General features: G+C 33.1%; 6 protein-coding genes across 7 annotated transcripts; 1 reads left to right on the forward strand and 5 right to left on the reverse strand.

Moving 5' to 3' along the window:
* Nucleotides 1-3,560: 3,560 nt before the first annotated feature.
* On the reverse strand, nucleotides 3,561-19,483 carry LOC131845079 (sorting nexin-13-like). Of its 2 annotated transcripts, XM_059194096.1 has the most exons (24): nucleotides 19,276-19,483; nucleotides 18,826-18,937; nucleotides 18,035-18,249; nucleotides 17,463-17,683; nucleotides 16,951-17,103; nucleotides 16,149-16,321; nucleotides 15,536-15,652; nucleotides 15,322-15,436; nucleotides 14,690-14,815; nucleotides 13,945-14,165; nucleotides 13,342-13,406; nucleotides 13,224-13,264; nucleotides 12,937-13,104; nucleotides 12,027-12,119; nucleotides 11,540-11,653; nucleotides 10,603-10,736; nucleotides 10,172-10,387; nucleotides 9,148-9,241; nucleotides 8,988-9,067; nucleotides 6,995-7,113; nucleotides 6,636-6,704; nucleotides 5,978-6,084; nucleotides 5,210-5,323; nucleotides 3,561-4,172 (listed from the first exon to the last, which is right to left on the reverse strand). In XM_059194096.1, exons 1-24 carry the CDS (start codon nucleotides 19,404-19,406, stop codon nucleotides 4,066-4,068), a joined length of 3,105 nt encoding a protein of 1,034 aa, XP_059050079.1. In that variant the 5' UTR covers nucleotides 19,407-19,483; the 3' UTR covers nucleotides 3,561-4,065. The 2 variants fall into 2 exon arrangements, with proteins under 2 accessions (XP_059050079.1, XP_059050081.1); XM_059194098.1 differs by lacking the exon at nucleotides 12,937-13,104.
* Nucleotides 19,484-23,848: 4,365 nt separating this feature from the next.
* Nucleotides 23,849-29,069, reverse strand: LOC131845118 (protein rogdi). The gene is made up of 7 exons (XM_059194154.1): nucleotides 28,891-29,069; nucleotides 28,720-28,791; nucleotides 28,494-28,625; nucleotides 27,804-27,961; nucleotides 27,598-27,718; nucleotides 25,285-25,494; nucleotides 23,849-24,585 (listed from the first exon to the last, which is right to left on the reverse strand). Exons 1-7 carry the CDS (start codon nucleotides 28,924-28,926, stop codon nucleotides 24,517-24,519), a joined length of 798 nt encoding a protein of 265 aa, XP_059050137.1. The 5' UTR covers nucleotides 28,927-29,069; the 3' UTR covers nucleotides 23,849-24,516.
* Nucleotides 29,070-30,950: 1,881 nt separating this feature from the next.
* On the forward strand, nucleotides 30,951-49,219 carry LOC131845103 (TBC1 domain family member 9). The gene is made up of 19 exons (XM_059194136.1): nucleotides 30,951-31,107; nucleotides 31,211-31,377; nucleotides 32,341-32,508; nucleotides 33,283-33,379; nucleotides 33,715-33,978; nucleotides 34,294-34,558; nucleotides 36,290-36,492; nucleotides 38,504-38,639; nucleotides 38,960-39,239; nucleotides 40,300-40,493; nucleotides 40,922-41,116; nucleotides 41,666-41,815; nucleotides 42,085-42,273; nucleotides 42,894-43,073; nucleotides 43,631-43,833; nucleotides 44,366-44,487; nucleotides 44,988-45,182; nucleotides 45,522-45,625; nucleotides 46,010-49,219. The coding sequence occupies exons 1-19, from the start codon at nucleotides 31,064-31,066 to the stop codon at nucleotides 46,220-46,222; spliced, it is 3,369 nt and encodes a 1,122-aa protein (XP_059050119.1). The 5' UTR covers nucleotides 30,951-31,063; the 3' UTR covers nucleotides 46,223-49,219.
* A 1,834-nt stretch (nucleotides 49,220-51,053) lies between these two features.
* Nucleotides 51,054-56,929, reverse strand: LOC131845091 (tissue alpha-L-fucosidase). The gene is made up of 6 exons (XM_059194113.1): nucleotides 56,570-56,929; nucleotides 55,902-56,040; nucleotides 54,162-54,628; nucleotides 52,532-52,672; nucleotides 51,687-52,045; nucleotides 51,054-51,217 (listed from the first exon to the last, which is right to left on the reverse strand). The coding sequence occupies exons 1-6, from the start codon at nucleotides 56,814-56,816 to the stop codon at nucleotides 51,125-51,127; spliced, it is 1,446 nt and encodes a 481-aa protein (XP_059050096.1). The 5' UTR covers nucleotides 56,817-56,929; the 3' UTR covers nucleotides 51,054-51,124.
* Nucleotides 56,930-59,191: 2,262 nt separating this feature from the next.
* On the reverse strand, nucleotides 59,192-60,470 carry LOC131845133 (uncharacterized). The gene is made up of 2 exons (XM_059194171.1): nucleotides 60,021-60,470; nucleotides 59,192-59,790 (listed from the first exon to the last, which is right to left on the reverse strand). Exons 1-2 carry the CDS (start codon nucleotides 60,345-60,347, stop codon nucleotides 59,275-59,277), a joined length of 843 nt encoding a protein of 280 aa, XP_059050154.1. The 5' UTR covers nucleotides 60,348-60,470; the 3' UTR covers nucleotides 59,192-59,274.
* A 1,858-nt stretch (nucleotides 60,471-62,328) lies between these two features.
* Nucleotides 62,329-86,915, reverse strand: LOC131845086 (polycomb group protein Pc). The gene is made up of 3 exons (XM_059194108.1): nucleotides 86,785-86,915; nucleotides 85,720-86,126; nucleotides 62,329-64,398 (listed from the first exon to the last, which is right to left on the reverse strand). The coding sequence occupies exons 2-3, from the start codon at nucleotides 85,786-85,788 to the stop codon at nucleotides 63,619-63,621; spliced, it is 849 nt and encodes a 282-aa protein (XP_059050091.1). The 5' UTR covers nucleotides 85,789-86,126; nucleotides 86,785-86,915; the 3' UTR covers nucleotides 62,329-63,618.
* Between the last annotated feature and the right edge of the window lie 57,264 nt (nucleotides 86,916-144,179).

Here is a 144,179-nt window from a genome sequence, read left to right on the forward strand (position 1 = left end):
GTCAGCAAACGTGTGCAAATTGCTGACGCACTCGCATTCAGCCCTTGACATTCGGTGCTGCTCAATACCATACGAATGTACGGAAAATTATAGCGCCCAAGAGGATTTATGTTCCATGTCGACACATTGAATATACCTATCGTGTCACTGTTCATTCAAATTATTTTGTGTGAAACAGTTGTTCTAGAAACTGGCCTAATTTATATCTATGTCAAATATGCACCTCAATGTTTATAAGTATTGTTAATAATGAAACTTAATAAAATATTTAAACATGATATATAAGACATAAACTTACAACCCACTGCCAGGATTTTTTAATTAAAATTTTATCTAGATGTAGATTCGAGAAAGAACAGAAGTGAGCACTAAGACGATAAACTGTTGAACTATCTTCTATAACATTTTTAAGTTGACATGAAAAATGTAGGTCACCACAGAATATCCTACATAGGTACTATATACATATTACTACATAATGTAGGTAATTAGTAAACAACAGTTTAAATCTAGCCACATTAACCGGAGTGAGTTGGCAGCGCGATGGCCGCTGGCGCCAACCCAACGCTTGCAGGAGAGACGACACAAAGTGGTTGCACCGTTTACCGCCTTCATTTGGCAATCTTTCACTGCATAGTAATGTGTATTCATGTTACCCTATTACTCCTTTTGAATAATTTCTCTCTTATCGTATGGACGATAAATTTTTAGTCCTACCCACTTCCTAGTTATCTACATACCTAATAATCAATCTTCCAAGGGACCTTCACCATATATACCGTTATCGCAGTACTTGTCTAACAACAGTACATTTTTCTATTTTAAAAAATAGAACCTTTATGATCAAGATTATAATCCAGGTGCTTATCACTGGAAGAGATTTACATATGTTTGATATATTAATATCAACGTATACACATATTAGGAACATATCGTGCTGTACACTCACAACTACTAACTTGAGTGGGTACTCTTAGCTTTTAGGCCATGGATTAATTATTTTGTTATCAACGAACGTCTACGGTCAGTTCATAAAACATAGAACGATATTGAATGAACCAAAGCATTGTAGCCTACCACTGAGCACGGGGCTACTTAATCGCTATAGCATTTTTTTTAAACCAATAAGAAAATACTCATTTAGCAAATATAGCCATAGCCCAATGGTAATTATTTAATTATAATTTACACCTATAATTACTATGCTCATAAATATAATCACTAAATAAACAAAACTTCAATTTGTAGATAAAAAAATAAATAGCAATAATTTCAGTTAACAATTAAGTGCAACAACGTACATGCGGAAAAATCACGGAATTAAATATTCACAATTTTATCCAACTGGTTAATTATTCAATGTTTTACAGATCAATTTATTCCAATAAACGGATACTTAAAATTATCAACTCCATGTACAGAGATATATAATAAAATAAAACAACAATAAAATAATAAAAAATTTATTACTACAATAATAAAATAAATACTTACCTAGTACAACAAATAGGTACTTTCTCAAACAATAATATTGGAATGTATGTTCTATGAAGAATAAGGTATAGAAACTGTTAACACGTTTAAAATTATGTTTAATATATTTTGCAATTTATAACAAATTATTGCTCAAAATTTTTGTTCAATTTTTACACATATTAAAATCTCATCATTCGTTGTCTCAATTTATTTATAACTTGTAAACATTTTTAAAACCTTTGAATTAAAGCTTAGTCTAACATTTTAACAATCGATAATGACGGTATAATTGATGATGAATATACATAATTTATCATGTATATATTATTGTTGCTTGTCCGAGTTACAGAGAGACAAGACAAAAGCACAATACAATATTTGAAATGGTAATCCCAACCCATAGCCAAATATTCATGATTACACCAGTTTATGGTACAGAAAGTAGAATTTTTGTCGATACAGAGTAATGATATTTTAATCACAGAATTAAAATAAAAAATGCATTTTAGTACCATTTAGTGAATGTTGTTAAAATAAATAACAGAGTACGAAGACATCGTAATAAAGCGCATAAAATTTATTATTATATTAACTACAGAAAATTATGAATAGTGTTTTTTAAATAAATATTTTATTCAATCACATTGCAATTACTTTAAGGAATAACCTTACTGAGAATTTTTTGAATACAGAAGCCATTAATTTACCACACATCAGGTGACTTTTTACGCTTCGAAGAGAAGGGCATATACGTTTTATGCAGTTGAAGCACTATAATACTATACGTAGTCAAACTGACTCACAAACTTTTATAACGGAATGCCAAACAAACTTTTGGACCACCTGATGGAAACATTATTGTGTATAGCACCACCTACGTATGTATATATATATATATATATAACATACTTTTAGTACATAGGCGCTTTATATCTATTGCAAAGCATTTTTTTGCTATGTAATAACCGGTATATACTCAGAAATTGTTAACATTGCAAAACTGTTTACAGATATCTATGCGATACAAATTATATTTTATATTATAAATATATTATATATTTTAAAACGTTCTCTTCATTCGGGTATAAAAAAACTGTATAAAGTTAAATATATGGGAGAAATATACTTTGAAAATAAAGATATGAAATACAAATAATAATGGTCAGATCTAAATTATAGACACGGGTTGCTTAAATCACATTGGTTGGACGTTTTTTTGTAAATATGTGTAGATATTAATTATCCTATTATATATATTTAGTTTCACTATATTACAAATAATGTAATCCGATTAATGTAAAAGCGCATAGCTCTCATGTCACCTAAATGACTCTTTATAAATATTGAATAAATTAAGAAATAGGTTTTTAAAGATTGTATAATTGAACTAATATAAATTTTACTAAAATTTACGGGTACAATACTTTCTGGTATATAAAATTGTTGACTTAGGTACTTATTACAATATCACAACTTCCATAGCCACATACAGTACAAAAATCACAACAAACTTTAAGCTTTTACAATAAAAAATATTATGTAATAATTTTACTACTATATATATATATATATATATATGTGTTTTCATAAAAAAAATATTGATTTAGCATACCAAAACATAACCTACACCTAAAATTTATACAAGATGATTAATAAATTAACATTTTATACCTTATTAATATTTCTCTCTTGATTTTTTTTAATGAATTTGTTTATATAAGCCTTTGTTAGAAACATATTCTTAATACACATTCAGAATTAGAATAAAATAAAAACACTAATTTACAAAAAGTATTTTAATTTTTTTTTCATTTTCGTTTACAATTGTACACTCGATTCTTTACCAAGATGTTTGTGGAACTCTTAAATATGTCATATTATAGTGGTAAATATACCATTTATATAAAAATGTGTACTAAAAGCTGTTTTTAATAACATAATCTGCTTACTAAACAGTAAATATGTTATGATATATGTCACATATAGAAACTTAATTTTCAAAATAATAATATATAATTATTGATATGAATGCTTGCATGTTCGAAGAAGACCTAATAATAATAATAATAATAAAGAAGAATAACCTTTAAGTCTCATTAGATTTCATTAACAATTTATATTATGCCATAAAGGAGAGACTAACTTTTAGTATTCCATATATTCACTATACGAGTACCGAGTCAATGGTGTGGCAGGGAGAGAAACTCCGAGCAGTTCCCGAGACTTGTAACACGGGTGTATGCTTAAGAAGCTCCTGTGCTGACGTACGTCAGCACACATCTTCATGGCTCGTGTTTCTTTTCCTGTCCAGTCAAATCTGGTAGGAGCCTGCTAATGTAGCTTTAGATACACGTTCTAGTATAAAACCCACTGCAGTTTTAGACAGGACAAGACTTGTAGAAGATTGTAGAGAGATTTGTAAAGCTCAATATTACTAAGAACGCAATAGAATTTTCTAAATACATAATTGGCACATCGGTCGTGTATGTGGTAGTAATTTGTACCTACATTAATATAATAAATTATTATAAAATAAATATTACAAGTGTAAGCAAATGTAATTAGTTTTCTACATTAAATCATCATACATCATACAGGGACAGATTTCTTTGGAGTTGGTACTCTGAAAGAATTTGAGTATAGCTTCTTGAATAGCTCCGGTATGTTGTTATCGGGAAATAAGTTGGTTAATACCGCTGCAACAAAGTACATTTTAATAAAATTCTGTATTAGAATTAGAAATCTAAGCACTTTTGATTAGTCATATAATATTTTTTTATTAGACCACTGATTCGGAAAGCTCATCTCATCACAAGAAGAAAGAGAAAGAAACTTGCTTGTTGCAAATGTAATAGCATTTTTATTTACTTTGGTTATTCATGCTATTTGTCAGTTTGTATTCATACAAAATCCTAAATGTGTAATGCTGAACAACATTTATTTAAAAGAGCAACACGCAAGTTTCTCCTTCTTCTCGTGGTGAGTTTGCTTTCCGAATCAGCGGTCGAATAAAAAAATATTATATGATTAATCAAAACAGCTTACACTAACTTGAGTAATAAAATAAATCAGTCATAGCTATCAAACCCGACCAGTCCCTACACGCAGCTTTAGTAAATAGCATTAGAAATATATTTTATATGTTTCTAATGCTATTTACTTTAATGCTATATATGATGAGTTTCAATCGTAATTGATTCCCCATTCAAACTTCGGCTATCATCCCTTTCAGTGTCAACCGTCTCCAAGGTCAAATCTATCTCCATACCAAAATTCCTGTTAATAATTTCAACCGTAACAAGTAAGAAAACAACTGCAAACAAAATAACATCATTTGTTAGATGATGCAAAGTTCATTATTGTGTGTTCGACAGTTTTCGACATAGCAACCACGTGGAATCCCATTTTGTCCTGTTAAATCAACTTCAACTTATCAGTTACTCCATACCCATATTATAAATGCAAAAGCATGTCTAGATAGACATGCTTTGTCTGTTTTGACTGTATTTTAATTGGGAAAATGTAACAAATAGATATTTGTTACATTTTCCCAATTAAAAGACTTATCGGATCTACAATGTGATATGAATATAAGATCACTATGTCTATAGTATACGTATCACGTTGTCAATAGACTATCTTTTATCTTAAATAATATGAAAGGGGGTGAATGTTTGTGCAGACAAAGTTGTTGATGACATCTAGTATAATGTGTGTAGGGTTTAAAACTTACCTTCTAATAATACTAATATCAGCCTGCGATTTATTTCTTGTGTTTGGAATAAATCGAACACTGTTAATAAGCCTCTTCGTGCTGTATCGGAGCCGGCGATATGGCGTAGTTCATCTAGAAATGTTGAAAAATGTCTTTTCTATGTTGGTGCCATAAAGTGTTTTAAATAAAATAAAACTACGCAATTTTAACAGTTGCGGTACGGAGCATATTAAAGAGAGAGGGAATTATTACTAATAGGGACTAGTGACCCCATCTATAGTAATGTCATGTCAAGACACGTGGTCCCCCCAGAAACCATCTAGGTTAATACTTGGTACATTCACCTTGATGGACTGGCTTGTCTTCCTCCTCATTTTAGCGTTGTCCATCTTTAAAACAGTTATTCCCATCCGATTGTCATCAACTTTTTATAAACATTTGTTTAGATATTGCATGCTTACTTAAGTAACGTTATTCAAATCCAATATGGCCGCGCCCAATATTACGACATATTTTTTATGCTCTTTCATGAAAAGGGTTTGCTAAGAAAATTAAAATAATACAGTGACGACTGTCTGAATCCATTGGCAAATGTGATATGTGGGACCAACTGCCTTAAAACGTTGTTATAAAAACTATAAATCAAATTTACATTTGATAAAAAATAAATATCACACTTTTTTACTCCGGGTGTACTTCAGTCACGTGATGATCGTGCTGCTGTTCATGTACATAAGCGTCAGCTTGTTAGGCCAAAAATATTTTTACTTACAAAGTTTAGATTACCTGAGTACGCAGTAAGTAAGGCAACTTTAGCAGCAACACGCGTCCGAGCCTTTGTAGCCGAGTCTCTGGTTGCGTAGCTTACATTACTCCGTTGTGTCAACCACTGTCTGTAAACAGAAACGTAATTTAATACAAGATTCCACCAATAAACCTGCCATATAGTCCAGTCTTAATGTAAGCAGAAATAGAAATATTCTTTACTCAAATAAGTCTTATTCCATAAAGATACAAACATTGCAATTGGTTTCTTCATTAATTGATTTTGTGTGAATATAAAATATGAAGTAGCATTAGAGTTTTTACTCTTATAATAGGTTAGTTTTGTTACTCATATATTTAATATTTTTATTAAGTATATGAGTAACAAAACTCACCTATTCCTACCGCCAAGCAACTTGCTTTGCAAGCTCTGTCTTGGCTGTAGGGTGCAGATAAGGCAATTACGGGATAAGAGGCATAATATCCTAGTCCCCTAGAATGGTAACGCTTGAGATGTATCGCCGTTGTCACAGTATAACATGATGTCCGTGATGCTATTCATGTATACAGCCGATTGTTACCGTTTACCATCAGGGGAGCAGCTTGCTAGCACTACCAATTACATTAAAAATTAAATCAGAGTAGTCTAGCGATAACAACTGTAATTTATTTGACTTACTTGAATTTCTTCAAGTACTTGACAACATTCCTGGGTGATGTTAACGATGACACTAACTCCAAAACTTTCCTGAAAATAATATAAATCATTATTGGATACTTTTCAAAATATATAATGGATATTAGGATTACGCATGTACCATACAGGGGAAACAAGCGCCAGTTCACGTTTCAGAATATATATAGTGTGAGCCAATCTAAATAGATTTTCTACAAAGAAAAACAGTGGCCCTAAAGGAAACAGTAGTTTTAAAAAAAGTCTTCAAAAGGTCTTCAATATATGTCAATATATGTATTCAATATATGTCAATATATGCGTATCATTTTTACTGTAAAATGTAATTATTCAGATATTCTTACTTATTGACACGATCCGATATTAAAGTTCTCAGCGGGGCTAGTAAGCGCCGTCTCAGCCATAGACCTCTGATGCCGAGGACTTCCTCCAACAATCGTAGAGCTACACTCTCATACCCGTCCTGTTAATACAAATTATTAAGACGTTAATAATAATAAAAAATTAAATAAAAAAAGGCTTTATTTATGATAAAATTAATGAAACCAACACCATGATATGAACCCAACCAATTGAATAAAGAATTATTCAAATTAGTTATGTATTGTCAAAACTATGGCGTACCATAAATAAACATAAAATTCAGAACTTATCGTATTCGAGTTCGAAAGAACCTTTATTGAAAGAACTTATTATGATGTATCAAAATTAGTTCATTTAGTAAAGGTTCATCCTATATATATCCTGCAGTTAAAACATTTAAATAAAGCTGCAATGAAATTCACACAAACAACAGCCTGTACTTTCCCATTGTAAAAATAACCTAAAAAAGACAAAACATTTCAATAGCAAAAAAAAAGGCTTATCAAGCGATTAACGTTTCTATGAATTAGGTATACGTTCTATAACACAAAGACTTTCCTTGCTTTCTAAGAACTGTTTCATTGCCTCATTGCCGTGCAATGTAGGCAATGATATACCTGAACGAGGATTTTCATCTAGATTACGTTATAGTAAAATAATTAAGTACTACAGAAAAAAACTACGTGCACACTGACACATTACAAGACCACACTATTCCACTTGCTGTTCGCGATGTTCCCGCGTTAAAACAAGCTGGACCTTATATAACATTGAATAAAATTGTAACCTTTCTCCATCAGATCCAGGTGATACCGTAAGCTAACAGCTCCATGAATCCGACAAAATGATACCACAGACATGTACAAAAATAGAGACCTTTTTAGTCCCATTTTTGGGTTTTGAAATAGCGGACAAGACACAATACACGAATTTTTATCCCACTTTATACTAAATATTTTAATTGCCAACCCTGATACGACCGTTCAGAAAACGTGGCATCCGAATCGGCCACCGGTGGGCCAACCATTGGGAGCGGTGTCCATAAATTTCTTTCCACTTAGCATCGACTCTGAATTTTAAAGTACCTCCTGGCTGTTGCTGTGAATGGTGTAATAGTAGCGTAGAGTTGTATAATTTAGTAGCTGATGACTGCGACATTGGTTTTCATAGTATCAGTACTTCGCCTGTTTATTATTTTTATGATGTCTCTTATTCCCTTATAGAAACTTTCATTTTATATTTCACCCCCTTCAAATTTTATTACACAAGTAACCCTCTCCAAACCAATTCAATCTATACATCTTCACAATAAAGTTCACCACAATAAATTCAGCGGTTCGGTGTAAAAGATAACAAACATTTACATTATTCGGGATTGATTAATCCCAAAGATAGTATTAGACAGTATAAATTTATATTAATATATGACGATCATATTCTGTCGCATTATAAGTACATTACGATACAATGAATAACGTAAATCTCAATTAACGTTATTCACTGTATTATTACTCTCCTAATTCAAAAAATCTCCCAAGATCTCTCTTTACAACATTCGTGTACATGTAAGATGTCCTTACCATGTACTTGAATAAATTGTATACAAATCAAAATAAATAATAGAAAGAGGCAGAAAGAGAAAGAGAAACAAAGAGGCAACAATGATAGTATATTAGGTACGCTACCTGTGCACTTTGGATTATAATGTTTTTGTTTATGTGAATAAATGTAATTGTATATGACAGTATAAAGGAAAATTGTATATAGAATAAATGTAATTTATAGTACATGTATCAAGGGAGATCATTTTGTTTTGCGCAATTTTCTGCAATTTGATTACTAAGCTAACTAACTTCAATTATTATGTACTGCTCCTCTTTAATGCTGTAATTTAGTTGTTGTACAAATAAAGCATTATAAAAAAAATAATGAGATTGTTCACTACAACTACAAGTAAACAATATCAGTTCTCACCTCTTGTCCATCAGATACGTAGCCACTTTTCAAATTATCAGAACAGTGATCGCTTTTCCCTTGAAACACTTTCGAAATGCCTAAAAATTAAAATATGTACAAACATCTGTTAACCAAACTACTTTATGAAAATAATATGCTTATATAAATAAATGATTACCATCCATGACACCATCCACGGTATTAACAAATTGGTCGGGCATGTTTTTAAGCGTCCTCATTCCAGCCTTAAATGGATTTACAATCGCATTAATCTGTAAAATATTCAATATATTTATTTGCACCAAGTATTATATAACGTGCATGTTTGTTTATCTTATTTTTAGAGTCGACTTTAATATCTTTCTAAAGGATAGTACAAATGTAGAAGAATATATTAAATATATTCGTTGCATTTCGTCGGTTTTTACATAACACTTTTTACACAAACAATTTTAACAACGGCGTTGCTGATCTAGCAGATTAGGACACCGCATTAATTGCTATGGTCGTAGGTTCGAGTGCTCGATTAAAATATTTGTCATCATAAGTATGATTGTTTGTATTAGACCGGATTTTCTATGTATTATGTATGCATTAAAATGCATTACATTGTCTATATTATGGCTAATAAACAACTGAAATATTTAAGTGTTAATATCAGTTGTTTAGTATCCATAACATAAACTCTGCTTAGCTTGGCACTGGATTGCCTAGAGTGAATTTAAGTTTTTAAGTTTTTATATTACTGGAAACAAGTTGAACATGGTGGTAAACAGCATTCGTCGTATATATGCTTGAAAAACATCACGCCAATGACACAAATCTTTTATTAAGATAAATATATATCATCATCATCAGTATCAGTAGTGGAGAGCGTTGTGAGCTTGTAGGGAGTAGTTTAGGTGTGTTTAGAAACGGTTTAGACCTACAACATAACATAAGAATTGTTATTAGTTTACAATTCTGACTGACTCTCCAGTGAAAAACACCGAGAAGCCGGCAACCAATGCGAAAGACGGCGGTAGGCTGGGCTCCGTTGGATACAAACATACCCTAACTATAAATATGGGCGTGTCGTCAATTGTCAACATTATGATGAATGAAACACGTGACTCTGACTACCCCACCCTATCCGGGATAACAATGGTGACTGCATGTTTGTTTATACAATATTTTCAGTATTGGAAACTAAATACTATTACCGCATTGTTGTGTTTTTCCTCAGTCTGTATCGCAGGGCTGAGGAATCCGCCCAAATAATCCTCAGATAGCAAAGCCATATATCTGGTCTCTTGCGCCAAGCTCGAGAGTTTCTCTAGATAAATGTTGAGCATCTTTTTACGATTCTCCAGTACGCTACGGGAAGTATTTAAGAAGGTCTTCTTGGCTGGGAACGGAAGGTTTCCCAGTTCTGACCACTGTAAACAAAATAACAAAAAATAATATAAACCTTACCTACGACTACTAATCCATGAATGTCAATGAATTAATGTATGTCAGTCGCACGAATGCAATTCATATTAGGGATCTGTAATTCTTGTTAGACTTTCTAAGAAGTCGTGTATATGGTTGCAAGCAGCTGCAAAAGTATCTTTTCTTGGTATATATATAAACAAAATTATAAATAACTAACCTTTTCTTTAATTGAAGTATGTAAGTCATAGAAATCACTATATCGCCTGTAAATATGCCACACCTCATTATCGGAGAGCCTTGTGACCGCTATGGCGTATATACCAAACATGCGACCTTTTTCTTGACCGAGCGCTGAAAAAGTTGTTGAAAAAAAAATTATTTTAATTATAATACAATTGAAATATCAAACGAGCTGATAGCTCACCTGATGGTAAGATATAATCGTCGCCTATATAAATAAAAAAACACAGATATCACGTTATCGTGTAACACCCGCGATACCCAATGCGTTGCCATAACTGAGGAATAAACGTCATGCCTCTTATTCTGTAAATTCACTACCTAAACTGAACCCTACAACTGAAACACAGCTTACAAAGCAAGCTGCTTGGCGGTTAAATAGGTGAGATTGAGGTACGCAAACGCTTTTTTCTTTTTACAGTCTTTTTTAAGCGAATATGTACAGTATAAATAAAGGTAAATGTGTGTGTACGTGTACAGAGCTGTAAGATTTTTACACTGCAATAGTGTGCACACTAAATGGACTGTTGTAGTGTATAAAACAAAATTATATAAGTACTAAAGATGGTATTTAAATAACAATCATCTTACTAATATCATAAACCCGGAGGTTTGTACGTGTGGTTGGATGGATGGATGTTTGTTACTCTTTCACGCAATAACTTTTGAATGGATTTTAATAAAACTTTACTATAACACATAGGGCGAAGCCGCGGGCACATCTAGTTTTAAAAAAACAAGTATTCTACATCGGAATTTGGAGTAGTGATTTGTCTTCCCAACTGCGATCCTAAAACTGCATACCAAACGTATGAAACCAAAAGCTTGTGATATGTTACGACAAAATAGTAAGTCCCTTAAATAATTTCGTTATGCGTTAAAAATAGCATTATTTAGACATAATAATTACTTACCAGTTTCAATAATACATGCTGACAATGGTGACATCATATTTTTCGCATTTTTGCTAATTTCGGAATGTGATAGTGATAGGTTGCTAGTGTTGGCAGATATTAAGCTCGATGGACCTAAAAATGATACAGGTTATATTTATGTAAACTTATCATATTACAGATAATAAAAAAAAACTACCTACACTAATGCTTAGCCAAAGGAACAAAGCAAGAATTTTTTGTCTTCAGTTACTGGGACATTTTATATATGTTTGAGATTTTGGAGAGTAAAATTAAGGTAATATACAAGTTTTTATAAGATATTTCATCTTTTCATATGAAGTTTCAAGTAAATATTTTAAGGTTGGCAATCCTGCATGGGACCCATTTGAAAACAAACACTACTAATTGTATATTTATACACTGTTTATAGCATATTAACGTAATATTCATAGTACATCAATGTTATGTATCCATGTAACAAGTGATTAAAATTACAAATACGAACCTGCACCATCATTCATCAACTTTTGAGCGAAGTTACCCACTATATCGGATCTGGAGCGGTTGTGTCTTGTACCAGGCACCGGCAACCCATCGCCTGTTACAATATGTTTTCATTATCTTTAGTTAACTAAATTAACTTGCTTCTAATAACATATTATACATCTAATTTCATAGTAATTTATGAATAATACATATTAATGTACTATAATATATATACTTTTAATAAAGTTCTACAGACTATTGTACAATTAATCTTAAAATGGAATTATACAACAGTACTATACTACTGTCGCCTGTAATATTAATGGGTCCTTTACGATTAATTTATTTTAGTGCACATCCAAATCGACTCTATAATATGGCATAAAACTTGTTTTGGGCAGGTTTGATTCGAATTGCAGTCCATGCTACAGACAATTATTAATTAAAGCTAGATAATAAAACAAAAAAAAGATGTTTCTTGACGAGAAATATTTGAAAAATTATCAAAAGAAATAGAAAAAAAAAAACACTTTTATTCTCGTTATTTTTTGTTAATATAATTCATGGTTTATAGGATAATATAATAGAACAATAGGGATTGAACAGAGTAGAATGGATGGCGTACGGTATAATGGGTAGCGCATGAACATAAAAAAAATTTATTGTAGGCAATACAAAGTTTATCAGGTAATTTAGTAAGAAATAAATATGAATTTTGTACTTAGTATAAATATTTCAAAAAAAGCTTACAATCTTAATCTTAAATATAAATTATTTTTAACTAAATTCTGTCGACAAAATAAGGAATCATAAAATGTTTAAACTATCTACAAAAATCTAGTATAATTGAGATTATATACTTTTTAAATAAATAAAAAACATAGATACTACCAGAAAAATTAAAATTATGAAATTTCATTATATACAACCAAATATTTTGCATTTCGGTAGTGTGTGGTTCTTGTTACTTGGCGTTCTTCTAGTGCGGGAACGAGGGAAGGTGGACGACTTGAAAGGGAGCTCATACTTATATTTGGATTTCAAAAACAGTTTTGGTAACTGGTTCAAACACAATTTCATAATTTTCTTGCATTTGTCTGCCAATTATAGGAGTATTACATCAAAAATAATCATTTAAGATATTTTAGATTTTACTGTCCTATATCATTATTATACAGATATTTTGTAATAAAAAAAATATATTAAGAATACATACCGTATTTTCGTTTGTCGGATTTGTCATCTTTATTAATATCACTGAAACATAATTGTTCAAATCATTATAATTTCTACTATCCGTAGTCTAGGGATTGCAGGAGCATAGTGTTTTTTACCTGTTATTCTTATCTGCACTATCTTCAGAGTCCATCATAAAATCAGACTGCCATGACGGATCGTCCTTTAAAATAAAAAAAATATCTTATAAAATCGCACATATTGCTATTTATATATACAATACTAGAGAACATTAATAAACAAACACATACAATACAATACTGACTATAATACATTATTTGACGGCCTTGGTGGTCTAGTGATTTAGCACACCGCTTTACGTCTGCTCGCGGGGTCGATTCCTCGCACAGTGCAAACATTTGTATTCTTGAGTATGATCGTTTATATCGATCTGGGTGTTTTATATGTATAGTATGTATGTATTTACAAAAAAAAATCAGTAGTCTAGTAATCTTAACACAAACTCTGCTTAACTTGTGACTAGATGGCGCTAGATTGTTGTTGACTAGATTGTTCAAGGATATTATTATTATTACTAACACAATAGAATAAACAAACACAACCTAAGTACATATAAAAGTAATAATAATTACAGATTATATACTTATTAGTGCCCAGTAATAGGACAATATGTCACGTAATAATAAGAAATCCTATTTTCACACCTTTCAACAATTATTCTGTTATAGCATATAATTTACCTCTAAAGCGACGCAGACACACTTCTGCACGTCGTCAAAACACGCAGCTGGATTATTGGTGAACTCCTCGCCTTCCATTGTTATCTTCCTCACGAGTTCCGAATGGCAGTTCTCGGGTATACCCATTACAGCGGGCTTATTTGGCGCTAGATATAAGTCGCACAGTTCCAGTGCTGAAGATCGTACATTGTCCAGAACCGCTTTTGAGGTGTATGGCGAATCTTTAAATGCATATACTTTCATTAACACAATTACGTATTTCAAATTTAAATTTATACAGTCATATGCACAACTTGCACCCTATCTGTTATTCCATTTGAAACGCAATGAATCGAGTTGAGAGCAAGGCAGTGATGCTATCTATTTATTATTGCTGTCAATAAATTTGATAACCATAATATTGGGCTCATAAACGAATAAGTGCAACAGTTAGAAAGAAATATATTACTTTAGTGTGACACAATTCTTCAACTAAGCAGCTTTCTTTGCAACATATGATCCAGTGTGAAAATGTACTAAGGCATGACATCTTTGTCCTTAGGAATAGTAACGCAAGAGACTATTATTCTGTGCAAGATAGTGACGTAGAAAATATGTAATCTACGTCACAGATCCTCTCACTAACAAATATGGACCACCTTTTTATCTAAAAAATAATCTAGACTATTACTGAAATAGGGCGTAAGAGATAGTGGGTAGAAGGGTAAATGATAGGATTCCATAAATTGATAAATATGAAACATACCATCATCATTAATCTCAATTTCGAGTAAGTATTGCACATTGGAGCGCCACGCCGTTGTTTCTCTCAAAAATTTCAATGACCTGGACACTTCTTCAGGTACTTTATCTGTGTCGGTTGTAATTGACCCTGTAAAAATATATAATAATGTTTTTTAAATCTAACGTATTAGGGTCTATATTCGTGTTTTTAGTGGTTCATTAATAATATAGATCTTTTACTCTTTATTTCTGCTTGTTTCGTAAGCTACATGCTTTCCAATTTGAAGAGATATAGCAGTAAAATCCGTCTACGTGTGTACCTCAGTCTCACCTATTTGAATCGCCAACCAGCTTGCTTTGTAGGCTGTTTCGGTTGCAAGGTGCAATTAGGCATTGAAATTACAGGATAATATCTTAGTCCTCTGAAATGGCTACGCATAAGTGGTATCATGATAGTGTGATAAACGTAATGCGGTTCATGTATATAGGCAACGGTTACCGCTTACACCTTACACAAATCTGCTTCAAAAATATAGGTATTTGGTGACGGAATGATCCATGTGTTAGCTGCAAAGTACGAAGTATAACGTAATATTTATAGTTATAAAATTATTGTAAACAAATGTAATACAAATAACATTTAAAAATACACACCTTCCTGTGGTCCTAGAGTCGCCCTTCTAGCATTTATGATCCTCGTTAGATAATGCAATGACGAAAGTTTCTGTCGGTCTTGTATCTCCCATTCACCAGCGCTATCTTTTGAATGCTACATATAAAACAATATATTTATTATATGTTAAAACCATTTTAATTATATGTACTAAATGCGAAAATTAAAAAATAATTTAATATTAAGTAAACATACCAATTTTTGTATATCTTTCTGGACTAATTCTAGTGTTGCATCCAATTCCTCAGCATCTCCACAACTTCTAATCACTAACAGAAACAATTCAGAAGACAGTGTTGAGTCGCGAACACACTAAGACAATTGTTAAAAATATGCATTATTTTAAAGTTTCAATATTGACTTCAAATTTACTACATAGAAATGAGACGAGGCGAGTCAAACTTCTTAGCATTCCATGGATTCACCGTGAGGATGCTGGGTCCATCGTGTGGCACAGAAAGAACTCCGAGCAGTTCCCGGGACTTGTTTCCTACCGGCTTTTGAGAGAAACTAAGTCTAAAGCTGCATTGGTAAATGCAGCTTTAGATACACGTTCTAATATAGGACCCACTGCAGTTCTAGACAGGGCAAAATCTTTTGGAAGATTGTAGAGATTTCGCTAGTATATCTCTCGCGTCCACTTCGACCGTATATAAATTAATCACATAGCCATTTCGCGTTAATTATTTTACGTAATATTTATTTGTTTTTGTTGGATGGTCTTAATGTATATTTGTTTCCCATGATACAGATATATATATATAAGTAGATAAAAAAAGCATACATAAATATTCAATATTGGACTTACACTTTTTATAATAGCTCTGTTTATGTTGTCGGGATCACTAAGTAGATTCATTATTGGACGAAGAACAATTGACGATAATAGGTCAATTAGAATCAATTTCAATGCATGGCACTTCCATGTGTCTTCAGGGGTGATCAAGTACAGCACAGCTTCAGAAACTTCACTAAGTAAGGCTGCAATATAACTTATATTTTATATACTTTCAATTTAGTTACTTATATATAAAATAAACCACCCTAAGTTGTTACCCGTGACTTATCTGCTTTTTTGGAGGGAAAGAATCTAATGTCGAATTTCATTAATATCTGCAGCTCTTTAATAGTGAAAAGTTCACAAACAGACGTCACATTTTTGTATTTATGATAATTGTACATATCTTTCTGTAACCCGCGACTACATCTGTTTATTATAAAAAACACAGCCTGTGTTCGTCTTTGTGACACAATCTGTGTGATACAATTTATCTTCATATCAAAGTTCTTTAAGATCCGTTCTTCCGGAGAATAGGATCCGTCGAGTAGGACAAGACAGACACACTTTCGAATATATAATATTAATATGGACCAGAGTAATAATTACAGTCATTTCAGTTACTGTTGAATCAATCAACCACAATGGTTTTTATGTAATCCTACCTATTGTCGGCAGCTTTGCATGTAAATTTTCAGTCATCCTATTTCTTCTTCATTATAAGAAAATACGAGTAATACAGTGTTCTAATATTAATGCCTCTACTTAGATCTATTAAAATAGACATAGAAAATAGTACAGGCTTAGAAATTCTTAATTATAAATAACTCACCATGTTCTCTTTCGGTATCAATACAAAACGAATCGCGACATATTTGTTTATTTTCCATAGAACATTCCAAATCAAAAAACAAATCGGTTAACGTTTTACCACTTATATTTTCGGCACTCTCATAAAATTTCGATTTGCCAAATATTTGTACATCTGCAAATTGAACAATATATATGTATAAAATAATCATAGAGTACAGCAATAGTCTAATGAAAATAATGCATGTATCTGAATCATTTAATTGAAAATTGACAAATATGACAATCGCTATGGTAAATGAGTGATATATTTTAAAAAATGCGAACAATTTCATACATGTAATAAACAAAATACTAATAAGCAAGGATAATTCCCATAGTGCGATCTAGTACCAAACAGAGCAAAAATTGGTAATGGGAGAATTCTCAGAAAGATGTTGTCCACATAATAGAGTATGCCTGTATCCTGTTCTACATGCAAAACAACTACTTTCCTAACATAGGTATATATAAAAAAGGCAAATTCACACCTACCAGCAGCCCAAGATAAATCTGTGTCACTTTTGTTTCTCCTATGTGTTCTCCTTTCTTCCTTCTTTGGACCAGGTCTCATGTTGCCATTGGTGACATCTTTATTGTTTTGCAACTGTATGTGTTTCAACCTAACTCTTGATTGTTTAAATAACTGTAAATGTGTTGTGAATTCTTCTGGAAATCTTGTAGATAGGATGTGAGTCCAATCTACACCTTTAATTCTGTAATATAATGTCATCACCCATTATAGTCTTAAACAATTGCTACTTGTAAATCAAGTAATTATTTAATTGTTTTAAAATTGCTATTTGGGAATTTGTATTCACATTTAAGATGTATTGTTGAACACCATTTATTAAAAAGAGCAACATGCAAGTTTCATATGTGTTCTTCTTGCAAGCAGTCTTTAAAACTGTTCATATTTCACATCCTCCATTCTAGAGCTACTGCCTGGTAAATTATATGCCACATTTCACCATATAAACAAGAATATGGAGGCAATAAAAAAAAGTGGAACAAAGCACTTGTTAATCAAGAGCTTTGCTGCAGTCATTGATGCATGTTTATCTTACCTGTTAGCTAGATTGGCCCCAGTAGCCACCACCAAACGGTTGATGGTATGTGTTGTAAACTCCACATCATTAGTCAATATCTCATACCATGGTGCCACATAGTCATTAATAATTATCATTATAATCTCATTGAGAAATCTATCTACAGTCTCACTACCAGTTATCCTGTTGTCAAACTTTGGTAAGTTTTCCTCTTTATCAAATAATTCTATCACCTACAAATATAATAACACCTTTAAATAATGTAATGTAATAGAATGAAACAATTGTTACATTTCTTTATTAAATAGGTGACTAAACCGTTGACTAAAGTCTTAATCTCTAGCAATTAAAATATCCAGTATTAACTTTTATAAAAAATATAAATAATCACAAAATAACATAAAACCTGTAGACTTTATAAATAATTTATAACCATTCAGGTATGATAACATCATAAATTAATATTCTATTAGTGAGTACTTAATGTAAATATTAAAGACTTTCTGGTATTCTCATAAATAGTAAAACAGTAGACTTTCAATCATGGCATAGTGCTTTAGTTTATTGACTTACATCCAAAAGATTGAGAGTACAAATCTGGCTGATAACAAACCAAAAATTACTCAGTACGATAGTAAGCTCACCCCTTGCCAAGTTATATCAAATTCTCTGAATACACAGCACCTATCCACTTAAGTATTTAAAAACAAGTTGACTGCAATCTATTAAGTCATTGTGACCAAGAAAAATGTAGGGAGTAATGTCTCCCTCATAAGGTACTAAAGGTTTTATATGTCTCTACATCTTACCTTTGGGAGTAGAATTGTGTAGTTACTTTGTTGCAGTGGATCATCAATGTCCTCCAAACTAACTGAGAATTGTGTCTTACTATCATAAGTGTAATATAATACTGTGATGATTCTGTAAAAACAAAAAATTCAACATATTAATACAAAGTTTTTATGTATATGGAGTGATTCTTCGTAAATAAAATAATAAGATAAGATGTTTTCTTGAATCTGTTGCCCACACACATGAAAGAATAAGGGGATAGAGTAAATTAAAAACAGAAAGATAAGACATATTCTACATAACATAAAAAAAATGTTATCTTTATGTCCTGAATAATCCAATCCAAATAGGGTAAATAACTTTGAATGTGTATCAACATGAAATGACAATTAACAATAGTACAAATTATAATTAATAAGTTATTATTGTATGTTATTAAATAAGTAGTAATTAAAAAAAAATCTTACCCAGCAAGGAAGGCTATTAAAAACATAAGGAAAGTTAGATACCATCCGAAGCCAACCAAACTGATTATAATTACAGAAACTAGGCCGAACCAACCGGCAATTCGGAAAATCATGATTGTGAGGCGGTTCATGCAGTATAATATACATTCACGGAATAAACAGTTTAAAAAACTACAAAATTAAAAGAAAAGCAAAATGAAAACAACAAACTTGTAATACGAAAGTACGAATCTGTTATTTTGACGAATGACACTTTTATCATTTTGACAGTACAAATTGACAGACGTCAAAACAGTACCCTTTTTTATATCGGTCAGTCGATGGATTAATATAATCGATTTTCATTTCACGGCCCATTGAATCTTGTTTCGATTTCATGGATGATTGGATAGCTATATAACTCACAAGTATCTACTTAGAAGAATTTTTATTATAGATATAGGCAAGTATTTCTATCATTATATATCTACGACACGGATCAACATAAGTATAATAGATAGATATGAGTTCGTGTAAAGAATCAAGCGAGGCCTTAAACTACAGGTTGCTGTTTACATCGCTCTAAACGAATAGGTGATTGAAATAACGTAAGTTAGATTAAAATATATATTTAAACATACTATACACACAACAAATACTTTCTAGCGACAATATTCAGCCACCGGATGATTAGTGAGGGTTTGTATGTATAGCCCTAGCTCTAAAGTTTGTAGCTGATATATAATCGTAATATTTTAAATATACGATTGCGACCTTACATAAATAAATTCTATGGTATCAAGGAAAAGGGAAATGAGTCAATTTCTTAAAAACTGATACAGATACAAATTAACAGAAACTACAAAAAATATGCATAACAGCTTTTTGGTTTATTGAAATACATGGTTACAACACAATCACAAGATATTTTTTTTACAGTAGGTGTAATTAAGTCTTGGGACTACCTAATAATACTAATAATATAATTTTATTGTCAAACATGTCAAATAAACAATTTGATCATGATGGTACATTTTTTCGATTCTATTCATTACTTATTGTTCTAACAAGAATTCTAACAAGTCCAAAATAAATGCATTTGCGTGTAATATCGCTTTTTGCGACTTAACATTTTGTATCTGAATAAACATAAGATATGTTGTGTTTTAAATTAGATGCTTATAGATCATCTTATATATAATGTGGTTAAAAACGATTACAATATTATTATCGTGAAATGAAGTAAAATGAAAATTTGTGGATTGCTTTTCCTAGAATTGCACAAAAGTGCTAAGATGTAATCCTATAATTTTCTCACCTAAAAAATTATTATGTGCTAGACGCGTAAAATTCGCGCAATGCAAATTCGTTGTGTTAGAGTACTAACATAATGATAAATATCTAAAGATAAATAAATCTGTTAACTTATACAAGTACTCGGTATATTTAATAAACAGTCGAATATCTTTTTATAGAACAAACAGTGTTTAAAATAAAAAAATAAGTGGAATGCAAAGCTTCTTGGGTTACTAATATAGGACATTTAAGTAAATTAAACTTCAGCTATCGCACAGCGACCTCTAAGCCCAATTAAGAAGAGCAACTCTGTGTTGAAATATTTTTTATAGTAAGTAGATAAAATATAAACAATATATATCTGAATAAATATGGAATATGTCCACTATTAATATATTCTTTATGTCATGCTTATTTTTAGTCTAGTTAAAAAGATATTCTAACATTGTTTATTGTATATACCAGGTAGAGTCAAGTCTTTGTTTTATGATAGACTTTAGTTTACATAGTATCTTAATTTTGGTTATTGACATTTCTTGCTATAACTTTTGATGTACACATTTATTTTGATGAAAACACTTGTGACATATAAAAATCAGTTCATAAAATAAATACAAAATGTATTTTAGTAATACAGTATAATTAATAAAAGATGGTAAATGTTTTGATTAAATGTTATCAGTAAAGGGCAAGTTTGGATTTTTAGTGACTATTTCAATTATTCTTTTAGAAAACTCTAAAGTTCAGATACAGATATAGTAATTAGACGAAACCTACATTGTTAAAAATGTGGGTATTTACTTATTTATTATATTATATAGTGAGTGCTTCAACAATTATTTTATCTATGCAATTTTAAAAGTGCATGAAAATACAATTTTTTATTTTTATTCTCAATTCCATTGTCAGATTATTATCATATACTTAATTGTAAACATGACCCACAACAAAATGTGGACTAATGTACCATTTTACAATATAATATAGTGATTTATATTGGGATCTCCACAGTGACAAAAGGAATAATCCATAATAATTTATGGATTATTCCTTTTGTCACATCACAAATATTTTATGATTTGGCCCACTCCATCCGTAGTCTTGTCACACGACTCCCGTTTGTGGGACTCTCCCATCCTTGTGTGCTGACAAATATTTTTAAAATTCTTTAAGTAGAAATGATTAAGTTAACAGAAACACAACAGTTCCTAGATTAGACTTATTTCCATTTATAATATTTCTTTTTTTTTATTGCATATATTGAAATGTAATGTCTCAAAACCAATGACTGATCCTTGTCACACCCTCGCCTCCTCTTAAAATGTGACATGACTTATGAATAATCCCAACTGTAACAACACATAAACAGCTCGCCAATCTCCTTGATACATTTAATCACTATTTTAAAATGGTATTTAGAATATTTCTCCAATTTACCTGACTAGTGGTTAATTTCATTCCACACAATGTTCAATCAAACCGAGTTGTTACATATTACAATCCTTTTCTATGTAGAGACTATACACCAATATATCTATAGCATTAATTATTACTTTATTATCACAAGTTGTGAACAATATGATATTTTTGGAAAGTAAAATGATAAATAAGAAATTACTAACATATGCATGTAATATTAAACGAAAAAAGGGAAGATACGGCACATTCTTACATAATGATAATCAACTGAGAATATATCTACTGGCCCGACCTTAAATTACGTCTTCCCGCTTTTTGTCATAATTGGTCACATTTGTGAGTTTTGATTTGAATTAATTGGAAATATTTGATGTTTCACTAGGCAACGGAGATTGCCTAGTGAAACATCAAATATTTTGCAATTTTTTAAAATATTATTAAGGTTTTCTTCAAATTTTAACATTTTGTTCTAATAATTAGATTTCAGAAATTCAATCCCTAGTAGTAGCACAAAAACCTGCTCTTAATATTTATGCATAATTTAAGGATGGATGAATTTATTGTGCTTACGTTACCGAATGACAGATAGATATACTCTTTAATATTTTCACGAATATCTTCAGATCTTTAAAAGACATTGGTTTATCATAAATTAAAATGAATTTAAAGCAGGTACATTGAACTCAGTTTTGTAGAATTACACGAGATTACCGTACCGTATCCTTATACCAATTATAGATTTTAGTATATGTTACCTATATTTTTTAGGATGCTTTACTTTAGGATGAAAAGGAAAGATGAGTGGAGATGAAGGAGGATACATATGGCATAATAATCTGTATGGTCCTTCTATGGATCGTGGGATGTACCACTGAACCTATGCGTAATGCATTTGAAAGGACATGGGATCTCCTTTACCCATACGACAAAATATCTATATCGTTATACAATAGCTTTTATTGTTACCTAATAATAAATAAATATAAAGAAGCGTTATTGCTTCAAAGTTACATGAGTCATGAGACCCTTTTCAAATTCGCTCAGATCTATTTTTTTGCAATTAGATGTTTCCGATGCGCATAGAGAATCAAGTCATTTCACTAGCAAGCTTCATAGATTTACGTCTTTCGTAAAAAATAAATGCGCAAAGGAAACAGTATTTTTATTTCAACAAAAAATATATAAGTACCGAAGTAATAAATAAAGCTATTTAGCACTTACGTCCTTATACTCTAATCAGCTGCCAATGCAGTAAATAATTATTTATATGGGTCTTTTTCATTATGGTAGCCTCTCCTTAATACATATCAATACATCAGAGCTGATTTGTTACATAGTTACATATTCTATTTCTTATACATTTCGCTATAATTGCAAGATTGACATTTGATAAATGACAAGCATAATACTTTAGGTCAATTGATCTAACTAAAGAAATTACATTGGCTAAGCCCATAACATACTTAAACAAAAGTTCCATCATTTCGATGTATAATGATAGAAATATTAGAATGTGATTTAAATATTTTAATAATGCGTAAGTCTTATCTTCACAAATTAGTAAGTGCCAAGTGTGATCATGAATAAATTGTGACTATATAAAATTATTCTATTTAAAGTTTATTCATTGTTCTTCTAATATTGAATGAACAATGTAAATATATAAAAGTAATTGAATAATTAAAATTTCAACGGCAATTAAACAATATCAAAACCTATTAATAAAAATTAAAACAGGCACTGACAGGGTATCACAATATTTGTTATATGATGATTTAACCAGCCAATATGTATAGAATTTTTCAGTATAAATTATTCGGTATTACAAATAAGGTTCACGTGCTATATTGCCTACAAGTTTAATCAATAAAGCAAGAATTTTATCTCCGTTATTATTATTCAAGTCAATTTCATCGACAAATTATTCCTGATAACAAATAAATAGATTAGTATCACAAATATTGTATTTCTAAATAATAAAATTAATAATACATATTGATATTTTCAGTTTTCTTTAAAAAAATTGTTACGGAATGAAAGCAAGTATAATTTTTTTTCATTTGAGATATTCATTATAATTAAGATTCTCGGAATTAAAATTGTAATCCATACGTTATACGTATATTAATACAAGATCAGAGTTTTAGACATGTTCAATAAGTTCAATCAAAATTCTGCATTTATTCAAATTGACCTTACTGTCACTACTTCATATGAAACGAATTAGAAAAGAAAATTCAACTACTCTTATGCATAATAGTCTGTTTTTTCTGACCATCGGTTGCAATGATGGTGTCTGATGGTCACCTAAGTGACATATTTCTTCACAATCCCACTAATACGCTGTCCTCAATCGATTATTCCCTATACAATAAATTAATGTTAATTTATGACTAATCAACTATACATTATGTTACAACATACTCAACAAGAATATCAACAATGGACTTGGTAATTATTACTAAATAAATACATGTACAATTATTGTATAATATAGCTAGTTACATAAGCTTAGTAACATTTGAGAATCTGATAACATGGGGACATTTAGTTTAACACCATCGAAGCAGATCTCGAGCCTACCGTGAAGTCCTTATACTGGGAGAACACGCAAAGCTGTAAATATTAAAAATAACATTGCATTACACAAGATTCAAGGAAAAATAAAATATACACACAATGTCAGAGTAGTATTATCCTTTTAATTGTTATTGCCTAAGTTTTGAATGTGTATTATCTGTTTCATTGTCTCTATACATATAATAAAAATGCAAATGGCCTTGGTTTGTAAATCAAAGATATAATAAGAAAAACTATGAATATTTTAATTTTTAATGTTTACCTGTGCCTGTATATCTGTGTATTCTTTAATCTCGGAAATAGCTCAACTGGTTTGAGTATGATTATCACTTATTACTGTAAATATCACTTTAAATATTTGTTCCAGTCCAAAAAGAAATTGTTGTTCTTTTTGTTTGAAAACTGACTTAATTACTTTTTTCTACTGACTAAATTAATGATGTTAATAATTAATGTCAAACACAAGTATTTGAAACATTAGATAAAAATAAAACATTCTAAGAAATGTACTTATAAATCTTTTCATAAGACATTTATTTATTATATTTGAACTTGCACATAAAAAAGTTGGTCAAGTTCGAGCAGTGCTGTCATTCCATCAGTTTTTTTAGGATTGGTATAGATACAAAAAAAATAAAAAATAATGTAAAACTGACATGAATTTAAAAAATAATGTAGTATCTAAACTGTTTATAATAGCATTACATAAAGATATTACTTGTATAAAACTTTCACCTTATCTTTAAGCTGCTGACACATATGAAGAGAAGCTGTTAACATCTGCAACACATCACTCAACCATGGCACAGCACAGTCTGCCTGACATGAATCAATCCTCATTGTTCCATGCACAGAACTTAGTTGGTATGCAACAAATATCAACTTATGAGATTGTATGTAGAATGATATAGCCAAGTCTTCAGGAAGATTTGGAGATAGTGCTTTCTGAAAATAATTTGTATATAATATTATTATAACACGTTTATATTTTAGAATCATGTTTTTTAATATGAATGCTTGTATTGAGGCTTACATAGAATGATTATATTTAAGTACCCTACATATTTGTTTTTTTTGATAAAAAGTTATATTGAGGGTGACAATAAAAGACACACACAATTATTGTTATACAACATATATAATATGAAAATCTTACTAATATTGTAAATGAGAAAGTTTGTGAGTATGGTGGATAAATATTTCTTACTCTTTCATGCAAAACTAATTTACAGTAATACAGCTTGTACATCACAATAACACTGATGCTATAATTTAAAAAGATATTATGTAAAGTTGGTGAAATATAATGATAAACGGCAATTAAGTGTGATGCAGACGAGCTGTGTGGGTCAGTGACTACTTGATATGGACACTACTGTTTAACATTGGATATATTATTTTGCTGTATAGTCACATACAATAATTACAAACAACCCTTTAATAATGTCAAAATAATTCTCAAATAGTAACTGTAACAAAATATAAAAGTATACAGTCAACCCTCCTATAACGCGGTACTCTCAGAACGCGGTTTCCATATAACGCGGAGCTAAAATTGCGACAGCCCTCCTATAACGCGGTACTCTTACAGCGCGGTTTCCGTTCAACAACGTCCCATCAGTTCTTTCCGTGCACCCAATGAATGGTTTTAACTGGATATGTTTATATCAGCGTGGTTCACGGGTGGGGCTCCTCATGCGCTATCTTCCACTTCTATTAACTAAATAGTTTCGCATCGACAGCGTGCCATGCGTGTGTGTGTCTAACGAAACTGTAACATGAAAGATATATATGTGATCTTTTGACTACATTGTCGCGTGAACTATAGAAAAACTATGTTCTGCTTATGTCTTAGCCGCTTAAAACCAATGTGAAGATCAACCAAGTGAGGAAGACATTTTGCCCATTAAAAGAAGGCGAGTTAGGCGACTCATATCTGACAGTGAGGATGAGTGTTGAAAGATTACATCATTTTACAAAAGTCTTTCTTTTGTTTTTGTTGGAAAACAGTTTTTTAGTTTAGTTTTTGTTTCATTTTTTTCATCATTTCCTTATTTTTATTGAATTGAAGAGTTCATACTCTTCAATTCAATAAAAATAATTTATAATTTATCTTGTCTTTTGTATTTATTGGTCTCCATATAACGCGGTAAGAATGATGTGATTTGTACTTATTCTGAGTCTCTTATAGCGCGGTTTCCATACAACGCGGTAGACGGTTTCCATAGAACGCGCTACGAATTAGCCTGGTTTGTATGGTTAAATCCGAGTTTCTTATAGCGCGGTTTCCATACAACGCGGTACGCACTCACCGCGTTATAGGAGGGTTGACTGTATATGTATATATTGTAGAGAGAGGAATCAATGAGTGCCTATAATTTGCAAAACAAGTTATATTTATTATTTATTGTGTAAGATCATGATGTTGGTATTTAGAGACTTTTGAGATTTAGAGATTTTTTTTAGAAGGCTATAATATTAGGCATTTCGAATTACCTTTTTCTAGGTCATCATGCATCAGGATTGATGAAGTTTTTATTTATTTATCAATACTGACTGTCAATATTAACCAAAATTACTTGATATAGAAACAAACATAAAACTTACTAATAAACTGTAACCATCTCCATATACAATTCGAAACTTGTAATTACAAGCCATGCCTTGTAATTACTATTTCTTACTTGGCTGCCATATACCATGGTGTATGGTATTCAAGTAAGAAATAGTCTCTACATATTTCAAAAACTATACATACATATGTACCTAGTAGAAAATAACAATTATATAGTAATTGATTAGTTGACCTAGATAAGTGACAAGTGATTTAATTGATAACAAATCAATCACTACTGCATACATTACGACCTCCATAGCTTAACTGTTTACCACAGTACATTTTATGATGGTTGCAGGTTAAAGCTGTTTACAGTGGTCTGGGTGTTTATCTGTCATTCATTATTAAAATTTTGTCAAATCATTATTTAAATTTCATTAAAATGGGTGATTTACTAAATTTTTTTAAAATTCTCTCCTAATATTACATACCATATTTCTACTTTTCATAAGCTCATCGATTGCTTTTTTCTTAGGCAGTAGTAAGGCAGTACGGGCTCTTTGTAGAGATCCAAGTAGACACTGTATTATGTGCAAAACTTCTTCTGAGGATCTGAAATTAATACATAAAAATTTTATTGTCCATTAATTTTCTAAAAGTATATTTTATTTAATACATTATGAAATACAATATTTACTTGAATATATAGTGCTTGTCAACATTATCAATATAACCTAAAGCCTGTTGTAAGTGGTTAGCAGCATCTTGAATTTGTTGTAATTTCCATGGTCCATCCTGATTAATAGATGTACGACATATTGTATGCATTTGTCGCAGAACTTTAAAACTTATATCCTGGAATATAAAATATATATTACAATTATTAAGGTAAAAAATAATAATACAAGGAAAATACTTGAACAAGTAGTGTGTCAATATGTTATTGTAGATATCCATAAATATACAGCATAACATGCATGCTCAGTCTTGTCATTTATGAAATGATAACAACAATCATCCCATAAGTTAATAATTGTAATAAGAGTGATAACTATCTATGCCTGTATTGTACAAAAGGTTGAAATTAAAGAGGTGAAATTGTGTGCTTTTACCACATACACACAAGTATGGAAGAATAGGATCTGATAGGATTAGATATCTGAGCCATCTCAGATGCATAATTCAGGGGTCTTCAAAATCTGAATTATTGCATATAAGCCAACCAAGATCATGTTTGAAGATAAATACAATAAATTTAAAATTTGACAAATGGTTTAAATATTATATGTTTCAGTGACAAATTCCAACCCCTTCAAAGTAACAGAATTCTAAATACAAATATTATATTTACCTATTTATTTGTAATTAATATTAAATGAAGACTTACTGCATGAGTTATGCTATCTCCAGTGAGTGTTACAATACATTTTAATTGTTCAGGTTGCGATGTTAAAATAAATTTGTCTTGCTTTTGACCTTCGTTGCCATACAAAGGCACAGGAAACCTATGGGCACATTCCTAAAAAAAGATATAAGTAGTTCATTGAAAGTATGTAAATACATTATTATTATATAAAAGTTAATGTTATACATAATTCAACAATAGCACTTACAACGAGAACCGAATGTAGCTGATGTAATACAGCGTGAACCTCTTCACGAAGAACCCATTCAAATTCTTCTTTCTGTAAACAATTGAATGATAATAAAAGTAAAATAGCTGAAATAACAACCGTAAAATCGTCTATCGATTTAAACAGATATAGATGACATTTTTAATTTACCAAATTAGCGGCCTCTTCTTTTTCGTTATCACTCATTTCAATAGAATTTTAGGACTGTGTTTTACTAACAAATGTATCCCATTAGGAGATACTATTCCACTTCCTTTCTAACTATTTAAAATGCCATAAAAGCAATGAGAATATGATAAATTTATTTAATAGGTAATAGGTACGAGGACTTGTCGAGCACAGAGTATATTATTATAACTGACATGTTTCTATAATGACTGACGTATGAATCATTCCTTGTTCAACTATAACTGAAGCTATAGAAACTTGAATACAATAATAATAAAGAGTTTTATTCATTTTATTTGTTTTTCACATAATCATTTTCATTGCATTCGTGTTTTGTCAAAATGACAAACTTAATATTTTTTTTATTGTTAATTCAAGTGGTTATTAAAAAGTAAATTTTATAATTATGATAGAACAAATTCGGCGTTTCTATGGACAAGTGGAAAAAATGTGCAGAGACGCCGATATTATTGCGGGGTAGATATGTCATGTTGTTAGTTGTCTGTTGCGCATATATTCAAACAAAATGCTGAAGAATAGTTTGGTATATGATGTGATCAAGTTACAAAAACACATAGCTGATCCTCTTTTTCACGTATTCGATGATATAAAACGAGTTCTGATTAAAAAACATATACGTATCAAAGTTGACTTTGTAAGAAATTCGCCTGCAGGGGTACATCTATCTAAATAGATATATCCTATATTACAGGCACCAAGAAGGTGGCTTTGCAAGCTGTATTTCGTTTACATCAAAAAATCAAGTAGATTTTTTAGGATAAGAGGCAGGACATAGTATCTACTTTAAAAAGGCAACGCATGGGTGGTTGCGTAAATTAGGTACATTATATAATATTAGTAGTGCTTTGATTAATTACATATGGGCACCAGTTACAATTATTACCAATCAGTACAATTGTTTGCTAATCCGATTACTTAAAAAGACAACATGTCCTTAAGAGCCAATAATAATATTATGCATTGCATTCGAGGCACAAAATATTATGTATTCGGCATAATTTAATTTTTATTTTTAGAAAATCTGGCCGTCACATGAAGTTTCCATACACTATGTCAGCTAAGATAGCACAATTTCCAATTTTTCATTATTTGAAATACAGTAATATATGGATGTTTTACCCTGGTGGTATTATAATTGGTTTTTATTTTGTAAGTAAAATTCATGCCTTGGTAAATTCTGAAGAAAATAAGAGATCATGGGCTGAGACGCAAAGAAAAATAGCAGAAAAAGAACATCGTCATTAAATAAATAACTTAAATTTTATTTCAATGCGCGGTACCTAAATTATTACATGGTGTGTTCGTTTATTTAGCAAATTATTAAATTGTAAACGGGTAATCATAATCACTTTTTTGTGTGGCGATTCTATTAAAGATGTACATCGAATACATACTTCTATTAGTTAATACATATTATGTTTCATTCTAGAATCTAGACCGTTGTGCATTTTTATTTTGACTACGGTGTATTTGAAAAATGTATAATTTATTTATAAGTGTTTATGTAAAAGTTAATGTTATAAATAATAAAATCCTACTGCAGAAAACTACTACAAAGTTGTATATATATTACAAATTTAGATTTCTAAGAACTCGAGTCTTCTTACCTGGTGATTATATACTCAATAAGTTCTAATACCCAGTGCAACTATAATAATGATACTCGGCCGTCGCAATCAAAAGAAAAAAATATAAAATCTAATAGAAATAACATTTACTCCGCGGCGCTTGCGCAGGCTACAGTATTTCTTAGCTAAAGTTAGATTTTAAGTAACCAGCCCTAACAGACTCATAATCCAGTTCATGAGCCTGTGGTTGTCGCCCTCCTAGTTGATATCGAGGCAAAGGGGTTCGGCCCAAGACCCTAATCTACACTACTATAGGCGTGCTCATGATGAGTGTCAGTCAGCTGTCTCGTTAAACTGTTGTCATTCTTCGTTATCCATTATGTTGTCAAACGTCAAAGTACTAGACTCTATTACTAATATCTGAACTGTGCCTATAAAAAATATAAACTTCAACAAAAGATTTTGATAAAAAAAATAATATTTAAGTGTATCAAAATATCCATAGCTTTGTTTAACTGTTGAATAGTATATTTTAAATTGTTCATTTATAATTACTTTATACCAAAATGTGGGTTAAACCTCAAGAAGTTTTTTTGAAAACTGCGATGTGGTAATGTTTTTTGGTTTTATTTATTTACTATATTGTATTGTGTCTTGCAATTCTGTTCTTTTTATAGTGTTTTGCTCTTCGTAAGTGTTTTATTTATTAACAGGGATAGCGACGAAACGACGCTGTATTTTGTACTACAGAGGAGGAAGGGTCATGGGAAGTCTCGCGGACTTTCTTCGTTGCTAGTGGGGACTTTAGATAGTGTACGCGACTCGAAACCAGCTCCATACAGAATTCTTCATCAGACGCCTAATTCTGAAATATATTATGGCTAGTATTCTTTTGCTTTACTCTATACCTATAATTCTAATATCAGCTTAATGACAGGCTTATTCTCATGTGTATTTCTCATTCATTAAATCGTGTATTTATTTAAATATATATTATTGAAAAGAAATTACATGCAAAATAATTTGAAATTGCCAATACTAAACTAATGTTTTAAAATAGAAAAACAATGTAGAAATACTTTTTTATGGCTTCAACAGTTTACTTTTAATTGAATGTGATTACTAAAACAAAGGGTCAATACATTAAATTATTATGATCAATGTACACCAGTTAGTTTATACCTTGTTGTTAATTTTTAAAGAAAGACATGTATTTTATGTCTCTCTGTTATTTATGATTACTAGCATAGCTCAAAGTAGTGATTATTCACTTTAATTGATGATATGATTGCAATAATTTAGTTACAGTAGTATATGAATATGTGTAGTGAATCATGTGATATACCTTCCAGCTCAGTGGTCAATAGTGAAGATTACTTTAATTAACTTTTATTATTTTATTAGTAATTCTATAACAACAACAATTTACAATAAGATTTTTTTTAAAAAGTTTTAATACTGAATGACACAAAATATTTTATAGTAGATGTGGGAAAGTGATAAAATAAAAATGAAATAATTAATCTCTATGTGTAACTAGAACTATGTGGCTTCTATAACTAAAGTATTATTTTATTCATATATATTATTTTATATACATCTATTTATATATTTTTTTTTGTTTTATTTATAGTAGCCAATAATACTTGGTTCTCTTTGCCTACCTCATAAGGTCTGATATAGAGCTGTATCTAACCAAGATTTTGTGGTGAAAATCATATCAAAGAACTACATAAAATAATTTAAAATGGTATTAAAATCCAACTTTGTGTTATGTAGCATTATATATAGTTTAGTAACATATATTCCATATGTAATCTATTATTTCTTTATTACTTAACAGTTATAGCAACTGCACTATCAGAAAAAGAAATACGCCAGGACTGGCAGTGGCTTGCAGATCATGTGTCTGCAACATTGCATTCATTTGACAAGGAGGAGGATGTTACAGAGTTTGTTTGTTGTAAAATAAATTCAATAATTGCAACAGAACAAGAGAACTTTACAGAAGGTATAATATATTTTTTATCTAATCATATCTTATTGCAACAAGGAATTTGAACAATAACAGGACATAGTTATCAGTGTGTTAAAGAAAAAAATATTTGTTTTTAAAATTACTTTACAAAAAATTTATGGATTGGCTTATGGATGCATCCATAAGCTTATTTTTTTAACTTGTATATTAATCAAATTGGTTTTAAAATTCATATACAGACATTTAGTCTTCTTTCGGCGGTCCCAGTCCCTAACAGTAATAAAGTGCAGAAAATTGGTATGGGAAGTTCGTAAATTTACAGGACTGGAATCTCCAGATATGTGTATTATATTTTTATAAAGTTAATAGACACAAATAGTTAATTAAATAGAAAATTAAATTATTCAAAATTAAAAGCTAGAATGGCCTCCTTTTATATAAGTCGATTGAATTAATAACACCATCAAAAATTTTTGTTAAAATTTTAAGGAAAAAATAATAATGCTTGTCTTGTAAAACATGTACATTTTGAATAGTGCCATTTTTCTATTTAACCGACGAAATTATCTTTGTAATTAAACATTAATAGCAGATCTCTAATACTTATTAACATCTGTTATTTCTTTTGTGGAATTCTGCAATACAGGTTCGCCTAGTCCAATGTATAATCAAATTTGTATGTTTCAAAATAAATACATAAATTATTTATTTTATTTTATTAACATTCTTTTACCATTAAATCTATTCTTTACTATTTTTAGGTCCTAATATTTTCTAAACTTATTTACACACCTATTTTTTTTTCAGATGAAGACACTCTTATGTATAAAAATGTTGCAAATGAATTCCATCAAAAATTTGGTATGCCCAATGATGAAAAGCTAGTATGTTATTACTCTTGCAGGTATCATCATTATATCTTTCTTTCTTTCAATTAGTAAAAAAATATTAAATAGATAAAAGAATACTATGTATGTATATATATATATGTATAGTTTAAAATGCTGTGTGATAGAACTATTAGCTTTTATATTAGTGGGAATGACAAATAGATTATAGCAAAAGATAGCCTGAGGATATTTACAAAGCATCTAAACAGTTATAATAAGAATTAGGTACTTAATATAAAAGTAATTCATTCTAAAATATCAGTCAATATAATTTATATAAATCTATTAAATTGAGAACATTGTGTCATTAATATTTATTGGGATGCTATGAATGTTATTATTTTTTCAGTTACTGGAAAGGAAAAATGCCACGACAAGGTTGGATATATCTATCAGTGCATTATATGTGTTTCTATTCATATATATTTGGGCGAAAAACCACTATTAAAATTCGTTGGGCTGACGTCACTGAATTAGTGAAAACCGACAGTTTGCTGTTTCCCGACTCAATTAAAGTGGTCACAAGGGATGGGGAGCATTACTTCACTTTGTTTCTGAAAAAGAATGAGACATTTGCTTTGATGCAACAGTTGGCAAACATAGCTATGAAGCAGTAAGTATTGAAAGCGTTAACTTAAAAATATTTTCAATCTTTGCTGATAAATTGTTGGGCATGCTCTCATAATCTTCTATGATTTCTTTATGGTACGTATTGAATTGTATATCGCTTATTTAATTATTAACTATTGGTATATTTAATTCATATTTTTCATTTTTATCTACAAGTGAGTAATAATTCGTTTTTAAAAGAAGGTAACTTTTCTTTTATAAGTAGTTATTGTTACGTTTATTTGATATTTGGTAGTTATAATGTTTTGTTAGTAATAATAATTTGTGTATGTTTTGTATCAACATATTATTTTTTAAGGTTGATTGACGACAAGTCCGGAAGTTTTAATATTGACAAAGATCTATTAACTAAATTAAGCAAAAATGTACCAAAGAAAGCGTCATTTCTGAAAAGAGATTTGGATGCAAAGAAACAATCTAATTTATATACATTACGGTTTCGATTACCGCAGACGGAAAAATTGGATGGTACAGAAATGTGTACTTTGTGGACTCCATATAATAAGAGGGAAAATTGGGGAAGACTTTACCTATCACAGAACTTTATTTGTTTTGACAGCAGAGTAAGTACCCATGATAATATCAACTGTTAAGTCATAAAGTAATAAATAAGTCGTATAAATGTCATTATGTCGTATTTGCACATATTTTAATGTAGTCAAATTTACAATTTATTAGAAATCAGCGTATTATATAAAAACTACTGGCCTATTAAAATCCAGTATAATACAGCCATCTTTCGGATTAATTTACTTTGTTGACGGTGTTTTCTGTACTGGAATCTTCCATATATATTATGGATATTTTTTTTATTTTGAGAATTCGTTTTGTCGTCTTGTGACATTATTTTGAGTAGTAAATTCTAAGATACATTCCATGCCGTAGCCGTAGTGAAGTACATATAAATTGTTGTGTTATAGAAATAAGTGTAACGGCGTATTTTCGATTGAAACTTTTGTTCTGTTTATTAAAAATAATTTAAATTTTGAATTTACTTTTTCTATTTAAAACATATTTAGTAAAGATGCCCAACGCATATTGTGCATGATATGGTAAAAACCAATAAAATTTAGAACTTCAATTTTATGGTATTTTTTTATAAACTGTACTAAAAATGAGTATTGTGTAGCAGTATATGTACATGAAATGATATAGGTAGGTACTATTTTTATTTAGATACTATAGTATGTCAAAAACTTATTGATCTTTATGATAATATGTAGTTGAGGTGTTGGTGTCTATTGTTATTCATTGATTGGCTTATCGTGCTCCATCCACTAGTAACTAATAATGATATCACCTTGTTTTATGTACACTGTCGACTGTTATCTGTGCATTACACAATACTCAGTGAAACAATGTTTTCTCAATTGTTAGTCTATTTTGTTATCATGTACCTACCTATTTAGTAACTCACGTCTTGTTTATGGAAGTTCTCTGTGAGACTAATTAACATTACGACGTAGTATATTAACGTATATAACTAACTACTAAATCATATTTATTAGGATACTTATCTGTCGAAACCACGTATCTTCTATAATACAAATTGTAGTACATACATGTCTTATGTATGAGTAGGTATATCTGCGTGATTCACCAGCTCAATCTGTATTTAACATTTATTATTTACGACATATCTCTGATCGCTTCTCCACGGGATCTTGCGATGTCTAAAATAGACGGAGAAGAAGAAATTGACAGGATACTGGGGATTTATTATTCTTTCGACAATTTGAATGAATTTATGTTATATTTAAATTTATTTATTTCTGCTTGACTGGGTTTTTTTGAACAATTCTTTTCTCAATACTCGTAGGTTTCCTTTTATCCGAAAAATGGAGAAAATGAATGAAAGAATAAAATAAAATGAAATGAATGAAAAGTAACAAAAGGCCCTTATTAACCATAGGTTAATAAGGGCCTTTTGTTACTTTTCTACTGATTTAAAATATTTGTTCTGTGATTCTTATATGTGTTTTATACGATATTTTTCTTAACTCTGTATATTTGATCCCTTAATATATGTATATAATAATAATTATTAATCATAAATGATATCTATGCTGATATAAAGGTAAAATTTGAGGTTGTAAGGGGTTATACTCTTCGTAGGGAAATTCGTATTATTTGTGAGTGTCATAGGCAGATTAACCCAAAAAATGACTAATAGTCTTGGTAGTGGGAAATGTTCTTTTACCAATCAACTAGTTTAGAGCGCCAAATTAAGCAGTTTGGGACTAGATAGCGCTGCTGCTCTGTGATATTTTTACATCTCTTTGCAAACATTTCAGATAAGTAACCTGGTACGCCTAACAATACCACTGCGTAATGTTCACCAAGTTGAAAGAGCAGACTCAGGTGGAACGGGTAGTTCAGGGGATTCGGGCAGCATTCTTATAACTACAGCCCACCACACCAGCTTTCTTTTTGGCAATATATCTGATAGAGAGTTCTTGGTGAACAAAATATCGGAACTGCTAGCGAAGCTCCCAAAGTGAGTCTTAAGTTTCTTTTCCTGCTTTTATAACACAGATTCATTTTTTATTATCATCGACATTATTATATTATATATTTAATTGAATATAATTCATTACATAACTTTTTATAATATTGCGTAGCCTTACGGAATAGATACTCAAATTTTGTTTTACTGATTGCATCATCTCTTGTCATCTTTTTCAGTTCTGAGTGCCTACATCTATCTTAGTAAATATTGTATTTTTGTAAATTTTTCATAAAATACATTTACTAATCGTCATCGGTCTGCTGGAATGTTTTCAGTTTTCATATAACATCTATGCAAATGAAATTTTTAATTATTGTAATAGAACAATAACATTTCTTGTTATTGTTCTATTACAATAATTAAAAATTAATATTAATTAAGTTGCAACCCGTTTAATTGGTATCCATTTTCGCGGAACCTCTTTTACATATCGCAGATCCCTTAGCTGATGCTGGGGTTCTCTACAGACCAACCAACCAACATTAATCTATATTAATATTACAAATGCCCTGCCTGTCTATCTGTTTGTTACCTTTTCGCGATTAAATGGGTAATTAGATCTTAATTAAATTTGACATGTAAATGGATTATAATGTAGGGTTGTCTTATGTTGTCATGTTGCCTTTAACTCCAAAAAAATATTCCCTGAGATAGGCGATGAAATTTTATGCAAGGTGTGGAAAAATGCCTGTGTAATATATAATTTATAAAAACTCCCAATACGATATACTGAGTCAGCTTTGAAATGTTCTACAATAAACTGCATGTATTAATTATTAAAATATAAAAATAACAAATAAACAATGACAACATGTATTGTTCTAACGAACAGAAAACAATAAATATACCTACATTAATCTATTTTACATAATCGTATGTAAAATGAGTATTTGGCTTGACTTTTGCGTTTTAGGGAATTTTTTCAATACCTACAATTTATGTGGACGATAGCGCAATGTTACTAATATTACGCTATTGTCTTTATCGTTATACAGTTCTTTGTATATATTTTTATTAAATGGAGTATTTAAATTGTCATATCTTTTGTTAATAGGACAATAACTATTATAAGTATATATTGCTAGTCTGTGTCGTAGCCTGTTAAATATTTTTCTGAATAGTTCAATAAATAGGTCACGGGTTATCAATACATGCATGTGAAGCTTGCAAGTACCTATTATATGTGAATTATCAATTAAAAAATACATTTTAAATTAATTGAATAGTATAAGAAATTTAGTATTATATTTAGCAATACACTATACAAAAAAAATAAAGGAGAAAGCATTTTAATTTTGATTAGAGAGTGACGGTTCATCGTTGTTAATATCCCAAAAGTTGCAAGTTCCCAACTAGTCGCTAAAAAACTTTGTCTATGTATGTACCTGGCTATATGAATCGCCTCTACTGCAAACATCAATAATAAACTAAAAATTAATCCGAGAGAGTGTTGGCTCCTGCTACAATCATTTTCCAGCGAAATGTCAAGTGCTGCAATCTTCACTACGTCTACATTTAATAAGGCCCCTGGCTATACTATCTAGTAAAATAGTGGTGAAGGAATATGTATTATTATAATTTTGACACATTTATTCAGAATCACGGCGTCTAATCTTGGTTGGTCTGGATAGTACCACATAAAACGTGCCAAATAAGAGTATCTTATATCATTTTTATTATCAATTTCTTATAACAATACTAACCGCCGTTTGTATTATATTTCGGTCTTTGGATGGAGGTATCAATAAAAATACATTATCACATCATTCATTACTAATATTGTTTTATATAATCTTTCTTTGTAACATAGCAGTGATTTACTTCGCTGCAAGGATAATTGTTCGAGAATGCCGCATTCTTTCATTCTTCATGGATCCTTCTACTTGCTGCCTGAATGGAGATTTAACGATACTAACAAAGAAACAAAATTGGGGCATGAAGCATGATATATTTAAGGTTCACTTTGTATTACCAATACTCAATCGTATGATATCTACAGTGATATGTACAGGGAAAAGCCAACTCGCGCTGTGGCGAGGTTCGAAGAAGGCCGTGAGTGGACATCGCAGCCGCCCCTCATGACGCTGTTCAAGACCAACCAAACCTCGTCCATAAAACAGATACAACAGAAAAAGGTACTATATGGATATATATGGATTATTTGCATTTGCTATATGTACTGTTTAAATTAAGTAATATATCTTGCTTAGTCTATGATATCTCGGCAAACCAGAAATTTAACGATTGCTGTGATATGTTTTTAAGAGAAGCAAAGGATTTCCATTAAATTTTTTTTGTATTAGGCATGTGTTAAAATAATCTATTTTTTATTTTTTTCAAATGTGAATGATTAAATGCATTCCTTGACGTTAATTAGTCAATAACTTTAATGATTATATTATTAGTTTTAACATTAAAAATGAATATAAGTATCTCAATTACATATCAATTTCAGGAAAAAAATTGGGAAGATCACATGTCAGAAGTTGGCCGTGGAGTAAGTATGTATCAAACAACGGATGGCAGTGAATTGGTAGTCAAAGGCATACCAGAGTCGCTGCGCGGGGAACTATGGAGTGTGTTCTCTGGGTCTATTCTGCAAAGGATCCAGAATAAGGGCTTGTACGAGAAATTAGTGAATGAAGCACTAGCGTCGAAGAATCCGGTCAATGATGAGATTGAAAGGGACCTGCATAGATCACTGCCGGAACATCCAGCGTTCCAAAATGATGTTGGTTAGTGGAATTTTTATAATACATTCTGCGTAAGAATTAGCGTTACTGTAGTCAGTCACTACCCTGACTTAAAACGAATGTTCAGATGGAACCGATACCAAAATACTTTGTGTCTATTTGTATATTGTATATTTCCGATTGATTCTTCCATGAGAGAAACTTAGGCAATAACTAACGTAATCCGAGAACCGGCGATATACTTGCTTTTTGGTGCTTAGGGTTTAGGTATATGTGTATATTTACTATTGCAGCTTCGGTGGTCTAGCAGTTTAGCACAGCGCCCTACTTCAGATGGTCACGGGTTCTATTCCTCGCACTGTACAAACATTTGTCATCGTATTAATGTTTGTATTGGTCTGCATGCTTCCTATGTTTATTATCTACGTATTTAAGTGTTTGTGTCAGTTGTCTGTAACACAAGCTCAGAATCTTCCGAAATATGTTGCAAGGCTAGACATGACGGCCGATTGGGAGTAATAGATGAATACGAAATAATGGCTCAAGTCAGTGTAATAACGATTTATTTCGTCCCAGACTCACTATCGCTCTGAGTTTACCGCCACAAAGCTGAGATTCATTACGAAATCATTACATTCTAGAAAAATAGTGATTGCTTATGTTCATGCTCAGATAACTACTATGTGTATAATATATTGTATAATTATGTGTAATACATTGTATTTATGCATTGTGTAATGTGTTAGTGTATGTTGCATAATGATTGATTTAAACAAATGTAGGTACATGATTTAAAATTTCTGTTTTCCTTATGTAACTATTTCCTTTTGATAATAGCATATGTTGGTAGTCACTCTATTCTACCTAATTTAAAAATGAATATGTATTTTTGTAAACATGTACAAGCTCATTCGTAAAAAATATAAGCTGAGTTTCTTGTCAATTATTATTAGCTCGAAAGCACTCCGAACTGACGGTATATTTGATAAGAGTCTGTAATAGACCGATATGAACAAAGAAAAAAATGATTTCCTTGTCAATTGTTCAAAAAACTTGGTATTGATGAATTATTATGTGACACATTTGTTTTTATTATCATAAGGTATATCAGCGCTGCGTCGAGTATTATGCGCATACGCACTCAAAAACCCAACTATCGGGTACTGCCAGGCGATGAACATAGTGGCTTCAGTACTCCTCATTTACTGTCCCGAAGAACAAGCATTCTGGCTGCTAGCTACAATATGCGAGACATTATTGCCTGATTATTATAACACTAGAGTTATTGGTGCATTGGTGAGTATTTTTAAGTGGTACATGTATGTAAAAAATGTCCTACGGTTTTACTGATTCGTTACAACGCCGTCTGTGAAGGTATCTGTCTTTTTTACTTCGGCCGCCAAGCATATGAGAAAAATTGAAATTGCCATTCCAGTTACTAAAACGTGTAATACAGCTTTTCTATGTATAACACTATTTCCCAATTGATAAGTAGCAGTATTAACAATCACCCAGAAATAGGTATTGATTTTTATATTATTAATACGATGTAGAAATGTTTAATTTTATTACATATTCTTTATTACTATAATTATACTTTTGCATAGTAAATCTACTTACTTTATGAAATACGAATAAGTGTTGCTTTGCCCATGATTTTCTAAAAGTTGTATCCAAAATGAAATGAATTGCTTCAGAAAAAAATTTTGACTTGTAAATTGCAGGTGGACCAAGGTGTACTGGAAGAACTGGCGAAGAAACACCTGCCGGAACTCCATGCCAAGTTGGATGAACTTGGAGTGATGAAGATGATATCTCTGTCGTGGTTCCTTACGTTATTTATCAGTGTTATGTCGTACGAATGTGCCGTTAACGTCATGGACTGTTTCTTTTATGATGGTGCTAAGGTCATATTTCAGGTAAAAGACATATTTAAATCGTATTATTAGGTCCTAACATATGAAATTGGCGTTTTGTCGTAATATATACTAGTTGATTAAAACACCTTCGTCAGGTTTGTGTATCACGTTTACCCATTTTGCAACATTTCATTGCAACTCCGCTCCTATTGATCGTATCGATGTTATATAGCCTTTCTCGAAATATATATATATATATATATAAATAATATTACAATACCCCTTAACTTGCAAATTTTACTTTAGAATAATAGTATAATGTATTTTTAATTATAAATAAGGTATACAAAATGTGTGCTTAGTGGTTTTTGTGTTTATTGGAACATGCCCTTTTGATGTGTAAAACATAATATAAATTAAAAATGACCCGGGTTATTGGGATATATTTATCGAGTCATTTCTAATTTACATCTATGATTGGGTCTGCTTTAGACGGGGGTTGCTATTCTAATTTAATTTTGTGTTGAAAATTTTCATGAAATACTTGTCTATTTAGATATTTTATCAATTGTTGTTACCGAAGTAATGAAAATAATGTTTAATTTACAGGTAACACTTACAATTTTAGAAATAAACAAAGAAAATTTACTGAAATGCACAGAAGATGGTCAGGCAATGCAGATACTTAGTGATTATCTAGAAGGCATATATAACGATGAAGCTATGGCTTTGTCTACGGAACCACGCACTGCCAAGCGGGTAAGACTATTTAGGACAAGTCAAATGCTTTATATTATTTTTATTAAAAACTAAATGAGTCTATTAAGAAAGCAAATAATAGCATTATTAGTTAATAACAATATAATGTACAATCAGCTTAAAGACATAACCTACTTAGCACTAGCTAACACGTGGACTGCACGTCTGCACCAAATGCTTGCAAGTAGTGTTAGAAATGTCTAAGTTGATTTGCCTTAAGAAGGAATAGATATATATGGCGTTGTTACAAAATCTCTATTTGTTTACAGACTATAAAAATACAAGATCTCGTGTACCAATCTTATCGAACCTTTGGAGGAAAAGTTACAAGTGAGTGCATTGAGCACTTGGGCCTGACCCACAGACTGAGAGTGGTCAGACAGTTAGAAGACAGCCTCGAGAGAAATACGTTGCGTGCGCTTCAGCAGGATAAGCTTCTCGAGCTGAATGAGCTACAGGTATGTTTTAATCATCGAACCAAAGAGATAGATTGTTTAAAGTTTAGCGTATATGTGTGTTTGTCTGTGGTTTGTTGTTTGAAAGCTGATTTGATTGAGTTGATTCTTTTATACAATTTAATTGAAGTTATGTATTTTATTTGGAGGTTACTTAAGTTTTGTAATTATTTTATGTTGTCCGTTGACCGTCGCCTTAATTATGTTAATCAATATTGCGTATGTATATATGACCAGTAGTACGGATAATTACAACATGCATTTTACCACCACTACTGGTTATTGTTTCGACAACATTCGGCCATTGAGCCAGCAACAGATTGAAGTCACCAAATTTCTCTCCTAGTTCTCAAAATAGTTTAAAGCTTCTAAAACGGAATGTGGATGATTTTTTTAATGTAGATAATGGAATGGTGCACACGCTTGCGCTAACGGTTTACGCTGGCGGGGCACCAATGAAGTTTGAGCATTAGGTCAGGTCCTGACCTAACCTGACAAGGTACATTTGTGGTCGTTTATTGTGGCTTGAACAGTTGACAATACCCCTGCCTACCCATATGGAACACCGATAATGACATTAAAAATGTTTTAGCTCAATAATTATTACTAACTGTCTATTACAGGAATTATTAAGTGCTATCCGGGAAGAACTACTATGGGCTCAGCGCGTCCCGTGCGAGCGGCTCGAAGCACCGTACGAGGCGTATCGACTCGATTACGCCCAGTTTAAGACATTGTTCATGGCACTTTCGCCTTGGGCCAAGGGATATATGGGCGAGATTATCACAGCCAGGATATTTAAGGTACGATTGAATTTTTAATATAATTTGTAATTTACTAATTCACTGTCAACATTGTATATTATCATAGAACTTAAACAATTTTTCGTACTCCCGCATATTTATTTTATATTTAGAATTTTTTTTATGTTCATTTTTTATGATCCCACTCTAAAAAATACATACCTCTTCATCACTTTATTAACCACAATTATTTTATTCTGATGTACTTACTTTAATTCGGCCTCCGTGGTCCAGCGGCTTAGCACACCGCCTTACTTCCAATCGTCTGGTGTGGTCTGAGTGTTTTCTATATATATTCTAATGCTATTAGTCGCAGTTAGCCTTTACAGCTTCACCAAACACGGGGAAGGATTTATGGAACGGCTGAAGACCAACTCCCGCCTGACGGATACGGCATTAGTCTGAGGGCACCACAAAGGGTTCGAACCTCGGCTCAGGCCGTCGTAAATCAGCCGCCCGATCGATTGGCGCGGTATGTGTCTGAGGTCGTCGCGTTCGCCGGCGAGGAGGGCGTCGTGAGTGTTAAGTTAGTTAATGTGTGGTGGGGACGGTCGCAGGTGGTGCAAGGGGAGTCGTCGGGGCAGGCGAGCGCGCGCGGGCTGAGCGTGGCGGTGGGCGCGAGCGCGCGCGGCGAGCCGGCGCGGCGGCTGCGGCTGCTGTACTGCGCGCACGCGCCGCCGCTCCTCGCGCCGGCCGACCTCCCGCGGTACACCACCACCGGGGAGGAGCTCGCCGCAGACGCCATACACTTCTTCGACAGGTCTGCGATCACGCTTTTATTTCGTTTAACATTTACCTGGGGTTGTTGAATCCATGCCGGAGCAATAGGGGGGGTGCAGAAGACCAGTACCGTCAGTCAGATGATACTTTGTATTACAATGCCAACCAGAACCGCGCCGCCCTGTGTGCGTTTGCGTGGGAAGCAAATATGGGCGCCGGATGATGCCAGCGTAGAAAAAGATTTTTTTATGACGTATTTGTCGTAGTGGAGTCATCAATGAATAGGGTACCTACTTGTTGATGACTGCAAACTGAACATAACGTAAAAAGAACTTTTGCCTCAAAAAATATGCAGTATAACACTCAAGTATGACTGTTGGTACAGGTGATTGTAATTTTTTTAAACATGAACAGAAGAGCGATACAAATATTCCGTTTGACCAAATCACAAAAAAAATAACAGCACCTTTTAAAATGTTCACTAACACCATCTGGCGACAACAGTCGAAGGTGTTAATTACATGGTTACGCATTTTTATTCTCTGATTTATACAGTATTTTTTATATTTCAGTATGGACAATCTTTCCCCTACCGATTCAGCTTCGTCGCCATCATTGCAACATTCTGTGAGCGACGTTTGCTGTGACGGTGATCAAATGGACAAATCTGGTGAAAGTAGTTCAAGTCAATCCGGTGAGTTATCATCTCTACCAGAATCTTCATTACAATTTCAAATAATAGTTAATCACGGAAATAGGAATTCAACTATATCATTTATTTTTCTTTATGTTTATTTTAAGCCACACTTGTCCTAATCGTGATGATATAAACACTAAAAACATGTACATATCACCGCTCTGATGGATCCTCCGTTCAAACCAAACGGGGATCGAAATTATCACATTCTGAACCGAGTGTCTAACCGTAGCGGTGTCCTCAGACTAAAAGCGTATCAGCATTTTTATGATTTATTTATTCAGAGTAGTCCCAAAAAATTTTACATATCATTAGTATTTCGTACATGAGTGTACTTGTGTTCTTTTTTTCGAACTATTCTAACGCCGTGCGCAGATGTTCTTTACAACTACTCCAAGATATTACAATAGTTCGAAAAAAAGAAACGTTATAACTTAACCTTTCCCCATATGACGAGAGAAGCGATGACCTAATAACTGTGGTGGTGCGTTACTCAGCGGCTGCGAGTGCGGTGCGCGCGTTCGCTGTGGGCGGGGCGGCGGGGGCGGGGGCGGGGGCGGCGCCCGGCACCCCGGGCTGCGGGCCGGGCGCGGCGCCGCCGCTGCCCCGGGACCACTTCCTGCAGCTGCTGGCGGCGCTGCACGACCTCACGCAGCACGACCCGCATCTCTACGACGCCGTCGTGCGAGCAGGTACATATTCTTCGGTACAGTTTACTTGCCTAGTTTTATTCACTTTGTTTTATTAATGTTTTACTCCCTTATTGCACCTTCATAAATACGACTATACTCTGCGAGTTTTTGTATCTTAAAAAAATACATAAGAAAACAAAATATTCATAATATCTATAAAAAATAAGCAAAAGGAAATAGTAAATAGAATACCTGTAAAATGAAGACAATATCTGCAGGAGAAAAAACAGAAAGTGGTGAATAGCGCATGAGTGGAACGAAATAAACAAAAATAATAATGGTAATATATAAAATATATAGTATAGTAAAACAATAAATAGTTTTGAGTTTCATCTACAGGAACTCTACTACTACAATTAGGAGAATTAAACTACAGGCCTGAACTGGACAGAGAAGTGTCTCAAGATAGCCTCTACCTGGCCGCTGCCGAGAAACAGTCTATTGTAAGTAGACTTTTTGTTACAATGCTTAAAGTTAAGAGTCCAAATTAGGATAGCAATTTTATCAGTACTATTAGATAGATATTTTGGTAAGAAAATGTACATCTATAATAGCCTAGCGTGTTATTAGCTCGTAACATAAAATGAATCTATGTTAAAAATATTGTATTTCTTTCTAAAAACGATACCTGATTAACACGAAACATTTTATTACCATAAAATTGAATAAGGTCAAACGTATAGCTAGCTAAAAATATATTTTTAGAAGATTTTCTCGTCTTTTTTTTTATTATGATGATTCTTAGAGATGTTCTTAGAAATGTAGGTAAGGCACTAGTTTGTTTTGCTCTAGGTGTAAATTGTGTTTAAAAACTTACGTTATTGTAGGTTGATCCTAACGGTAACATGACCGAACTTGACCAAGATACAGCACAGTCATCGCCGACAAAAGAAAATGAACCCTCAACAGATGGCGAATGGTCTATAACGTTCGAGCAATTCCTAGCCACCATGCTCGCACAGGACCCCATAGAGAATTTCTTCAGCGAGCAGGTACCCATTCTACCTCAATTGGAAGCTTTAAGGCAAAGGAACAGATAGCAATCTGTATTATAGCTGAAGGCGGAAATCGCTCGATTAATGGGAACTTGCGTGTAGATCCTAAATATAAAGATAGGTTTGTAAAGTGTGTATATAGTTAAATCGGGATAAATATATTGATGATTCAACTAATTTAATGTGTTACACATGTAAAGTCTATGGTTAAAGGCTTTTTATATCAGATGCTAAAATAGTTCTAAATAGCAAACTCCCCAACAATTGATAACATTTGTTAGTGCACCGCCAACAATTTTACTCTGTACCGCTCATGGTTGACTGGCAGATAACGCCGCAAGGTGTTAAAATCTGTCATACGAATATTTTATTTTTGTGCATTGAAGTTAAATAAATAAATAACTGGTGATATCAGATTTATATTGATGAAGCTTACAATTGAAAAATATAAATGTATTTCAACTTTATGTACTTACAGAATATTGATTTTGGTCTGGACTTAGACGATTGTGATTTAGTTTTGAATTTTAATGGCCATTTCGAGATGCTGCCTGTAATATTTACGCCAGGTATACATTTCATTAATTAATGTGTATAAGTGCCTATAACATCTATGTAATGAAAATTAATAAATACATTCTAATAATATTACGAGGTATTGAACATTTGTTTGTACCAAAATAATTTTGCAAATTATTATATGTACATGCTTCTACAAAATTATCTGCATTCCTTGCTACAGGCCAGTTTTAGTAAACTACAATGATTAAAGATCTTCTAAGACTTCATATCTTGTTACTGAAATATGATAAAAATTTATGTTACACAGTAGTTCTGAACTTATTTTTATGAATCTGTTCTGACTATAGCTTGCTACTTGAATAAAATTGATCTTATATGTAAGTGTGAAACTTGTACAATAGTATTTTTATGTGTTATAATTGTACAGGTTTTCATTTCAGCCAATATGTGTAACCTATTACACTATTTATAATGTTATACATTTTATTTTTTTAATTTAAATGTGTGAGAAAATACTTACGTCATTATATCTTTATATTATCATATATCAATATATAACATTTATTAAAAAATTGTGCGATAGAGTACATTCCAAATTATATTTTTATGGCCTAGTATTTAAGTTTGTTTTTGTTACTTATAATCAAAATAAAATCTAACGTAACTTAAGGTATTCAAAGCACGTAGCCATACTAGTTTAATTATCTTCTAGCTAATAAGAAATTATCTATCATTAAGAAATTTAGATGATAAAGGCTGTATTCATTAGTATAGTACAAAATAAAATTCCTGATTTGTATAATCAATTATGGTATGCTCTGATAAAGTATAATATAGTTTAATAAAGATAACTCTATCAAAAATGCATGATTTAATCAATACGTTTTAGAAATTGTATAGATGGTCCATTTTGCGTTTTTTGAAATGTCTGAAAATAAGTAATTATTATACTTATAATGCAGGAATATAACAATATAAAAATATATCTTCATCCTGTTTAACAAAGGCATATAAAAATCTATATACTATACTTTTCCTACATTGTAGTATAAGTCATATGTAATCCACCATTTAATCTTTTTAATTTTAAGTCCTAAGTATTTAAAATACATACCTACTAATTTTATAAATACGAAACTGTGTAGTCACGCTGATGGTCTCGCGCTGGTAATCGATTAGTAAATATTAGGTTTCCAATCTATATCCTAGCCCCGGATCCTTTGGCCCACAAAAGGAGGCCAATGTCCCGGGCTACAAGTTCTGGAGGCGGCAAATTCGAAATTGGCAGATGAATACACATCTCAATTGTTTGTGTTCAATATATTTGAAAATACTGTAACGGTTAAAAACGCCACAATTATTAATAAAAAGAAGTTGGCCGGAGGGAAGGGGGGTGGGAGTCCTTGGGGCTTCGTTTTTAAGTTTTTGCACCGCCTCCAAAAAGTGAAGCTGGACCCAGGGGCTGCTATATCCTTTACGTATTAATAAATTTGTGAAATGAATCACATTACCTATATTTCTTTTTTTAGAACCTACTAATAAAATATATCATTACAACCATCTATCTGGCCTTTATATAAATTTGTGTAGTTTTGACAAATAGGTAAGAATATAGCGCTTTTGATGTACGTATTATTGGTGCTTTCGAATATAATAGTATGCTTAATATATTTAATTTGAGGATAGAATATGAAAGCAATACAGTTGATATCCATATCCAACATTAGTAACGAATAATAAACTATGTAAATGTACAAATATTGTCGGATAATATTCTCGGTTTTTGATGGAAGTATTTTATTAGACAAACCTACTCGGCGCTCAAAAATCTAAGTATGTTTATAAAAAATGGTACACAAATTTAGATAATCATGACCTTTTAATCTAAAATTGTTATATACTTATAGTTACTGTGTCGCTACGTTATAGGTATTCAAAATATCTAAATAATACAATATATAATTTTTGTCTGTCTGTATGTTTGTAAAAGAACTTCGACTTAATACAATATTGACAACTTCCTAGATGTGGGTATATCTTAAAATACACACTCCATTTTACTACAGGAAAATATTTTATTACGTGCGAAGCAAATGTGTTTTACTATATCAGCGTATTAGAACATAATGTACATACAAACAATATGATATATTAACAATTATTCAACATATGCTTAATGTCTGTTTGCTCTAAATATTTTGTTTTCATTACTAGATAACACTACCAATAAACCGGTTTAAAACATTTGTAGTAGAGTCATAAAAGCGTGCTGCTTGTAAACGTAAAATCTACTTGGATTTGTGTGGAATTTGTTAAACCTACAATGAAAATCACAGGCAGTTTTTGTATATTCATTTACCATATTTTAAATATGAGTATATTTTTATACATTTGTTTTATATTAAACGTCTACAAAGCATATCTCTCTTTATTTTCATTTATTATAACTGAATTGCCGTCTCCAGGGTTTTATTTAAACCATCTGAAGTATCAGAAATCTTGAGCGTCCTCAGTGCTGAAATGTAGATATAGGCATTATGTACGTACACAGTAATAATATAAAATTGATATGTAAACTGTAAACAATTTGAACTTAGATAAGAGGAATGTCACTTTATTCTTTCTAATTACCGTTATTATTTGTCTAAAGTTGGATAATGGATATCTGTAGATAATGTATACATAACTATGTATATAATAGCGTAGCACAGATGCATTAATATTTTTGTATACACTGACAATGAGAGTTACGCTGTTATTTTTATATAATGCATTTATTTTTATATGCTTACGTCTATTATGTGTACGATAACAATAATTGATTTGTTATACCTACTGTGTCATTATTGGATTTCGCAATGTTTGTTAGAAGTAGTTGGCAATGTGTAGTACAGTTAACTTCATAAAAATATAAATCAATCATATTCAAATTTTGAATAATATATTTTCTTGCAAAATAATCAATAGTTAGAAAGTGGTAACTGATTATTTAAAATGCTACATAAACATGGAAAAGGATATAAAATATATTGCGATATCTAAGGTAATTCATGCTCTTCACCATTTTATTGTTTGTAATAATTTAGACGAGAACCTTTATATACGGCGATTCATTAATGACATATAAAATTGTAGCGAACTGTACTGGTAGTATCTATTTTAAATTTTTGAGAGGTTTTAGTCCCTTTTAAGAAATATTGATCTCATATACATATTTGCAGTACAGTTCTTCTTGATATTAATGAGAAACGAACTTCTTAGCATTCCATCGGATCACCGTGCGGATGTCGGGTCCATCGTGTGGTATAGAGCGAAACTCTGAGCAGTTCCCGAGACTTTTGCCCGAGTGTAGATATAAGGGACCCTTTGCCGACGTATAAAAAGGTGTAAAAAAAGCTTACCAATATATTGTTAAAATTTAAAAAATAGATTTAACCGTTACCTTCATATATTGTGTAACGAAGCAAGGCGATTATATGTCGTCATGTAACTGAGAACTAATTCATTATCTGGTCACACTAATTTATGATGATTGACGTCAGAATGAGATTTCCAATTAATACCGAAGAAATATATAGTTACCTACGACTCCTCAACCGACCTACATATATTTATATAGATAAGGTATAATATGGAAATTTATTAATATATAAATACAAACTAACTGCTATCTGAATCGGCCAATGAACTTTTGTTTAGGTGTAGAATTTAAACTATTGTTTAATTTAATCATCTAACCTTAAATATTTTTAAACTACATAGGTACATTTTACAAATATTTTGTTTAGATAAATATATATAGTATGTATTCAGAATTTGATATCAAAATCTGAAGTTGTTTTAACTAGGAATATTGTATAACTTTTGCATTTTAATTATTTGTACTTTTAGTGATTATAGCTTTTTACTTATTTAATAGCTTATCAGCTTCAATTTGTCAATATTGTGTTAACAAGTGTGTATGAACAGTACCTACAGTTTCCAAATAAAGTTTTTGTTTGACGTTATACCAATGCTTTTTATTGTTATTTGATTATACCTATAAGACTTCACCCTGAATCACTCGTATGTATTGCTAGAAACAGCATTAAAATCGTTGTGTTAGTTTAAAAGATCTAAGCGAACAGATAGCGTACTTCATTTTATACTATATAAAGATACTCTCACAGAATTGTTTTCAATTAGAGATTCCCTGTCACAATATTGTTATTTTATCTTCAGATTATATTGTATGTATATTTTTATCAATTCTTTACAAGAAACAATAAAAATAGGAAATGTATTTAATGTACATATTTATAAATGAACAATTAAACCAATAAGACACAGAAACCAAATGTAAAATTAATTACTTTATTATTAAACAAACTTAACACAAATTATATAGTTGAAATTTAATGATAGTTATAAAAGTGATAGAAACTGTTATTGTGTAAATTTCAACGTCCAAGCATTATTAGATTTAACAGTAGATTTATCTGGTAAGTCGATGCGAGCCAGTCCATAACTGATATGCCACTGGAAAAGAAAGAAGTGAATTAAGAAATGGTAATTTCCTATAGGTATCTACTACGGGTGGGTGATTTAGTGTTATTATTACAGCTAACAACACTGCAAATCTGTTTACTCGGTGTACTATTTACCTAATAGGCAGCTGCGATCAGTAGCTCACTTTAGCTAGTTAATAAATTAACTTTCCTAAATAACAATATTTGGATTTAATGTATATGACATCAAATTCTTATTTGATACAAACATTGATTGATGCCTAAAGGAAAAAGAGATTACGAAGAAATTTCACGTAGGGGAAAACTCGCTGTTCCCCATTTTTCTATTACTACTACTCAAACGTAGAATTATATAATCTGTAGTCACTAAACACTACAAACATTTAATTAGTTCTAAATCAAAATTCTCATGTATGATTATAGTCATATACATTTAAGTTTATTGGAACTTTTTCTATTTTATTGACAGCTCTACTTACATTTAAATCTTCATCATTGCCCAGTAACTTGACTTTAAACGTTCCAGAGTGCAGGTAAGTAGCCATGTATCTAAGGCTCAGAACGTTATTAGTCGGCCATTTTAGGAATATTGCGTATATAGCTGTGACGGTGTCAAATCTTGTTGGTATCTGCGTTGGTTGCATTACGTTGTGTTCGGTCTTCGTGCAGGTGTACCAGATATCGCCAGCAGCGGTGTCGTTTTGGTGCAGCCAAGGCGATGTGGAGTAAATTGCTTCTCCGTTCACTTCCAGCCACTCCCCAAGTGCAAGTAATCGTTCTTCAAATATGGGAGCTATTGTGCCTTCTTTTGTAGGGCCCACGTTAATGAGAGCATTTCCTGTAAGTTAGAAAATAGATAATGTAGGGGAACAGAGGGTGTTTTAATGACGAGGATCGGTGACTGTTTTGTAATGTACCATGTCCGCTTGAATTCGATACGGTCCATCCATAGATACCATCGTATTGAATTCTTGAAGAATTCGCTAGGGTACGCTAACGGGCATCCTTAACTGATGCCTACTAGCGCATATCGTCGCGCCGTCGCATTGGTGCAAGCTGGAGCACAATTTCATCATCATTCGTAAAATATGCAAGACTACTTTTGGTAAAGATATTTTTTTTAAAATAGAATATGTTAGATATAATTATATAAATTTCAGTAACTTTAAGAAATTGAAAACGTAAGACAACAATTAAAATGTATGTCATTTTAAATGTTGGGGATAACGGTTTGATTTATTTAAAACGATCTTTATAGGTCCATAGTTATAGATAAGCACAAGAAAGTGTTATACATCGATAGTATTGAAATATCTAATAATACCTCCACAGCTGATCGTAGATACAACTTCAGTGAGCAGTTGGTTGATAGAGAGGATCTGTTTCAAATTCATGTTCCTCCTGTATCCCCAGGAAACCGAGTCCATTGTGAAAGCGTTCTCCCATTTGTGATTTTGAAGTTTTCCTAGAGATATTATTTTAGATATATAGACAAATTCAACAAACACATAGCATAATTCAGAAAAAATAAATGGAGATACAAATAAAAGATTTTACATTTATTTTTTCTGAACGGATTTATGCGCCGTAAAGGTGAAGAGGCTACCAACTTAGCATAAAGCTAGAGATAAATCTGCAGCGCTAATATTCTGTTGGCACCTTGATTTACTATTTTGAAGTAATTATATTATTGCTTATGTGGTATTTTATTAACAATAAAATAGCAACATGGTTTTTATATAACAGCGATGCCAAACAAGCGGACATCAGACAGTCACTGAGAGTAATGAGGTAGGTGAAGAGGTAAGTGACAAATGTCTTATCACATATAAGACATTTGTCAACACAATCACGGACTTGACGTTATCGTATGACGTGGCATTGTAAATCTGAAGACTAAGATACCATTCCTATTTACCCTACAGGTAATAGCTTAACCCTTTAACCGAAACCCATCTTATGATAAGCAGCTTGGCGGCTGAAATAGGACACATACGACTTTGTCTACCTCTGTGAAATCGTTGGACTTCTTTAGATGGTATAAAATGAAGTCGCCGCCGCTGTCTGTTCGCTTATATATTTTAAACTAGCTTTTGCCCGCGGCTTCGCTCGCTTTAATTTATCCCATTAGGGAAGGAATTTATCAAAATCCTTAGGGGATGCCTACGTCATAGTAGCTTTATGCATGCAAAGTCTCAACCCGATCGGTTTAAAATTAACAAAGTTTCATACAAACTTTCATCCCCTTGGGGGTAGAATAAATCAAAATAGTTTAGCTGAAAATAAGCCCGATCCGTCCAGTGGTTTGGGCTGTGCGTTGATAGATCACTATGTCAGTCACCTTTGAGTTATATATGTTAGAATTCACATTATTATTGTAGAAAAAATCCGATATTTTAAAAATATATTAAAAGAAGGTAGTTTGTTTTTAGTACTAATGAAGTACCCAATGTAAGGATTATTACGAATATTGTAAATAGCGCCATCTAGTATTTATAGACCAACCTACTACACTGACTTTGGTCTATAAATACGGAGGGCGGTAGTTGAATAATCCTCTTTCGTTGCATGAGCCGCGGCATTTAGTCGACGAGCGCAGAGTGTGCCAGTTGTGTTTTGGATATTAAAGTGAATTGTATTAGCAATGGGTTTATCCCGGTCTTAGTTGGGCCTGGGGGGAAGCTGCAAGTAGTGAAGGTGAGTGTTAATGCATTCTAAAAGGGCCTTTTAAACCTACTATAAATAGTGCTTCTTACATATATATTTAGATTTAAATTACGCAACGGACTTTAATATAGTTTTCCGTAATAAATAGTGATTCAAGAGGAAGGTTTATATGTATAATACTTTAGTGTAATAGCATAGAAGAAGCCGGGAAATAAAAAGATGTGTAATGCATCCGTTGCCAAGCCGGGACGGGTCGCTAGTAATGTATAAAATAGCGCTATACTTGCCAGGATTATATCGGTCTGCGCAGTTATAGAAATCACCATGTTTGCACGGTATATCAATACCCCATCTATCATTGACCACTATTTCATCTTTCACTGGACTATCATTATACAACCAGGCTAGGAGATCTGTTGAATTCCAATAAGTGTCGTACGCTTCCCAGTCGCCATCAGACCATAAAATAGAAGGCTGGTAATCGTTAACAAGCTGTTTTATATCCGGCCATAGTTTTGTTTCAGGGTATGTACGCGTGGTGAAATTAGTCTTCTTATCTTCTTCATAAATCGGATTGTACCACTCGTATAATGAATGGTAAACACCGAATTTTAATCCTTTAGCTCTCACGCTCTTGGCCAAGTCTCCAACGAGGTCACGTTTGGGACCAACTTCCACTGCGTTCCAACTGAAGGAGCGCTTTGATGGAAATAGAGTGAAACCTTCGTGGTGTTTACTTGTAAGGACTATGTACCTGAACAGGAAATGAGAGTTAAAATAACATTTAGAGATTTATATATATCCATAGTTAAGTTTGTTGGTTCGTGAGGTGTAAGCCTGTACATAATGTGCCTACTGAACTGATTTCGAGAATGTTTTTACTAATAGAAAGCCACGTTATTGTGTCAAAAGCTACATAACACTGAACGCTACGATCAGTAGAATCGGACCTGCAATGACAAATATTAACGAAAAATGTGACATAGTAAAAGAAGTCTATAGATATATATCTACATATTATCTAGCAACATACAACAAAAAAATTACTAGCTGAAGCGATTGAAGTACCTACATGAAATGAAAAAAATATTATCCGATTGTTAGAATTTTTCTGTTTGTTTATTTGTGCGCACCGATTTCAGAAATAACTTAACCTATTTGAGTGCGGTATTCATTAATGTAAGCTTCACTACTATTTGTTTTATTGCAATTGATTTACAAACAAAAAAGTTAAATCTTTTCGTATCAAGTGCGGAATCAGCTGGTAAGATATTATTTCGAATAAGGTTGTTATTACTAGATATTATTTCTTATGTATCTTACTATATTTATAATATGGGCCATGTAGCCTGAATTAAATAAAATAAATAAAAATAAAGATAGCTCGTACTGAATGAAATATAAGTATGTAGGCACCTACATACCTATTGCTTAATTGCACGTTCCATTATTGTCAATAACAACAAATGCGATACTTATATTTGTTTATTACGATACTTATTATTTAATGTGGTTACCTTATCCTTCAATTAAGTAGGTAGGTAGGCAGGTACTTCTACTTCTAGTATCTACTTAGTATAAGTAGGTACCTTACCTATCGACAATATTTACAATTTATATCTACTCCTGAACGAGCACTCCTTGTAGGGACTGGTCTACCCAAGTACCTAGCTATTACGTTTATTTACTTCGTCAATCCAGCTAAGTAGTTGACAGTTTACATTCACAGAAAATCTTGACTATGTAAATACCTACTGAATAACCGTTTGTTGCTCTTTCTTCTTGTGATGAGTCTGCTTTCCGAATGAGCAGTAGAATAAAAAACTACTCTATGACCATTCAAACGTGCTCATTTCAAGTTTATCTGAATAAGATTATTGCTATTAAAATCACAGGAATAATAAATATAGATAGGTAATGCTCGTAAAATATAATACATACTTTACATAGGTTTATAGTACCTATGTACTATAAACCTATGTAATAATACTGTTCAGACTGAAACTGGTTTCTGATAAGCAACTTACTTCGCTCCTGATTTCACGAATAGGTCTGCGAAACTCTGCGGGTCAAAGAACTCCGCTTTAAACATAGGCGCGAACTCCTGATAAGTGAACTCGGGTGGATAGTTTTTTTTCATGAATTCTTCTATCGATTTTGAACCACCTAAAATAGTAGAATAAAACGGAACAGGTACTTGAAATATTTATATCTGAATAAGTAGTCTGGTAGAGTCAAAAGGAGAGCGATATATGTACATACCTATAGCTAGTTGCTCCAAGAATAGTAAAAAGAGAGCAGTAGATTTATTATAAGAGATTAGATAATATAACTGACTAAATAAGTAGGTAAATAGGTAAATCCAAAACTGTTATTCAAAAATATATAAATTACTTTCTAAAAATGTATACAATAAATCTAATTACCACTTGTAAATAGATACTTATAATATAAATAGGCGCAGTAAACAAGTGGTTAAGTCAGAATCGGTTATTCGCCTTCCGTTCGAGTTCCGTAGATACGTAGGTATTTATTGGATCAATAATGATGATATACATAGGTATGTACATGCAGATAAATAAAGTAATTACATGTCAAACATAAACATTTTATAGAAGTACATACTACTTTAGTAAATATAAATTCTCTTTAATAATATCTAAATTCAGGTCGATAAGTACTCAATCATTATTACCTTTCCAGTTGCTCCAGAACCATTCAGATCCATACCCTGGCACGCAGTACACGCCCCAATGTAGGAAAATGCCTATTTTTGCCTTATCATACCATTCTGGCAGTGGACGAGTGTCCAAACTTTTCCAATTTGGACTATACTTTTTTGTATTTTTATTATTAATTGCAAAGTTCCGTCCTTTTCTGTAATCTATTCGACAATTCACAACACAAAAACAGATAAACAGTAGTATTAACTTCATATTCATAATATATTAGCGCAGCTAAAGTCTGTTTATTTCATATTTATCACAACAATAAAAAAAATAACCTCAAATTAGACAAGTTACCGTCCCGCCGGCACTCTGCCGTCTAATCTGACAGTTCCCTACATACAAGGTAAACGCTATCAAAATAACCTTCGTTTGTTATGCTTCAAATTAGTTCAAATAATGTCTATAACAATAATAATTATTTGGGTTAGGTATTACATTGTTATAATATGCAATCAAATGCCTAAAGTTCTTGTAGACATTTATTTTGATGTTTCCTTACACATGAGATTATTTTAGTGGTTTGGTATCATTTAAATAGTAATATTAGTACTAGTAGTATTTATAAAATGGAAGGTTGATTCAAAAGAACTTGAAATATACAGTTTTACAAAATAGAATATTAAAAATCTTTGCTAAAATAATAATACCAATATTTTAGCGAATTCGATTACCCAGTCGATTGCAGAAGAATCATCAGGTCATACTTGCCTAAGATAACGCCTATCCTTATGTAAAATATACAGAATTGACTTTATTATTCTAAAGATTACTACTATACTATTACTACTACTATTACTCTAGATTGATATTATTATTCTAAAATGTTACTGTTATAGTCCGTGAGAGTTTTGTCGTCGATTATTTCCTCACGCTCGAAAACTTTGAATATAAGCTCGAAATAGTTAATAATATAGTATTATTACGCAATTAATAAAATAGTATTATTAGTGAAAGTTGGATCTGAGGGTAGGTTGGTCATCTTGACCTCTTCCTGGGTCGCGTGTCTATAATTGATGCAGAAATAGTTGCAGAGGTAAAAAGAAATGTAATACAGTACAGGTACACGTCGTTTATTTTTTTATAACATCTGCTTAACAATTAAAATACAACTTATTGTACACATAATGAGATCACAATAATACACGCTGTATTAATTAATATACAAAATATTACTTATCAAAATTTAATAATCATTTATTAGGCTGATTGCAAAATAAATAATTTAGCATTTTTTATAAACTTAATTGTATTATAATACAGACACATAATACCTAATGATAAATTATCTATACCTAGCTACATGTCATATTACTAGTTCATATCTGTACTTCACTTTCAGTTTCCAAGTCAAGTGATTATTTAATGAAAATAATTGTTATTTTGTTGACTAGATTCGTTCGGTGGCTGTATTTATTATATATAAGTATATATATATTCATTATAAACACATCATATAATTTCACTATTGTATCCTCTATGGCTACAACTTGGAATGAGCAGCATATAATTTTGATTCTTGTACAGATCATATTTTATATTTTGTATAAAACCAAAGAACTATTTTAATCCAGTAGTATTAAAGTCTTAGTTTAAATAATGGTCAAATCTTTGTTAATTAAATATAGAATTTACAAACATGTACATTATATTGAAATGTTAATTTCTTTTTCTGCAAAAGGCATATTTTTAATAATAAATCTTGTCATGCCCCTCTATTAAAATAAGTAAAATATAATAACATAATACAGATTCTTAAATATGTGTTGAAAAACTGAATATGTAAAAAAATACCCAGGCATACTGGTCAAGAAACTTTTTAAAAATAACTGTAAATACCAAATTGTCGATCAGTAAATATTGTACAGATTACTAAAATTTACTTAGTTACTTAAGTTTTTTTACTGAAGTATAAAATATAATGTCATACAAATGTATAATTAAGTTTTATGTTAACTTAGTACCTACTTAGCTTAGTACAATTGCAGTTAAATAAATATAGTAGAACTAAGTTTACATTTTATCACTTTCACAATCATTACAGTTAAAGTAAATGCTTTCAATATCATGGCAAAATATTAATTCAGGTTCATTAAATGTTTTAAGTCTTTTGCTAATACGTAAATAAAATAAATATTGTCTTAAATGTAATAAATCCATTTATCCAGGTATGTACATGGACATACCTACTACAGTTTAAAAAATAAAGTACAATTATGAGATTAACTCTAGTTAAAATTTAATTATTATGAATATTTGATTAATGCTAGATCTCTACTTAACTATATGACTGATTTTTGAAATACTAAAAATAGGCAGTTCATTTTTTTATTAATCTAGGACTTAGATATGTAAGTCTTAACCAGTTTAATCTGTAATGTCTTTCCACAGTTACTATTTATTCATATAAGTATTATATTATAGTAAGATATTTTCAATACCTATGCTCATTTTTTAAAGGAAAATATGCCATGAGTACTACTCCTTATTGTTTTCAGACATAAGCAGTTTTTTTATATTTATGGTATAAGTTTTGTTTTTACAATCTGCACATTAAAAACTAAGTTTTCATGGCTAGAAAATACTATATATATATATATAAAACTTATAACTAGCTTATAGTATATGTATTAGTTTTATCCACTTCCTGGTCAGGAAGTGGATGGCATTGCTATTAGGTATCCACTTTGAATGTTGAATAATGGCAAGCACTATTGATGATTATTTCCCCTATTCCTGATGTAGGTGGAGTTTGTGATGATGTTAAAGGATCTATATGAGCTGTGGTACTCATTACTGGTGTGGTATACAATTTGCCATTGTGTATCTGTGGAGAATTATGTGTTTGACTAGTGTGAGGATAGACAGAGCAATTTGAAGTTTGTTCTGCCCTCGGTTCACATATCATACCCATTTTTACTTCAAATATGACATCTTGAATTTTTTTCTTAGCAACCAACAGATTCTTTTCACCTTTTAATGATCTCAGCTCATTTGCTATATACTCTCCAAACACTGAGAACTCATCCCTACTTTTTGATTCAGATTGGAAAACAAGTTCTGGCTTGACCGGTGTGAAGTTGTCCGTCCTTGGAATTTTGTGGGGTGGTGATAGATTCACAATTTTACATTCACTTATAGAGTTTTCCGAATGTGTTACTATAGTGCTGTTTACTTCTGCCTGTAAATCCTGGAATTTGGAAATATAATGTTTTAAAATTTATAAGTAATTTCTTTATTTCATTACATTTAAAATTTTTAGTCTAAGGAAATATTTATAAAGTGTAAACAAGTTCTACTTAAAAGTTATGAATAGTTAGTAAAAATTATTTTATATAAATAAATAAAATCAGGACAATAACTGTAATCTTCAGCGGTTAATAAGACATGCACCGATGTAAATATTAATGTGATACTTACAGATTGCAATATTCTGTATGGTTTGTTAGAATCCTTCATAAAATGAAGATACTCAAATGCGTACCAATTACTAACGTATCTATCGTTTGGATCTTCAGCATTTGCTCTAGTTTCTCTCGCCGATTCTCTGTTATACTGAGTCCTGAGATGTTGAATTTTTTTCGTAGTATCTGGCAGTGGAATTCCCAAAAGCTCAGATATCACACGTAGTTCTTCTTTGCGTTTCTGTTTGTCTCGTCTGGTGTCACACAAAGATGGATTCCAAAGGCTCGCGTTAACTTGCAACAGCTCGATCAACTTCAAAGTCTTATCCTTAGACCACTCCATCTCACGATGTTAAAAGCGCCTGTAGAAATTAATAAACAATGGATTTGCCGTGAGAGTTATTTGACAACAAATCGTTAGATAATTCAGTAAACTGTGTCGATCGATGCTATGCGATCCGATAACAAAAACACAAACGCAAAAATAATTGGATAATGACATTGACGTTTCGGTTGAGAGATATGACAACTTAACTGACAGCTTTGACATGAACTATGTTGCCTTATTGAAACCGTTATTATTTTACAATAAAGATTTTAATTTAATGTTACTGTATTAAACTAGATAAATAATCCTAATTAAAAAATATTTTTAAAAGTAATTTATCATCATCTGCTTTTTCCTTATCCCATTTATTTGGGGTCGGCTTAATATGTTTTTCTCTTCCATTCACCCCTGTTCGCAATGATCTCGTTATTTACTTCCTTTCTTACCATATCATTTTCACACAGTCCATCCATCTCTTTTTCGGACTTCCTCTGACCTTATAACCATCCACATTCATATGTAACATCTTCCTTAAAATATTATCTACATTCCTTACTTGTCCATATCACGATTACTCTTCAACCTCTCCGACACCGGCGCCGGTTAAATGTAATTAAACAGTAATATAATATAAGACACCACGGAAGTAGTTATTTCATAATGAATGAATATGAAATGGTGCACCTGGCTGCAGTACCGGTGTACGCTAAATTATACTGATTGGGCTCCAGCAGGGGATGATAAGATAAATTGGTTAGCTTATCGTGGAGAATATGTCAAGAATTAACCAGAATGCTTTCCAGTTTTTAATAATACTTGAATCATCATTTATAAGTAGGTAGTTTATTTGGTAGGCGGATTAGAGTCATTTAATTTAGTTCGTAGTACCTATATATCTGATATTCGGAGTACCAGATGGAATAAAATACTGTAAATAATATATTTTTATTTTACTGAATGTGGACGGTATATCAAAAATGTTATCTTATGTAATTTCGAAATTTGAGTAATGAAATGAGTTTACCTGAGGATAGAATAACTATGATATGATCATGGACGTAGTCTATTTGGTCTCAGAAAACTAGCATTTTACACTCAAATCCAATACCTCCTCAATGTAGATTGCATGTCGCTAACTATTAGGCAACTAGATACTTGTTCGTAACGAATCTATTCAGATAGTCATATTCATTTTGATTCAAAGTTGATAGGTAGAGACTTCGTTGTATACCTAGCACCAAGAAGGTATATACTTGTGTTTTGGTTTAAAGTTTATGTTTCGGTAAGAGATGAAGGGAAGAATGATGAGCCTTTGTAGATATCTCTTTACGATAGGTAGTTATATCTAGATATAGGTAGGTCATAATAAACAAAGAATAAAATTTCTAATTTCATTTATTTACAAGACTAAATGTGAATTGACTGTCACATTATAAAACAGGTGCCCTACAGAATAATCTATGCATAATAAATATGTACAATATATACAACTGCCATCCAATACAAATGCATTAAAGTAAAACATGTAAGTCAATATCAAGTCTATTCAGACATTACCTTAGATTACAGGAACTAATTAACAAAGAGTCGAGGAACCCACAATTAGCATTCGGAAAAAAGTTTTCATACAACTAAAATAGTTAACTTATTAGCACATGGTGAGAAATTAACATAAAACAATCAGTTCATTTAATAAACGATTAACATAAAATATACTTAATTCAATATAAATAGGTTAAGTAGCGTAGCTAGTAACCTATCAAATATATCTAAATGATCACAAATTCAAAATGATAAGTCTAGGTATAGATAATAATGAAAAACGTGACTACAGCGTGCAAACTAAATATAAGGTGTATATATGATAATAGAAATATTTCATACGGATCATTTCACTTTTATATTGGTTGATTTCAAAAATATAACTAGACACTACGTCTAGACGACACAGATACTTTTATATTTCTTTAATTTTACTTTGGATCAAATAAATAGTCTTACATAAAAGAGACTTTATACAAAATTTCATTATAATAATAATTTTGCTATTTAACTGACGAACATGAGGTAAGTATTACATATTATTTGCTATTTTATTACCTACATCATTAAACAATGGAATGACAATATTTCAAATTACAAAAAAAGCTAAACTTGATACTACTGTAGTAATATCGCATGAGCTTTTATTGTTTTATAAATTGTCTAATTTGTTTCGTTTCTTTATATCTAATTACAGTAGGTATGTTACACTGTTCAAATATATATTTTAGTACAATAGGCACCTACATGACATTGAAAAACAAGTAGGTAGGTATTACAAATCTTAAGTATATAACTTAGATTTAAAAATCGCAATTAGGTACAGTTTTGTATTGATATATTTTTTTTAATATGGAGGTATTTATAGTACAATTAACGTTGCAACATCATGGGGTGTTTCCATTGCATACAAGTTTGTATTAAGTTTTATTATTTTTACATGCAAGCTGCCACTTGCGTATGAGTGATCCCGTTTGTTGCCTATAAGGCAACATTTTAATTTGCTAATTGTTCATTCGTAATTATAAAGCCTTTAAATGCAGTTTCAAAGCAGTGACGTTCATGATAGCTACTTACTATATCATTCAGAGTTAAGAAATAATTAAATAAAATGTTATAACTAAATCACAATAACAACAACAATTGCTTAAACAAAATATATACACAAGTTTTATACAAATATCATTTTCAGTGACTGTACATAAACGTCCCAAGTTTAGAGATTCGACGGACATATATTGTCTTGGGATAATTCTTACAATATCTGCACTTGACTTATATTTGACACAAAATGGTAGGCATATTTATTGCTAAGTAAATATTAATTTAGTGGAAATATTATGCGTCTACGAGTATCTTGTATGCGTCTTTATAAATGTTGTTAAAAAACTGTACCAAACAATGGTTCTGTACAAAATGGCATTAATTGCCATACATTAATCACCATTATTACAAACAATTTAACGAATAATATAGTTTCTTATTTTTAACAATTGACAATACTCTGTCTAATTAGGTAAGTATGTTAAGTTGGTGGTCATATTGCATTATTACACTTATATAAATAATTAATTTTTAGTTTGAACTTGTTTCCCAACTATTTATCTCAACATTCCTACTACTGTCATCTATGCCCACATTTACGTGCAACCTCAGTTCACTCCACCAGGTCCTCAGTACCTCAAGAATAAACAAAATAAATACTAGCTAACTATTTCTGTACAAAATTACATATTACTTCGATTTACGTGACGTCCAGGGGCCGAGAGTCGCGTGATCTGAAAAAGCCTCGCTCCGTTCTGCACTCCCTGATAGTGACCGTTTGAAGGTTGACTGTTACATCGGTGATGAAGATTTGGTCGGCGACGGGAGAGCGCGACATCCAGTACGCGGCGTCCCGGCGTGGCGGCTGCGGAGGTGGCGGGGGCACCACCGGCGGCGCCTCGCCCCACGAGTCCTCGTCTTCGGGCTGGGGCGCGGGAGGTGGCGGCCGGGCACCCTTCGGCTCCGCCGGCGCAGTCGCCGTTGGCTGGCTATCCGTGCGTCGTTCACGTTCCGGAGGAGTATGAGCGTCCGCTTCTTCGGGCGAGTGCGGCGCTCTTCTCGGACCGGTTCTCGGCGCGGCGGCTTCCGCGGCGGGGGAGGCGGGAGCGGCGGCCCCGCCGGGAGGTGCCGCGGGGGGCGGGGGCTGGTTCGCGTGCGGCGTCCGCCCGCCGTTCAGCTTCGTGGAGTCGTGTCGTTTTGCTGGCGGACTCATGGTAATCGTGACTCCGATTTTGCCCGACTCTTGAGATAGAACGGCGGCCTTGCGTTTGCCGGGAGGAGGGTGCGTCTCCTCGGATCCGCTCCGTTCTCTCTCCACTGGCGAGAGTTCCCTCTCCCGCTTCCGACCCGGGTGTTTGCGTATCTCCTCGCCCCGTTCGAAGCTCTGAATGAGGCGCGGATCGAGTATATTCTCCTCGGGTTCCCACGTGTTGTGCTTCGGTTTCCACCCTTTCCATTTCACGAAGTACTCCACTTTGTTCTGGAACGAGAGAAATGAAACGACGGTTACTTAAAGAACATTATTCAATGCAATTATGAAGCGAGCGTGTCGCCGGCCCGTCGTGCATGGCGCAACTGATCGTTGGCGACTGGCGTGCATAACGAACGGGAGGGTTGCATATAGCATTGCAGATTATTATGCGATGATAACACATAAGGACAGGAATAAACGTTCACTGGACTTTAACTAGAGAGCCTGTGAAAATTTATATGCAAGTAGAATTGCACCTATCGAATATAAAAGTTGATTCTGGCGCTGCATTAACTTAAGATAAGGATTATTTGGGTGCACGACGTGGCTCGCAGTGCGGTGGTGAGTTTGCGAGTCATTTCGGGCGCACCTGCCGTCGCGCGTCAGAGGCCAGCTGTCGCGCTCCCCGGCCCGGGGCCGAAATACAGTGATATTGTGCGCATATAAGCATTGTTGCTTGGTGTACGTTGCCTACATGTGAACGACTTGCAATCACAGAATACCTAACTGTCACAAACATGTTCCCTAAAACAGGTTATCCGATGATGTATCTGGAGGTAATTGATTATTTTTACTTCCAGAATATTTGATAGGGACATGGATAGATAGTTGATGTTAACTTGATGGTTATATATGTAATATAGTTGTTTTGTATTTAAGTACTTTGTATTAGATATTTACAATAATGTTTATTGAAGAACACAAACATAATATCTACATATAGATATTCTTCAGAGAGACACAACTTTGACTCTAGGTACCTACTTTCTCGGGTACACAGTTGTAGGTACCTAATCCTCGATAATAAAAAAGTGCATACAAAATACATAAGCAGATAGATAAGTACGTATGAGCTAGTATAAAATTTTATTTTTGATTGATATCGTACTGTGGATGTTCAGTTATAGGGGAAGTAAAATTAAAAACTTGATGAAACTAGTACTAATAAATCCTCCCATCAACGAAAACGAATTGTAAAATAGTGTCCGACCGAAAGTTCGGTTTCGGTTTCTGAAACTGATTTCCGAGGTTGTCGTGCACGCTCGCCTAACTTCGTTTCTCGCGGCAACGTTATTGCGGATGCTGGCGGCTCTAGCAACAAAAACATTATCGCCCAACACAAACATTCTTAGAGATTATGTTTTGATGGAACTGATTACATATAAGTTTTTGTTTCGTTTCTGTATCGAGCTCAGATACTGATCTGAGCTCGATACAGAAACGAACTCTTGTTCAGACAACCATTCCAATTTTGACCTCTAAACCTAAATTTGTACTGTGGCCTGATGATTATGAAATTGAAAAAGGATTGATAAAACTATAATGGATCTCATAATCGTGGACATGCTGCCTCATACTTATGTGGAAGGTTAGAAAAAAAGAAAATAAAATATTGTTAATATTTTTTTATAGGTATTATATTAAATAAATGATTACAACAAACTTAATATACCTACGGCGCGGCGGCGTTTCCATTTCACGTCTTAATTAATGCAGAGTAATGGGTAAAATCCACCAAATTTCAGTATTTTATACTTGATCACGTTAGTTTTTGATTCGGCAGAAATTGAAGCCACGGCCGAATATTCGATTTCGGTTTCAGTTTCGGCCGGAAAACCAGTTTCGGAGGGACTCTATTGTAAAATAATAAAAGGTATTTCAATATTATAATAATATAAGAGAATGAAATGGAACCTGTGTTATAGTATTCCGCCCCTATACTCGGCTCGTTGGTAATCAGACAGTTTATGGAAGAAGATACATTTTTTTGTGAATATAAAGGTACGTGTAGATACTTAAAACATCTACATAGAAAACAGTCAACCGATACAAACATGGATACTCATGACATACACATACAAATGTTTGTAACGTGCGAAGAATCGAAACCGCGAAATCGAACTATCGGAAGTAAGACGGATTGCTAAATCGCTAGACGACCGAGGCCGGCAATCTTAAGGGGACTTATATATTAGGTATGCGACTATCAATTTCAAATATCGCAGAATTATGTATTTATAGAATATCACCGATGGCAGAAACCATACTTAGACAACCATAGATAAATATTTGGTCGCCGAAAGACGCATTCAAAGTTCTTCATGTTATGTATTAGCCACTTCGCAGGGTAGAGAATTTTAACTTCTAGGTAAAAGGTAAGGTAAACAGCTGGCAGTTATACAGTGTAAGGAGTCCAGTTGTCTACGCATAGATTTTCTTTGCTTGTGCAATCATATCACCATTGGACAATCGCTAAATCAAAACTAAGGTAACCGGAAACTAAGGTAAAAGGAAACAGAAACTAAGGTAAAAGGAATATTTCGAAATTATGTATGTTATTAGGTAGTAGTATAGGCATTAAATACGTTATACCTATGCAGCGAGATTCTAGGATTGCCCGACGTTATTTAAGATTGTGACGTTGAGTTGAGATTAGGTAGGAATGAAGTACCTACCTAACTATATCTAGTTAAAAACGCTGCTAACTTTACCAAAATTCTGGTGGTTGATTTTTTCATTCAGGTAATTATACCTAAAATCGTAATAAATCTGTCTTCAATAGACCTAGACACTATTATTAAATAGATGCTTTAAAGTTCGTAAATAAAGGGATTTTCTCTCAAACTTTATTTCGTAGTTCATTCAAATCGATGAAAGAGAAATAGTTGGTGAGGTAGATAGGTAAAAAAAGTGAGTAGGTACTCGTTAACATAGATTAGGCATCTAAACTTAGAAGTAGGTAGGAATACTTACTATAAACCTAAGAATTTTCCAAAAATCTCTGTCTCTATTTAGGTCGTAATACAGAGACAGCCATTATGTTCCAAACTCATTGCATAATCTGTACAAAATAAGTGAATCCAAATAATTTAACTTGAGGTTAAAATTTCGAAACAACGACGCACAAACTAATTCGTGATGGTGAAATGCAAACAGGACTACAATGTTATATCCTTTTTCTTTTGGCCCTCTTAATTTTATTAATATTATCGAATTCTAAACTCCACTGCTGTGCCATAAGGCTGATAGTCGGTATACACGCGCGGTGTTTAGGGCGTTTCAAAATTCATACGGGCGTTTCAAACCCTCGCTCCTTATTGGCTTGCTCGTAGAGGGTGCGATGAAAATTGGTGTACCGCTGTGACTTTGTTCCAGCGATCGAAAAAGTTTTTATTTAGATTTACTACCAGCCAAGCCGCAATATTATAATATTGTTATGCATAAATAAGAACAGTCATAATTTAAAAATTCGATGTGTGTATTTATGTAGAAAAGTGTAATTTACAGGAGATCAAACCGCTAGCTCAAATAGCTGATGTGGACTTTTGTGTGGAAACAAACAAAACAAATTCTGAATAACAGATTCTGTTGAATATGATTTCGGATTAGATAATAACTAGTAGGTATTTCCGATTCCTCGATAACCCATATTTCCCTAGATATAGGTAATAGCAAGGCTATTATAGACGTAAAAGATAAACGTTTAATTTTCTCTGATAATCTAAAAGATTAAACTTAATTATTAGACTAAAAAGTCTTTATTTGCAGAAATAGGGTAGGAGGAGAATGTTAAATATAGATTTAAAATAAAAAAATTATAAAGACCTATGTAGGAATTCTTAAATTAATAAAACGTAAAGTTACGAAGTATGATTATTATATAATAAGAAACATGTAAAACGTAAAAGAATTTAAACAAACTACCAATATATATCGCTTATATTACTTGATAATCTTAATAAAACAATAGATATCTACCTACACAATACTCAAATGATAAAAGCTCAACGAATGACTAAGTGCCTATGGTATAATAAATGACAACATTGTATTATATTCATTTATTACCTCATCACAAACCAAAGTCAGAAGCCAAACAAAGGCCGTTTTCATTTCAAAAAAATAAAAAGGATCCGTTGGGACGTGTGGGCAAGGTAAGGTCGTTCGGCTGTCGCGCAGTGATTGGACGAAACGCGGGCGGGCGGGGCGAAGGGTGAGGTACCACACCCCCGCTTCGTCTCACTCCACCCCCGCCGGCTTGTTCCGACCTACCACGTTATAAATGTATGCAACATGGCCCTTATGTAAAATATACATAAAGTTCAATTTCTATTGGTCGGACGATGTAGTTAAGATTGTAGAATTGATGGTTGTAATCGTGCCATGGGCGGACCGAGTCTCGGAAGCATAGACGCCAATTAGCGCCGATCGGAACCACGTTGTAATTAGCGCGGGAATAATTAGTTGATTAACACTAATCCGTATGATGATCATACAGTAGAGGTTGCACTAATGAGATGCTATTACACGCAAAAAGCTGACGATTCACGCATCGGTGAAGGAGAAAAAACGCATGAGGTTTATAATGATTTGTCAATGAATTCTGAGGAACTATTAGCGATTATCAACTTCTGTCTGTCAGAGTTTTGTGATATGTAGTTTGTAACATATGTTAATGTTTCCTGCGTTTGTTTGTTAACAAATTATTGACTATTCGCGCGTCCATTCTCGTTGACAAGAAGAAATTATTAACTTTCTTACTTTTGACAGTAGCAAGTCCAATTCTCATGTCTGTTGCAACACAGTTACCTATATCGACATACAATTGGGTTACTGGAAACACTATTTTGATAAATTAGTTCTTGATAGCAAAAGGTATCTACAGCTACAACTTTGCCCGTTTACTACCGAGTAGTAGGTTATCACTGACCAAAGCTTTAGCAAAATTCTACAGAAATTTACAATTTTGGAAGTGAACACTTAACCAGGATAAATTAGAACTTCTCAGGATAGATTAGAAGATATTATACCTTCTAGTAACTTTGGCCGTTTATCTACTACCGAGTATGTTACCACTGATCAAACTTTAGCAAAAATCTACAGAAATATACGACATTTGAAGCTAGCAGCTATCTAATAGAAACCTAGTCATTCGCCACATTTCTACCACTTAGTTTACTAGCTCACACAGTACAATTTTCATGCTCTCTTCGATCTTCAATTATTTCATTGGGAAGATGAGATATTACAACGTCTTCAATTGATACATTAAGGAGATGGGATAATGCAACCGTATTTGCATTCCCGCCGATCTCTGGGTTTCAATCCTAGATTCAAGACAAGTGAATGAGTCGTTCTAGAACCGACGCACTTACCTACCTGCTGAGTTGCTTTTGTCACATAATTGATAACTTCGGACTGTTCGAAAAGAGTTCTGTTTCGTTCAATGATATATCGAACAGCGACTGGTTACGTTAGTGTTACGGACGACGCGGACTCGGAATATATTTACGTATGTAAGTACTAGATTACAGTAGATACCTACCAGCTTAAACTGGTATCAGACTGTCTACGGAATTGTCTCTCTGTCATAGATAAATAATTAGTTAGCGATCGGAACTTTACGTTCAAGGATACGGAAGAGCGGCTCTAAGACAGTATCACGCATGACGTTGATATCGCAACTTCGTATTATATGATAGGCTCCTACCTCACTTAGGTAGGTACTACAGTACCTACTACCGTAGCTATTGTAGTACCTACCAAGTTATCGCTGTGTGACAATTATCTAATTAAACGTGTTCGTGATTTAACGTTTAAGGCAAAGGAAAAGCGGAGTCCAAGATAACACGATGTAAATGCTTTAGTAGATATGTACCAAGTTAAGGTAGGTTACCTACCGACAAGTGCTTTTATTTTTAGGGAGTTTAGCTATAGTTTAATTAAAGTGTTCTACAAAATACGACTTAGGTTACGTTTCGAATTTAAACCACAAGGTGCCTTAATCATATTAAAGGTAAATTTTCATGAAAAGTATTAATACTCCTTCATATATACACTAGGTATATATGAAGGAGTATTAATAAATATACCCTAGGTATACCTACATTTTATATTTTTGTTCATTGTCTCTAAAAAAGTAGGTAATAAATACTCAGTCGACGCAAGAAATTGCGTTTATTTCAATTAAGTATTTACGCGAAACTTTAGTTTTTTTGCTTAGTAAGTACGATTATCTACGACAGTGTCAATCTTTCTATAGGTATAACAGAGATCAAATGAACAATTTCTTTCCAAGCGGTTTAGAAAACAAAAGGCTTAAGTCATTGTTAATTCGAATACCACGTGTACGAGACAAAAGTTGCGTCCACAGTTAGTTCTAAATATGTTTTTGACAGTTCACTTTTAAACACTGAACCAACAGTTTTATTTGCTAGAGTTTATAATTTTTGGGTCTTTTCGCTGTGTAAAATGTTAAAATTGGTATTTGAAGATAGAATCGTTGGCTTGCGGGTGTTTGAATATCATAAAAATAAAGAGTGTTCCCTTTTTTATGATTGTTTTCATTTCTAATATAACTATCTCTGTAACTAAACGGGTAATTTTCTTTAATCAATAAAGTCTGTAGATATGCAACAATTGATACTTTGTGATGGTGTAGCGAAATAAAGAGGAAATCCTATTTTACTTGGTTAGTAGTTTTATGGAAGATTATATTTATGTAAGTAATCAACCCTACCTAAATTAGTAGGATGAAAATGATGAGACATACTCTCTAATATACTGATAATGACATAACTCAACTTTTTGTGCTCAAATTACAGTGCGTAGAGTACATCCTTTACCAAATCAATAAGTTTTCGTGGTAGGTACTACACCCAATGTGTACATAATATTTTAATGTATAGATACGTTGCTTCTTCACTAGGAAAAAGATCAAAATCTAGAGCAATCGTTAATAGGGATGATAGATTCCTACATTTTTCCGTATTTGCGGCACGCCAACTAACGAGTGTTGTGTAACACACTTTGCAGAAGACTGATCTGGGCGGAAATATGTCAACTTTCTTGATCGGAAGAAGTAAATCTTCTGTGCACAGATTATAATTGGAGAATTAGCAACGGTTATCACTCATATTTTGGAACTAGGTCCAAATATTTTTGTGTCATTTTGTCTGATCCTTAAATTTTCGAAGATGAATTGGCTACAGGTGAGACAGAGGCATGAGAGGATGACACTGCCTACAGAAATTTCCTCTGGTTCTATTAAATGGCAACATGGAACAAGTTATTGAATACTATCCAAGTTAACTATTACCATAAGTTACGGATAAATTTGATCACTTAGCTAGTGATGCGGAGCTACCCGCATGTTTAAACTATGCAGCGATTGTTGGAGCTCAATCAGTTAACTGAGGTTAAATGGTGCTCTCATGAATTACAATACATTGGGACCATGTAATTTATGATCAAAGTTACATATTTTAATAGAATGTTAGAATTGTGTCTTATCAGAATGCTAACGAGCTTTATTATATTTAACTTGTAGCTCTTTGGACAAACTTCCTTTTTCTTCTGCATCATTGTCTCTCAAACTAGGCATTAGCATTCCTTGATACGATTCAAGTTGCTTCTATTTTATTCACCTACATAAGTTACAACCGTATGTTTTATTTCACAACTAGTTGGTATCTGCGACTTCGTTTGCTTTATTTATTACATAAAGGACAGCCTACATCCCTTTACCAATACAAGCTATCTTCACTCAAAATTTCATTAGTCAGCCGATTGATCGTGAAAAGGTAACCAATAGATAGACACACATGCGCATCTATAAAATTAGCAAAGAATATAAATTATAGTTAAGACAAAATAGGTATATATTATATACCAATATAGACACACACAAATTAGAGAATTTCATATTTCAAATGCTGGATTTGTTAATTTTACTTGATCAATTTACCTATAGAAATTGGACGAACGCATTAAATTTTTGGAATTTTGAAAAATACACATGTTGTATTTTTACATAAATATTTAATTTCTACTATTTATTATTTACTAGCCGCACTCCGCAATTTCGTACATGATCTAGTAGAGCATTATGCGATAGCGGACGGTAGATAATGAACGACGGCGGAAGTCGCGTCGTGTTGGCGCGAGACCGCTTGAATGCTCTATCCTTGCGAGTAGTTTTTAATTTACAATAAGTCCTAAAATATTTATTTAATTTTTGAGCAATATGTTAATCATTTCGGTCACATTATAGCCCCTTACTACTAACATATTAATTTCATAACGATTGATTATATTCGTATAGGTTAGTACCACATTGTGATGTTAGACCGAGGTTAGAATGGTCACTTAGATATCTCTAGAAAAAGTGATAGCGTGATATTTCAAGTAATTCTTCTATATAATAATTATCCACTTAAAATGTTGTGACTATTTTATAAATATACAATGTAATGATTTAAGAATTTGGAAAGTTTTTGTCTCAACGGCTTTGTCTTAACCTTATTACCTATATCACATTTCGATATAACCCATAATGTCGAATACTTAGATCTAAACTAAATGAATGAAAGTATTCACATAAAAAGTAAAAAGTATAAAAAAGGATAATTAAAATGAAGTATATCAGTATCATGCATTTGACATTTCGCGGCCACATTTCCCTATCTATCAAGCTGTCGCAAATTGCTCCCGAGACCCGGCTCTTCCGGATTTTCCCCAGAGGCAATGGGTGGATGCGGGAGGTAGAGGGGGTAGATTAATGGATCCCTCGCCTCGCCTACGGGGACCGATCGAGCGTTTAAACACGAATCCTCTCAAATTGCTTGAACCAAATGTAGTTCTCTGTGAAATTTCCGTGAAAACGTTTGTTGGTTGGGAAACTTAGGCGACGGAGTCAATTTCAAATAGAAATGCGGAAAGCTTTTGCAAATATGGCTTTCTTGACGTCAGTTATTTTTATAAAAAAAATATATACCTATCTACATTTTTATTGTGAATAATTTAACTGTTGCACGAATTTTAAATTCATGAGTAATGAGGTCTGACGAAAATCTAGTTCAGTACATAGTAATCAAGTTCAGTGCTTTTTAGTTAGACTATATTTTATATCTTTCTTTTTATAGAAATATTGTTTCCAATGTCCTTTAAAAATGCAAAAAATGGCTGACTGCTGATCTGACAGTGAATGGCAGCAGTCACCCGTACACTCACTGTACACTTGACGGCCGGGACACCACTAATGCGTTGTCATGCCTCCATACTCTGTACCTAATTTCACTATTAATATCACCTTCCAACAGAAACAAAACTTACACACCAAGGTAAGTACTTAACGTCAGTAATTAATGAGATAGACGTACCCACGCAGACGACATCATACAAAGTCTACCTTGGTAATTTTACTTTTATCTTCGAACTTAGTCTAAAATAATGATTAAAAGCCATCGCTACGATATCTGAACTCAACTAATGAACGTGATCATTATAAATCAAAGCGCGTGACCGTGTCACCAGTCACAATCGAGATGCGTTGTCACAGGATAGGAAAGCGTGACGCATGCGCGCACGAAGTGTAATTATTGAGTACAAAACGTAGACTCTACACCGTACACATATTTGTCAGGAGATGAATTAATAAACATATCACAGTAAAATCTAGTTCCAAACTAACTACTTGTTTAAATATTATAATCAAGTGTACCTAGGTATATTTTAAATACATAATCTTTTGCGTCAGTATGAGAGGGAGAATTTTTGATTAGTAGGAACAATTGTTGAGAAAGATAGGTAATGACGGTGTGGCAAATATTAATACAAAAATTTTTACTTGCATAACTGACTAAAATATCATACAGTAATTCCATAAATACTAGATTATTCTATAGAATAAAGAGAGCAATGTGAACACAGCAGAAATAATACACCACGTGTAGGTGACAGTAATACATGATATTATTTTTAGTGCCTTACCTAATGCCTTTTTGCGAAAAACGTCATTCAAAAACAAACAATGTATTAATAGTAACGTTAAAAAGTTGGGTACCTACTTATACCAATATTTGAATATAAGCAATAAAATAATAAAGGCAGAACTTGTTAATTTCATGAAGTATTCATCCATCTTAATTATCTTCATTAGGAAATTGTGTTTAAAATTCCATAGCAGTAGAGGACTTAATGCCAAGATTTGTAGCAAGCAATAAGAGCCTCAATATATCAAGGCAGACGATATAAATTCCAATGTAAATCAATTGTATCGTTTAATTTCATAGTTCAGGCAATCCCTCGCCAGGCGTTAAAAGGGTGTCTGATAAATCGGGAGGGTGAGGGAAGGTGAAAAATCGAGGAATCTCGGATCGCGTCGGGCCCGGGGCGATTGGCACAAATGATGGCGCTCTGATTAATTTTTCATTCTAGTCTGATGTCCCGATGACAGAGATTTTTTTTTATATTACAATGTCCTTTTATAATAAAAAAATATATCTAGGTATCGCTTGGTAGTAACATAACAAGAAATACTCGCTTTAGAAACTAGTTTTCCATGTGACAGGTTCTATTATGTGATGTGAGTTGTAACATAATATAGTACGGCAATAGAATATGGACGACATCGAAAGAAAAATTTGTTACGATAAAGATTTATTACTTTAATTATTAGGTAGTCAATACATTGTTTCTAATCATTATTTATTAAATTGATGTCACAAACAACAATAACAACATCTATTCCCATAAAAAAAACAATCATTATAATTCACCGCGGCATATGGATAGTCAATTGGTAGCTTTTACTAAAAACTTAAAATGTTTCTTTGTAATCTAAGATTCTTGTATGCAAGATTCTGTCTGCCATTTGGATATACTCTATAGCAACGCATAAAGAAAGCTTAATTTTGGGTTTTGAAATATTCAATTAATTGCACATGAACGTAGAATTTACATAACCTATTGAGTTAATCACAGATGGATCAAATTGGACAAATTCACACCCTGCACTCGTAGTCTCCTTAATTATTCAGTTCACTCACGTACAGACCTCCGCCAAGGCGGACGTGACGAGTCTATCATGATCCATTTTCCATGTGTCCTCTTGTCCAATGTTACTTAAGTATGGATGTAACGTGAACTACTAAATGAATTACAGAATATCAAGAATAAATATGACATACAGAATAATCGTCGTATGTATGCTCTAAATAGATATATAATATCAAGTAAATAATATAGAGTATTTATACATACTCACAAATCGTAAAGTAATTCATTTTATGACAGCTTGATTGTGTTTATGTGTGTGTTATTTTCACGTAAATCCTAGACACAAAGAGGTACGATGATAAAAGCATTCCTTTTCAGCCCTGCTAAATATCGCGCGTATTCTTTCGTAACTCAAGTACCAGGAGTACATAAATGCTCGGCAGTAGGCTGGATCGAAACCAGAGCGCTGTTGCGCGAGGAGAAAATTGATATGTCAGACAAGGTAAGCAAGTCTGCCGGCCGGTCGTTCCCTAGTCGCTAGGCTAGTTAGAGGCAGACAGTAAACAGCTCTACGTAACGTCAGTTACTCCACGACTGTGTCAGCAGTCGGACGTGCTGCAATGCTTTGCACTGATATTTATTATTTTTATCACAGTACGTGTTGAAAATTTATGATCATGATTAAGTTTTTGATTGATGCGTATAGTGGACGGCGTTGACAGGTTAATTATTATAAGTACTAAGATTATAACGTTAAATATATTTATATCCGTGCCGTAAATAATTATTTATTTTAAACATATGTATTGTAGATAGTAATAAATGTATTATCGTTGCTAGGTAATTTTATCATCAATAAGATGTGATGGAACGCTTTGGTAACGGCGACTGCAGTTAGCGGTCGCACGGTCATCGACTCAGGACAATTAAATCGATGCAGTGAACACCGTGGCCAACGTCACCGCAGTTTGATGGCAGTGTTAAAATACGAGATAGTTATCGGTAGGAGAGAAGCGTAAAACGCGAGATTTCGAAACAATAGATTCACTAAAATGTTCCTTTCTCTCACAATTAAATGAGCTCAGAAAATAAAGCAATCAAAGAGACGTGTGTTGATAAGAAAATTACATAGAATATCTATTTTCATTATAGAAGAGATATGTTAATATTTATGTAATCTCGGCGATCTGGACTGTTGATTACGCTTTTAATAAAAATGAATGAATACTATCATTACATAGTATAAAATAAAGTCGCTGTCGCTGTCTGTCCCTATGTATGCTTAAATATTTAAAACTACGCAACGGATTTTTTTAATAGATAGAGTGATTCTAGAGGAAAGTTTATATATATAATACACATACACCCGGGTAAAGCCGGGGCGAGTAGCTAGTTTTAAATAAAATGAAGTGGCCAAAATGTTTATATAAACAAATTTTGGTTCCTTCATTTTGTTTAAAATAATTTTAAAGTATCATGTTGTTTAAACACATATTTCTTGTGTTGTATGGGCCAACAATGTCAACATTAAATACGAGTATATTATTTATAAATCTATTTAAAATAGATAATCGTACAACTACATAGGTATATAAAAAAAATATTACGTACAAGTGTGGTAAAGTTTCTAAAAATCTACAAATATTAATAGAATTTGTATAAGGACAAACATCGGATTATCTGAATTTTAAAAGGAATCATAGAATTCTGTTCGTTTGAGCACTTTGTGTACAAAATACTGACTCTAATTGAGAAGTTCCTTCTGATAGACATCTACTTTTTTCAGAAACTTATTTGTGTATATTCCCTATGTACATTAGAAATAACTTTCTGAAAAATGTTTTATTAGGACGATATAAATAGAAATCCATACTAATGTTATAAATGCGAAAGAGTATATGTTTATTATACTGTTTCACGGCCATATGGCTGAACAACTTTTAATGAAGTTTAAAATGAAGATAAATTGAGGACAAGGACTGGCAAAGGTCATCTTTTAGCTCAAAAATTTACACACACTGTGGGATACACTTAATGCTTTATAAAAAGTCTATAAAGATCTATTTTTACTTTTTTGTCTGTCTGCCTGTCTGTGTTTCTCAAGAACATATTTTTACAGATTACAGATAACAGATTTTTAAAGATATTACATATGGTTCTTATTCTCTTCTTAATATCTATATACAAAATATTGATTATTTTGTGAAACCGCAAAAAAATTGTAATAATTGCTTGTCACTTATCTATCCATGGGAAAGCGAGTAATAAATAATCAATTACTATGTATTTAAAGGAGAATAACAAAAAAGCACCTGTCGTGAGAACCGGTGCAATCAATAGCTAAACAGTATTTGAACAAATTAAGCGATCGGGCAGAGTAAGCAGACCCTTCTTGCGGGTACAAAGGGGCTGACGACCCTCGCCACTTGTGGCCGGCTCTGCAAACAAAGCTTGTAAGGGAACGCGGCCGCCTGATTTGATTTTCTCACACGACGAATCAGCATTTTTAATATTATCTAATAAATTAGTTGATACTAGCTTCCTATTTTTAAACCTAATATAAATAGGTTCTGTCAAATAAAAATTTACCGTAGTGGAAGAAACCGTGGTGGTTCATTTCTACTGAAGTTGCCCACAAATTCGTCTAATCGACTTCGTACTCATTTTATCATTCTCCACTGGACCAACACTATCTATTATTGAAACCATTGAATGGTATATTACAATAAAAGGTATCCTAAGATATCCATTGTGAATATTATAGGCTATAGTTAACACTTTTTATCAGATATATACTACAACTTTAATTAGACTCAGAGATTCGGTAGAAGAATATAAAAAAAATTGCAGGCGAGATTTAAATCACGGCTGTCATATTAATATAACTCTACCATGATCTCTCTATATCATACTCTATCATATAGAAAATTTTGTAACTTGCATCGTAAGTGAATTTAGAAATCACGTATATTTTAAAGTGCATGACGACAAAATCAGGTACTTATCATAATCCCGATATAAATACGCGTGCAATAACTCAATTACGAGGGACACCACACCACCCCGCGGCAGAATGGCACGGAACCAAGGCAGCGAGGGAGATGCCATTCAGCCGGCCGACCCTTGTCGACCCTCCATAACAGCCTGATTACATTCCATTGTCATTCCGTGTACTAAACAATATACAAACACAGCACTCTCGTTGCAGTTATATTTGTTTAAGCGCATTAGTACAGTGGATTAGCAGTTAGCGTTTGAATACGCCAGTATAAATTCTAATGAAATGCAACCTAATAGCTTATTTTTTCTGGTTATACGTTCTATCTTTACTATTAAAACAAATAGATTTTATACAGGTTATAAATGTTGATAACACTGCGCCTTAATTATTATGTATTTTTAATTACTTGTAATTATTTACAGTTAAACAATTACATAGTAATGCTGGAATCACGTGGGAACATCTCACCTGCGGTGTGGCGCCGCGGTTGTCTCCCTCAATATCCTTCACTAATTACCGACCTTATCTCTATCAGATAAGAGCCACAAAAAATCTACCGACTTTCCATTTCGTTTTTCATTTACATAATAATGCGTGGGGCATAACGACCGTCGGCGAGGCAACAGGCGCGTTATTATAATGACATCGTCAGAGCGCCGCGCCGCGCCGCGCCGACTTGTCTCTACATTTATGCAGCCTCCTTTTACGCTGTCCACATTCTGTGTCTGATCTTATAAAAAACATAAAATACAAAACCTTCCAGATCGGCGCCGTGATAAAGGTGTCGAGTTTCGAACATTTTTATTGATTTTAAATTAGTCGTAAAACGACTTTAACATGCCGGGTTTACGACCTATTTTGCAACGGAGGCTCGCGGTGTAATCTAATCATTTATTCTCAGCGGTGTGAGTACTGCCGATAAAGAGTTGCGTGTGTGTTGTAACGGAACGCGGCGCTACTCAAGTGTGCAGCCAGACAATGCAGCCTCGGCTTTAATTGTGCGGGGCTCCCATATGACGTTTCCCCATTCACCACTTTAATATTAGGAGCGAACGCGTATGCGATTAAGTATGCTTTCTAAATATAGGGGACCCTTCACATAGGAAAGTTTTTATATCTGAAGGGTGGCACGCTACCTACTGCCGGAGTACATAAGCTAGCTGTTATTATAAAGGTACGTTTAACAGCGACAGCCGTGGAATCTCTTTGTGAATATATTTTTATTAGTTTTGACTTTTTAGTTTGAAAATATGGTGATTCTAACAGAAATCTCGTTTTCTACAAGATACCTACCTAATATCTGGGTCTAGATATATTATAGTTAACAGCAAAAGTAAGTTATCCAGATATTTTTTTTTAATCCAGTTAACAATGTTCATAATTAAGTAAAGTAGTGTTGAAATAAGTACTTCACAAGTAGATGTTTGTTGTAAATTACTTGCTATGGCCACTTTTAATTACAAAAGCGGATTGCTGTAATTTTGTAATTGTTTCGCACAGAACGTGTGGAAAAGATCAAAAAAAATATTAAAGTGTTTCTAAATAATGTTACTAGGTCTTAAATAGTCTTAACATAAAATATAATTTATTTAGATGCTAATAATAAACTTACTTTATTTGATTGATTATTTAATTAGGTGGTAATAAGCTTAGCTTACGAGTAAACGGAAGTTTTAAATTGCGCAATTTTGAATTATTATAGGACTCCTTCAACTACCGTCACTAGATTAACCAATCAAAATAAAGAGACAGCAGTTACCCACTGCATTTAATTGGAAGATGATTTGTAAGTTGTATTTTCTGTAGAAATTTGTTAAATTTTATTGCCTATTTAGGTGGTTATATTTGGGGATAATAGTCGATATCCGTGGAGAGAACTTTCAAAATAAATAATTCAATCCAATCAGCAAAAGTTCCCCGATTTTTACTTATTTTACCAAGTACCTATTGATAATTTTAACCAATTTAAGAGCTCCCACATCTGTCATACCATTACCATAAAAATAAGAAAATTATATTATGAGACGATTTAATAAACTTTTTACATATATCTACCGACTCACATGAAGGTTATAAAGTATTAATAGAATAAAAAAGAAGTACTTGAAACAAGTCTACTCAATAGATTGCCGTGTTCTGCATTTGCTTTTTTATTCCATTCCGATACAGGGATGGATAAAATTACGGCGCAGCATTGTCAGGCGATTATTTATAGAAAATTTGGTCTCTTTGTGTCGCTTCCGAGTGCACACTTTGAGACCGTTCGTTTCGAATTATCAGCTCCTCATCGTGACCCCGCGATAACGGTTTGTTTTTTGTATAAGGTATAATTTTTTTGGAGATTATAGAAAACCGTTACAAGGTATTTTACGCCTAAATTAAACATATTAGATGCGGGGGGAAGGGATTGTTAGTAATGGGATTGTAGCATCATTGCTATCAATTATCATATCAGGTCGACTTCCACGCGATCCCCTTGGAAAGCATCATTATTAATTCGAGGTAAATTCGCTGTGTTAAGCTAACGAATCCCACTGTACCATTATTACACATTTTTTAGGCATTGAAGATTTTTCGTTGACAATTAACTAATATTACAGTATATAGTTCACGCACAGATATAAATTATTATATACTACCACAGTCATGCTATCCTATACACATTACTATTATTATAGCTTAGATGTCGCCAATAGGACTAGAATTGACACTCAAATGTTGATCACAGAATTCCCTTTGCAACTAAAATTGAATGTACTAATACATAGTAAAAACAAATGCTAGGAGTATATTCTTACATAACGGCAGAAATAACACAATAAGGACTACACCAGCACTACAAGTTTGTACTACCAGTAACATTAGAATACAATTTATTAGTAAACTATTGTTCTTATACTTATTTAGATATATAGATATATTAGATACATATATTCTTAAAATAAGATAATATGAGGTATAGAGATACACGTACAGATTAATTATTACTTAGTTTACTGGAATTTTAGTTTAAAGTAAACTGTAAGGGTAATTTAGTAGCTAGTATCTATAATATTGTAAAATAATAGATTTTAGTTCAATTTAATAAAAAATACAAACAGCGCCATCTAAATAAGAAGTCGCGAACTATATCGTATATGCTCACAATTGAATGGACAATAAAAAAGAACCCTAAAATTCATGCAGTGTTTTGATAACGAATTATTTGATATTCTGATCTGAAATTTATTTTCAATAAACCCATTTATAAACTATTATATTATAGTTAGTAATAATTTATGATAGTTAATTTTCCTTTCAAACTCGCTAGTGAGATACTTTTGCCCATCTCTAAACACTCAACGCTGATTGGCTGATGGACTTGGCGGGGAGCATGCGCACTCGACGAACCGTTCGGTTGTAGCCGAATACTGGCGCGTTTACTCCGAGATACCAGGGCTACAGAACTCTGTAGGAGTTTACTACTACCACAACAGTGTTAGTATAAATTTGATCTCTTATACTGAGCATTAAAGATCAAAGTAGCTTGTACGTGAGAGTAACTTTTATGTTGGGCTATGCCGCAAGATAACAAGGCAAGGCAACTGCAGTTAAAAATGGTCTCTATTATCTTGTGCAACAAAGTAGAAAATTATTTTTGCTTCTATTTTTTATTGTCATTATACAGTTTCCTAAATTTGACACGGCGCTAGTGGCAAACCACTGGAAACTCGGCCTACGTTATGCCGTAATTTACGTCAGTGGAGACCGAGGAAGTTAATAAATAAAACATCTAGTGTGTAGTAGTGTAATATAGTAATAGGTGTAAAACAATAACAACAAACAGTCGATATACAATTATTGGTGGCCTACTTCATATCAGAAAACATATAAATACTGCTAATAAAGGGTGTATTTCAAGTGATTTTTATAACCAATCTACCTCTGTAGTTTTATAATCGACTCTGCAAACCAATTCTAATCCAATAGCATGAATTAAGCCGTTTTCCATCTTTGACACTCTTTAAATTGTACACTAGCAACGTTTCAATTCCTAATTTCGTGTTCAAACAAAGACCTACCTACCGATGTTATAAATTAATTTGCTTTAGTTTTGATTATGGTTTAAAAGAAGGGTAAAAACTTGAATTGTATTGAAATCCATAGGTATAGCAATGCTAGGTTAGAATCCAGAGTAGACCTGCAAGGTTTATTCTAAAATTCGAAGACGTCAAGAAAGTTTATTCCGGGTAGTAGTCTTAAAAGTTTAGTGATGAAAGTTTGAATTTATTCACTTTGTACTAACACACGACAGTAGATATAAAGTAATACATATATATGATTAGAAAATAGCTATACAAAAATGAATTATCTTCATTTATATTATGGATGACGTAACATTCTTTTTAATATTCTCTAAATTATATAGTCATGGACATTGCCCAAAACAAAGTAACATATAAATTAGCTCTCCAATTTATAGTACCACAAACATTACATATGAAATTATTCCTGTCTATTTAACTTGTCACGCCTAAACGGCTGAACGATTCTTAATCAAATTTGACGTAAAGATAGACTGTATAAGAAGAAGGGACGTAATGTACCTTTCATCTTAAAAATAAGCAAACTAAGACGCTGGTAACAACTAGTTTGAATAGTTATACTGTATCTTAAATATATTTCTAAATAACGATTAAAGAAGAAAACGCATTAAAAAACAAAGAGGGAGGATTTGTTATCAAAGAAAACCATTACTGAGAACAAAGAAGAATAATGTCTATCATTTTAGAAAGAAAGAAACTCAGATTACATCTACATAGGACAAACCAGGTTTAACACAAGTACAACTCGAAGTTTTTCATATTCTATAGACATAACTCTATTACAATCTCAATGGAATATACGAAAATAGCAGTAGCTTCTGATAGCTCTACATCAAATTAACTCTAACATAATATTATGATAATAAGAGTAAAACTATCGTGTAATGATCAATTTTTAAACAACGGTCAAAAGTTTACTTTAATATTTTGGCTCCAGGGCAGATATATTGTTACAATAGTTATCATAATGTTATTATGCTGAATGGCTATTACCTCCCACTAAGAGTTACCAGTATACGATCAGATAAATTACAACACAATCACTGATGGCGAAAACGTGGCGAATTAACATACATATGTGATTATGGGAATTAAAATAATTCAACTATTGGTTCTACATAAGTATAAGATCCTACATTTAACATTATATTGATTACTTTGTATGCTAATATAAAACTTATTTCTTTTAACTAACGAGATAGAACGATCAAAAATACATAGCTGTAATTGGTGAGCGTTATAAATATATTGATGAATGTACATAAAATACTGAGGTCATCATTAGACAAATATTTGGGGTACTATTTTTTACTGTCTATTCCCCATATACAATATATAGTAAATATGGGTAAGATTGAAGACACGAGTAATTGCTGCCCTATCCTATCCTAGAAAACTAACTGCCAACTGTTTACTAATGTGATCTAATTGAATGAAATAGAAGCCTGCAAGTCTCTGCTCTAAGAAAAATCGCTAGATACTCCAAGGACAGTCGTTGTCTAATAAAACACATCACCTAATACAATAAAACAGAACTTGGGCGTTAGATAGTTTGTACTTACTTTCAGAACAATAGAAGCGTGGGTATATCACATTTGTTATTAGTTTAGGTCAAGTTGTCTATGAAACAAAAATAGAGACTGGGCGCATCACTGCAGACACAGTTGTTAAACTTGTTATTTATTAGCTTCTGTTCAAATTTTATAAACTTTGACAAGAAACTTTCATCTTGAAGTAGACAATATTATACTGTAAAGTTACTTTTGTAAAGTTGAGTTTCTATTGTAATTGATTACAAGCCACTTTAAAAGAAAGGGATCAGGATAAATCATACATTGCCATATCCTTGAGTTGATGATTCATCATCATGGTGATGTTCCTTGGCTGTGACAACAGTTTATTATAAAGAGGCTCATTTTCTTGTTAAACTCCGCAAAAATTTATTAGCACAGTTTTATTTTGACTTTTCAGAATAACAGGATACAACGATGCGTTGTCAGAATGCAAGTAAGAAATTTATCTAAAACAGATTAACACTTGTTTAATGAATAGAGTGCATTTACTAGTACATTGTCTTAAGTAGAATAAAAATAAATTCTACATTAGCTAAAGATAGATAATAAAAATATATCTTACGCACACATTATTCTTGAAAGTTCTAGATTTTTTCTTCAAATAAATGTTTTGGCAATGTAAGAAATAGATACAATGTTTTGAACATAGCTAAGATGAGAATATTTAATGTCAAATAATAGAAACACAATACATATAAATATATATATTTATTGTGTTTCTATGATTTGACAATAAGCTAGTCTGAAATTATTAATAAAACCAAGTGACTATAGAATATTTAATCGTTAGATGTTGTAGTACTGTGTATACATTATCAACATTCACAATATGCAAAACAGTGGTGTTTATTAATGAGTAATTAACATTTTCTGATTCTATATTTCAAAATTTATTAAAATTAATTATTATTAACACTCGGTAAGACTGTAGTAACAATTTTAGAGTAATTTATTTCAAATATCCAATGACTACTATCTGTAATAAACATTGACATTGTTCTATAAAATGCAAATATTGAAGCACCTTGAGGAGGTGTGAATTTAAAATATTATTTTATTTCATAATGCTAATTGAATAAGAAAATTATATCTATTATTGTATGTCAATGTCAAATTACTGATGCAGTGTAACTTACCTCGGTGTTGGCTGCCATGTCAGGTTAGTCACTTACCTTCTTAAACGTAATTAAACAGTTACGAGACTCTTTGATTGTCACTTAATTTACTAAAGTTAAGGAACCAATTAAACTTTCAAAGAATCTCATAACAACAGTTACGAGTTAAATAAAGAACATGCTGTTACCATAACCAGACCACGACTGAGTTAAATCCTTCCTTGACTGCTGTCAATAATAAACCCAAGTTAGTAACACGAACAAGCCTTAACGTCGAAAAACCATGCAATAATAGCACAAGGTTGCCCCTCACATGTCTTCAGTGGCAAACTTGTTTACTGTCAATCTTAATGTAATCTCAAGAAGGGCCCCATTCATAATGTATGAATTCACTTTCTTATTGCGACCCCTGGTATCTTAACATAAGACCATGTGAGGGGCCTCCCCGATAATAATAAGCAACGAGCCCGCGTCAAAAGGAGCCAGGGACCCCAGCTACCAGCTGCCAGGACCACAATGTGCGGATTAATACGAAAATCTAAACTACAATCGACGAGCAATGCATATTATTTTACATATAAAGAGCCTTGTTATTTTAAAAAGCATGTTTTGAAATTCGGTGCAAGCAAAAACAAGCGATCATTTGTTGCAACACAAGCAGTTCACAATGAAGCGCACCAAACCATATTCGCAACTGATATGTGATCTCGAGTGCATGCAAGTCTCGTGAGGTTAGTAATCATCGTGTTTTGTCGCGAGTGAAATAAAAAGCTCACCTTTCTAATTCTCTTCTTCATGATACGCTCAGCGGCGTACACGCTGTCGCCGAGCTCCATCTTATGCATCCCCAGTTTGGCCGGTGAGAAAAATGCAAAATCCAAATCAAAAACACTGCAATCCAGTTAATGTGATCCAATCACTGCATCCAATTAGTGGGGCACCGCAATCCAATACACATTCTCTATTACGATATCACTTTTTGGGCACAGTCACAGTTCAAAGTTGCCGCGCGAACGATCCTTGGTGGCGGCGAGCGACAACACGTCCTTACTGCAGCGCTTCACAGTCGAACTGAAGTAGGGGGACGAAAACTCGCCCCGCGGCCCCCGCACGCTCCCCGCTCTCCGCACTTCGCCGAATGCCGATAGAGAGCGCTACGCGTACACAAGCACCCGCTCGATATCTGTAAACAAGTTTTATTTTCATCATACTCCTTCATGTTTCAGTTTTACAGTCTGATATAAAAGAGATAAAATTAGTTTTACAGAAAATGGGGTGTAATGAATGGAAAAATATAATTTCATTAAGTTACTACTATTATGTATTATATACTTACTAAAAGTATATAAGGAATGAATTAACAAAGTATGTACTAATGAGTCACGACACAGACGTCTATAACAATTCCCATAGTGTAGTAGTAAAAGTTAATTTACAAGTGTTCTAAGCACTAAGTCAACAGAGCATAAAAAATAGCAAAGAAATTCGTGTCAGTTCGGTAGGTATATTGCGTCGGTTCGGTAGTGAATGCGTCTCGCTCAACTCGGTGGCGGGCGATTCCCCACAGCGGCGCGGTGGAGGCATGATCGCCGGCGAGGTGCGACGTTGCCGTTACGCGCCAGCTGCGAGAGAAAGACCGAGCGCCTACCCTATTATTTACGCGCGGCGTTGCCACACCGACTGGCCTACGTTGATTACGAGGACACCGCTTTTACGTTCGATCATCCGGTATTTTAATACTATGTTTACTTCACGTTTTACTTTGACAATTCAAATTCTATTTAGATTACCGGTATTATTATAGTTTCAGGTATAGTCTATGAGATAATTAGGGAAGTTACCTGACTTTGAGCAGACGGCGTTAATCCGTAACACTATTAAGCAAAGCACCACATAAAATGAGAACAGTTTCCCATTTAAGACAGAATTCACAGATTTGTATTTTTCTGAAAACGAGCAGCGAAAGCGACTAGTCAACAGAGCGCGCGTGAAGTAACTAAGGCATTTTCGGTCGTATCGAATCGGGTCGACATTCGTGAAAGGTCGGTATTTTGGGCTACGCGGGGTGCGGGAAAGGCGAAGTGTTGCTTGTCGCGATTGGCTGGTGGAGGCAGGCGGCGGGCGCTGCGTAGTAGTGGCCAATCGGAGCGTTGGATGAGGTGCCACGCCCGCTGAGAACCGGGCGCCGTGTGTTTCCTATCCCTTTCTAGCGAGCTAACTCGGTCGATCCCAGCCAACGCAGCGTTGTTTTTTACGCGACTCGACTCACATAGAAAAATAAACGGACATTTTGGATTACGTTCACAGAGAAGGGTCCCCGGATCCGGGTGCGGCGGCACACATTTTATTTATTTTGTTGGTATTGTTGTAGGGAGAGATACGGCGCGATAAATAGATACAGCTTGCGTCGACTCGACACGTTCGTCAGATAGAGCGGCGACGCTTTATTTTCTGAACTGTCACGTTCTTTGATATATGAGTTATGATGACGATGGTACGATATCACGACTTCACACACATGATATTGTGTACTATTTATCTGACATTTTGATACTTAATGTTTGACTTTTAATGAGACATGGCGATAAAAATGGATGATCCTATTAAAATTTTAGTCCATGTTCTTGTCGAAGATGCTTTGTGTAAAATAGTTATGTTTGAATTACATAACTGTACTATAATAGATACCTAACGAAGAACTGGTATATAGGTAGTAGGTCTTATAGAAAAACTTCAGTGGCCTGAACTGCCGAAGTATGTTAAAACATTTTCTTTCGGTTGCTTGTCTTCTACCTACTACATAACATCTTAGCCTATCATGGTGCACGGTAAACATCTTCAATTTTACTGTTAGATACGTAGCCACACAAATCTGGAAGACATGTAAGTGCTAGTACCTACGTTTGGTAAACTTCAACAGACCGTCACAAATTTAAGCGTGCGGATAGAAAATTTGACTTGGTTTCTGTATAATAAGTGCCTATACAAGCTCAAGTATCGGTTTTCATTACAAATCGAATGGGATTTGCCACAAGTGCTTGCAACAAGCTCGCGTACCTAAATAAATCATAAAACCATTAAAATTTATTCAGAAATTACCTCGATTCGATGGATTTACACGCGCTGAGACGTTGAGTCTAAACAGCTTCTTTCGTATCAAAGGTAACCTATCTATATTATTAGACCAGAACTTAGCGACTTCTATGGCACAATCGGTCGCCTTGCTCAGGTCATAGGTCGTATATAGATATGTGCAGGATGAGGGATACAAAGGACACGATAGGAGATGGGACATGGTTTTTAACGTGTGAAAGATCTTCAAAAGACCGTCACACCGCCGGAGGGATGGCGGGGTGGTGTGTGGTATTTTTACCCACTAAAAACCATATGATGTAGCTGCAAGCACCTATGCTGGGGGATGTGCAATCGACCTTGGCTCCAACGGCTGTAGCTACCCACCTGTTGTACACATTCTGTTGAAACTGCGTGCCGGCAATAAGAGGACAGTAACAGCATTATTTCAGAACTAAGCTACCAAATGCAACAGAATCGTGGTCGTAGCCTCTTAGTAGTCTTGTAGTCTTGTAAGTATTAGGTATGCCTTCAGATTGATATAATAACAAGTTTACTTATTGTACTAAATAATTTTTTATTTTAATTATTTATAAGTGTATTGAAATGGTAACCTAGCCCACGGCTAACCTTATGGAAAGCATTGGCATCGGCATTGGTCGCCTATGTAAATAGGCAACTTCATGAGTACCTACTAATTATATGTTAATTTGAATATATTAAAAAGAACACGCATATAACAACCTGATATGACCTGAAATTATTGTATAAATGCCTCTATGCTAACATCTTCCTTCTTACTAATATTATAAATGGGAAAGTTAGTGAGTAGGTACGGCTGGATGGCTTATATGTATGTTTATATAGGTATGTTTGTTAATCTTTCAAGCAAAAACTACTGAACGGATTTTCTTGAAATTTTATAGTAATAATATCTACGTAAGCTATAAAATTCACGCGGGTGAAATCGCGGGCACAGCTAATTATGAATACAAAAGTGCGTCTGTTAATTGTGTAATGTATAGCGTTACCTTATTACGACTACAACGTTGAATGGATCTTTACCCAATTTAATGTGTAGATAGATTTTATTGTGAGGACGGACATATGCTAGGTACTATTTATCTCAGAAAGGAAGACGAAGTCGCGGTATTAGTTATATATTGTACAACATTAGCTGACTCGCGCAACTCCGTCTGCGTTACATTTTCTTCCTTCTTTTCTCCTTCTCTTCTTGTAACATTTTTCATTCCTGGTCTATTGTTCTTGGTTGTAGCGTGATGCTATATTGTCTATGACACTCACAAATAACATGCCTTTCTATTAGTAAAAGAATTTTCAAAATGGGTTCATTAGTTTATCAGTTTATAATCATATTTTTTTAATATATTCTTTTTGTAACATTCTATTATATATCGCTGTCGTATTAGTAACATTTTCTTTTATCTCCGTATATTCTCATAAAACCCTCAACACCTCTCACTCAACAGGTACATCAGATACTTCCGCTTCACTCACAAAGTTACACGCTTTACCCCTATATAATATTAGTATAGAAATATAGATACTAAATATATTAGATCATTAACCATGTCGGATCAAGAGTCATTGTAAATTAGTAAAAAATAAAGTTGATTATTATTCACATACAGAAATAACTTTTGGATACACATCGTTAACAGAGCTAGTGAAACAGAACTGTTGGCCACGATACGCCATATACTTTACTTAGGTGCCTATATTAAGATTGCGTGATTACTACCTGTTCCTTTATTATCATAGACTACGCTGAATCACGCGATATATGCATGAAAACTTACGGCTGCTCATCGATTAAAATACTGGTAGGTGTCTGTACTTACTTACATATTGGTAGCTACTACAGTCTGAGTGTCTAGACAAGTAGCAATTGATTCTAAAAGTACACCTACAACGCGATCGAGTACCTACTAGAAATTAGGTACTACTATGGATACCTATCCATTTCTAAATTTCTAGAAGGGCTTCTAGACAAATGGGAATACTTATTGTATTCAATTCTATCTGATCATCACCGTATGCATAAGAAAGACCAAAATGCCAGATATTGCTTTCTCGTTCTGTATAAGACGTGCGTTAGGAAAGAGCCTACTTCTCTAGTAGGTACACCAGTCTTCTCTAGAAACTAATTTCGATCCAATGTTATTGGACTGCGACTTTTTCACACTTTATAAACTCTAGATTTATATACTAGCAAAGTATTCCATATTTTGTAGTCAATTAATAACTAAATGTCAATATCGTCTATTTTTTCAATTCAGTATTGACTGTGTTTCAAAAGAACAGTACGAAAATGAGTTGAATGGAATTCGATGTTGAGTTAGACTCCAGAGTAGACCTGCAGCTAATGAAATTGTCAATTTGAATGTTTTAAAGTTACCGCGACGGATAGACTCCGGAGTAGACCTGCAGCTAATGAAATTGTCAATTTGAATGTTTTAAAGTTACCGCGACGGATAGACTCCGGAGTAGACCTGCAGCTAATGAAATTGTCAATTTGAATGTTTTAAAGTTACCGCGACGGAGAGACTCCGGAGTAGACCTGCAGCTAATGAAATTGTCAATTTGAATGTTTTAAAGTTAGCGCGACGGATAGACTCCGGAGTAGACCTGCAGCTAATGAAATTGTCAATTTGAATGTTTTAAAGTTACCGCGACGGATAGACTCCGGAGTAGAGACTAATGAAATTGTCAATTTGAATCTTTTAAAGTTACCGCGACGGAGAGACTCCGGAGTAGACCTGCAGCTAATGAAATTGTCAATTTGAATGTTTTAAAGTTACCGCGACGGAGAGACTCCGGAGTAGACCTGCAGCTAATGAAATTGTCAATTTGAATGTTTTAAAGTTAGCGCGACGGATAGACTCCGGAGTAGACCTGCAGCTAATGAAATTGTCAATTTGAATGTTTTAAAGTTACCGCGACGGAGAGACTCCGGAGTAGACCTGCAGCTAATGAAATTGTCAATTTGAATGTTTTAAAGTTACCGCGACGGATAGACTCCGGAGTAGACCTGCAGCTAATGAAATTGTCAATTTGAATGTTTTAAAGTTACCGCGACGGATAGACTCCGGAGTAGACCTGCAGCTAATGAAATTGTCAATTTGAATATTTTAAAGTTACCGCGACGGATAGACTCCGGAGTAGACCTGCAGCTAATGAAATTGTCAATTTGAATGTTTTAAAGTTACCGCGACGGATAGACTCCGGAGTAGACCTGCAGCTAATGAAATTGTCAATTTGAATGTTTTAAAGTTACCGCGACGGATAGACTCCGGAGTAGACCTGCAGCTAATGAAATTGTCAATTTGAATGTTTTAAAGTTACCGCGACGGATAGACTCCGGAGTAGACCTGCAGCTAATGAAATTGTCAATTTGAATGTTTTAAAGTTACCGCGACGGAGAGACTCCGGAGTAGACCTGCAGCTAATGAAATTGTCAAATTGATTTTTTTAAAGTTACCGCGAAAAATGCCTGGCCGTTTTGTCCGCTGAACTTAAAATGTTATTCTCTGTTTAATTTGTATAGAAGGATGTAAATAGCCAACGGTACTGATAGTTCTTAGTTTTATTGAAATTTTGATGTAATATTGAATATTCTTATATAACGCCATGCAAGCTGTAGCTACTTGTTGCGTAGAAATTTCAAAGAAACGGGCCCAATTGTTGCGAAAGCTACATTTGTTAATGAAATAACAATATCTTTGCTTTTTGTCTGGTTCTTAAATTATGGTTGAGAGGTTGTATGCGGGACATCTGGGGAATTTTTATTCATTGTGAGAAATGTAGGCTATTTCACATAAAAATCACGGGCACTCATGATCACGTTCTGAATATTTCTTGAAACATGTATTTCTTATAATGTGAATTATCTATATCAATATTATTATCAATCGATGAATCGATTAATTAATTACGTAATTTCATTATTGTAGTCTAATATATAAAATTAATACACACTCATAACCACCTAATACTTTTTCTCGATAGAAGATGGTAAGTACATCACAAATTTGTATTTCACAGACGTACGGCCTGGTTTGGTACGACTTCATCATAGTGATATGGTAGAATAATGAAAAGGTATCTAAATATGGAAGGTAGAAACAAGGAAATGATAAGAGACATAGGGAACCAAGATCTTCAAGAATAAGCCGTATCTACTTGCATCTGCATACCTCTCAATGCGTACGTTATTGTACATAGTTCATTATATGAGTTGAAATAATATATGTACATTATTGTAGATTGTATGGAGGTGTACAACTATACACTTCTGCGAATCAAATTTATAGAAGTAACCACAGAAGAATAAAATATCTACTTATATAAAATTTATAGAAAAAAAAAGAAAATAAGAGGGAAGGAGAGAAGCAAAAGATAATATTTTAGAGTAGAACATGCACTCTATAGTTGGTACTCAAATAATAAAGTTTGTATGAACAGTAGGTACCGTTGTTGGTATAGAGGTGGAAGTAAGAACAAAACAGTATCATCATTAGCGTTTAACTTTCGATGTTGTAGTGAGGTGGAGTGGAGGAGGTGAGGTGAGTTGATACAAACTCACTCTCTTTTTTGTTTTGCCACAGAAGTTAGAAGCAGTTAGATTATTCCATGGCGGCGAATATGTGTTTGGCACACGGCTGCATGCAATATGATGGGACCGTGGATTCTAAATTGAACTAGTTGACAGTACCGTTGTTGGCATAACTGTGAATCTAACCACAAGATAGTGTGTCAGAAATATGATTCTGCACAACGTTGATTCTTTTGAGAGTTGAGGCATTTTATAAACCACAATACAGCTATCATATATGTAATATATAGGATATACGAAATAGGGATAACAAACACTAGCAGGAAAAAAGTTATTTTTTTCGAACTATAATAAATTGTTAGCGCTAGTATTTACAGCTTCATGAAATGAGTGCAGATGGCACTCCAAATCTGCGGAAGGACTTATGGAGTGGCTGAATGCCCTGATACTAGGGGATAGGGGGATTCCTCCTACCTGAGGGATAGGACGTTCGTCTTAGGAACCCGCTGGGGGTTCGAATCGGCTAAGACCGTTGTAATTTCGATGCCCGTTTGAATTGGGACGGGGCTAGATTTAAGTACACAATATAGCAGGTTTTATGATTAAAATTTTTAACATAGTTAATAAATGCTTTATGATAGATAGGTAGGTACTGTCGAAAGTTTTTAGAATGTCAATACATTTCTGAGGAAGCATCAAAATTACAATGTTCAGAGACATTCATCTTTACCTACTTACGATTTGATAGGTATAAATATTTATTATTTATAACCGTTGGAATTATACTAACAATTTAGTTGTAGCTATAGTCTATATGTCAGTCAGTGTTTATCGGAATCTTATACCGGAAAAGATTATTTACATATGAATTATATATAATCATAGTGTTGTTTAACCATCACATTTTGTAAATTAGGTTTTGTTTTGACATTTTAATATTCAAAATAAAATAAAATTTACAAAATAACTTAAATTGAAAATTTTAGAACCCAGTGATAACTTTAAGTAGTTATGGCTATCATCTAAAATTATTATTTCATAAAGAATAACTTTAAAAGCATTTGTGTTTGTGTAATGGTAGAATTGACAAGAAACACCCGCCCCAAATTTAAAATGAAGTTTTTGCTCATTTCGTGTGGCAGTTACTTGTCGTTTATACCTACTGACCGTTGGGACTTGGGTTCGATGGTTATCGCGACCCTACTTGTTAGAATTCAGCCGCAAGGTAGAATTAATGAGTTAGAAAATTCATAAGGACCTCACCCAACGTTCAAATAATTTGGGTGAATTGTTTCTTAAAATATGGAATCAAATAGGTTGGATATCCTAATGTTATTTAAGTATTAGATAACGATGAAATATAATGGAACGAATATACCAAATTTAAAATTTTGAAAGTGCGTCGTGGACTTTGTTTACTATTTTGACCTAAATCCATAAGGTCGTAAGTTCAAATCAATACCAAAAACAAAATGTATTAATTTACATTCCTAACCAACAAGCCAGTGAAGGAAACACAGATAACAACTCCAAAAAATTATGTCAGAGACGGTATTTTCACTTTTTTTCGCGTTTTATTTAAAATACACAACGAAATGTGGGCATGATAAACGTTGCTTTCACCGTAACGAAGGTTAGAGATGACAATATCTTTGACTACTCCATCCCGGTTAATAGTAGTGGATATGTTGTGTTATTTCCTTCATTTCCATAGGTGTGAAATGAATTATTAGTCCGCTTTTATGACATTCTGATGGGGTTAAATATATATATATATATATATATCTCAAGAGTACCTATGTTGTTAGAAAAATATACTACGGCGAATATAAATATATTCGCCGTAGTATATTTTTCTATACCAGTGTTATTTCCCTTACCTATTTAGGTAAGGAAAATAACACTGGTGGTGGTCAGGAAGATAATAATGGTAATCTTCTTCATGATATACTATTTGTTATAAATACATAGGTTAGAAATAAGTATAATTTCCCTACAAATATTCTCAGCTACAAATATATAGAACATAAGTTAATAAATGTTTTACCTAAAACATATTAATAATAAAAAAATACAAAGAATTGTAAATTATTCTAAACAACCGCTATTATATACTTATTTAGTCATTATAACAATTATTGTGGCAACTTTTATGATGCAATAAAAGACAATGGCTACAGAGGACAAAAGGAAAAATAAATCTCATCATCTGTAATTATCTGTGAACTAATCATAACATAATGGAACCGACTTTCAAACCATAAATAAATCTTTACGATCCTTTACCGAACAGTTTCCGACAAAAAAATATGTGCTCATAAGCAAAAAATTGTAAAAAACCGGCGCATTGTAAATACCTAATACTTGTGATTTCAATTTAGGAGGTAAAGGAAAAGGTTCAAATAACAATGAAACTGAAAAATACCCTGTCGGTCCAACAATCATCTATCCATTACACAGACTCCTAAAGCAAAAAGCGCTTAAAAATACTTTATATCTAGCATGGCAGGAGAAGTGTAAGCGACTCAGCGCTATTTTTAAAGAACTTTGAAACGAGACACCGGAGCGAAATAGCAGAGGGTATCCCATTGATCCCTTTAAAACTTAACGAACAAACAAATATAGCCTCTGGTGCTTCGCATATAGAGTTCACTTTAATTTGTCGTAATATTCCTTTTGTAATATCTTGGGCTTACATAAAAGGGGATGTAAGATCAGGCAAAATTGCGCGTTGTAATGATGCTGTGACAATAGATATTCTGGGAACGAGACCACTTTTTGCAATATCTGTGCAAATTTGCAAATGTTGGGAAACACCATGTGGCTTTCGTGGCGCCTTTGTCATATAGAAGGTGCTGGTAACAAATGTGCAAAATTAAAAACGATAAAGTAATGCTATACTAATAAAATCATTATTTCAAAATAGTTATATCATATTTGTAATAAAACTGTTTATTGGTCCTTCGAGCTGGATAAGATTATTCCCTTTAATAAAAAATCTAGCTTCATATAAATTAACAAATAATTTTTTAGCGACTCATAAAGTACATATCTATACCTATATCTATATCTTACTACCTATTTATACTTCATTTTTTACTTAGTACCCAATAGTACCTTTTCACGAACTACATACATTATAAAGCTATCTAGTTAGAATGACGTCAACGTGTTGTGTAATGTTTATTGTGATTTACTTATGTTCTGATATATTTAATTAATCATTCAATTTAATAAAACATCTTCATAGGTATCTCTCCATGCATATGACATTGCACATAGTTCATAATAAAAGATCAAGAAACTGTGTATTACTATATTTCCTTCCTAGGTATTATATTCAAATTTAATATGATACAAACTTACTCAACTTATTGTTTTGTCCTTATATTTGGTATTTTTTAAATATATAGGTAAGACAGAAATAAGGCTTGTGCTAATCGTCCATTTAGATTGTTCTATTTTTTTGCATCAAATTAGTGAAATGACGTGTCAAAGTGACGTTCAAAAACATGTTATAAAGTCAGAAAAAAGGATATTATTATATATTTTACAAACAAAATTATATCCTCTAAAACTTAGTCAGTAGTAGTAGTATACGAGAACGACACGGTCTCCAGACAAACCCTTTCAATCATTTGGAATGCATGAAGAGATAAATATTCAGCCCTCGGTCGTCGTGTTTTTAATAAAATTACTTGAACCGATGCGTCGACGGAAGCGGGCGAAGGGGGATCTTAGGGACGGGGGCGAAACAGGGCAAAGGGACGGGGGCGTAGGGAGCGGAAATTGAAAACCTCGGGCTTCATAAATCCACCCTCCGTTATCAGCGTTTGCAGGAGTCCGTGCACTCTTATGGGTTCAACGAAGTGTAACTTGTGATTCACGACCATTGAGTTCTAAGTCACGTTTATGTGGTCACAAAGAGTGGAACTAATTGGAGACGTGTACGTAGTTAACTTTAAGGGTCCAGTTGTTATTAGTAAAATAAGGAATTGAATGGAATAAGTATCTACTGATCGTGATAACTTAGAATCTTGTTTTTTTCATATTTTAATTGCCAATATTTTGCAGATAGAAATTTATTTCTATTTATTAAGAATAATCATCACTATCATCATCATAACCACCACCAGAATCATCATCGTGATCACAATCACCATAACCAGCACCATCATTGTCTGCATAATATAACTATCATTTATTGCTGTACATAGGTAGGTATGTTTAAATTCTATGTGTTGGTAAGATTGTTACTTTATTTATAGGAAGAAGCATTTTAATGTAGATAACCGATTCCAAATGAAAGAAAATTAGAATCTGATCAACGAGAAAGTAAAGAATACGTAATTTAAAGGGATTGCTAATATGATCTTCAAATTTGATCTAGAATGAGCAAATTAAGCATAGCATGTACCTACCTAAAATACAACCATAAGTGGTTCATAATTTATCACTGCCTATCATTGTCAGGGCTGCAGTTGTTAAATATATATTTGACAATGATATTAATGAACAAAACAGGATGGTTGTTAAATTCCTTATGTCAGCTTTCACCGTACTACCGTTGAATCTGACACCGGCGCCGCTGTGCCACCGACTCTTGGTTCAAACAATCGCAATGTGGTATCTAGTTAAGTAGCGCCGTCGACCCGAGACGAGTTACCGCGATTTCCATTGGACCGTGTTCACAACTATTATTATCAACTGTGCCATGGTAATAATTAGTACATAGATATAGGCTACTTATGTATCTAATTAGAATATGCGTCATGTACATAATTATGGAGATTGGATCTGTTAGAGTTTTTGTTGGTTCGTGTGGCTTCTAAAAATCATCATGAGCAATGGGGAATTTGTAATCGAATTTCTCACTGCTTACACAATACAATTTAAAGGTCCATGGTCATGAATTGAACCTGCAATGATTTATTTGCCCAAATTAAAGGAATAGTATTCCAGTATAATGTTCGGGGTACTGTTTAATTTCATAAAGTTTACAACAATTTAAATCTAAATTCCGACAGCTTCACTAGTTTATAAATGAGTAAGTTTCAATCCTATCTGCTTTGAATCTTGGTAAATATGTATTTTTAACGAAGTCATAATACTTTTCTTGATATAAATATCTTCCCTATAAACATACCGGTCAGTTATATTTTTATTAAATGTGAGTAGATGTATGAACCCGATAAAAGATTAATAATTTTTTTACGCTTTCATACTTATACATACATAAATTTATACCAATTTTAAGACCTACTTACAATGATGCATCGAATTGTTTGAAATGTAAATAAAAAATTGGATTCGGGTTGCTGCACTATAATTTCAAGAGAAGAAATGGATTTCGGCGATAGACTACTAAGGGTAGAACCATTCATGTCGTTTTTTACTCGACCTATGTTATTATAATATGGAGTTAATATATGGAGATAATATATATTACATCTTTTTCTCATTCGCTATTATACTCTTGGCAGAATGGTTGTGGTAATTACTAAGAAGTTTTTGGATTATGACGTTGTATTTGGTATCAACGTTGGGGATATGATCTCATCTCACTCATAAAGAAGGCAGAAGCTCTGACTTCATATGACTTTATAGTTAAACATATTGTAACTTCAAAAAGATTAACAGAACTTAAAAATATGTAAGTATGTATGTGTATAAAATCGCAATACAATAAATAATAAAAAAATATATATATACGCGTAACGTACCTTTTTCTCTGCTGCTTTCTGAGTATACTAATATATTACCTATTATATAATAGATCTATACCTGGAACAGCAGCATTAAGTGCCGTACATTACTTTATACACCTCGTAGGTGTTGATGCAATGGAATTTAATGACTTAAATTTTTCCCCACAGGTACTACAAAATATGAAGCTACTTCCAGATCGGAATTTATGTCCGAATAAGAAATAAATACGATGTTAAACAATAGAAGATACGATCTCTCTGACGTTGATGCCGACTACATTGATTATTGGTCGAACATAGATTTATATGTATGACATCACTAACATTCTTCTCTAGTATCAAATTTTAATGTTTTTTTTTATAAAGGTTCAGTAAAAAAATCTGGCTTGGACTATGAATCTGAATTTGTGTCTTTTGTTATATTACGATACGTTCAAGCCTGTCTCTATGTGTACAATCGCCGCTATACCTGTTGAATCATAATATAAATATTACCTCATTATTTTTTGTTCATTTGGTAGAACTACTTGTAAACCCACAAGTCTAACATATCTATTTAATTAAAGTAAATCTATTTCAAGAGTGCTTTATAGTTCTGTCCCTTCCCATATTTTTGTTATTTCACTCCAAACCTACCTACACCAAATGTAACGATTTAAAGCGGCTATTAAATGCATTCTAGGCCGGCGGCGCGGGCGCCGTCCGCCGTCGTGTCTATGAACTCTGATTCATCCGGCAGTGTTTGTTATACAATTAGACCTAGGTACCTACTATGTAACCTCATTGTCTACTTGTAAATGAATTGTCCATAAATGGTCTCTGTACGCATACGGTCACACATGCTGACATTCTGCGTTAATAGAATAATTCATCGTGTTATTTGTGAAATACTAGCTGTTACCCGCGTCTTTATCTCCATACGTTTCCACCCCCTATTTAACCCCATATCCGGGGTTATCCCCATATCAAATATTATAAAAATCCTTAATGCCGTTTATTCGTGAAAAGCAGTTACACAGACCGACAACAATTTCGCATTAATAACAGATATAGATATTCAGATATAGGTATATCAGAAATTTCGATCTTTTGGCGTTGCAGATAAATTTTGATAAAAACTTGAACGATAACGGTAACGATTCTAAACTTAAGCGCAGTAGTAGATTGTATGATTAGGCATCGGATAGGTCGGGTCAACATGTTATGTGTGTTTTATAGCTATTTAATAGTTACAGGCTAAATATTTTGTTATAAATTTTATTCTATTGAATATTTCTGGCAAAGTGAAGAATTTACTCTTGAAACTTTTGGAATATAAAATTATCTTCCAAATGTATAATATTGTTTATACTTATACGTACGTATGATACGTATAGGATTATTTTATTTGTAGCTACAATTGTTTCGTAATCAAATTAAATGGCTGCAATTAAACACTTTATTTTAGCTTTTTCTTAGTTGGTTATGCGTGTCCACTACTACGCACTGTAAGTATCTAATATGTATGTTTGTCTGTTGGATATATCCTCCTTGACTTTGATTTTGCGCAAGGTTCACATTTCAACCGCATATATTTTATTTACAGTCTCGCAGTTATTGCTTATTTACTTAGAACAATGTTTAATAAAAAGAGCAACACGTAAGTTTCTTGCTCGTTCTTCTTGTGAGTAGTCTGCGTTCCGAATGAGTGCTAGAATAAAAAATTATGACTATTCAAAAGTGCTTATATTAAGTTTATTTAAATAACGATTATTTCCATTATTATATACTCATCTTACTCTTACTATCATATAATATACCTTAGATATATTTAAAAAAAATATTGCTTTAATTAACGTATAACTTAAGACAATTCTTAAAGCACCATCTTAACTTTAGTAACTAACTAACCTTAACTAAACTATGCTTGTAGATTACTTACTATGGTTAAGTACGAAACAATATATAATAGAAATATTTCAATATATTATTGCAAATATAAACATATATAGAAAACACCCAAGTAATAGGTAGTAGAAACAACCAAGGCAAAACAATAGATGGTCTAACGGTTTGGTAGACCGCTAGACCACCGAGGTCATCAATAGACATATAAGTAGATATATATGACAACTAAATGGAGTTCACATATTTAAGTACTTAGGTACTTATTGTAGAATTGTTTACTGGTCTTTCCTCTAACCTTAGGAATTGCATCATCTGTCTCTAAGTGATTCAAGTGATAACAACGCTTTACCTCTAAAACACATTTTTTGCGTCAATCATTTTAATATAGGTAAACTGAAGCGTTTTGAAGTTTTCCCATTAATAAATTTATTCTATACATATTTCATAATACTTCTAGAAACTTGACGTAAACGCTCTGACACCTTAACTACACTCGCGATCAACCAAATCGATTCAAGGGCTACCTCTACACTCAAACATTGTTCTAAATAAAAGTATACAACATTTAAAAAAAAATAATATGTCATTTGAAAGCTTGAAACCTCAGCTTTAAAAAAACATCAACACCATAAAATAAAACAAGTACCAACATGTTCATTTGCGTAATAATTTGTACGGTACAAATAACTCACTACGCTACTTGCGATTTGCGTTACCCTGTACCTATAAAAACCCCCGTGACTCTTCAACCCTTATCAGTAGCTTATAAATAGTTAATCGATTCTTATCTCCGCAAACTGCATTCATTGTTTTCAAGAAACCATATGGATACCACACCTCAAGGAGCCGTTCAAGTTGTTGCCTTATTGCAATAAGGATTCAGTCAGCGAGTAGTCGCTTCCCAACTTCACTTGAGTCAGTCTGTTTTATCCCGAGTATACAGGCGATATCAAGAGAACGGAGCATTCACTCTAAGATCAACAACCAGCCGCCACCGTTGCACTTCTGAACAAGACGACCATTTTATTGTCTCAACCTCCCTGCGAAATTGGCCTTACAGGTGACGATGTGCAGGGCGAGCTGAGACGTGTTCGAGGTGTAGCTGACAGCGAGTGGACGGTAAGAAGACGAAAGGCTTGCAACGGGCCCTAAATTGACTGCAGGCTTCCGGCAAGCTCGGCTACAGTTTGCTCGAGAGCATCTCAACTGGAGCGTTGGGCAATGGGGGTCGGTCCGCTTTTTAGCGTACAGTAATTAATATACTTGCAAATATCTTGTATCTGATGTTGTTTTGAATAAATAAATATAATTTATTAAGTATTTATACTATTAGTTTTTCGTAGTAGACAAGACAATGGTATCGCGGTGAGGCAGGGGTCGCCATCCGTCATGTTGGTTATTGTAACGTCCATGTTGCCGCATGCCGGTCGGGGGCCCCGGCCACGGCGCCGCGCCGCTGCCAGCCGGCTATTCCCCACTGACGGGGCCTTTTATCTCGGCTTTGGTAGTTTTGTTATCAAAAATGTGATAAAATGAAATATTCATTTGTTTGTATATACTTACCTACTAGGTTTTCCGTCATGTATATTGTGAATCACAAGTATCATATCTATACATATCTATAGTTTATATCTTTAGTTCGAATACAATTTACGACAGGTCCCTGATACCAATCTTTTATCGTTTATTTTTAATAAGGATTGGAATTCTTTTATTTACGTGTTTACATATTAATGAGATATAAAATTAAATGTTTCGTTGACATGTAATAAGAATAACTTTATTAGAATGTTCTTACATACTACATATCCTATGTACAATAGATAAGTAAATTGTTAATAGACATAGAAATAATCTTGTATAATAGAATATATAATTCCTTTTTTGTTTTACAACCAAGTCGTTTACTAATAGCCACGGTACTTGTTTCTGGTTAGCGTATTGCATTTATTATTTACTTTCTCAGTTTTTGGTCCTTCGAGCCGTATCAGAATTCTTTGAACTATCTTAAACATGAAAAATGTTCTAAAACAAGTATGTTTAGAATGAAACTTAATAAATCACAGTTGTACGTTAATAACGTGCGCGTTAGTCGAGTCACTTTTTAGGTTTAGATAACCTATGTTATGTACATAACATGAAGTACTGTAGGTTCTATGCCTTGATCGAATTTCTATTACTAGTTCTTTAATACTAAGGTAGTATAAGATGTGTGGACCAGTAGACCGTTAGTCTTATTTGGAGGTAACATCAAACACGTGTTCCAATAACTAAGCAATGGTCTCCTTTACTTAAATCATATAATAAGGCCTGAATCGAGGTGCGTGGTAGAGAAAATGGAAAGAAATGGGCTTCCACTACCGTTGTCATTTGATGTGGCAGAGATCAAAAGGGGGAGACCTTTACCCTATGAACGGTAGTGTGACAACATAGGTTAATAATAAATAAATATGGTTCTCTCGCCTTTGGACTGTACTTATAGCAACATCTTCATCATATTTACGACATAATCACATATTCTGATCTGTAAGTGCATTTAACGATAAGGTACAATCTAAGGACTATATCTTCAATTTCTGGTCTCTGGAATTGACTTTAAAAATATTATGAAGTTTTATTTCTTTATTGTTACAATTAAAACTTGTTTAAAAGGCAAGGCTCACTACCATTTGCTGTTCTGCAACATTTAAGAATAATTCGAAATGAAATTTAGTTTTAGATTTTTACGGGTTTAAAATTAGATAGGTACCTATTAGATATGTTTTTACATTAAATATGTAAACAATATTATTAGCAGTTTAGCAAGTCCTAAAAAAGAAAGTAGCTAATTTCGTACATTTAACAGTTTATAAATAACAATAGTTTCATAATATACTAAAAGGTGAAATTAATGAGGTAACAGCACCATATGCGGGCCATGTGTCGGCGCGTGCTCGACAATTAGGCCACCTACCTCGCAATCTTCTATGTTATGCTTCGGCGGGCCGGTGGTCAACTAAATCATACGTTTTGTTGTGGTTTTATACTTTGTATACCATTTAGTATGTATTAACATCAACCTTCTCCCTTCTTAATACTATAACGGGTTATTATACACATTTATTATATGATATTTTACATATACATATGTAAAGCATAGGCAGTGCTTTTCAATTCAATTCAGGTTAGTTTTTAGTCCTATTTATTAGGTTTTAATTGCAATTTCCTTATATACCAAATTAATAACAGCACGGATTACTGTGTGTGGACATAAATAAATAAAATATATATGTCTTCGTAATTATTTCGTTTCGTTAATATATCTTCAAGTATATTAACGAAACGAAATAATTAATATCATAAACAACAAAGAATATGCCGTAGGCATTTTGCTCGATATGAGTAAGGCTTATGACTGCGTCCAATACAAAACGTTATTGAAAAAATTATACAACATAGGAGTAAGAGGTCCCGCTTATAAATGGTTTACCTCTTATCTCACAAATCGATCCCAATATGTACAAATAGACCATGTAAATAATCAAACTGGAAAAATAAAAACAGTAAGATCTCAACATTCAAAATTAATAAATTCAATACCTCAAGGAAGCGTCCTCGGATGTATATTGTTTTTAATATTCATAAATGATTTGCCTGAAGTGATAGACAGCCCCTGCACATTGTTTGCAGATGACATTTCTGTTGTTGTTTCCTGTAAAAATAACCTAAACCTACAAAGTACACTGGATGGTAGTATGTTAAAAATATTGAGCTGGTTACACTCACACAACTTAAAAGTAAATTTTAATAAAACTAAATTAATGGTTTTCAGACCATTCCAAAAGAACCCGCTGCAAATTAACTACTCTTTCAATAATATTAAAATAGATTGCGTAGAGAAATATTCACTATTAGGTGTAAATGTAGATTCGAATATTAATTGGAAAGCGCATGTGCAGAGTGTGGCTACCAAGCTGTCTAGATTTACTTATGCACTACACCAACTAAAGATATCTTCTGATACCAAGACAGCCATGTGCGCCTATTATGCATATGCCCACTCTTTGCTCCAGTACGGCATATTGATGTGGGGTAATAGTACAAACGTGATTGATCTTTTTAAATTGCAAAAACGATGTCTCAGAATAATTGCTAACATAGATAACAGGGAAACTTGCAAACCATACTTTATTAAATATAAAATTTTAACTTTACCGTCAATGTACATATTAGAAGCGTGTCATTTTGTTAAATGTAATATGCACCTATTTCCACAATATACCCGCCCTCAGGCATTGCGACCGCAATGTAGATTAGCAAGACCATTCTCGAAGCTACAGTTATTCCATTCTGGCCCTTACGCAATGTCAATAAAAATTTACAATAAAATACCAATTAACTTAAAAGGTGAGGATGATTCTAAAAAGTTTAAAATAGCTCTAAAAAAATATTTAATCGCAAAGAGTTATTATGCGCTACAGGAATTTTTCAAGGAAAAAAGTTAGTTGTGTTTGTGCCTGTTTGTTTTAATGTAGTGATGATTTTTTATTTTTTTTTTATACTAATCAACGATACATATATATAATGTAAAAATTTAATTATGTAGTTTATATAAGATTTATTAATGTGATTGCTGTGCCCTTTCAGGGTTCATGTTTGATTCTATACTTTTAGTAAATTAAGACCAATTTTGTTACAACATGTAATAGCAATAAATAAATGAATGAATAAATGAATAAAAATAAGAACTAGAAGTCTCGTAGTGGTGCGGCGGTGGCTATGATCTAGCCTTCTTCGATGGACTATATTATTGTATAGGAAACTGGCTGGTCAAATATGAATGACTTACCCTTACTTCAATGTGCTTGTTCTTCAGTGGGCCCACACGGTTACGGGAATCTCAGGAATTCACTCAGGTTGATTACAACTATTAAGACATGCGTGCGATATGAGTGCGACGTGCGCGCGCGGCGAAAGCTATGACATCACTGATTATTGAATTAGCCGGGAGGGGTGTCAATGCACATCAACAAACCAGGTACGCATCGCGTTTGGCGTAACCATGCCCCCCGCCTTGACATAATGTCAAAGTAAAATTAACAAAAAAAAATAAAGGAACTACATAATTGAACCTTATTGCGAATGCGACAAATACAAAAAACAAGAAAGAAAAAATACAAAAAATATCAAATGCGGAATTTACTAAATAAGAAAAATGCAAAGGATTTTAACTTAACTTATTAACCTATTATAAATGCGTACTACCTATCTTATAGAATACATATTATTGCAAAGGCAATGGACATATGCGGTGCGTTAGGAGGGATAAGGGTCCATTTAATTCCATTGTTAGCTAATTCCTTATCCCAAACAGATCTACATTCTTGCGATAAAAACAAATAAAGTTCACGTAGGTAGGATCGTGCCCCTATAAAATTAGTACCATGATCAGTATACATGCATTGAATAGGACCGCGGCGAGCGAGAAAACGTTTTAACGCGGCGAGAAAACAAACTGTACTCAATTCACTTGCGAGCTCAATATGAACAGCCCGAGTGGTTAAGCACGTGAATAAGCAAACGTATGCTTTGCGAGTGGTTATACCACGACCGCGATAAGGGGTTACAAAAAACGGACCTGCGAAATCACAGCCACAATGGACAAAGGCTTTAGGAACTTCCTTCACCCTTAGTGCAGGCAGATCACCCATCGGTGGGAATGTAGGACGCGGTTTATTGCGGAAACAAATATTACAATTAGCTACGATCGTGCGAATCATACGTCGAGCTGCGAGAATCCAATATTTAGTACGTAGTATTGACATTAACAATTCTGGGCCTGTATGCAGGTTTTTACGATGAAAGTGTGTTACAATTAATTGAACTATATGATCTCTGCCCGGAAGTAATATAGGGTGTTTATAATCGAAATCTTCATCAGAATGAGTCAGACGACCACCAACTCTTAAGAGATTGTCTGATAAAAATGGATTTAATTTAATTATTGATGCGGTACAAGGTTTTTTATTATTTAACTTGCTAATATCGTTTTTAAAATGAAACCCCTGCACAGCGCGAATAATTATACGTTCGGCGAAATCCAAATCGGAACTGGATATGACGCCGCGTGGAAGAATGTTAGCGAACTTATAAATATAACAAATTACACGAAGTAATTTCATCCATGACGAAAATTTGCGAGCGAGCGAATATAAATAAGGTTCCATAGAATCTTCAATGGCAACCAGTGCGATAGGGTTTTTATTTCCTTCATCGGAAGCTAACTGAGCTACAGTACGTAACGCTAAGTACGGGCTGCAACGTAAGCCAAATGCAACTTTATTAAATTCAAAGACTTGGAGCGGTTTATTAGGACTAAATCTATATACAATACGTTGAAAACAACGATCTTGCGGGCGAACTTTTATTCGTAAATACATTTGTCGCACATCAGCTGAGATGGCGACTGCGAACAATCTCATATTCAAGAGAATAATAAATAAATCCTGTTGTAAGGAAGGACCTGTATGTAGAATATCATTAAGCGAAAATCCAGTACTAGACTTCGCGCTTGCGTCTAGTACCGGCCTTATTTTCGTGGACACTTTGTCCTCACGTAAGACTGCGTGATGCGGTATAAAATAACTAGGGCTGTTATTTTCAATTACGTCTACGGGAGAAATATATTGTTTTTCTATATATTCGTGAATTACCTCATCATAAAGGTATTTCAGTTGCGGTTGCGATGCGAATTTACGTTCCAAATGATAAAATCTGCGTTTAGCGATATCGAAAGAGTTCCCTAAAGACTTAGAACTATACTTAAATGGTAAAGCGACTTCGTAGTGACCTGATTCGTTACGAGTGGTCGTTGTGGTATAAAAATCTTCACAGTATTTATCGTCTATACTTGTTATTGGTTTGCGATCTACTTCTTCAATCTCCCAAATTTGCGAATTAATACTGAAACCTCGCACGAAGTGGTGGAACAGAACGAGAATGAAGAAGACGTAGAAGTTAAGGTGGGAGCTTCACCTAAAATAAGATAACCGAGAACAGTCTCCAACGCGTTTGGAGTACCAGGTGAATTTATAATTTTACCTCCAGACAAAAGGGTCGCGAATAGATTGACACCAATCAAAAGGTCAATTTCTGATGGTGTTCCCCACGTATCATCTGCGAGCGGAATATTAGTTAAGTAACTGAGCGCGCCAACATCAATTTGACATGTTGGTAAGTTACCTGTTATTTTATTCAAAACTAAAGCGCGAATATTATAATATTGCTCATGATTAAATCTCGATCGGAAAGAGAGATCAACTGCACCCTTAACTGGTTCAGTGGCGCCACCTATACCCTTAACGGTGGTATGTGCGTCCGGCTGCATGGTTAAACCCAATTTTAAACAACACTTAGAAGTAATATAATGCTTTTGTGACCCGGGGTCCAATAAGCAGCGAATGACAACATCACTCCCATTACGAGCAGTAGCAAATACCTTGGCAGTAGCAAGTACTTCAGTCACATACGGCTGCTCATGAATGGACGATGAAAGCGTGCATAACGACTCCTTGTCTCCACCAGTGGTGGTTCCAATAGGAACGGGAGTTGGTTCTAATCGTGTCTGTTGTGTGGGTTGTGTGTGCGCAAGCGGAGGCAATTGCGACGAAGAAGATGGTGGTAATTGGCGACCGTGCGTAGAAGATGTCTGTGCGTTTTTCGTACCCTGAGATACTTGCGTAGATGCGGAATTATTATTTTTAAAACAAAGCAACGTATGATGTCTCGGATTGTTACAATTTCGACAGGCGGAAGTTGATTGACAACTGAAAGAGTTATGTTGACTACTTAGACATCTAGTACACATACGGTTAGTTTTAATATAATTAAATCGATCATTAATTGTGAAAGTTGAAAATTGTTTACATTTATATAATTGAGAATGTGAATCACCTTTACATAAGGAACAATAAATGCGTTGCGTAGGATTAGTACCTAAAAATGTACGTGGCGATCGAGCGATCGATCGTTGATGCGACTGTGCACGACCACTGGCGGACGCGGCGGCGGGACCGTCCAACTTGGTGGCGGCAGCGGCGCCGGCGGTGCGGTTACACGTGCGTTGTAATATTTTTACGTGTTGACGTATAAATTTTATAAAATTTTCAAACTGCGGTATGTCATCTTCTCCTCTAATTGATGACTCATACGACTGCGCGGTAGCCTGATCTAATGCCTTTAATCCCATATAAATAAATATAAAATCATCCAGCTTTTCAATTTTAAGTTGCTTTAATGCTGCGATAGTCGACGAGAAAGTATCAATAAATTTTTCTAAGTTTATTGCCGAAGGACCGTTAATTGATTTTAAAGAAAATAATTTATCTAAATATGACGTTGCAAGAGAGCGTTTATCTTGATACTTGTCGATTAAAGCTTGCCACAATATAGGATAATTTTCGGCTGCTGGTACTAAGCCAGCACACAGATTTCTAGCCTTTCCTGACAGGTGACTCATAAGATAATGAAAACGTTCTGAGTCCGAAAAGGATTCATTGTCATGAATAAACTGTTTGAATGTTTCGTAAAAGAAGGGAAATTCTAAAATATCACCTGAGAAGACTGGTAACACAATTTGGGGGATCCTTACTGATCCCTGTTTGTTGTCTGGTAAAGCAGACTGACAAGCGGGAGCTGGAGTTCGCGAAGATTGAGGTTGTAACGAGACCGCCATCATCTTTATAGAATAAAACATTTCGTCAAAAGCGGTGAGAGATTGATAATTAACTACATAATCAGGGTTTAGTTCCAAATTAAGGAGAATAATTTCATCGACAATTTTAACATACTCGGTGCGCATTTGATCGATCAGGCTAACTTTTGCAATAAAAACATTACGATGTTTCTCCATTTTAGTTTTCGAAGATAATTCATAAATAGACTGAAGTTGCGAAAAATATTGTGCACGTTTTGCTTCATACATTTTTAATTTTGCGTTTGTGTTAGCCATTATTATTATTTATATATATACTTCTTAAAAAATAACAAAGGAAAACCAATAAATGCGATATATAAAACTATGTGTGGTAATAACGTACAACTATACCTGTACTACCGTAAAAGGGCGAGCGATAAACAATAATAAAGTATAATAGGTATTTAATGTACTAAATACCTACAAGACAGACAGATGTACTTGTAGCGAAAATAAAGTACACAAATGCGAGAAATGATGCGCGATATAAACTAGCATACATAAAAAATATATGCTTACTATGCTATAAAACTACTAATTAATAATGCGAAAAATAGGTACAACTATTATCTATATATACCTATATGCGAGAAAAATAAAATAATGCATAAAAGCAATATTTTAAATATGCGGTGCGAGAAGTAAATCACAATAACGTTTTAAACACTAAAGCGCGTGACAAATAAATTTATATATACCTACTCATAAGCGGTAGTATGTAGGTACATAAGTGCGACAATACGGAATGTAGGTATCGACCATACATCTACAAAAAAAATATGCGAGCGAAACATAAACTATACATAAAGCGAAATCGAAGTGAGTGATGTCATAGAAAATCAGATAATATATCTATAACTATAACTAAAAAGATATAAAATAACTATGTTCACAACTATTATTTTACGCGGGAGTAGTCTAAAGCGTTGTTGTTAGTCACTGTGTCGATACACCACGTATAACTTAATCATAGGTGCGTAGGGCACGATCTTTAACCGACATGCAAGGAAATAAAATATCTATTACGAACAGAAATAAAATCGCTGCTTATCAATAATTATTCAGATTAAATAGTGTGCTTTCCCTGCTCACTTTCTTGTGTAAAGACTACGGTAACTAATACTAACAATCTTAACATTCAAACACTACAATCATCATACATAATATTCGACAGGTAATATTGTTTCGTCAAATAGTATAACGACAACTACAATATTTCTAGAAGCTTCGATCGATCGAACAATATCGATATAATGCGGGTGAATGTGAAATTAAATGAACGAAACAACGCAAACAGATATAAAGCGAAATTGAAGAATTGAGCTGCGAGTTATGAACAATTCATAAGCGACATAAATATAAACTTATTTATTAACGAAAATACCAATGTATCGTTATATTTGTGCAACCGTGGTATGCAATTTGAATAGATCCTATTACATGCGCAATAAGGTTCAATATTACATGCGAGTCATTCACTCGACTTTCACAATAGGAAAAAATTAAAACAAATTTTAAATAAATAAATTGCGATTCCTATTGTGATCCGGCGACGGAAGGCCAATAAATGATGCGGCGGTGGCTATGATCTAGCCTTCTTCGATGGACTATATTATTGTATAGGAAACTGGCTGGTCAAATATGAATGACTTACCCTTACTTCAATGTGCTTGTTCTTCAGTGGGCCCACACGGTTACGGGAATCTCAGGAATTCACTCAGGTTGATTACAACTATTAAGACATGCGTGCGATATGAGTGCGACGTGCGCGCGCGGCGAAAGCTATGACATCACTGATTATTGAATTAGCCGGGAGGGGTGTCAATGCACATCAACAAACCAGGTACGCATCGCGTTTGGCGTAACCACGTAGTTTCTTCGGTAATTTTAGATATAAAAGATAACCTATCTTTGTGCTCAGAATACAATCTACCTTTCATCAAAATTTAAGCCGTTTTGTCGGGAAAAGGTAACAATAGAAACAACAGAGTAAGACAGATAGAAATCCAAACAGACATACTTTTGCATTTAGGATATCATACTGTATTTCTAATCCTTCTTAAAATATAACTAATTAAATAGGCTTTATCATTATAATTCGAATATAGGGATGATACCTTCGGTACGATTATGGGAAGCAGATTTAAGATTTGACTAGATTTTTATTGTATAATAAATGTTATTGTTTACCTATTTTTCACACATCATCACATTGATGACATGCATCTTGATTGGTTTTGTTTATTAGTGGGTGAAACATTTTTGAATGTAACAAGAACAACAAGCTCAATAGCTCGGTTAATAACCTGATGGTTTTTAACCGAGAGCATTTTGTACATTACTCAAGTAACCTCCCTGTATCCCTTATATGTTGCCAATCCGGGGGACTGAGTCTTATCCCTTAATATTTTGACTACATCATTACTGAAATACTTCCAACAAAAGCCTGCTGAAATAGGCGAGACAGAGATATAAAAGCTAATGACTATCATACTTTGATAAACTACCATTGATTTTGATTTTTTCTATATCTCGCTTGCCGTGGCGGTGTTATAGGTAAACACGTAGTATGTGTACTCTATTTAGGTATATGTGTATTGTGTACACACACCTACACGGCGCAGTGGACCGACTGGTTGTGCGAGCAGGATTCCGACTCCGGTCGCTAACGAGTTGCGCACACGCAGCCAAGCCAGTGTCCACTTACAACCGTTTCGGAGAAATTAGACAGTGGATTTGAACAGTTTTAGCTTTCGCCCGAGGGCACTGTAAGATTGAAATTGGGAATTGCAACATGTTGATTGAATAAATTTACTGACCGGCTTTGAAAAGGACGAGGTTGTCAATTCGATTTATTTTAAGTAGATTCGGGATGTAATCGATCATTCTGAATTGAACAAGAATATTTTTGTGAACCTAAAGATATGCTATTTCAAAAGTATAGGTTCACATATAAAAAAGTTATTCTTTATATTACATAGAGAATAACTTTTTTATGAAGAAGATACAACTGTTATGGTGTGATTTTATTCGTTCGTCTGTCTGTTTCAGGATTATATTTCAGAAGCTAGCAATGAAATTGATTTGAAATTTAATTTATTTTAGACGTAATCAATCGTAATGGGAATAATAAAATAAATATTTTTTACTTTTTTTGTAGTACACAGGATTATTATAGCAGAAATACATTATGACTATACAACATTCATAATAAATAAACAGTTATGAATACATATTAAACTACGAACATATATAATGGAAAATGTAACATGTGTTAAACATACATATAAAGGTTATTATGTTATTATAGTATTGTATTATATTATTATAACCTAAAAACACCGAAAATAAGCTAAATATAATTCAAGAGACGATGTCAGGCACGCATTCAGTTATGATGGATTCAAACATATCCAGCGAATTTGGGAGATATCAACTGCGTTTACTTGCAACAGTTGTCTACCCACATTGTCTTAAAAATTAAGTGATCGCTGTCTGTTACATGAAAGATATATGAGAATAACTATAATATTATAGCTTAGACCGCATCATCAATTAACATCAGATCAAAAGTGCTCAAATTCAGTAATAAAAAAAAGGTATCTACTTTATCAGCGAAAAGAATACAAAATGATGATTGTTGTAACTTTCGTCTATATTTCTGTACGTTTGAGTGCAATTTTCACTAATACATTACGGCAATAAATATATCATCACTATCATCATTTCAGCCCGCAACAAAAGCCTCCCCCAAAAATCTATAACGATAGGTCCTGCGCTGCTCGCATCCATCGCCGTCCATCGGTCCATCTTGGCGAAGGCCTTCCTATGCTGCGGCTTCCGGTCCACGGTCGCTACTCGAGGTCTTTACTGCTCCAACAATCTGTCCTACGAGCTATGTGCCAATAAATATTATAAAGTAACAAATATAACAGTTAAAAACTATGGTTGTTCTGGTAATACAAAGTCCTACTTCTCGCATGCAAAGTCACCAAATACAGTTAGTACTGTAAAAGTAAACACCAGGAACTCGTCTTTAATGGGCGGTGTGGAAGCTTAACGAGCGAAAATGAGATATAATTAGTTTATAAATGTCAGCCGGGAGCCGGGAGCCAGGAGCCGGCTTGTCAATAGCGCCAGTTTACATGACCAATTGATCTTTATTGGTACGTAAGTATAGTGATACAAAAACTGTGCGTAGCGGTTTCTATGTTGATTGTCGCATGCGTATTGTGTGAAAACCACAACTTTCGCATAGTTTTTGAATATGAATGTATTTACTTCCACTTTAATGAATAGCGGCCCTGCACCATGCCTTTTTGCAAAAATATTTTACCACCTATATTATGCAATCGCCTCCCAGCACTTTAAATTATTTCCGAATTGAAACCTTCAAGCTCGCCTGAAAACCCCCTGTTGTTGTGGGTGCTCGTTGGTGGCGGTATCATCAGGTGAGCCGCAAGCGTGTTTACCCCATATTATATATAAAAACAGAAAACTGTCTATGAAAGCCGTTAAAAAGTTTCGTAGGACTGTATACACTTGGGTCGATGATCGTGATAGGTAATCCAAAAACGCATTAGCCGGCAACTCACGTGCATTTCCCCCTGGTCCTACGTAATCCATTACTATAAGATTTGTCCCAAGTTTATGTTAAAAAATGTTAACTTACCATACAGAGACTCAGTATGAAGATAGTTGCAATATTTGTAACAGACAAAGACGCGGGGATATAGATGAATAATTATAATTTAATATAATAAATTTCCATCTATTCGCTGCTCTTCAACTTTACCCTTGTTCTTAGCGATTGTAACACTGCTGTAGTATCCAATCCCGTGATTTCCTTTAAGGTTATCCTGTGAAAATTTAAACTAGATTATACTAAAACTACCTCGATAAAGGCATTGTAAAAATCATCGACTTGGAAAACTCAATGTCATCTAGATATAAATATCAGCCGCTAAACAGCTTGCTGTGTAAACTGTCTCGGTTCAAGGATGAGATAAGGCAAATAAAATTGCAGGATACGAGGCATGACACCTTAATCCTCCGGAATGGCATCGCAGGCTTCTCTTGATAACGTAATGTCCACACTACTATTCATGTATATAGTAGATACAGATCTACTATATACATGAATAGTAGTGTGCACCAAGGGCCATCGGAGTTTATGTCCACACTACTGTTCACATGAACAGTCAACGAAGGCGTTTATGTACATATATAAACGCCTTCGTTGATGATTGTTATCATCATACCAACGATGGCGTTTGATAGTTACCATTTACGATAAAATGACCCATCCGTTTCGTTTACCATTCTAGATACAAAAAAGAGAACTAACGAAAATATGTGTTTGTAAATCTCCATTGCTCTTAGAAGCCAGAAAGCTGTAGTTAAAGATGATCTCTAGCCAACAAGTCATTAGAGACATTTACTAGATACACGTTTTACTGACAGTGCTAATCTGAAAGTCTTTATCGATATTTTATAAATATTCTATTTATGATGTAAAGATTTTTAAAACTTTTAAATACATTTCTGTCCTGAACCGATATTTTTGAAACGTTGTACTCTCTGTCTACATATAAATAATAACGCGGTATTATTTTTATTCTTAAATTGCGGTGTATTTTAACACAATAATATCTAATGTAATTTAACACAATATTAAAGATTTTTTAAGAGTAACGGGTAGTGCTGTATAAGTGTAATTTAATTAGTGATATAAAAATAGAAATTAATAAAACAATATTTCAACTGTGTTATCGGTAGATTTAATAAATGAAATTATTTTATTTCAGATGATCCTGTTATTAGTTGTGTGGCAAAACAGTGCAATTTTTTATTCCGATAACTATACGGAGGTTTACTGTCATTGTTTAAATTTTTAATATATGAATGTAGAAATGTCACTGAATTATCTTTAAATATTACTTTATAATATAGTAATTACAGAAAAAAAATTATATAAAATGTGTCACCAAAAACACTAAAAGTGACTAAAATAACATCGGGATTCTTTCGTAAACCGACCCGCGTAATTTCATCTGTGTTTCTTACTGCTGCTCCGCTCCTATCTGTCGTAGCGTGATATTATATAGTTCATAGCCTTCCTGGGTAAATGGGCTATACCATGCTAGAAGAATTTTTCAATTGGGATGAGTAGTTCCTGAGATTTGTGCGTTCAATCGTATTCAAACTCTCCAGTTTTGTATTATATTGTACAAATAATATAAATGGGATTTTTATTATTAATGGGAGCTCGTAAATAATATTGTCATAGTAAATATCTCATTTGTATGTTGTATAATATATTTTGAAAGTAGTATCTACGTAAATTGAAAATGCTGATGTTGCAGTACTGAGCATTCTGGTCGAAGATTAATATTTACACAAGTACGGTGTTATTTGGACAGTTTGATGTAATTACGTTCGTTACCAGTCCTTTTTACAGAAAAATAACCGCAAGTACAAAAAGTGAATACAAAAATAACAAGACAGAAGCAACAGGTATTAAATTATTAGATACATCTTAAGATACATCACCATTTTCATTCATCATTCTTTCATTCAATTGAATTGAACAGCAAAGTAAAAAATAATATACGATCAGTTCCCACGTGACACCGACGTCTTTATAACGCCGTTGTTCACACACTTGACCCTTTCAGAACAAGAGCGAAGCCGAATAAAATTATCAAAACGGAATACCCTCAACGGCTGCGCCATTACACACACGCGCGCGGTTGATAACCTCATTTGGACGTATCAAATATTGAAAACAAACTCACACAATCACACAACGCACGAGTACAAACGCACCGGGCGAAGGCGAGCTCTTTCAAATCGTATTCGAAATTCGAATTGCCTTCCCTCGGCGCGGCGCGGCGCGGCGGCACGCACACACTGACAACGGTGTAGAGACACTCTGCTCGATTGTATCTGTGTTGCTTCGAATTTCAAACGCTCTCGACACGATTTGGTGCCAGCGGCGGCATTAAGTTGGAGTCTGGTTCGTACTTGCGCAGTTCGCTGTTGCGTGGCCCGCGTATATTTTTAGATCTGATGCGGCGTTTTAGCCGATACGTATTTGTGAATTACGTATGGCGGTTAGCGTTTGATGTAAAAACATTATTGACTGTGAATATTAATTATGTGGTAGGTATAAATTTCTAGTCGATGGAGCATCATCCTGCTATACAAGTGCGCTTTATAACCAATAACGCACTCCTGCCAATGACCATAGCGTTATAATAATAAAAAACTTTTCACAACTGTACTTATTTATTAACGTACTTATTTACGGTAAATGTCCCGGTATATTTACTGTGATAATATCATTTATGTGCTCCCAATATTTCTACTCTGTGAGTTGCTTGTTAGTTGCAAATATCAGGAGCTCATAAATATATTAGATATCTACTATAATATCGTCCCAGTAAATATCCCGTTTATATACTACCTAATAATGAATATTTACAATGGGTATATTAGTCATCAAATCTTTTCTTCTTTGACACAATCCAATTCCTCTTCAATTATTCTGTCGGTCTACTAGGATAGATTTCATCAATGATATTTTCTTTGTCTCGTCCAACTTACAGACTTCAATGCCTAAATATTTAGTTTTCCTTATCTGTACATAGTAAATTAATAAGATCTTATAGTTCAGTTATTAATTAGGAAACCTTAATTTGATTTCCTTTCCTCCAATATATTAATTGTGGACGCTAATGGAGTACATTCAATATGGAGTACCATTACCGTCCAGAAACATTTTACTTTCGGCAGAAATATTTTCAAAACGTTCAAACTTTAAAGAACAAAACTTTCCACAGTTTCTCTGGTACTCGCATCACCAAATTCTCATTGCGGTAAGTGGTAATCACTTACCATCATACCATTTGAGTTTGAGTTGCCAAATATCACTATAAAAAACAGCATTGTGCAATGTTCTTCTGATAAGATGGATATCAGAATATTGACGTGCTGTAGGTAGTACTTATGCGTGCTTTACTACTGAAGCCTGTTGGTGCTATTATTATTATTATTATTATTATTATAGAATAACCTACAGGAGCAGGATAGTAGCTATTAATTTGAAGAAATATTGGATTCTTTGTTCATAATGAAATGGTATAAGGCAAAAAATATACAACCTATTCTAAAATTTCTTATACCTATAGAAAGATATATAATCGACAAGTCAACATTATCAGACTTTTATTTAATAAAAATTAGGAATCCCTAAAAAACTGAGAATTTGCGCGAAACTATAACGGGCCTCTTCATTACTGGCGTTAGTCTACATCTCATTATACCCATTTTTATAACAGTTTCCATTAATAAACCAACAGTTCTTGAGATTAGCACCTTCAACCAGACTAACAAACAGTTCAACTTTATAATATTAAGGTATACGGTGGCTCAATTAAGTTAGGTAGGTTATTTCGTCTGGTCAATGTGTAATAGATGACGCAGATGTTGTTGGACCCAGCTTTTTTTTAAATAAATAATAAAAATAAAAATTAGAGGAGTCATGGCGTTTTGTGGGTGGAGACATTCGCACAATAAGTCGCAATAGGACAATAGCAATGGCGAGTATGGACCCGCATTGACCATTGTATGACTGGGTTCCTAGCATTGCTCTATCAATAGGGACCATTTGGAGAGGATGACGTACTGCGCCGACCCCAAATTATGGGATAAACGCAATGAAATGAAGTAACTCTCTGTTGTACAGGTATTATGGTGTATTGAAATATTTAAGAAAGTAATAGGAATGAACATTTTCGTGTACAGAGGTTTACTGAAGATTGTCAAGAAGTGAAGAATAAAAAGTTTATAAGAACAGAATTCCAGGTATCCCAAAAAATCGAAATAGAATTATTATAATATATATATAGCTGGACAATTTACACAGCGTCATTTAGTCCCAAGCTAAGCAAAACTTGTTTTTGGGACAACAGACAAACAGACATATATATTTATATATTTTTTTATAAATACATAAGTAATATATAAGATTTATATACTTAGTTACAAAAAAAAAACGAAAGACTATTTTTGATTAGTCAATTACAACACTTTTGACTAATCAAAAATATTCTTTAGTAGTCAATTACGCATTTTTTCCAAAACACGTAGCAAACAATTGTTACTGTACTATTCTGCAGTAACTGTTTTACGATCCTCTAAAACAATTGTCGCGTAATGACCTGTCCTTCCAAAGAACGAGGCCACCATCTTTTTTCCCATGCTTCGACCTCTCTTCACTTTAGCTGGCAACTCCTCGGAAGGAAACACCCACTGAGCTGACTGTCTTTTAGTTTCGGGATCATAACAGTAAATCCAGCTTTCGTCTCCCGTAACTATGTCAAACACAGAATTTGAGTCATCTCCGTTAAATCTTTTATGCATTTCACGGCACCAATCAACACGACGGAGTTTTTGAGCCTCGGTGAAATTATGAGGTATCCACCGGGCACAAAGCTTCCCGACCGCCAAATATTCATGGAGGATTTTGTGCACTTGACTCATACCAATCATTAAGTTTGCCCGGATCTGCTGATAGGTCACTCTTTTGTCTGTCTCTATCATACGCCACACTACACTGATGTTATCTTCGGTTGTCGCCGTAGAAGGCGTCCCTCACGCAAATTGTCGGTGAGATTAGTGCGACCACGTTTAAACTAAATAAACCAGTTGTAAACAGTGGCACGTGACGGGGCTTCATCGTGAAAGGCCAATCGTAGTCTATCATAACTTTCTTGTTGACTTAGATGACATCGAAAGTCATAAAAAATCATCACACGAAAATTTTCTCGTGTTAAGTTCATGATAACGTTACACAGACTATTTTCAATTTGCCGCCAAACCGTAAAACACATGACAAACGGATAAATTATATACTCAGTATTATTCGTAAAGAGTTCCATTTTCAAAATTTTAATAATTTTATTTATTATATAGCTTTCAAGTAGCCAGTTCTAAAAACTTTCAGTGAAGCCCTCGTATTATTGAAATTAAGATGAAATAAGAGACTTTTTATTTCGATCAACTATAGTCACAAGAATGCTCGATAACGCGGACGCTGACAGATCTTACTAGGTACATGTTTCTTTTATGTAATTGGAATGGTAAAGAAACTGATGGTGGATAAAATGGTAAGTGGAAACCGTCCAAGGTGACGGTTCATGTGGATGCAAACTAATGACCGTCACATTAATCAAGCATTGCGGATGAAGATGTCAAACCTCCGTATGTTATAATTTCACTGTTTTATCTCAACCTTTAACCGAAACACATCTCACATAGAAGCTTGGCAGCTGAAATAGGTGCAGACAACTTCCTACAAAGTCTACGTAGGTGAAATCTGAATATGATATTTTAAATTTAAAATTTCCTGAAACATAAATTTTATAAGCGGCTCCATATTGTATTAATATAATTTATGACAGTCGTATTCTATTAATATACAATACTCTAGATTATTGTCTTAGTTATATACATATAAAACGGAAGCATAGAATAGTGATGTCCATAATAAAAATATAGTGATGTAATACGTATAAAGGTATGAAATGTGGGCGTTGTTGTATTGCGTACTTACACTGTGTAAAATTAGAATGTTATTCCTTTGTATTAGACGACTATCTACCACTTACCATCACGTTGGTTGATATCTTGTTTACAGTCTCAGATCTGTTACAGGGTTACGCCTAATATTCATTATGAGCAGGTTATTATAAAGATTGCTAATTAATTTCAGCACATCTATATTTTTGATTAAACTACAAATTTCAGTTAATAATTACAATCGCGAATTTGCGCGTCTGTGCGTCCATTCGTTCAGTAGTTATGTGCGTTGTATATATTCATGTAATAATTATTAATTATATTAATGTTAATAACATATAAATTGTAATAATTAAAGATATATTTCTTTGCTAAATGTTATTATTATTTATATAAGTATATGTATTAAAACATTTAATTTAATAGAGTAAATAATATTTGATTATGAAGCTGACTCTATCGCCGTCTTTCCAATTAATAAGCTAAGTACTTTCTATTACCTAAAAGTTTATTGAAAATTTCTATTGACGAATAAAGTTTTTGGTGACAGGCAAATTTGATCTTACGACCTGTGACGTGAAAAAACCAGTGAAGTAAGCTACAACGCTCTCTCAAGACTACGAAATGGTCAAAAATACAATACATTCAATTTTAATGTTGATAGATCGGAATTGGTTTCAAGAGTTCTACTAGTAAATCTTGTTCTATGTATTTTATAAATTTCAAGGAGGAAGTCGTAAAAACGATTGCTTTAGGTATAAATTTTAATCACCGATGACGCATGTAGAGCGGTTATGTTGAATGGTAACGTCGTGAAATAGACTTCTATTTCGCATTTAGAGGTTTGCATGTCGGTCGTAGGTCTTATAGATTTGAGACTATGAAAGTGCTGCATAGGCAGCCAAGCTCTCAGAAGTACAGAAGCTTCCCAGCTGTTCCTGTAAAATATAGGAAATAATTACGTACTTGTACGATGGATTATGTATGTAGAGTGGTTATGTTAAATGACAACGGCGCCGTGATGTCAGTGTATGTATGTATTGTTTAAGGATTATATTGTAATGGTGCATGTGCCTGCGCTAACAGTATATGTTGGTGGGACACCAGTGGAAGATGATAAGATGAGATTAAGGTCAGGCCAGTTAGCCCATCGTAATGAAATCACTTGGTTTCCAGGGGGAATCGCGTGGAAATCGACATGGTACATTGCTAGCAATGGAGTCGTAGTCCCCATGACTAACAATCCCCATGCCCCCCATATACCCGTATTAGTATATAGACGGACTATTACAATGTTTGTTATTACACCTACATTGAAAACAAGCGGGTAATTATATATGAGGAAAATACCTATAGGTAAATCCAGTTGAACTTCAATGTAAAATATTCTAATTTATGCTAAGTTTTTAATTTATATCGCATTTTTTCTATGTTGTTCTATCTGTCATTCTGTTTTAATTATTATTAAGTGTTGCCCTCTCCTTTTTTTAAGACTGGTGCCACTGCGACATATTCGCATACAACTTACCATAAAGCCGAGTGGAACCATTTCAGAGCTATATGTATGTAAAAATGGATTTTTTTATTACATATACTTATATATTTAGTTTTAGTTACTTTTTTGTTTTCTTTGTTTCTATTAGAAGAACAAAATAAATATTTTTTCTTCCTTATATTTATATTTTTCTAAAACTAATAATACGAGTAGTAGTAGATAGACAGTAATCCTATCTATTTATTTGATAGTTTGACCTATAATTTTATTAAGGTTCTAATTTACATGAAAATAAGAAATTTTAATTTACCTTAAATAAGCTAACTGTACTCTTAGAAATAATGTTTTTGAAAAAAAAATTAGTTTTTAAATGTCTAATTCGGCACCTATTGATATATTTTTGTTGCAATAGTTACGTCTTGATCTTTTGCAGAGTGCAATAGATCTAGATATATATATTTAATAATGATGTAATATGATAATTTGGAACGTGTCTTGCAAATGTGTTGTTGTAAAATAAATTTCTTTTCAATAATAAACTTAGATTCTCATTTGGGCCAACGGTAGTGTAGAGCCGAGACTACGAAGGTGCTGTCAGAAGTACAGAAGCTTCCTAACTCTGTCAGTTCTTACACTTAAAATATAAACTAAATTAAACGTGCGAAAAGTGACGCGAATCTAATGTTTTTTTACCAATAAACGAAACTATGCAAAATATCCCGGTCGAAGAATATTCGACGAAAGCAATGGCTCTATGACGTAGAACAAACATGGAAATAGTATTTATATTACTAATAGTAATTGACTGTATAGTAATAATACACACACACACACACTTTATTCATATTGTTAATTGGAAATTTTGAAGATAGTAGAAAAGAACTGATCGCTGCTAACAACATTGAGTCGCTGTTATTATTTAGTCAGCTCGTGACCATGATCAGTGAAATTTAAACTTCGAGAGAGGAAAATACATTTATTTACTATAAAATTATACGTATAAATACCTACTTAAATAAATAATATAAATAACGGAATAATAATAATTTACAACTTTATTCTTTGTAAAACGATTGAAATGAAACAAACACAAATTGGTTAAGCCGATTCTAGATTAGCGCGCACAAAGAGAAATAAACAAAGTATCTAATACTCATTGTGCGTCATAATAGTTTGTCTCGTGTATCTTCCATACAGACAGCGATTAGTTACATTTTTACTATGTTCCTGTAGTTACAATAAAAGTCAAAAATCACTATTAAGTGATTGACATAGGAAAGTGCGTCGGTGGAGTCGAAGCCTACAGTCCCGGTCGACAAACCTTTAAACTTTAATCGACCTAAAGATACCTCGTTTAGATGCAAAACATATATCGTTATATGAGTGTAGGTAGACATAATGGTAGTTTGAGATTGAAACCTATAAAGATTGGCCATGAAACGTCAACTGTTGGACAGTATTTTGTTTTTAATGGATGTAGACCTAAATTATTTTTCATAATTGCGCTAGCATTGGCATGTGCTAGTGTCTTAATTATGGAAAATAATGTAAATAAGCAAAGTGTTTTTTGAATTGACTTCCGCAAAATAACCTTTAATTGAATTAATTTAAAATGCTTTAGATGATATACTTTGTAAATGGAATGTTAATGCAAGAGTTGTCTATTTATGACGTATAACGCAATTTCCTGTATCTTATAGGATATTTTTAATAGATGGTAATAATATTCCTCCGCAAGTATACGCTGGCAAGACTAGTGCAAGATGATGGGTTGTAGTTAGATCTGTTAGCCAATAATGGGAAATTCGCGAGGAATTCATCACGATTGTTTCCAGCACAAATCAAATGGAGAAAGACCTTATAGGGTACATAGAAGACAATCCTTTCTTTTTCTAGTGATATTATCCATGTATATTTATCTTATATATAAAATTCTCGTGTAACAATGTTAGTTACCATACTCCTCTGAAACGGCTTGACCGATTTTTATGAAATTTTTATATGTATATTCAGTAGGTCTGAGATTTGGCTACTATCTGTTTTTTATACCCCTAAGTGATAAGGGTTGTCCACCCCTAACATTATTTTTGGGCAATATTTTTTATTTATATTTTTTTATTACGTGTCATTAAAAAATAAATACAACCCTAAATTTTCACCATTCTATTTTTTTAAAGCATTATTAATTTATATGGCAAAGCAACGTTTGCCGTGACAGCTAGTATAGGTATATATATTAATGTATATATTTCTGACATAACTTCGATTGAGGGACAGTACCTACTCCACACAGAACTCTACAAAATTCATTCACACAGGATTCAGAACTAAGATTTTGTGAATAATCGACTATCAATACAATGATAGTTTTTGAAAATCATTTAACATATGACAATGTTCATCGTGTATTCTGGTGCCACTCGATTACAGAGATGCAATTTAATTAGCTGTTTCATAAACAGCAAAGTGAGTATTTTTACGGTAAGACTGATGAAGTTATGGTGCAATGTCGCATCGCATACATTACACTCATCGTCACAGCATGATTGCTTGTGTAATGTATACGATCTTGTGAATTAAATATTTTAGTACCTAAGACTATCAACCAAAATTGTAGTTATCTACTACTTAATGAATTTATATTATTTTGTTTAATTCCGTTACTTCCATTTGTTTGCGTTAATCTCAGGAACTACTGGTTCGAATTGAATTATTGTTTGTTGGATAGTCCATTTGTCGAGGAAGACTTTAAACTATATAACATTATGCTACGACCAATAGAAGCGGAGCATCAGTGAAAAACGGGGAAATTTATTCATATGAGGGCTTCCGTTGAGTGCGCTGCGCGAACGATGTCGCGGGCACAGCTAGTATAATATAAAACCATTAAGTAGTGAAATAACACCCAATTCCATTAAAATTGAAGCTGGATGTAACGGAATTTCCTTAACACCGATACTTCATAATAATTGAAAATTAATTATCAAGCTGCATCACCTAAGTATCATAACAAAACTGTCAAGGAATTCACAGCACAGTGTAGAATTCCATTCACTCTCAGAGGAACCTCAATAGGCCATCAAACAATACGAGATGTTAACACGACGCGGGCAACAAGCCGTCATGAATGACAATTCGACGAACAATCGCTGCCATGCTATCGACGCATGATCACGCGGCCCCGGCCTCATTGAATTTCAAGCGGGCTGCGATTGAGCTCATCTGCATTCCACATTTAAATTTGTAATATTATCGGAGACCCTCCACTTCATCCATCATTCATCGTTGGCTGCGCGTCGCTGCGCGCCTGGTACTCATTACTAGGCGCTTCTTTCATTGGCAATTGAAAGGTGTAAATGAAGTGCTCATTTAATTGATTCTTAGAACGAATAAATAATAATTTTATATCGATATCGCTAAAGGTATAGATAATCGATTATACAAATCGTTATAAGTCTATTAGCTATGAAGTGTAAACAGTTTGAGCAAGCAAATTGATTACATCAAGATAAGAAGAAAGGCTCGGTGTAATCGGTTTAAGTACCTATGTATATAAAAGTATTTACTAGAGACAAACTGAAGAAAATCCTCATGTTTGGATTAATTTCTGTCCCCTGTCTTAATTTCTGCAGTCAAGTAGTTTATTTTGGAAGCTGAATTCTTACAAGTACCTTATATACTTTGAACGGCGAAATGTCGTACTGTAATTACAAAATATAGGTAGAGACATAAAAGGAGACCTAAGTCCTCAGGAGGTGACCATGAGCGACAGCAAATCATTACGGAACGTCGTGGTTCATATAAGCGGTTAACACTTTCCAGCGGGGCCGTCAATTTATCATTCTAGTTAAAAAAAAGACATTGTGTTTACGGAATAACATATAATACCTATTATGGTATAATTTTGTTATAGATACGACTAATAATGTGATAAGTGATGACTGATTCATGTTAACTACTCAATGACAACAGTATCTATTGGCGCAATAAAGACATTCAAATAGCACTTAAAAATAACAAGTTTTTTACCACATTTAGTATGAGTGTATCTATAAACTTGGTATAGTGAATAATGAATCAATTCAAATTAATATATTTTATACTAACTTTATAGATAGGAGTTATCAGTCCATATCTAAAATGTTTTACGTCGATGATCTTAAACTCATTACCACAATTATTCGGAGGTAGACTTCTGCGTTGGTATGTCTGTGTCATCTAGTTCAGCCGCTAAGCCGCTTTGGTATGTTAGATCTGTATCAGTTGAAGGGTTTCAGTGAGATATGGCAGTAAAATTTCAGAATAAGGAGACCTATTTCAGTTTGGTTTGTAAGCTGTGTTTTGGTTGCAGAGGTTGCATTTAGCAGCATAGTTGCATTAGGCAGTGAAATAACGGGATGAGGCAAGACATCTTGGTCCTCTACAATGACAATGCATGAGTGGTATTGCGCGTATCATATGATAACGTGATATCCGTAGTACTGTTCATCTAAAGGCGCGTTCAAATACAGCCTACCAGGAAACATGTTAGCTTATTTGTCATTAAAAATTCTCATATTTGTTGATTATAAATATATTTATGGAATTATCGATTACCTACTATTTTTTGTAAAATTTTATTGTTGTATACTTGTACTAAATTTACTATATATAAGCTATATGATTGACGGCCCTGTGCGCACAAAGCTATCCTGCTTTTTATATAAATAAAAAATACGTAACAAAAATGTGAGCAATGGTAAGTGGTGTCTAACCAGCAATGGTAACGCATGAGGGGTATAGTGGAGTGGTACTTACCACATGGATAAAAAATAATCAGGTCTTTATTATGGAGTAGGAGATGTTATAAATAGACACAAGCTGTTTACACTGCGTAACAGTATATTAATAGAGTTGTAATTATATGAGGTGTGAAGCCACGCGTTGAAACCCGTGCCGTTTCAATGTAGGTAATTACAGTTTACATAATGCGCCGCACGGACGGTTGTAATTAATGAACGCGTATTTCTATTATTCCTTATTTTTTCGCAGATCAATAATAACGACAAGAAGATAAAAATTTTGTTTCTCTATTGAAAGAAGAGAATTGAAACTGAAATGTAATTTCTATTCTTCAGTTCATCAGTCTTAACACGAATGATCTTAGAGTGACTACCACTATTTTACCAAGGTAGACATTGACACAGGTATATTAACTAAGCACATCAAGGAAATCTGTATCTATTTAAGTTCTGGAGAGTAGTCAAGTACATATGGGTTGGTATCTTATTGAAATGTTTGTAGCCACGTGGGGATATACAACTTTGCCCACGTCTTGAGACTTGCATCGATATTCTTCAAATCAAGATCTTTAATCACTAAAGTAATTGATGGAAAATCGTCGAAAATGGCAAGTTCTCTACCGCCAAGAGTGCGGCTCTTAAATTATGAATGAAGTCTTTGTACATAATCATCTGCGCGCCTCTGTCTCATTTATTTTAGACGGCAAGCTTACTTTCTACACTGTTTTTTGGCTTAAGGATTGGATATAGTATAGAAATTACAGTGTAAGGCGGCACAACACTTTATCCCTGCGGAATGGCAACGTATGAGTACCACAGGCGTCTAAAGATAGTGTGATATCATTAAAGCTATTCATGTAGTGGTATATAGGCGACAGCTAACACACATTATCAGATGCGTTATCAAATTATTTGCAATTCCAATTTACAAATCATTATTGCCTTGCCTTTATGCCATTATTTGAGGTCGGCGCAGTATGTCATATTCCTCCATTGATCCCTATCCCTAGCTACCTCCTCTTATACGTACCATCTTTACAATCTATCTATCTTTTTATTGATCATCCTCTTCCTTTCGATCCATCCATGCATATGGTAAATATTTTCTTTAAGATATCCTCGCTCCTTCGCATAACTGGCAAGCAAATCAATCTGTTACTTGCAATTTTTCTATAACTGGCGCAACTATATAATTCTTATTATTAAAATAAAAATAAACTAAGAAAGGTTCCCATATAATATGTTTACGTAAGTATACAACATTTTCTTCCCTTAGCTCTTTAAAATTCATTTTAAACAATCTTTTTGGTTACATTGTAACCCGGGTCTTTACTGTGAGGACGATTTAGTAATTACGATGGCCAGGTGGTTTGGTACCTGGTTTTATTTATAATGTTTGTTCTCTTTTATTGCTGTATATACATATTTTTCTTTTTTAAAATGGATATTTGGTATCATAATTCTGTATCCTTTTAAGTTCTGGAGAATAGCAATACATGTGAATTGCTATCTTATAGAAATGTTTGTAGCCACGTAGGGACATATAATTTTGACCATGTCAAACTTTATCGCAGGCATCGACATTCTTCGGATCAAGATACCTCTAATGACTAAGGGATAAGAGCAAAAAAGATAAAATCGCAGATCTCGGCTCTCCAGTAACCGCTCATTATTTCTTCTCACACGTTTTTTATTGCGGCAACATTATACGTGGGTGTGGTTGTAATTTCCTTTCACCGACGTAAGGGCACACACGCAATGCCAAACGGGACTGAATCATTCTCGACCTTACAGTGAAGGGATACATTTTAATTTAGAAGCTTGCAATTCGCTGATGAGAAGATGACTGATAAATATTAAGTCGTCCGTCCCTTTCTGCCTCGTAGGGTCGCTCTTTGTCGCACTCAGGGGGACTGTGGATGTTTATACGCGCGCCGGGGGGCAAAATATTCGTTGTTTTGGCGGCAAAACGCTATGCCGCGTAACTCAATAACGCAAATGCTTCGAAGGGATCGCAACATGTTTTATTTACGGCGTTTCAATCGGGGTTTATGTCGGTTTTTCGCAGCGCGGCCGCCGGCCCTGTCGCTGAGTCTTCGTTTCTGGAGCAACGTGCGCGTGACAGGCGATGCCAATTTTACTTACTTACATCTGGGGCGTCTGTTCCAGGCTGCTCATATTTGTTATTAGTTTTATAACACGCAATGCATTTGGTATTTCTTTTATGTTAATGGACATAGTAATAATATTATCTTATTCCCTTTTATTTTTATTAATCTATTAACAACATCACAGCGTCTTATCACAAACGACTTTTGCTAGAAATATAAAAAAAAAATCATACATACTAATTTATTTCATGAATGATACACATATTCAAACGTATTTACGTCTATAGATATATCGTTGCTGCTTCATTGTCGATATTACAAAATTTCAAGTAAATAGTCTACCTATCTAATTACAGTAAGAAATTAATAAATATAAATTACAAATACCCTACACATGAAAAAGTTTAGTACTTACTTAGAATATATAACGTACAACCAAACAAAGGATTTTACATGTTACAGGATATCAATTATTTACTATCAATCATTTAGTTCAAAGATAGTGAAATAAATCCACAGAAGTTTAAACACCTCACATCTGGAATATGTACTTATGATAGATGTGAATGTGAATAATATATGAATGATAACACAAGAAAAGTAAGATATAAAAGCATTGAAATACCAATCGCAATAGAGAATTGAATTAATAGTATCGAAGAGTTTAAAGGAGATAAATGACTAACGAAAGTAATTGGGATCTTACAAGCGAAACAAGTACTTTGAAATGACATTGGCTAAAATATAGATGATAAAATAAAGGAAAAGAAAAATTAAACGAAGAAATAAAGAAAATCTATACCTATAGGTGCTGACAAAAAATGAAGTGTAAAATATGGTTGAAGTAGAACCCATTGAAGAAAGCTTTAAAAAAATATCAGATAGAAATAGTTAAGCAATCTTTATCTAAATACAGAAGAAGTTTACTATATAATCTCGTAACATTGTTTAATGCTTGCAAAACTCTTCATATACCCGTATATTAAAAGTAAACTAGACAAGAAAATCTCCGCTAACTAAAACAAATGGCTGCTTTGATCCCGAGCTCAGCTCATACTTTATTAAAATCTGTACGAAAGCGTTTCGTGCATTACCCCAATTTGAGCGCGCAATTAGTGTACGCAATCCCCCGGGGGGTGGGCCTCCACCTCGCCCCCTCCGTACGAGGGAGTGTAGTGGGCGCCAGGGGTGGGTGGTACGGGGGACAATGGATAGCGCGGTATTCCCTTTTGTTCTGTTCAATTTTCACTATACGGCCCGGGCAGAGGAAATGGAATTGGAAAATGATTCGGCTTTTAGTTGATTATGGTTTTTTATAGCGCTTTTAGTTCAATTTGACTCGATTTTACAAAGTCGTTAATAACGGAGTTTGGCAATTAACTTTATTTTATAAGTGACATAATCGATTGACTGAGTGTTTCTAAAAAAAATATAAGGTCATTATTAATTAAGTACTTACTTAGGAAAGTGGGTTTGTGTGGCCTATTAGTGGTATCCAGTATATCACAACTACCAGATACGAAACTTCACAAAACCAGTGATTTTCTAAAAATATTATAAAAGAGACCATTTGTATGTTGATCGATCACTTTCTATTTAATTGAAATATTAAAAAATTGTTTTTAATATTTCAGTCCATGATGCTGTTCATTGGAACAGCATCATGGACATCATGTTATCATGTAACATCTGTGGTACCACTCATGCGTTGCCATTCAAAAGGACTAAGATTTCATGCCTTTTATTCCGTAATTTCTCTGCCTAATCTGATTTTACATCCGCACCATTGCTTGAAAAATATACTGCTTGGCGTCTGATTACGAGGACACTGAAGTAGGTACCCACATAAAAGACTTTTTACAGTCTACCTTTGGTGTAAGTTCGCAAATCTCATTAAAAGAGAATAACATGGACAGCGTGGACAGGTCTACTGACTTGATATAGCAAATAGTAACGAAACCATAGTTTTCAATACTAATCACCCCTTCCATCCATCGATGTAATAGGTAGAGAAAACTGTATTTTTAATCTTAAATATTAAATAAAGTGTTTTCTATTGTCGGACTGTAATAAAGATGCTGGGGTTGGTAGAGCGTGGGCGGCGATGTCGCAGTAGGCAACGATAACAATAAGAATGGGAGTATCATTATAAATATAATGAAGGCAATAAAGTTTCATAATACATTCAGACACATGTATGTCTGAATATAAAGATGTCATGAATAGAGATAAATAGATTAATAATAATAATAAATTCTTTATTTTGTACAGGGAAGAAATGTAATAAGTAAAGCAGTACGTAGAAAAATAATAACAAATTGGTCTTATCGCAATTTCTTACAGACAACCTGGAAGAGAGGACTAATATAAGTACACAGAAAACAAAAGAATAGAAAATTATATAAGAAAGGGAGTTCGAGGCTAAGTATATTAAGTATTACTTTCTGTGATTGGCGTATTTATTTATATTATCGATGTTTTATCCTTATATTTTTTGTATAAGAGAAAAAGTTACGAATAACCTTTACGATTGATACAATTTTTGTATGTTGCTGTTCCTAAACCTATACTAATCTACACTACTCGTAGTACAATATAAAGAGATAAAATTTGTGAGTTTGGATGTTCGAGGTAATATCTCTCTCGAGGTAAACACTCGATTTTGAAAATTAAAATAAATTTCAAAATCAGTGTTTGATAGCCAGGATTCTATCAAAGAAGGTAAGAGGATTGGAGTGGAGCTGCAATGACAAATACTTATTATATCAGCAGCATGAATTCCAATGCCTCGAATGTTTTTCTTGAAATAATCTAAAAATGATTACTAAATTTGGTATGTATCTTTCAATCATAATAATGTTTTACATTGCATGCTTCAGTAGTAAAGTAGATTCTCACTGGTCGCTAGCGAGAGTCTTTGCACTCCATTTCACCAACAAATTCAATTTTCTGGGTGAGCGTTAAGTAAAAGCGGTTTAAAATGGAAGCACCGGTAAGGGAAAATTCACAAAAATATTTTTAACCAATCCAAAAATATAAAATAGAACTCTTGTGGTGCCTTTTAGCCGTCCGTCCGTTAGTTGCAGCCATATATTACGGAAACTATAGGTAATGCAGATTACGTATAGTGTCCGTAATACGTAATACGGTCTGGGCCCCTATGTATATTATGTATATATGTACTTATAAGTTATCTAGCTCTCATAACACAAGCTCTACTTAGTTTAGGACTACAAAGTGTGAAATGTGTTTGGATAGTAGTATTATATTAACAAAGACCTCATGTGGCATTATAGCCGTCAATGTAACACTATATTATTCAATTATACTAATGTTTCCCAATATCTGCGGGGATCTAAAACCTTCCATTTATGGGTTCGTTACGGTGAACTGGCAGCCACCGCGGACTAGCGTCTAATTGATGACCGCCCGCGGCATGCTAATGCCGGATTGAAATAGTTTTTATAGCCCATAAATGTTGGTCACTGCGACTCGCAAAGTTAATATTATGTGATTCTATTAAACTCGGCTCATTTAACACCTACATGTATGGAATTGGCACATTTTTGTTGGTATATAGGCATTAATGCATAATAATTGTGCTGTAATTAATACTTTATAATTTTTGTGATTTGTAACTCGAAGCGAAGCAAATGTGTGATGAGCTGAACGCAAATGAAAAGGGTTTATAGTATCGCAGAAGAGAGATAATAACTAAAAGGAAATGGAGATTATACTGTCCAACATATTTCCTAAATAATAATAATTAGGTAAATAACTTTAATACCTCACGGAAACGATTTATTAAGACCTATGTTGGAAGTATAGCTTTGTATGCATGTGAGACGTTGACATTAACCCAAAAAGTACGGAACAAACTGGAATCTTTTGAAATTTGGTGCTGGAAAAGGGTGGAAAGAATTAGATGGAAAGATAAAGTAAAAAAAAAGAAGTATTGTATAAGGTGAAAGAAAATAAGAAATGTTGAATGTTATAGAAAATAGACGAGGAAAAATGTTAAGACACTTTATACGGCACTTTGAAACTATGAAAGTAATTGTTGAGGAAAAGATAGAAGAAAAGAGGGGGAGAGGAAGACCAAGGTACAGCTACACCAAGCAAATGAAAGACGTATCGTATAAAGGTTTTAAGAATATGATGGAAGATCATAGAAAGTGGCAAGAGCTCTACCGACAAGAGCGTCGCTCTTAAATTATGAATTAATGTAGCGCTTATTCTAAAATTTAATGGTATTTATTATCTTAAGTACATTATACCCATTATTTAAATAGTACAAATAACGCAGCAAAGTAAGATTTGAAAATTTGCAATGTTAACATTATGAGATTGATGATTAAATCAAGAATCATCAAAATTTACGAATACGTCTAGAACATGTATCTGAAGCTGCACTAATAGGATCCTACCAGATTTGACTGAGCAGGGAAAGAAACATGAATGGTGAAGGCGAGGTTGATGTACGTCGGCAAAGGAGTCTCTTAAACCTACAATCGAGTCACAAGTCTCAGGAATGGCTCGGTGTTTCCCTCTATATTACACGATGGACCAGGCATACATACGTTGAATCCATGGGATGCTAAGAAGATCGTCTTTCATTTGTAATACACAAAGAAAACCAATCTTTTCAAATGTACCTATAATTTTCGATGATGATGTAACTATGCATGAGAAATTCAAAACGCCCACAATATGATTGAATTATTATTAGAATCTACCTAGTCTGAGGTGCCTATCACAAATCGAGAAAATTATTCAACACCACAACCGAGATTTTTACACGCTGTTGCATATTTTAAATTGGGGTTTGAGAAAGATGACATCACCAGCTTATTATCCTTTATGATTAAGCTATTAGGGTTCTTCTATTCATAGTAGTAGAAACCTATGCCGTTGTTACACTACCTCTTGTCGGTATATGCCTCAGTACTTAGCAGATATTTTTGAAAAAACAAGTCTAAACTGTTTATCGGCATGATCCTATTACTAATTAATGTTTTGGCCTAAGTTTTGTTTCTAATAGAACTGCCATCTACAATCGGTTCATAATATCATCGTAATATTTTTTGGAAATTGACATAAAAGTATATATACTTATACAGGATATATACTTCATTATATAATTTGTCAAATTCTAATTAACATTAAGATAAGCTATAGCAATTGTCACTTCTACAGAGTTCAGAGAATATTGTTTTATGTTTATGCTATATTTAAAGATTGATTGAAACCTTCTTCTTTAATGAAAGGAAGAATTTCAATTATATTAGTCCGCTTTTTACATCACTATATGGTTCATATTATACTTTATGGTACGTATTTACTTACATTCAGTATAATGTTTCTAATTAGGCACTTACTACTTACTTTGGATGGTGTCGTGACGTGAGTGTTTTACCTGATGAAGTACGAAACCTAATAAGGCAAAGCTTCCATCTACGTACGAGTTATGATAATAATAAGCAATTTTTACGACCGTGTGTCACTAGTGGAGCAATACAACCAAACCAAAAAAATATTCCAGCGACATCTATTACTGACATTTTAACCATTGTCCATAGATGGTTCGGAAAAAATAAGAATAAAGACATACGAAGCGGCTATCTCTAATTACGATTAATGAATTCCCTTAAAACGTAATGTTGGTATAACCTGGTAACACGGCATACTGCGCATGCGTGCGGCGAGTTGTCCGTCCAAAAAACTCGCGCGCACCGGCCCGACCTGTTTGTTCTTCGCGGAATCCATGAGTGCGAGAAAAAAAAGCAAATTGCCATTTAACTGGCCAGTTGCGACGCAAGAGAATGTCGTCAAGGCTTTCAACTTCACGATAAATGCGAATTTTGTCTAGTTAAACATGTAATTTGTTGATCTTTAGCGTATTAAACGCAAACTGACCTCGGTCATAAAACAGAATAATCTTTATTAATAACCTTTAACAAATTTAATTGTAAGCTATCTTTTTTTATTATCTTTAAGAATCCGAAATCAGATTTAACGGTGAAGGTATGAAGAACATGTATTTTGTTCTTTTTAAATGACAGTAGAATTATTAGAAATCATCCATAATATCGTGTAAACAAAAAGATATCTAAAGCATAAATAATTACTTATACAATATCAGATTTGAAAATGTTCTACTAAATAATTGAGTCAATATTTCAAGTTATTTTTGGCTCTATAACCGGGTACACATTCAATATTTATCCAGATAAGGTGTACCTACTCGTAACTGAAATAAATAGCAAGGAAAGGTTTTTTTAAATAAAAGTAAGTGTTATTGGTAGATAGTCATATCATAAATTAGGATCTAGATTTTTTTTTTAGTAGAGACCTTGATAACATTCACTTGGATATGATATAACTAAATACACGGTAAATTTTTATTCCTATAAATCATCCAGTAGGTTACGGTATTTACGAGTATATATCTACTCGTACCGTATATGTCGGGTAGAAAGAATAAAAAATATATATTGAAATCCTCAATATTGTAGACAACAGATATTACTGATATTTATATAAATATATAGACATATATATGTATATGTACATCAGACATATTGTTCTTTTGAATGTTAGATAGGTGCCTTTATTGACTCAAAACTGATTTGAATAGACATCAACTACTTGAGCTGCTTGTTTTTGTTGTCGTTAACTATACGAAGTAATGTTACTTAAAAGTTCAGTGTTCTCAAGCAATGTATGAAACATATGTGTAATACTGAGTCATCGATGGTACTTAATTCACGTAAAGCAACCTTCCAACATACATGTGTTAGGTAGTGAATGGAAATTACCTAATTAGGTATAAGTCAAATCCTATAAATAAGGCATTACTTAATCATTAACTTAGGTACAATCAAGATAATTTAACAGTAGGATCTAGATAATATTCATACTCGTGAATAAACCATAATATTCAATTTCTGTAAAACTTGATGGTGTGAATAGTTAAACATTATGATGAGAATGATCAACTTTATAGGGATTATGAATGATTAGCTCTCTATGCATCTGTATCCTAGACTTCTTGTTAGCTCGTTATTGAATGATTATAAATGGTTAGTTTTTAAATTTTCAGTTTTAGAATACAATATTAATATCGGTAATTGGGTCTCAACACTAATAGGATTATGGTAAATAGGGTATCTACCTCTCTTGATGTCTCGACTAGGTTGCACTAGCCGTGGTCACGAGCTGACTAGACTGAAAAGTGAGATAAAACCATATTTACCATAAAACTTTTCGTGTTAATATCTGATTAACTGTATTATTAATATTTAACATTTATAAATGAATACACTGGTAAAATAATAAAATTATTATCATGCACCTTTACAAATACACAAGAAGTTCACTCTCACACGAAATTCAACTGTCACCTTGTGCTGTATAAACATAATATATGGGATAAAAAACGGAAAAAAAAGACCGCACTGGAGGACTTATTTTATAAAGCGATGTATTCCAGTCCACCTTTGAATGTTTGGGGATCAGAAACAAAGAAAAGATTGAGTACTCACTATACGGTCTGGTTTACGAGAATATTATTTTGTTATGGTAGAAAAAAAAGAGTTATAAGTATAGATTACCAAGTATATAATAGAATAAAGGAAGTAAGTATAATATCGAAATAAGAAATAATCAAACTTTTGTAATAAATAATTTTTTGGTTATATTCTTAGACTTGATCTAAATAATATTAATATCTCAGGACAATTCACACAGCGCCATCTAGTCCCAAGTAGAGGCTGTGTTATGGGTGCTAGAGAGCTGATATAAATTCATCAATATTTTTTTTGTAAATACATACATAATGTACTAAAACTATTTTATTTTAGCTTGCTCCGTCATAATTTATATGTAAATACTGGTCAATATTTTGTTGTTTATAAATAAAGCACTAACAAAACGCTCTTTTGAGCACTGAACAATTTATATAATAAACCATTGTGTTTCAACTTTGAGAATATGAGTTTTTGAAATTAGGTCCCCAATTTCTAGAAGCACCATTTGTGTTTAAAACAAATTTACCTCGTAAACGCTCCCGTATTTGGTGAGAGAATGGCGCGTGACGTGAAAAAGGTTACGCGTAAATAGCAATTTGTGGCCATAACCGTTTTTAATTATGTCCAAAGTCAGAACTTGTTAATGCTCTACGTGCTCGATGTTGTCAGTGAAAAGTGTAAGGCATACAGACTTATATTTTAAACCGGCATCAACTTAAATTCGAAAATAATCTGTATATCTATTGAGTGTAATGCGTGATGCAATTTCGCACGCTTATATAAAGAAAGAGTGCAGTATGCTAATATATATTTTTAAATTATGCATATAGAGTACCTACATTAAATTAATAAAAACATTACTTTTATATATTACACACACTACCATAACATTTTTGATTTGACACACACATATACTTATGAGTATGTGTTTATTGTTAAAATCTGTAGTCAAACTGAACATATATTAATATTGTTTGTTTTTAATATTATTTATCTACTTGCTGTTCCCGCTACTTCGTCTGCGTGGAAATTAGTTTTATTTTTCTAAAATAAAAGTAGCCTAAGTTACTCCTTATTACATCAGCTACCTGCCAAAAAAAGTACCGTCATAATCGGTCCAGCCATTTCATGTATATATTATATATTTATATTTTTAGTGAATGTTAAATTATAATTATGTATACTCTTCCCAATGCCGCATCTTTTTTTATGTCAGGGTGTCCAGCTACGTTTTGCCCACGTTTTATTCTAGAAAATTTATTGTTAGCATTGAGTAGTGTTGTATCAAATACGTCAATAAATAGCATAGGTCAAAAAATGCCGTGAGTGCATTTTTGGTGGTTTTACTACTGTTTTGCATGTTTCCGCTGAGAAGTTTGCTCGTTACCCGTTGCCTAAGTGTACACTAAGCGTACTACGCTAGGGTGTCTGTCATATATAGGAAACTCTAACAACCTCCACACTATTCAGATGTAGGATGTACATACAGATCGTTTAAATAATTTACAACTTCGTCATGAGCATTTCTGACACTGAAGATTGCTTGATCCGATGAATGGAATATACACCTAGGGTTTGAAAAATTCAAAAAGTAATCTGCTAGTATTGAAACAATTTTGAATACAAAATAATCTATTTGGATAAGGATTAATAAATAGGTATGAATAACATGTATAACGTGATAGCGTTATTTTTCCATTATTATAACTTATTAAATTCGTAATATCTACTGAATAGGGTAGCGGATTTGAACAATTCAAAAGTAATGTACACAAATGGAAACAGTTTTGAAAATAATATGATTTATTTAGATAAGGATTTAAACAGAAGTATGAATAACATGGTGTAATTTTGGTCGGTATTTCTATCAACTTTTAAAATGTAAAAAGTGGTTATTGTGACATAACGATAATAGTTGGACATATAGTATCCTGAAGTTTTTTGTAGTTATTGATATGTTCTTCAATATTGTAGAACACACTTTTATTCTATCAGCAATAGTTTCCGCAGCGCACGCGACGAAATATATTTTATGCCATTTTTTTACACCTTGAGTTACGTTACTAAAGTTTTAGTAAGGATTCCTAACATTTTCTAGCAATAAATGTAGCCTATGTTACTCAGGGTGAATGTAGCTTTCTAATGGTGAAATAATTTTTGGAATCGGCATAGTAGTTTTTGAGTTTATTCATTACAAACATACATAGGTACACACAAAAATACAAACCTTTCCTCTTTATAATATTAGTATAGATAATACATGCATATTATAGTAAACAAAATGAGAAATTTAAAGATTTGTAATGCATCCATGCGAAGCCAGGACGGGGCGTTAGTAGGTACTTAAATGAAAATCAATTACTGAATATATATAAAATATACGCGTATTACTTAAAAAAATTAGTGCTCTAAATGTAATGTTAAATTTTAGAAACTAGAAACTATTTAGGTAATTCTATTCTTTTTTGTATTTGATATTGTCGGATGTAGGTTGTTCTATAAATAATGTTTGAAATATAGTAGCAAAAGTTAAAATTTAATGTGTAGGTACACTTAAACTTAATTTTATAAAACTACCACCTAATTTTGAACAAATTTTGTATCTGTAATTAATATTTAATACAGATATTACAACTAAGCAATATATACAATAAAGAAATCAGTTGGAAAGAGCGATGACTGCATGCTGATCGTTGCTACACTATTAACAATAAATTTGATGACGAGATGTATTTATTTAGGTGTATCCATTATAACATGTTTTCATATTACATATAACAACATGCACGTTTACAGTTTATATTACGTAAGTTCCATACTAAAGCATTAAATACGTCAATTATACTCATCGAAGAGTACAAAATAAAATACAGTAAGAATACGTTCTGAATTATAAAAACAAAACTGGAAACATGCAACAAATTTCATCAAAGAGAATGACAGAAATCGTTGGAAACATTTCTATTTCTTCTCACATAAATCAAACTTTCTTGGCACTTTTACAACTATGGGTTTTATTATTGTACATGAAAACGTTACTATCTAACAAAAACTGTCTAGATATACCTATCAATTTTCAAAGGAATTTAAACAGCTCTTTTTACAGTAATAATCACACAATTAATATCATTTTTATGTTAATACCTCTTTTTACCACCATAGAATAGCTGTGGCGTTACTACAATGCTAATAATGATAATTTAATGGTTATCTACAACCGCGTATCGTGTAAGAATTGATGGGGAACTAATAAAAGAAAGTATGTGGTTTTGTGCTAATAGCCTCAAAATTGTGTCTGCTCTGATGATTATCATTGAAACGTAAGTGCTCGTTATTGTATGAGGCTCTGGTAGATGATTAGAGGAATTTGGACCACCGTTTATTATTAAGTCTGTTTAATGATTCCAGAATAATGCTGCACGTCGGTTCAATTTTAAACTAATAACCAGATATTACCTCATACCATTTCTATAGATTTTGGCGTTTTTAAAGTATCTACTAATGCGAAAACTATAACACCATATATGTAGGTATATATTATACAATGGGACTATATATAGATGAATATCATTTAAACAACATAAGTAAAGGTGTTTAGTTAATGCGAAATCAAAATCTATATAGTAATAACAATTGGTAAATAGCTATATCAATATCTTTATAATCATAGAAGTTTCTCTTAAATTTATGTCTTAACTTAAATTAATAGTATTAATATATACTCAAAATTATATGCACAATATATTAACTATAAATCAACTCACTCTTTTTAGCTCATCTTTTTGTTACATCAACTCTCGGCGTTGAATGAAGTAAGTCTTTTTGTATAAACAAGTTCATTGTTTAAAGAAATCGACCGACTACTCATCTCAAGTATGCGAGGTGAACAATGACTATGCAATGCGCATACTGTAATATACGAGAGGAGATCGGTAGATGTTACATTGATGAGAGATGTTCGTCTGATTGATCAAGCAATCGATATACTACGACTAATCGATCAATCGGCTACCGGAGTTAAAGATGAGTGGGCAATACTGATGGATTTACGTATTTATTTTAGAAAAGTGCTATTTTGAACTTGTTCAATATTGAATAGATTACATTTTTATGACATACAGGTAGATATATTAGTCGGGTATGGACATGTTATGCCGAGAAATGAGTACCATGACTTAAAGAAGGGTTTTGTTATAAAGGTAAGTAGAAATTGTATATTTTGTAGGTATAGGTATATATTTATGGCCTAATAAAAGTTAGAACAGTCTGTAATGTAAAAATTCCTAAGAACTTGTTATAAATGAAGAACAAATTCCGTTGCTCATGTCCTATAATAGAGACGATACAGTTTTCTTACAGTAGTTTTCTTTGTACAACAATCTTTATACAACAGTAGCTTATACACATAAATAGCAATACAGATTACACGTGATCATCGGATGCTGGGTACCTATCATGTCTTGCCCTTTCGGAAATCTTAAGTACCCATTTCGCATTCTGTAATTTCTCAATCAAAATACATCTTATAAAGCACAGCATCCGCTTGGTGGCTTAAATCGGTGAAACATATATACTTACGCAGACTCTGTAAAAACTCTAATCGGTCTAGTTTTATATGGTAAAATAATATATGATATCTTTGAACAATTTTGCTTTGCACAGCGCCATCTACCGGTATAGGCTAAGCAGAGCTTGTCTTGTGGATACTAGACAAGTGATATAAACGCATAGATACTTTTTTATTATAAATATTATTATTATATATATATACCTATATGTATATAAAAACACCCAGACCGAAACAAACAATCATACTCATGAATACAAATATAGAGGATATAAACCTATCATGAACCAACAGAAGTAAAGCAGTGTGCTAACCTCTTAAGTAGATAAAATAAAACAAAGAACATATAATAGTATGACCAATAAACCACCATCCAATGAACTACCGGGCGTTGCTACCGGATGGATGCTACTGTATACAGTCAATGCGATAGCGATAGTTCAAGAGTGAGTCAGCAGTTAACAAGGCCGTTAGTTTATAAATTTCTTATTCTGTCTGTCTGTTAATATGTTCTTACTCTACCTACATATTGTTATTACTAAAGCGGTCTTTACTAGACAAGTGCAATGAGTATTTTGTAATATTATGTAAATTGCGTAAGGTTTTGTAAGAATCTACCAGAATCTGTCCTAAATGTACCTGAAAAAAGACTGAAAAGTCGTTTAAAACACTTTCTATAAATTGAAGAGTTTGTAAATGATATCTAATATTGTTTTTGTAGGAAAAACTTAAAATTCAGTGCTGACAATATGAAATAAAGAATGAGTGCAAAGCGGTTTCTATATTGATTATCGCATGTTAATGTGTATTCATTAAAAATAACGAGTATTCAAAAGAGCAACACGCAAGTTTCTTCACTCATCTTGTGAGTCTGTGTTCCAAATGAGTGGTAGAATAAAAAAATAAAAAATGCTTATATTAAGTTTATCTGGATAAATATTATTTCTATTCTATTCTATGAAGAGAGAATTCCAACTTTACTACATATTCGACTTTGTCAGCTCTCCATACCACCAACAACCTGTACACAAATATGCCCTTCAGGCCTACTGAGACCTAACTGTTTAGAAATAAGAGTACCAGTCGATCGTTTATTAAAAGGAAAAGAAACTCCAGAATCTCTGCCGTACTTGAGAAATTCTTTTATAGTTATAAAAATATATTATTTCAGATTGGTATGAGCTATACCTAAATTTAATACTTATATAGAGAACTCATGAAGTTATAACTCGGAAGAAATTAGGACACAATTTTTTATGTAATTGCAATCGCAAATAAGCGATGATTAGCTGTAACTGTCGCCTAAATATGTAAATACATGAACAATATAATGGAGATTACGTTATACCAATTATATATTGCTATTCCAATGGACTCAGAAGTCTTGCCTGTTATTCTATAATTTCGCTGTCTAGCCTGACCCTACAACGGAAACGCAACTTAAACACTATAGGTGAGTATGAGGTATCCACGCATTTTTACAGAATGAATAAGGTATCACATGAATGTGGATGGTTGTAAGGGCAGATGAAGGCCGAAGAAGAGATTGATGGATTGCGTGAAAGATGATATCGTAAGAAAGAGAGTAAGACTGCACAGGGATGAATGAAAGAGAAAAACATTACGCCGACGACAAATGAAGAGATGATAAGAAAGAATGATGACTAATTATTATGCCTAAAAACAGGTGTCTCAGGATAATATCTCACAATATTTTTTATAAATAACTTTTTTTTAACTAATTGGCTGAACTATTACTTACTATTCTGAATATTCTTCTAGACATAATAGAAAATACAATGAACACGTTGGCAAATATTTAGGTAATGTTAATCATGAAATCCCATTTGACCGATTTGTTATCGTAAATGGTTTTTCTGCTATATATTTTACCTCGTTTTTGTTTACAGGAAGTGTAACAATGTTATTTTTCCTAATGAGGTATATACATTGTAATTATAATATACCTACGTATCTTATAATAATATAACCTAAATAAATACCTAGTCTATTATATACCTTCATTAATATTATATTGTATCAGTAATAATATCTACATGTATCAGAAAAAAATGTAGGTATGTAGTACTATAACATTTAAAAACTTGAACTGTTCTAAATGGCAGTAGAAACCACAAGAATAATAATAAATGCAATTATATAGGTATTAAAAAATATATAGAACTTCTTTGTTCTATTATAAAAAAACCTACAAATACCTACTAATTTATCTATTTAGCGATTTCATTTTGTACTTTATCATACTACTGAGATACGATATTTTTACGTACCATTTGATATGAGTTATAGATTAAAATGGAAGTGGTATATTTGTATATAAACTATTTCTGAGTAAGTATATAACGGTTTTATTAATATTATAAATAAGTGCATCTCTCTGTCTGTTTGTTTCCATTTTGCGTTTAAACGGCTGAACGGGCTTTAATAAAATTTAGCACGATAATAGTATGTATAATGATTGATGATATGATACAGTGCATTTATATATTATATACTTACAACTATTTAGTCGCTAAAAGATAACTAACATATAGACATACTACCGTATTTATAATACTAGATGCTGCTCTCGACTTTGTCAGTTTTGTTTTAAATACACATAGAGAAAATATTAACGATACATTATATTCTTAAGTAAAATTTCAATTTTACTGCCGAATAAATAAAAAGTAATAATAACGACAGTATAAGTTTATTCATTTAGATATTTTTTAGTCTCGTTAGGTATTCACATAGTAATTAAAATATAGGTAGGTATATAATTTTGTTTAGATAATTCTATTATTGCCGTTTATGTTCATTTCCCGGGGATCGTAAGTGACAAGGTATTTTACGTTTAAGTGAAAAGATGTAATAAAATCCTATACGAAATTACAGGTGCTAGTAGTAGGTGTTTCATTCCCATAAAAAATTAAGAAATCAGTACTGGGACGATTTTTTTATTAATAATAATGAAATGGTACACCGGCCTGCGCTAATGGTTTAAGCATTTCGATGTTTGCTGCTTTAGTCCTTTTATCAGTCTCTCCATCATCTATAATGACGTAGAACAAGTTCCGTTTATTTTAACTGGATAGCGTATAGCTAAATGCGTTATGTCACTCAGTAGGTATTTATATATTCTATACATAGCAGCTGTTACTGGTAACTTCACTGCACTGCTCAAAATTACATCCCCTATTTCACCCCTTCCAGATTATTCTTTAAAATTAAGTAAATTATATAGTACCCATCCTCGTGATACAATTTCCATATTAAATTACTAACGGATGGTAGAACGGTTTTATTAAGGGTTTATTCAGTCATGTAGACGCTAAAATATAACAAACAAAGACAAATAAATAAAAAACATAGACAGACAGACGGACTTACGAAATTATATTAATAATATGCTTTTTATCATGGTAATTTGCGAAATATTAGGTGCAGTAATATTTTGGCTTCATATTATTAGGATCAAATTTACATTTATGGCGAATTTCATTATGTAATATGCAAATAAGTTTATGAATTTATCACTAGGTGGCAAGGGCAGCTGCGCGTGCGCATTCGACGGAAGCTGATAACGGTTGATAACGGCTTATCAATAATGTGATAGCGGTTGCTTTCGTACACTGGCGCGGTCCACCTGGTTTATGAGATGAAGTGTAATTAATATATACATACCTAGCGCATACATTTTTATTTACTTAATTGAGAAAGTCTGTTTGTCTGTTCATTCATTTAAGTAATTAAATTTCTATGTATATTTATTTACTTAAATGAGACGTTGTCTCCGTCAAAAATAGCAACAAACAATGTTGTTATTTTTGACAAATAAATGGATCTTAATACAATTTAATATTAAGATTGGCTATAACATCGATGGCCATATTAGAATACGTATTAAATCAATACTCTTCAAATCAAGAGAGAGAGAGAGAGAGAGATAAATAAATGTTTTTAAAAGCTAGTTAATTATAAAACATTTTTTTAATATATTTTTTGCATTATTTATTACGATTATAATGGAAACGGCAATAAAGCTTATCAATTTGTTATATTCAAAGACATCCTGTAATGTAGAAAAGAAGACATTTAAATTAGAACCTATTTTATTCTTCAGTTGAAAATAGCGGCGGTTTTTTTTAGTGGTTGATAATGGAATGGTGTACCCGCCTGCGCTAACTAA

Source organism: Achroia grisella, unplaced genomic scaffold (assembly GCF_030625045.1).
Source record: "Achroia grisella isolate CSIRO2021 unplaced genomic scaffold, CSIRO_AGI_Agris_v1 utg452, whole genome shotgun sequence".
Lineage (NCBI taxonomy): Eukaryota > Metazoa > Arthropoda > Insecta > Lepidoptera > Pyralidae > Achroia > Achroia grisella.

Excerpts from the sequence above, each read along its gene's own strand:
- LOC131845091 (XM_059194113.1), bottom strand. The coding sequence starts at position 56,816 with ATGAATATGAAGTTAATACTACTGTTTATCTGTTTTTGTGTTGTGAAT. Across the intron at positions 54,629-55,901 it reads TTCGTGAAATCAGGAGCGAA|GTACATAGTCCTTACAAGTA; the intron begins GTAAGTTGCTTA and ends TTTCCTGTTCAG. Across the intron at positions 52,046-52,531 it reads ATCTACGATCAGCTGTGGAG|GAAATGCTCTCATTAACGTG; the intron begins GTATTATTAGAT and ends TCTAACTTACAG.
- LOC131845133 (XM_059194171.1), bottom strand. The coding sequence starts at position 60,347 with ATGGAGTGGTCTAAGGATAAGACTTTGAAGTTGATCGAGCTGTTGCAA. Across the intron at positions 59,791-60,020 it reads CATACAGAATATTGCAATCT|GATTTACAGGCAGAAGTAAA; the intron begins GTAAGTATCACA and ends TCCAAATTCCAG.
- LOC131845086 (XM_059194108.1), bottom strand. The coding sequence starts at position 85,788 with ATGCATAAGATGGAGCTCGGCGACAGCGTGTACGCCGCTGAGCGTATC. Across the intron at positions 64,399-85,719 it reads TGAAGAAGAGAATTAGAAAG|AACAAAGTGGAGTACTTCGT; the intron begins GTGAGCTTTTTA and ends CTCTCGTTCCAG.
- LOC131845103 (XM_059194136.1), top strand. The coding sequence starts at position 31,064 with ATGTGGGTTAAACCTCAAGAAGTTTTTTTGAAAACTGCGATGTG. Across the intron at positions 42,274-42,893 it reads TCGAGCTGAATGAGCTACAG|GAATTATTAAGTGCTATCCG; the intron begins GTATGTTTTAAT and ends TGTCTATTACAG. Across the intron at positions 43,834-44,365 it reads GCCATACACTTCTTCGACAG|TATGGACAATCTTTCCCCTA; the intron begins GTCTGCGATCAC and ends TTTATATTTCAG.
- LOC131845079 (XM_059194096.1), bottom strand. The coding sequence starts at position 19,406 with ATGAACCGCCTCACAATCATGATTTTCCGAATTGCCGGTTGGTTCGGC. Across the intron at positions 18,938-19,275 it reads TTAATAGCCTTCCTTGCTGG|AATCATCACAGTATTATATT; the intron begins GTAAGATTTTTT and ends TTGTTTTTACAG. Across the intron at positions 6,705-6,994 it reads ATATCGGATCGTGTCAATAA|GAAAGTTTTGGAGTTAGTGT; the intron begins GTAAGAATATCT and ends TATTATTTTCAG.
- LOC131845118 (XM_059194154.1), bottom strand. The coding sequence starts at position 28,926 with ATGAGTGATAACGAAAAAGAAGAGGCCGCTAATTTG. Across the intron at positions 28,626-28,719 it reads AGCTACATTCGGTTCTCGTT|GAATGTGCCCATAGGTTTCC; the intron begins GTAAGTGCTATT and ends ATCTTTTTTTAG. Across the intron at positions 24,586-25,284 it reads GTCAGCAGCTTAAAGATAAG|CTTTGCGTGTTCTCCCAGTA; the intron begins GTGAAAGTTTTA and ends TAATATTTACAG.